Source organism: Gorilla gorilla, chromosome 4 (assembly GCF_029281585.2).
Source record: "Gorilla gorilla gorilla isolate KB3781 chromosome 4, NHGRI_mGorGor1-v2.1_pri, whole genome shotgun sequence".
Classification (NCBI taxonomy): domain Eukaryota; kingdom Metazoa; phylum Chordata; class Mammalia; order Primates; family Hominidae; genus Gorilla; species Gorilla gorilla.
In genome coordinates this window covers 142246636-142389047 of record NC_073228.2, presented here as the reverse complement: position 1 = coordinate 142389047, position 142412 = coordinate 142246636, and the positions used below count along the sequence as shown (strand labels likewise).

At 47.0% G+C, this 142412-nt stretch overlaps 3 protein-coding genes and 1 long non-coding RNA gene across 8 annotated transcripts; all 4 read right to left on the bottom strand.

Annotated features, from left to right (window-relative positions):
* Positions 1-25586: 25586 nt before the first annotated feature.
* EGR1 (early growth response 1) lies at positions 25587-29700 on the bottom strand. The gene is made up of 2 exons (XM_019028296.3): positions 28821-29700; positions 25587-28132 (listed from the first exon to the last, which is right to left on the bottom strand). Exons 1-2 carry the CDS (start codon positions 29125-29127, stop codon positions 26808-26810), a joined length of 1632 nt encoding a protein of 543 aa, XP_018883841.1. The 5' UTR covers positions 29128-29700; the 3' UTR covers positions 25587-26807.
* A 7451-nt stretch (positions 29701-37151) lies between these two features.
* On the bottom strand, positions 37152-45003 carry LOC129533904 (uncharacterized). The gene is made up of 4 exons (XR_008680300.2): positions 44936-45003; positions 42001-42070; positions 38909-39019; positions 37152-37399 (listed from the first exon to the last, which is right to left on the bottom strand). It is a non-coding gene; the product is annotated as an uncharacterized lncRNA (long non-coding RNA).
* Positions 45004-47769: 2766 nt separating this feature from the next.
* REEP2 (receptor accessory protein 2) lies at positions 47770-55763 on the bottom strand. Of its 3 annotated transcripts, none has more exons than XM_004042588.4 (8): positions 55504-55763; positions 53652-53724; positions 53279-53355; positions 50200-50320; positions 49868-49981; positions 49360-49507; positions 49137-49267; positions 47770-49052 (listed from the first exon to the last, which is right to left on the bottom strand). In XM_004042588.4, exons 1-8 carry the CDS (start codon positions 55533-55535, stop codon positions 48984-48986), a joined length of 765 nt encoding a protein of 254 aa, XP_004042636.1. In that variant the 5' UTR covers positions 55536-55763; the 3' UTR covers positions 47770-48983. The 3 variants fall into 3 exon arrangements, with proteins under 3 accessions (XP_004042636.1, XP_018882891.1, XP_018882892.1); XM_019027346.3 differs by having other exon boundaries at positions 49360-49501; positions 55504-55750; XM_019027347.4 differs by having other exon boundaries at positions 53652-53799; positions 55504-55697.
* A 1967-nt stretch (positions 55764-57730) lies between these two features.
* On the bottom strand, positions 57731-142066 carry KDM3B (lysine demethylase 3B). 3 transcript variants are annotated; one of them, XM_055389131.2, is made up of 25 exons: positions 141760-141844; positions 139932-140221; positions 121947-122114; positions 119598-119711; positions 116978-117083; positions 115089-115213; positions 113197-113271; positions 108156-108755; positions 102536-103784; positions 101425-101626; positions 96397-96611; positions 94774-94926; positions 79522-79629; positions 77159-77286; positions 75543-75822; positions 73809-74065; positions 70427-70693; positions 69186-69357; positions 67706-67796; positions 67452-67582; positions 66685-66804; positions 64806-64945; positions 64346-64522; positions 63213-63347; positions 57731-59131 (listed from the first exon to the last, which is right to left on the bottom strand). In XM_055389131.2, the coding sequence occupies exons 5-25, from the start codon at positions 117081-117083 to the stop codon at positions 59051-59053; spliced, it is 4812 nt and encodes a 1603-aa protein (XP_055245106.1). In that variant the 5' UTR covers positions 119598-119711; positions 121947-122114; positions 139932-140221; positions 141760-141844; the 3' UTR covers positions 57731-59050. The 3 variants fall into 3 exon arrangements, with proteins under 3 accessions (XP_055245106.1, XP_004042633.1, XP_030867632.1); XM_004042585.5 differs by lacking the exon at positions 139932-140221 and having other exon boundaries at positions 141760-142066; XM_031011772.3 differs by lacking the exons at positions 108156-108755; positions 139932-140221 and having other exon boundaries at positions 141760-142009.
* Between the last annotated feature and the right edge of the window lie 346 nt (positions 142067-142412).

The window sequence follows — 142412 nt, the reverse complement described above, 5'->3', positions numbered from 1 at the left end:
TCTGTCTGGAAATCTCATTTTGTGGAGGAAGCAAGCACAGGAAAACAATGAGAAGAAAAATGCAGGAAATAACAGGCGGCTGTGGTATTATTGGGTGTCACATTGGCAGTTGTTGAAAGATTATCAATCCCAGGCTCCAGTATTCCTAACAGGCCCGAAAGCCAGCCCCAGGACCACTAGAGCATAGGTCCTCTCTTAAGGCAGGGAATAGCCCAGGACCCTTACTGTTTCATAGGGCTTTCAAAGAATCAAGGCCCCACACGGGCGCAGTGGCTCACGCCTGTAATCCCAGCACTTTGGGAGAGCGAGGCGGGAGGATCACAAGGTCAGGAGTTCAAGAGCAGCCTGGCCAATATGGTGAAACCCCTTCTCTACTAAAAATACAAAAAAATTAGCCGGACATGGTGGCGCATTCCTGTAATCCCAGCTACTCGGGAGGCTGAGGCAGGAGAATTGCTTGAAACCGGGAGGCGGAGGTTGCAGTGAGCCAAGATCACACCACTGCACTCCAGCCTGGGCGACAGAGTGAGACTCCGTCTCAAAAAAAAAAAGAATCAAGGACCCTGCACACAGAAGAAAATAAAAGCCCCACCCAAGCAGAGGCCTGGGGTTCCTGCAAATTCTGTAGCAGCCTACAGGAGCTCCCCTCACACCTTGCCCCTTGGCTAAGCTGAATCATAAATAGCTCACTGGTTTCCAGCCTGGGATCTCCCATCCCTTCAAGGAGCCCACCTCCTCACTCTGACTTGCCCTCCTCCTGGAGCAGGAAGGCGGGTGGCTGTCAGGGGCCTGAGAGGAGGGGAGGAGAGGGCAGGAAGCAGCATCACTAGGAGCCTGGCCTCTGTGGATTGCATTACCCACAATCCTAGAGCATAGCTCTGCAGAGAAGGCTGCTGGGGGCCTGCAGCCCTAAGTGGGAAAACAAGGCAAGAAGTATCCTAGGCTCTAAGTGTGCAGCCCAGATTCTGAGACCCAGTTTTTTCCCAAACCTACCTCCTGGACCTTCGAGATTCTCTCCATGCACCCTATTCACAGGCATTCAGCCAACCTGGGGCTGTGGAGACCCACAAGGCTCCTTAACTTTTGGATTTGCAGCCAGTGTGTGTGTGTGTGTGTGTGTGTGTGTGTGTGTAGACCCACAAGGTTCCTTAAGTTTTGGATTTGCAGGCACTCCGTGTGTGTGTGTGTGTGTGTGTGTGTGTGTGTGTGTGTGTGTGTGTAGACCCACAAGGTTCCTTAAGTTTTGGATTTGCAGCCACTCTGTGTGTGTGTGTGTGTCTGTGTGTGTGTGTGTGTGTGTGTGTGTGTGTGTGTGTGTGTGTGTGTGTTGCGCCTGGAAGCCTGTGAGTGATTTTATTCTGGATCAAGCCCAGAGGCTGCTTGGCCCTAAAAGCCCCTTCTCTGACATATTCACCCACTCAGCCCCAAGCTCTGAGCTTTTCTTTCCCTGCCTTACCTGTGGCAGAACAATCACAGGCTCACAGGCTGGTCTAGCTGGCCACGTGGGGACTTGCTTGTCTCCTCCCCAGAAGAAAGCTGTACTTTGTGACAGCTGTCCTGCTGGAACATGGGGGGAGGGGGCTCGGGAACTGTTGCTGGCAGCCCTCTGTGCTGAGATCCAGTCCCTGTTTGTGACCTTTCTCCTGGCAGATCAGATCAGGGTAACCACATGGCTGGGCCAGGTTTGTTTCTGGAGGCGCTGTCGGGAGGGCCTGTAGGGGCTTGCTGGTTCTTTCAGTGGTGGATAAACCAGAGCTCTCAGGCTGAGCAGGAGAGGCCCTTCTGGGTGATGGGGGCACCCAGGGGCAGTGCTCAGCCCCAACTCACTCCAGGTGTACACTTGCCCCAGCTGTGGCTCCCCTCACCCTACCCCTCCAGCTTTCTCCTGCAGAGTCAAACTACTCAAGTAGGGTTGTGGGGTCATGAGCCTCAGACCACGGGGAGCCATAGCAGGTGGAGACGTTGGGGACCAGACCTAAAGTCAAAGATGACTGTCCAAGGTGAAAAGGGACTGCGGCAGGCCTGAAACAGGATCACTCAGATAACGACACTTTGTTAAGATCCTATGATCCTAAATCAGCTCAGCAGAGGCTGGTGACCTATGGGTGGGGGTGGGAAGGATTTCCAGGAGGCCAGAAGTCTGAACCAAGTAAAGGATGCGTAGCAGTTCTTTCTGCCAGAATAGTGTGGGAAGGGTATTCCAGGCGGAGGGGGCAGCTCGGCTGAAGCCAGGGAGGTACGAGAAGGGCAAGCGGGGAGGAAGAGAGATGTCAGGGAAGACCCACTTGTCAACTGTCAGGGGAGAGCGGCCGGCGAGGCTCGGAGTCCCGTGTGGCTGGAGGTCCCGGGCTGGGGCCGCTGAACGACCTCCGGCAGGGCGTGCTGTGCTCCGGGCTGGGGGAGAAAAGCGAGGCAAAATACGAAACCAGCGGGGACCAGCGGGACCCCCAAGTCGGCCCGTCCCGCGCGTCCCGCGCCTCCCGCGCTGGGCCAGGCCCCGCGTTCCCGTCCCTCCCGCCGCTGCCGCCCCCTCCTTGGCAGCAGGTCCGCTGGCCGCGGGCTCCGAGGTTGGGCGGGCCCAGCAGACCGGGCTCCCAGCCCGCGGGCCTCCAGCCAGCCGCGCCGGGAAGGAAGCGCCTTGTATGGGCCTGGGGCCGGGAGGAAGCGCCTCGTAGGGCTCGGGGAGGAAGCGCCATACATGGCGCGGGGCGGACGGGGGCGGGCCGGGGGCGGGAGCCCGCCCGGGATGGAGCCGTTTCCGCCGGAGCCTCTGCGGGCCCCGAGCCTCGCAGCCGCGGGTGGGGCGCAGGGGCGCAGGGGCTCCGGGGTTCTACGCAGCCTCGACGCCTGCGGGCCCGGTGGGAATTCCAGCAAGGCCATGCACGATCTGTGGCCTTGGGTGCAATGCCTTCGTCTCTGAGCCTCGGGCCCTCTCCGGAGGCTGGGGTGAAACGAGAGGCTGCCGGGGGACCCGCGTGGCGGCCCCGGGCCCTCGCAGTTGCAGGCTGCAGGAGCGGTTTCCCAGACGCCGGCTGGTCGTGCCCCTTTAGCCTCTTCCCAGCCGTCTCAGGCCCGGGAAGCCTGTACGAAGGGCAGAATGAGGAGCGGACGGCTTCGGGAGAGATCTTTCCAGAAGAAAATAGGGCACCCTGAATCTGGAGTTTTCCTTTCCAGTTCAGACAGCGAGGTTCCAGCCCCAGCGTCTCCCCTTGCCAGCCGGGTGATGCTGGGACGGGTACTCACCTTCTCCTGAGCCTGTGTCCTCAACTCCTCCGTGAAATGGGAGTGAGAGTTCCTGCTGTGCAGGTTTGTGGAGATAATTAAATGAAATGGGGGCTGTGTCAAGTGCCTGACGTGGCGTAGGTGCTTCGGCAGTGCCAGCTCCTCAGTCCTCTGTGCCCTTTCCCTGTTCGGGAGTGGGGGCCATTCTCCCTGGAAGCCCTGCCCCTTGAGGGAGACGCTCCTCCTTAGGCATCTTGGGGCCTCCTCGCCAAGACTGGGCCTTCTCCATAGGCATGCCTGTGGCCCCACTGCCCCAGTGACCTGCCATCCCTGCCTGCTGCCCTCTTCCATCTAACCCAGAGCATAGGTAATCTCCTAGACCATCCTGTGAAGGCAGAAGGAACCTGGAGGAAGTCGAGGTTCCCATCACAGCCAGAAACTGGTATCTAGGACACCGTCCCCTCCCACGCCTGCTGTCAGTACCACACCCACACATTTCACCAAGAGATGGGTATCAATCTCAGAGAAGCATTTCCCAATCCTCGCTTGCTGGCCCTGCCCTGCCCTCATCAGTCCTGCCCATCCCGGAGTCCCACTGAAATCTAACCTGAATCCTCCTGTTTCATCCTGCTGAGCAGCAGCAGTCCGCAGTCCCTGATAGATTCCAGGCAAGTTTGTGGACACACAATAGATGCATGTCACCCACGGCCTTGTTTCCTTTCATCCCTGTCAGGCAAGGAGGCTGTCGTTGGCATGGTAACCTTCCCTGTAAAAGTTGCAGCCCTCAAGGATGTTTTTCAATTCCAGCAGGGGCACAGCTCCTTCCCCACATTGTAGACTACGGGGTGACATGTAGATGTGTCATTTTGGCCTCCCCCAGAACGGGGACATGGAGCTGGCAGCACAAAAGGATGGGTTCGTGGAGGGCAGCAAAAGGCTTAAGGGAGATGTCGATTGGATCTCTGAGGAACAGGTTCCTTCTGCCCTGTGTGCTGATCCTCTGCCACCCAGAGAAACCAGTTCTGAGGCCCAGAATATTTCGGGAGACTCTTGGGATCTCATAGTGAAACATAAACACATATCTTCACTAGAACCAGGCCCCTGACAAATAGCATGATGCCCAGGGCTTAATTCCATAGAATAAGCTGATAAATCATAAAGCCTCCAAAATCCAGCGATTTCCTTTCTCTTCGGTTCCTCTGTGGAATAAATGAATATTTATTAGCAATCTCCCGTGTCCCAGCTTCCCATACATCATTTCAACTAATTCACTGCACAGTTCCTATGAGGGATGTATTACAACATTCATTTTGCAAATAGGGAAACTAGAATTTGGGGAAAGATCTTAAGCACCTTGACCAAAAATCGCACGGCCGTGGAGTGGCAGCACCAGGGCTGGGACCCCATTCTTCAGAGCCCAACCCCGTGCCTTTTCCACTAGTTCTGTGTTCCTTTATATTTGCTTCTGTACTACAGGTAAAGATAGTCTTCCCTGCAGGCTCCAAGGCACTGCCTTTCTAGGGAGTCCTCAGCAAGGAAAGGTGGCATCAGCGTCTGCCTCTGGACCCATGTGTTCCTGTGTGGCCCTGCCTGGCACTGCAGCAGCCCCAGCAGCCCCAATCCAGAGGCTTCTCCCTGCCAGCTGCCTTGTCTCCGTCATGGAGTTTCCCCGGCAGAGGGCAAGCGGAGGGAAAGTGGTTCCCAGCTGCCAGCTTCATCTAGGCAAAATCACTTTTGAGCCAGCCCTGGCTTCCCTCAGTCCCTCCAGAGGAGCACATTCAGCTCCCCCGCAAAAAGGAAGCGGGGAGAGACACAGAAAAGAAGGGAACTTCCATGTCTTTCTCTCCCTGGCTGGGAAGCACTTGGCTTTGGGCTGCCACTCATCTTGTAGGTGGGGAAGATTAATACCGATCCTCTTGAGTTACAGAAGTCTCTAAAATGAACCCTTGGGCAGAGCTTTGTCCAAGAGAGATGCTCGTGGGAAAGCCCTGGGTCTGAGTGCGGTGGGAGGGGAGAGGCAGGTCTCAGCAAGGACAGAGACCCCTGGATCTCCTCCTGCTCTCCCACGTGCTCTCTTCTGAGTGCATTCTTCTGTCCAAAAAGATAAGAAGGGTCATTTCCTGGCAAATGGAACAGGGTCAGGGAGAAAGCAAGAAGAGGAGGGAACTATTGGGTTTTGACCTTGAGCAAAACAGGGAAGGTGTTGATAGTGTTAATAGTTAACATTTACCCACAGTGTGTCAACCACTCTTCATTTATTATCTCATTTAATCCCCCCTCAGGTAATCCTACTGTTATCTCTGTTTTAGAGATAAGGAAATTGAGGCGTATGGACTCCTCAGTAACAACTCCCAATTTATGAGAGATTTGGCCAGCTTGGGCAACATGGCGAGACCCCCTCGCTACCAAAAATACAAAAATTAGCCAGGCGTGGTAGTGCCTGCCTATAGTCCCAGCTACTCAGGAGGCTGAGGTAGGGGAGGATTGCTTGAGCCTGGGAGGTCGAGGCTTCGGTGAGCTGAGATTGCGCCACTGCACTCCAGCCTGGGTGACAGAGTGAGATTCTGTCTCTTAAAAAAAGAGAGCCAGCCCAGCACTCTGTAGACATTGCCTCATTTAACCCGCATAAACCAATGAGATAAAACCATTATGGCCATTTTATTTTGCTTTTTTTTTAAACTTTAATTATTTTAAATTTCTTATTTTTTTTTAACACCTACTAGAATGAGAATTACTCCCATTTTCTACAGGTGAAAACTGAGGTTCAGAGAAGTAGGGAACTTGCCTGTGATCATGAAGTATGTAAATGGCAGACCAAGGGCTCAGAATTTGGGTCTGTGTGACTCCAGAGCACGTGTGCTTGTCCTTTTTGCCCTGCTGTCTCCTGACTCACCAAGGCTTCTTCACCGCCCCTAGGGCTCCTGCTCAGATAGGCTGAGACCACAAAAATCTGCCCACACCTACATTTCCCTAGTGCTCCACACACAGATTAAAACTTGGCTGCTGTTCACTTTGTTTGTTCACACTTGCCACCAGAGCATGTATGGGGCGTGGACAGATAGGCATGGGTGATACGGGGCCCTGTGTCTTGGGACTCTGGCTGTCAACTGGCCTCTCTCTCCCAACCCGGACTCCAGAAGCAGGAGGAGACTTGAGAGGTCTCCACTACCCTTCCCAAGCCTTGAAATTTTCCTAAGAGACCAAGATGTCTCCATTGAACAGCCTCGGGAGATCTCCTGAAGACCCAAGGAGGTGCTTCTTGGAGAAGAGGCTGGAGAGCCCAGCAGTTTTTTGTTTGTTTGAGACCACGTCTTGCTCTGTTGCCCAGGGTGGAGTGCAGTGGTACCATCTTCACTCACTGCAACCTCCGCCTCCCAGGTTCAAGTGATTTTTCTGCCTTAGCCTCCTGAGTAGCTGGGACTACAGGCACGTGCCACCACGCCAGGCTGGAGTGCAGTGGTGTGATCTCGGCTCACTGCAATCTCTGTCTCTGGGGTTCAAGTGATTCTCCTGCCTTAGCCAGCAGCTGGGACTACAGGTGCGCACCACCATGCTCGGCTAATTTTTTGTATTTTAGTAGAGACGGGGTTTCACCATGTTGGCCACGTTGGTCTTGAACTCCTGACCTCGTGATCCATCCAACTTGGCCTCCCAAAGTGCTGGGATTATAGGCGTGAGCCACCGTGCTTGGCCAAAATGCAAGAGAAACTCCCCAGAATGGGCGCCCGTCTCCAGAGTTGGAGGCAAGCACACCAACCAACTGCACCACACAAATGGTCACTAATCTTTGTATTTTTAGTAGAGATGGGGTTTCACCATGTTGGCCAGGCTAGTTTCGAACTCCTGACCTCAAGTGATCCACCTGCCTTGGCCTCCCAAAGTGTTGGCATTACAGGCATGAGCCACCGGGCCCAGCCAAGCCCAGCAGTTTTAATCAGGGAGACCTCAGCTGGGCGCGGTGGCTCACGCCTGTAATCCCAGCATTTTGGGAGGCCGAGGCGGGTGGATCACGAGGTCAGGAGAACTAGGACCATCCTGGCTAAATGGTGAAACCTCGTCTCTACTAAAAATAAAAAAAATTAGCCGGGCGTGATGGCGAGCGCCTGTAGTCTCAGCTACTGGGGAGGCTGAGGCAGGAGAATGGCGTGATCCCGGGAGATGGAACTTGCAGTGAGCCGAGATCGCGCCACTGCACTCCAGCCTGGGCGACAGAGCGAGACTCCATCTCAAAAAAAAAAAAAAAAAAAAAAATCAGGGAGACCTCTCATCTATCACTGAAGGCCTTTAGCCAGCCTGGCTCCCATAGCTCACAGAGCTCCTCTGCATGGTGACAGGAGCATGACTCCAAGGCTGCCACCCACGCTGCGGGCCTGAGGGGGTGGGAAACACTTTAAATCCTGAGTCAGAGGAAAGGTTCCACTTCACTTTCCCTGGAACAGAAAGCCAAGGATGCTGCAGTCTGTATGGAGAAGAAGGGGAACTGGAAAGTGAGAAAGAATAGTGCTTACTTCCTTCCCTACCATCTCTTATTTTTAAAACATTTTATTTATTTATTTTTTATTCCACCATATGTGATTCATGCTCATTGCAGAAAATACATGTGATGGAAATAAGCTTCATTAGTTTGAGTGTTTCTCCCTGTTTTCTCTCCTCTCACCCATCCACAAAAGGTTTCCAGCTCTGAATTCATGCCCACTCCCAACTCCAAGAGTCTGCTCTCAGCCATCCCCAGTCCAGCATCTTTTGTGATGCAGAATCAAAATGAGTGGGTGAGGGTGCTGGTTAGAGACAGGAGGAGATGGAGAGCTAGAGAGGCTGGGAGAAAGAAGGACTTAGGCAGAGAGGCTAAATCCATCTATATAATAGAGAACAAGGAAGGGGAAGAGAGAAGGGAAAGAGAGGGGATAGAAAGGAAAGGTTAGGAGGAATTTTATAGAGTACAGTATTGCTCTGAGGCATTAAGTAGACACCCTGTAGTTTTCCAAGTCAAGATTGGATTTATTTTTGTTTTCTGTCTCCAGTATCATAATTCTTTTTTTTTTTTTTTTTTTTTTTGAGACGGAATTTCGCTCTTGTTGCCCAGGCTGGAGTGCAATAGCGCAATCTTGGCTCACCACAACCTCTGCCTCCTGGGTTCAAGCAATTCTCCTGCCTCAGCCTCCCGAGTAGCTGGCGTTACAGACATGCGCCACCACGTCTGGCTAATTTTGCATTTTTGATAGAGACAGGGTTTCTCCATGTTGGTCAGGCTGGTCTTGAACTTCCGACCTCAGGTGATCCTCCCGCCTCGGCCTCCCAAAGTGCTAGGATTACAAGCGTGAGCCACTGCACCAGGCCAGGATCATAATTTTTTATTTGCAACTCCATGGAGAGCCTTGACCATGTAGACATTCAGAATTTCTTTTTTTTTTTTTTTCTTTTTTTGAGACGGAATCTCGCTCTGTCGCCCAGGCCGGAGTGCAGTCACACGATCTCAGCTCACTGCAACCTCCGCCTCCCGGGTTCACGCCATTCTCCTGTCTCAGCTTCCCGAGTAGCTGGGACTACAGGCGCTCGCCACCATGCCCAGCTAATTTTTTGTATTTTTAGTAGAGACGGGTTTTCACCGTTTTAGCCAGGATGGTCTCGATCTCCTGACCTCGTGATCCGCCCGCCTCAGTCTCCCAAAGTGCTGGAATTACATGTGTCAGCCACTGCGCCCGGCTGACATTCAGAATGTCTTTGGGGTTCCATACAGGAAAGTACAAAATATTGTCATTTGACAAATGAAAGAAGAGACTTGAGTATTCATCGTGCTTTCTTTACAATTATGATTTAGTCTAGAAAAATTCTGGCTAACAAATGCAAATGGAATGATAGAATTATAAAATCACCCTTTGGCTGAGTACATTGACTCATGCCTGTAAACCCAGCACATTGGGAGGCCAAGGCGAGCAGATCACTTGAGGTCAGAAGTTCAAGACCAGCCTGGCCAACATGGGGAAACCCCATCTCTACCAAAAATACAAAAATTAGCCGGTTGTCATGGCGTGCACCTGTAGTCCCAGCTACTCAGGAGGCTGAAGCAGGAGAATCGCTTGAACCTGGGAGGAGGAGGTTGCAGTGAGCTGAGATCACGTCATTGTACTCAGTCTGGGTGACAAGAGCGAAACTCCATCTCAAAAAAATAGAAAAACAAAAAATAAATAAAATCACCCTTTTAACCCCTAATGAGATAATAGATTTAGATAAGGATCATTAATCATCGGAGATTTCTGTAACCATTGCATGAAAGGTATAGAGAAACTTTGTAATGCCAGTGATACTTGGACCCATCAATCAATCTGGGTTTTTTTCAGAGACAGGGTCTCCTATGTTGCTTAGGCTGGAGTGCGGTGGCTATTCACAGGTGCAATCATAGCTCACTATAGCCTCAAACTCCTGGGCTCAAAGGATCTTCCTGCCTTAGCCTCTTGATTAGCTGGGACTACAGGCACCTGGCTGATTAATTCATTTTAACATCACGCACACAAAAAGAGAACTAACCAAGAGAATTGAAAACATATGTTTGTACAGAAACCTATACATAATGTTCACAGCAACAAGTATTATTCAAATAGCTAAAAAATGGAAACAATTCAAATGTCCATCAACTGATGAATGGATAAATAAAATGTGGTATGTCCATATAATGGAATATGATTCAGATATAAAGAGGAGTGAAGTACTGAGACAAGCTACAAAATGGATGAACCTTGAAAACATTATGTTCAGCGAATGGAGCCAGACACAAAAGGCCATATATTATTTAATTCTATGTATATGAAATATCCAGAACAGGCAAACTTGTAGAGACAGAAAGTAGATTAGTAGTTGTCAGTGATTTGGGGGCAGGGGGGTGGTAAGGAATGGAGAGTGTCTGCTAACAGGTACAGGGTTTATTTTGGGGATAATTGTAATGTTCTGGAATTAGTGGCAACGGATGTGCAACACTACAAATATACTAAAATTCATTGAATTGTACACTTTATTTTTATTTTTTTATTTTTTATTTTTGAAATGGAGTCTTACTCTGTCGCCCAGGCTGGAGTGCAGTGGCGCGGTCTCGGCTCACTGCAAGCTCTGCCTCCCGGGTTCACACCATTCTCCTGCCTCAGCCTCCCGAGTAGCTGGGACCACAGGCGCCCACCACCAAGCCCGGCTAATTTTTTGTATTTTTAGTAGAGACGGGGTTTCACCGTGTTAGCCAGGATGGTCTCGATCTCCTGACCTCGTGATCCGCCCGCCTAGGCCTCCCAAAGTGCTGGGATTACAGGCTTGAGCCACCGCGCCCGGCCTGTACACTTTAAATGGAGAATTTTATGTTATGTGAATTATATTTCACCATTTAGAAATCCCATATAGGAAACTAAAGAGAGAGAGAGAAAAAATAAAACCCTAAAAATTATGTGCTGCTTGTTATGTTGCAATACCAAGTATATAGCATCACCTAAAAAGTGAACCTGAGTCGGATCCAGCCTCTGGGTGTAACAACCAGTTTATGTGAAATTGATGGGATAAAAGGAAATATTGAACAGAATCATAAGGGGGGAAACAAGGCAGTGTGTACAATTCAAAAAGTGGGAAATTCTTCAGGACAAATAACCTGTTTTCTTCAAGACAAATAACCTGTTTTCTTCAACAAATAGATAGCAAAAGGAACTATTGTGGCTGAAAAGAAACTTTAAAGACATCGACCAAATGCAAAGTGTGGTCTTTTTTGGGTTCTGATTCCAGCAAAAGAACTTAAAAATACTTATGAAGATATACACTGAAGTATTTACAGATGAAATTATATAATGTCTGGGATTTGCTTCAAAATAATCCAGTGTGTGGGGGTGAGGGTAGGGAAGAGGGTGTTATAGAAGAAACAAGACTGCTGTGAAATTATCATTGTTGAACTGGTTGATAGATACAGGGAGGTTATTACATCATTTCCCCCTACTTTTGAGGATATTTAAGATTTTCTACAATAAAAATTATGAAGCTTGATCTAGCCACAAAATTGATATTTAGAATTTATTTTTAGAATTTATATATATGTGGGCCGGGCGCAGTGGCTCACGCCTATAATCCCAGCACTTTGGGAGGCCAAGGTGGGGGATCACGAGGTCAGGAGATCGAGACCATCCTGGCTAACATGGTGAAACCCCGTCTCTACTAAAAATACAAAAAATTAGCCGGGCGTGGTGGTGGACACCTGTAGTCCCAGCTACTTGGGAGGCTGAGGCAAGAGAATGGCGTGAACCTGGAAGGCGGAGCTTGCAGTGAGCCGAGATGCGCCACTGCACTCCAACCTGGGTGACAGAGCGAGACTCCGTCTCAAAAAAGAAAAAAAAAGAAAAGATTGAATAGTTGAGTTTCAGGTAGCCCAGACCTTATTGAAAGCTGAAATTAAAAGGCATGCATACAATCCGAAGTGATCCATCTAAATTATTGTTATTATTGCTACATCAGAAGTAGAGGACTCTCCTGAGGAGACAGGAAGCAGTGTAGCTTTTCAGACACCCAGAAACACCATCAAAAGTAGTGGCGTGCCAACACACTAATGCCATCTCAGTCCCTGTTGCCTTCAGGAAAAGTACAACCCCTTGGACTGTTACTGAGGGCCTTCCAAATCTGGCCCCAACCTGCCTTTCCAGCCACATTCCCTGCCCCTCCCCTCTGTGCTTCCTGCCGCCCCACCATTAATTTGCTGGTTCCTGAACACACCTCCCTGGCTTTGCACTTGCTGTTCCCCTGCCCGCACGTCCTCCTGTGAACTCCTGGTCTTCCTTCTACACCCCATTCCTCCATCTCTCCTCTTGACAGAATTAGTCACTCCCTGCTCTGTACACACCTCTCATATATCACACTATGGTAATTATTTCTTTCTGAATCTTTCTGCATGCAATGTGGTGCTGCCCCAGACTCTATCCTGTTTGTCTGTATGTGCTCAGGGCCTGACATAAAGTAGGTATTTGATAATACATCTTGGATAAATTTTGATCTATTCATGACAGAGCAAAGGAGCCACATAGACTCTGGATGAACTAGTACTGAGGATGACCCCAAGAGAGTCACCCAGACTTGAGCTCTTCTTTCTAAGGGGTGCCTACGAAATTGTAGAACAATCAAAACAAAGTCTGACCCAAGAATAACCAACAAGAACACCTGGCTAACACCAATTCAGTAATAAGCAAAAGACAGATATTTAAGAGAAAGGCTTTGAGCCTAGTGCTTTGTGTGAGTTGTATATGGGGAATGAAGATGGAAAGAGAATTCAGTGATGGGGGCGAGATCTCACGAGTTCTCTAAGAAATAGTTGAGGGAGCTTGGTGAACTAATAAACTAACACTTTCTGGTTTTTAAAAAACCTACAGCCCCCAAATTTAGAAGCCAACAGCAGTTGTCTGGTGCTTCTATCCCGCCAGCCTCTAACAGACAGACCATCCACTTACGGGGAATGTTAAACAACTTGCATCCACTCAGCAAAAGCCTAGCGGCCTGAGTCCCTAGGAAATCTTTCCCATCTTTGTTTGTTTGTTTGTTTTGTTGTGTTTGAGACAGAGTCTCGCTCTGTCACCCAGGCTGGAGTGCAGTGTGTGATCACAGCTTATGGCAACCTCCGCCTCCCCGGTTCAAGCGATTCTCATGCCTCCATCTCCTGAGTAGCTGGGATTACAGGCACCTGCCACCATGCCTGGCTAATTTTTGTATTTTTTTTAGTAGAGATGGGGTGTCACCATGTTGGCCAGGCTGGTCTTGAACTCCTGACCTCAAGTGATCCACCCACCTCGGCCTCCCAAAGTGCTGGGATTACAGGCATCAGCCACCGTGCCAGGCGTGTTTTCTTTTGTTTTGAGGCCAGGTTTCGCTTAGTTGCCCAGGCTGCAGTGCAGTGAAGATCATAGCTCACTGCAGCGTCAAACTCCTGGTCTCAGGCGATCCTCTGACCTCAGCCTCCCGAGTAGCTGCGACTACAGGCATGCGCCACCACACCCAGCTAATTTTTTGTACTTTTTGTAGAGACAGGGTCTCTCTGTGTTGCCCAGGCTGGTCTTGAACTTTTGGTCTCAAACCATCCTTCTGCCTCAGCCTCTCAAAGTGCTGGGATTACAGGTATCAGCCATTCCACCTGGACCCATCTTTATTTTTTACCAGTCTTTAACAGCTTATTATCAAAGGGTCATACTCCCGCAATGCAAGAAAATAGTCCATCAGAGGACCTTTATAATAAACCAGATTCTAGAAAATATTTACTTGCTTATCTAGTCTTTTTCTTTTGCTTTCTTAAATAGAACGATTTTCTCCCAATGATAAAAACATCTGCTCACCGGCCACAGTGGCTCACACCTGTAATCCCAGCACTTTGGGAGGCCGAGGAGGGCAGATCACCTGAGGTCAGGAGTTCAAGACCAGCCTGGCTAACATGGCGAAACCCCATCTCTACTAAAAATACAAAAATTAGCCAGGCGTGGTGGCACAGCACTAGCTACTCAGGAGGCTGAGGCAGGAGAATCGCTTTAACTCGGGAGGTGGAGGTTGTAGTGAGCCAAGATCACGCCACTGCACTCTAGCCTGGGCGACAGAGCAAGACTCCGTCTCAGAAACAAACAGCAACAACAAAAATCAGCTCATTTGGAAAACACAGAAAAGTATAGAAAATAAAAGTTAATCCGGGCACGGTGGCTCACACCTGTAATCCCAGCACTTTGGGAGGCCAAGGAGGAAGGATCACCTGAGGTCGGGAGTTCAAGGCCAGCCTGACCAATATGGAGAAACCCCGTCTCTACTAAAAATATAAAATTAGCCAGACATAGTGGAGCATGCCTGAAATCCCAGCTACTCGGGAGGCTGAGACAGGAGAATTGCTTGAATCCATGAGGCAGAGGTTGTGGTGAGACAAGATCACGCCACTGCAGTCCAGCGTGGGCAAGAGCAAAACTCCGTCTCAAAAAAAAAAAAAAAAAAAGAGAAAAGAAAAAGAAAGAAAAGAAAGAGGCCGGGCGCGGTGGCTCACGCCTGTAATCCCAGCACTTTGGGAGGCCGAGGAGGGCGGATCATGAGGTCAGGAGATCAAGACCATCCTGGCTAACACAGTGAAACCCCGTCTCTACCAAAAATATAAAAAATTAGCTGGGCGTGGTGGCGGGTGCCTGTAGTCCCAGCTATTCGGGAATGGCGTGAACCCGCGAGGCGGAGGTTGCAGTGAGCTGAGATCACGCCACTGCACTCCAGCCTGGTTGACAGAGCGAGACCCTGTCTCAAAAAAAAAAAGGAAGGAAGGAAGGAAAAAAGAAAAAAAAAGAAAAAAAAGAGAAGTTACACTACCTAGAATGACAATCACCAGACATTTGATGTATAATGATGTCATATGTGCATGTATTTTATAAAATTGGAATCGTACCATGTAAAGTTTTATATCTTACTTTCATTCCTTAGTATTATATTGTGAGCATTTTCAGGTCAATAGTTATTTTATAACATGATTTATAATGACTGCCTAGTAATTCATCATATGATATAACAGTTTATTTCAGCCATCACCCATCAGACATGTATGCTGTTGCCATTTTTCTCCATTACACATAATACTGTGATTAAAAGCAGTCGTGGTAGAATTGCTAGGAAAGAAGGCATGAACTTTTTTTTTTTTTCCTTTTGAGACGGAGTCTCGCTGTGTCTCCAGGCTGGAGTGCTGTGGCTAGACCTCAGCTCACTGCAACCTCCACCTCCCGGGTGGCATGAACTTTTATAAGGCTCTGAGTACGTGCTTGTAGCCCTCAGGAAAACTGGGCCCAATTCATTCTCCCTCCATCAGCATGTTACTTTCATGTGTCAAAGCTTTCTCTTCTTTCAACATGTGTGAAAAAGGTATGCTTTTATATTTTTCACAATCAATATATATCTCATAATAAGAAAAAAATTCACATTACTCTTTGTTGTTTTGTTTTGTTTTGTTTTTTATCTTTTTTTTTTTTTTTTTTTTTTTGAGGCAGGGAATTGCTCTTTCAGCCAGGCTGGAGTACAGTGATGAGATCTCGGCTCACTGCAACCTCCACATCCCAGGATCAAGCATTTCTCCCACCTCAGCCTCCCAAGTAGCTGGGACAACAAGTGCGCCATCATACTCCTCTAATTTTTTTATTTTTTGTAGAGATGGGGTTTCACCATGTTGCCCAGGCTGGTCTCGAACTCCTGGGCTCAAGCAGTCCACCTGCCTCGGCCTCCCAAAGTGCTGGGATTACAAGCATGAGCCACTGCGCCCGGCCAACATTGCCTTTTCAAAGAAGAAAAAAAAAAATAAACATTATTTCCCCCATGAAGTAGATGGGGAAACTGAAACCCAGGGATGAATAACCTAAAGACTTGCTTTACGAAGGCTGACAGCTGGACCTGAGGAGATGGAAAAAAATGTTTCCGAGTAGAACCAAGATACTTCTTGTTTTTTTTTTTGTTTTGTTTTGTTTTGTTTTTGAGACAGAGTCTCGCTCTGTCACCCAGGCTGGAGTGCAGTGGCGCAATCTCGGCTCACTGCAAGCTCCGCCTCCTGGGTTCATGCCATTATCCTGCCTCAGCCTCCTGAGTAGCTGGGACTACAGGCACCCGCCACCACGCCTGGCTAATTTTTTGTATTTTTGTAGAGACGGGGTTTCACCGTGTTAGCCAGGATGGTCTCGATCTCCTGACCTCGTGATCCGCCCACCTCGGCCTCCCAAAGTGCTGGGATTACGGGTGTGAGCCACTGCACCCGGCCAGAACCAAGATACTTCTGAAGAGAAAGTTGTAAGGACCTTGACAATTTCATTAGCCAAAAATGAAATCTGGCTCTGAAGAGAATGAATGATGATTCTGAGGAGACAATGCAGGGGAGTCATCACAAATCTGGTGACAAAATTGGTTCTGAGGCTGCTGTAATGGGACTGGAAGCAGTTACCACTGGAGAGTCTCTGTTTTATGGTGACTTGAGGGCAATAGAAATTGTGTTAGTGTCATTCACAGAAGATTGAGAACACTGCCATAGCTGACCAGTGAAGGCTTACAAAGGACCCAGTCAGGTGGATCTGAGACTATTAAATGGGTGGTTCTGAGATGATAGTTTGAGATGGACAGTTGGTGTTGAGGTGACTGAAAATTGATTCTAATAAGGCAGCTGGAGGGGATGCACTGTTTGTGAGAAGCCAGTTTCAGGGAATTCAAAGTTGGTTCTAATGAGATTCAGAGGTGGTTGGCAAGGCTGGGGTGGTTGAGTTTCTCCTTCTCCCAGAGCCCCTCCAAATCCTCAGAACCAACTCTCCCACCGTAGGTGCTCTGTTAATTTGTTCAACAAATGAGGTTCTAGGAAGTGAAGTTGGTTCTGAGGAGAAATGAGCTTCCTGGGAGGCTGAGTTGGTTTTCTCTGAGTACGGCACCCACTGCTGGTTCTGTGGAAATGGTGACTTTTAGATTTATCTGGCAGTTGAGGAGCCACTCTGGCCCAGGTGGGCAGCCTGTTCTTTTGTTTTTGTTTCGTTTGTTTGTTGAGAGGGAGTCTCACTCTGTCTCCCAAGCTGGAGTGCAGTGGCGCGATCTCGGCCCACTGCAACCTCCACCTCCTGGGTTCGAGTGATTCTCCCACCTCAGCCTCCCAAGTAGCTGGGGTTACAGGTTCCCGTCACCATGCCTGACTAATTTTTGTATTTCTGGTAGAGACGGGGTTTCACCATGTTGGCCAGGCTGGTCTTGAACTCTTGACCTCAGGTGATCTGCCCACCTCCGCCTCCCAAAGTGCTGGGATTACAGACGTGAGCCACCGCGCCCAGCAAGCAAGGATAATGTTTTAAATATTCCAGCTGGGCGTGGTGGTTCACACCTGTAATCCCAGCACTTTGGGAGGCCGTGGCAGGCAGATCAGTTGAGGTCAGGAGTTTGAGACCAGCCTGGGCAACATGGCAAAACCCTGTCTCTATAAAAATACAAAAATTAGCCCGGTGTGGTGGCACATGCCAATTGTCCCAACTATTTGGGAGGCCGAGGTAGGAGAATCGCTTGAACCCGGGAGGTGGAGGTTGCAGTAAGCCAAGATCGCACCACTGCACACCAGCCTGGGTGACACAGCAAAACTCTGTCTCAAAAAAAAAAAAAAAAATTATTCCTAAATTATAATTTACATATCATAAATTTCACCCATCTTTGTGTATAATTCAATAACTTTCAGTAATGTAAACAATTGTTCAAACATAACAATCCAGTTTTAGAATATCTCCATGATCCCCAAAATAGCAAACTCATTGGCTATCAATAACTCTCTTACACCCAGCCCCAGACAACTACTAATCTGCTCTCTGTCTCTATAAGACTTTTGCCTTTTCTGGACACTTCATATAAACGCAGTCATACACCTAACTTCTTTATCAAAATGTTTTGAAGTTTACGCATGTTGCGGCACACATCTGTATTTTGTTCCTTTTTATTGCTGAGGCCTATTTCATTGTTTGGATACACCACATTTTGCTTATCTATGCACTGGTTGAATAGACATTTGGATTGTTTCCACTCCGGCTATTATGAATAATGCTGCTATGAACATTTGCATGCAAGTCTTTGCATGAACATATTTTTATTTCTGTTAGGTAGATACCCAGGAGTGGAATTGCTGGGTCATATGGTAAGTGTATGTTTAACTTTATAAGAAGTAACTAAACCATTTTCCAAAGTGGCTGCATCTTTTTACGTCCCCACCAGCAATATGTGAGGGTTCCGGTTTATTCACATCCTCACTGATACTTGTTATTGTCTGTCTGGAAAGAATAACTGTGAAGGATAGCTACCACACATGCCAGGTCATCAGCAAGTGTCAGTTTATCAGAGTTGCGAGCACAGATCCAGACCTGCCTTCCAGCCTCCGCTGTCCTTCTCTCCTCTGGTGGCTCCATAGCCCCACACTCCTGATGTCCAAAGAGGAAAGAGAGAAGTTTTAGTTACAGTACTAACCCCAGTCCAAGAGGTGAAAATGTGGTAGATTAGAGTCTGTGACAACCGGTGGGTGAATGCGGCCCGTGTTCCAGAAAACCCATCAGGAACTGTCCACAGGAGATGGTGATAAAGGCAAAGTGTACAGATAACCTCTCGGGACTAGTCCCCCAAGGGCAGCGTCCCACATCACCTGACCCTTAGCCTCTTCCTGTTTTTGAGATAAGAGTATCTGATCAATCCCAGGCTCACCCTCTCCCAGGCACCTCTCCTCTTTAGAAAACTATCACCATGGACTTTTGTCCATTTGCCGAGCTGACTAAATAATGACAATCTACCTTGCTTAGCCCAGACACCTCATTACCAAGAAGACAGAAACAAACGGGGCCGAGCATGGTGGCTCATGCATGTAATCCCAGCACTCTGGGAGGCCGGGGCAGGCAGATCACTTGAGGTCAGGAGTTCGAGACTTCTACTAAAAGTACAAAAATTAGCCGGGCGTGGTGGCACGCAGCTGTAGTCCCAGCTACTCGGGAGGCTGAGGCAAGAGAACTGCTTGAACCCAGGAGGTGGCAGTTGCAGAGAGCCAAGATGGCGCCATTGCACTCCAGCCTGGGCGACAGAGTGAGACTCTGTCTCAAAAAAAAAAGATAGAAACAAATAGGAGAGAGCTTGGAGTACAGCAATAAAAATGACAAAGGGGCCAGGGCGGTGGCTCACGCCTATAATCCCAGCCCTTTGGGAGGCCGAGGTGGGTGGATCACGAGGTCAGGAGTTCAAGAACAGCCTGGCCAACATGGGGAACCCCGTCTCTACTAAAAATACAAAAATTAGCTGGGTGTGGTGGCACATGCCTGGTATCCCAGCTACTCGGGAGGCTGAGGCACAAGAATCTCTTGAACCTGGGAGGCGGAGGTTGCAGTGACCCAAGATACTGCCACTGCACTCCAGCCTGGTGACAGAGCAAGACTCTGTCTCAAAAAAAAAAAAAAAAAAAAAAAAAAGACAAAGGGGCTGGCTCTGTTTACTTGAGCAATGATTAAAGGAAGCATATCTTTTAGGAGACTTTGACTGTGAGTGTGGGAGAAGATGGGTGCTTGTTGTTTTAAGCACCAGGGATGTGAAAAAATGTGGATATGGTGGGAAGAAGGAGCCAGAACAGTTGGGGGGAAACTTTGAAGTAAATGTGGACACATCCACACAAGGACTTGTGCTCCAATAATCACAGCAGCTTTATCTGTAATAGCACCAAAGGAACCAGTCCAGATGTCCCTCCACAGGGGAAAGGATGAACAACTGGGGCATGGCCATATAGCAGAATGCTACTTGGCAATGAAAAGGAGTGAACTATTTGCAGTGTACACACAGCAACATCAGTGAATCCTGAACAGTGATGCTAAGTGAAGGAAGCCAGATCAAATCAAGGACATATGGAATGATTCCATATATAAGACACTCTATCCTCTTTTTCCGGCTGGAACATGAAGGGTGTAGAAGAGAAGAAGAAGGTTCCTGCTGTGCCAGAAACCCTTAAGAAAAAGCGAAGGAGTCCGGGCGTGGTGGCTCACGCCTGTACTCCCAACACTTTGGGAGGCTAAGGCGGGCGGATCACCTGACGTTGGGAGTTTGAGAGTAGCCTGACCAATATGGAGAAACCCTTCTCTACTAAAATTACAAAATTAGCTGGGCGTGGTGGCACGTGCCTGTAATCCCAGCTACTCTGGAGGCTGAGGCAGGAGAATCGCTTGAACCCGGGAGGCGGAGGTTGCAGTGAGCCAAGACTGTGCCACTGCACTCCAGCCTGGGCAACAAGAGCGAAACTCCTTCTCAAAAAAAAAAAAAAAAAGAAAAGAAAAAGAAAAAGAATTTCGAAGAGCTGGAAATCAAGCACCTGAGAAAGAAGTTTGCCCAAAAGATGCTTCAAAAGGCAAGGAGGAGGCCGGGCATGTTTTTTTTTTTTTTTTCAGTTTGAGAGTAGGTACTGTTTTATTTATTTATTTATTTATTTATTTGTCTTTTTTTTTGAGATGGAGTCTCGCTCTGTCGCCCAGGCTGGAGTGCAGTGGTGCGATCTCAGCTCACTGCAAGCTCCGCCTCCCGGGTTCACACCATTCTCCTGCCTCAGCCTCCCGAGTAGCTGGGACTACAGGCGCCCGCCATCATGCTCAGCTAATTTTTTTGTATTTTTAGTAGAGACGGGGTTTCACCGTGTTAGGCAGGATGGTCTCGAACTCCTGACCTTGTGATCTACCCGCCTCTGCCTCCCAAAGTGCTGGGATTACAGGCATGAGCCACCATGCCCGGCCAAGAGTAGGTACTGTTTATTAACTGACCACCTTAGAAAAATAATCATGGTAGACACCTTAGTTCATTCTTCTAATAAGCCTGTTGATCTGGTCCTCCCTGTTGCTAGCATCTCCACCTTCTACAAAATGGGTGGTCTTTTTCTTAATTCCGCCTCATGGAGAAGATAATTTGAAGGGCCACAGGTAGTTATTTGCTTCTTTGAAGCATTTTCCAACAGTATAGATCTCATGAATCAGATCCTCCAGGCAGATGATGCCATATTTACCAAGAGATCAAGCAATCAAAGTGTTATGTATCAAAGCAATTCGCTTCTTATTGATTTTGCCATAACCATGCTTGTAAATTAGTTCATTTACTGACTTCAGATTTGGGTATCCCCATGCAATATATGGGTCTACAATCCTCAGCATGTTAACTGAAGCCTGTTGAGCTTCACAAAGTTTCCACTGAAGTTTGACAAAGGCAAAGAAGCTGCAACACCTTTCAGACCTTTGGGCTCACACCATTGATGCCTCTGATCCTGATGACAAACGCCAATTTGGGTTCCGCAGGTACATAGAAGTTGCCAGCTTTTCTTGCCATTCGAATTTCAGTTCTGTACATCTGCCTATATTCCTTGTGATAGTGCTTTTCTTTTTCACAGATAAGCTTCCTCCTTGCCTTTCTTCCTTTTCTTTCTTTTTTTGAGATGGAGTTTCGCTCTTGTTGCCCAAACTGGAGTGCAGTGGCGCAATCTCGGCTCACTGCAACCTCTGCCTCCGGGGTTCAAGCGATTCTCCTGCTTCAGCCTCCTGAGTAGCTGGGACTACAGGTGCCTGCCACGATGCCTGGCTAATTTTTGTATTTTTAGTAGAGACCAGATTTCACCATGTTGGCCAGGCTAGTCTTGAACTCCTGACCTCAGACGATCCACCTGCCTTGGCCTCCCAAAGTGCTGGGATTACAGTCATGAGCTACCGCACCTGGCCTAAAAGATACAAAAATAGTTTAAAAAAACTTTTTTTGAAACCAGGTCTTGCTCTGCTGCCCAAGCTGGAGTGAAGAGGCACGATCTCAGCTTACTGCAGCCTTGATGTCCCAGGCTCAAGCAATCCTCCTACCTCAGCGTCCCGAGTATCTGGAACTACAGGCATGGGCCACCATGCCTGGTTTATTTTATTTTTTGTAGAGACGGGGTCTCCCTATGTTGCCCAGGCTGGTCTTGAACTCCTGGGCTTAAGCGATCTCTAGCCTCAGCCTCCCAAAGTGCAGTAATTACAGGTGTGAGCCACCATACACAGCCCTCAATAGAGTTGTAATAATAATTTTTAAAACCCTAAGTGCTAAGGAGAATGAGCTTGATGGAGAGAACTCCCTGGAAAGGGAAATGAGATTTTACTTGCATCTGAGTTGCTGGGCCACCGATCTGACCTAAGAGGTCATCTGAAGTAAGCTTAGCCACAGAGGCTCTCCTAGGTCCTAGTAATGGAGATAAGGAGACTGAGAGAAAAATTACTGAAGTAGAGGGTTAGATTTGCTATTTGGGTGCAAAAATCTTATTAGCACCGAAAGGTTTCTGGGTAAAATGTTGAAATATTATTTGCTTGACATCTGATTCTTTTAAACTTGGCCTCATTTCCCTTAGGACTCTGGGATATCCCTCTGCCCAATGGCTTCCCCTCTCCAACTGCATTAAGTGTGTCCTGAAACAGTGAAAACAGTATGGATGCAGGGAGGGGGACTGGCAGGGAATACCTTTGACCCTATAGTACTCTTACCTGCCTCCAGTTCCATACCTGGGGGATAGGGGCGGTTCTGAATAGGGGGAAGGTGGAAGGAAACACACTGAAAACTCCAGCGTGCTGCAAATCCCGGGCCAAGCTCCGCCTTCCTGAGTGCTTGGAATCTTTCAAAACAGGTGAGAATGAGGCTGAACATTCCTGAAATTCAAGCAAAAGAGTACCTTTCAGGTAGGAGGAGGAAGGGTCAAGGGTCTTTAGGACCTGGTTCTTTCACTTCAGAATCAAAACCTGTCCTTGTCCTTAGCCCAGTCCCCCACCCCCGACTCCCTTCTACCCTACTCCTCTCTGTTCTTCCTCACATTTCTGAAGCCCTAGACAATTTCCCCAGGTAGCAATCACTTGTTCAACACTCTCCGGGACCCTTCTCCAACCTTAACCTTTATAATGATGAGAGCTCTTATCAGCACTGTCTCGTGCCCTTGGTTTTCTATTTCCCTAGCAGGAGTAGGAATTTAAATAGACACTTATTATTTTTATATTTTCATTTTTGTATCAGCCAACACATTCATTATACTATAGGACTGTAAAAGGGAGCAGCTTTTTGCCCCATTCCCTATTTCAGCCATGAAAAGAAACTTAAGTTTGGACTGTCAGAACCTAAAGAAACCCTGGTGACGGACTAATAAAAATTAGCTAGCAGCCAAATGTGTTGGCTCACACCTGTAATCCCAGCACCTCGAGAGGCCAAGATGGGAGGGACTACTCCAGCTCAGGAGTTCGAGACCATCCTGGGCAACAAAGTATGACCCTCCCATCTCTTAAAAAAAAAAAAAAAATTAAAGGTTGGGCGTGGTGGCTCACGCCTGTAATCCCAGCACTTTGGGAGGCCAAGGCAGGCAGATCACCTGAGGTCAGGAGTTCAAGACCAGACTGGCAAACATGGTGAAACCGTGTCTACTAAAAATACAAAAATTAGCCAGGCGTGGTGGTGGGTGCCTGTAATCCCAGCTACTTGGGAGGCTGAGGCAGGAGAATCACTTGAACCCAGGAGATGGAGGTTGCAGTGAGCCGAGATTGTGCCATTGCACTCCAGCCTGGGCAACAGAGCCAGACTCTGTCGCAAAAAATAAATTAAAAAAAAAATTTAAAAATTAGCCACCTGTAGTGTATCTGTATTCTCAGCTACTTGGGAGGCTAGAGGAGACTTTGAGCCCAGGAGTTCAAGGTTGCAATGGGCTATAATCGCACCACTGCACTCCAGCCTGAGTGACAATGAAACCCTGTCTCAAAAATAAAATAAAATAAATATTAGCTAGCAACAAGCCATCTGCATCAGAATGACCTTGTTATCAAGGCCAGTTCCAGGACCCTATCCCAAATGTAAGGTATCAGTCACCTGCTCTGTTCATGGGGCCTGGGAATCTCATTCTGATGCACTTGTAACTTACAAGACCCTCTGCTTTAAAGAAATAGAGTCTCAATGCTCCTTCTTTCATATTTTATTCTTGCCATGTTTTATTTCTTGGGAGTCTGGAGTGAGAAACTCTTAAGAATGTGTAACAGGTATGGACTTGTGTTCCTGGGCCTAAAGTGAGATGGGGAGGGGTAGGTGGGGCTGGGAAGAGGTGCGCCAATACAAATATTGTCCCATCAGGACCTGGCAATTTTGCCAGGAGGCTCACAGGGATGTGCCCCTTGCTAGAGAAGGTGTCCTGTTCCCCCTCCTCAAGGCTGAGGAGTCTGGTGCCATGGGAAAGGGCAGAGGTCAACAGTGTTGGTCAGGGAAGGCTAGACTGCACAAGAAAGAATTGGGCCAATGTCAGGGGTTTATTGGAATCCCTCTGGCTCCAGAAAGTGTGGGTTGAGAACCACCTGGGAGACCCTTAGAGGAAGGAGAAGAGGTAGAAGCACATTAGACTTTCACTTCACTCAGGGCCTGATAACCATACCAGGTCAAGGATACCTCATTGTTCCTCTGATTTTAGGGGTCAGAAGTTGGGAGAGGAGCCAAGGGTTGGGAATTCCAGTACGTCAAATCTATTGTACCCATCCACCCAGTGAATGGTGGAGTCTGACCAATTCACAAAAGACTTAGATATTGGGGTTGGAGGTAGTGCTTCCACTCAGTAATCCATCTCATCCACACTGCTGAGTAGACTTAGCCAGTGTCCTCCCTGCCTCACCCACAAACCAAGTCAATCAGGTTGACTCCTGCTTATGCTTCCTAACTCAATTTTTCCACCTTTCCTAAACCCCCGGGTGGGTTGGGTGCCCTTCACTGTGCTCCCAAAGAGCTCCATTCTTGCCCATATTGCATAACACAATACCATGTTGTGATTTGTGTCTTATGTCCATCTCCCCAACCAACAATCCACATTCCTCCCATGGTGTCTGCTGTGGCCAGGTCAAGGCCTCTCACAGAGTAGGCAGATGCTCACGTGCCCACAGGGATTGCCCCAGCAGTGGGAGTGGTCCCTCAGGGGACTGGGCCCAAAAGAACCTAGAACCTCAGGCCTCCTACACAATGGGAACAGATTTGGCCTGGATGGGAACTTTAGACACCAGGCCAGCCTTCTGCCCGCTCTATCCTTTGTCCCATGAAGCTGCCAAGGATGGCAGTTCCAGCTGGCAAGTAATAAGAATTTCTTCCTGGAAGGATTCTTGGCTTGAGAACTGGCCTTTACCTCGTCTAGGCTTCTTTGATGCCCTCAAGTTGCTGGGGACATGGGGAATGGGAGGGATAGGCTGAGTTGGCCCCAGCATTGTTACTGTTTCCCTAAAGCCCTTGTGCCCACTTCTTACCTCCCCTAACTGCACATGGCAGGGATTCCCAAGATCATGGATTTTCCAACCCTGAGTAGAGGTGGGGGACAGGACTGGCCCAACATTTGATGCCAGGAGAGTAACACTGCTTCTGGCCACACATGTCCCAGCCCTAACTCTTGCCTTTCTTGGCTTTAGCTAACCAAGGTAAAGCTTCAGCCCAACAGACTGAAGAGGAACAGGCCCATTATCAAGAAGAGAACTCCAGCCTGGGCAACATGGCAAAACCCTCTCTATAAACATTAACCAAGTGTGGTGGCACGTGCCTATAGTCCCAGCTACTCAGGAGGCTGAGGTGGGAGGATCACTTGAGCCTGGGACATCAAGGCTGCAGTGAGCTGTGATTACACTACTGCACTCCAGCCTGGGTGGATAGAGCGAGACCCTATTTGAAGACCCATACTCAGTCCTCATAAATAACGAACTCCAGTTTCACACAGCGGGCCTGACTCTGGCTGGAGGATCCTTGTATCTCTAAAGGCCAAGTCTTCAGAAAACCTCACAGCCCTCAATAGGGCAGAGTCCTTCCCCTAACCCAGGAAACACATACCCAATCGCAGCTACTTTATTTTCGTTTTAATTTTTTGGAAGGATATACACCACATATCCCATGGGCAATAAAGCGCATTCAATGTGTTTATAAGCCAAACAGTCACTTTGTTTAAGCAAACACAAGTACAAAGTAAAATAGAACCACAAAATAATGAACTGCATGTTCATAACATACAAAAATCGCCGCCTACTCAGTAGGTAACTACAACATTCCAACTCCTGAATATATTTATAAATTTACATTTTCAGTTAAAAAAATAGACTTTTGAGAGTTCAGATTTTGTTTTAGATTTTGTTTTCTTACATTCTGGAGAACCGAAGCTCAGCTCAGCCCTCTTCCTTATTTTGCTCCCAAAGCCTCCCCCAAATCATCACTCCCTGCCCCCCTTAAGGCTAGAGGTGAGCATGTCCCTCACAATTGCACATGTCAAGCCATCAGCAAGGCGCATCACACAAAAGGCACCAAGACGTGAAACTTTTTAAACCAAAAGGACGAAGAAAAAACACTTTCAAAAAAAAAAAAAGAAAAACCAAACCATATTTTGCCACATGTGAGAGTACAGTCAAGCAGTATTTACAAAAAGGTTAACGGAACAACACTCTGACACATGCTCTGAGAATACTGGGACTGCTGTTTCAAAAAAAAAGGTTCAAACTTATTGTCACAGCATCATCACAAAATAGAGGATCACCATTGGTTTGCTTGGCTTTTCTTTTTTTTTTTTTCCCCCAAGTGAGGACCTAACTCCAAATAATACAATAGAATATGCAAATTATCTTCACATCAAGAGTACCCCAAGAAAAACGAAATCCATGGCACAGACACTGTACAAGGGTGCAGGGCAGGGCTCTGAGGGGCCCAAACCCCATTTTGCCAACTCGATTTTCTAGCATTGAAGGGAGCAAGGGGTCAGGCATATGATGGAGATGATACTGAAATGATTTATCCAAAATCCATGCAAATCAAGTTCTTTGGATAGAGGTGAAGAACTTGGACATGGCTGTTTCAGGCAGCTGAAGTCAAAGGGAATAGTAATTGGGGAAGGGGAAGTGGGCAGAAAGGATTGTTGGCCAATAGACCTTCCACTCCAGTAGAGAGGGAGGACTTGGCTCTGAGAACCTCCATCTGACCTAAGAGGAACCCTCCTCTCCTATGGCCATCTCCTCCTCCTGTCCTTTAAGTCTCTTGTGTTTCTTTTTCTCCCTTTTCCCTTTCTTTCCCCTTTCCCTTTAGCAAATTTCAATTGTCCTGGGAGAAAAGGTTGCTGTCATGTCCGAGAGCCCTGTGGAGGCGCTGAAGGAGTTGGTGACAGCTGAGGAAGGGAAGCTGCTGACCTGGGCCGGGAAAGCAGGGGGAACAGAGGAGTACGTGGTGGCCACCGACGGGGAGGGGAAGCCACTGTGCACAGGGGATGGGTAGGTCGAGGAGCCGGGAGAGGAGAAGGAGGTGGGCACAGGGGATGGGTATGAGGTGGTGGCCGGGGATGGATAAGAGGTAGTAACCGGGGACGGGTAAGAGGTAGCAACCGGGGATGGATAGGAAGAGAGAGAGGAGGTGGCCGAAGAGGCCACAACACTTTTGTCTGCTTTCTTGTCCTTCTGCCGCAAGTGGATCTTGGTATGCCTCTTGCGTTCATCGCTCCTGGCAAACTTTCTCCCACAGATGTCGCAGGCGAAGGGCTTTTCGCCTGTGTGGGTGCGGATGTGGGTGGTGAGGTGGTCGCTGCGGCTGAAGTTGCGCATGCAGATGCGGCACTGGAACGGCTTCTGGCCTGTGTGGATGCGGATGTGGCGGGTGAGCTCGTCGGAGCGGGAGAAGCGGCGATCACAGGACTCCACTGGGCAAGCGTAAGGGCGTTCGTGGGGGGGCGTCTTGCTGGGCCGGTTGGGGTACTTGCGCATGCGGCTGGGTTTGATGAGCTGGGACTGGTAGCTGGTATTGAGGGCCTTCAGGTCCTGGGAGCCCGACTGAGTGGCAAAGGCCTTGATAGTAGACAGAGGAGTTAGCGAAGGCTGCTGGGTGCGGCTCTCCAGGCCCTGGAAGGGCTTCTGGTCTGGGGTGCCCAGGCCCAGATCCCCCTGCTGCTGTGGAAACAGGTAGTCGGGGATCATGGGAACCTGGAAGCCACCCTTGGCGGCAGGGTAGGCAGGAGGCGGGTACTGGAGCGCTGTCCCTGCCGAGCCCGGGAAGGCCTGGCTTTGTGGCTCAGGGAAAATGTCAGTGTTCGGCGTGGGGAAGGTGGGTGCCGCTGAGTAAATGGGACTGCTGTCGTTGGATGGCACTGCGCAGCTCAGGGGTGGGCTCTGGGAGGCGGAGGAGGAGGAGGCCGCTGGAGATGGTGCTGAGGTCGAGGAGGCCGGTGGGTTGGTCATGCTCACTAGGCCACTGACCAAGCTGAAGAGGGGCTCGGGCCACAAGGTGTTGCCACTGTTGGGTGCAGGCTCCAGGGAAAAGCGGCCAGTATAGGTGATGGGGGGCAGTCGAGTGGTTTGGCTGGGGTAACTGGTCTCCACCAGCACCTTCTCGTTGTTCAGAGAGATGTCAGGAAAAGACTCTGGCAGGAGAGAGAGAAGCGGGAGGCCTGGTTACTGGAAAGCAGTCACTGGAGGACGAGGACGACCCGAGCTGCCAGGCAAGAGACCGGGCCGGCTACCATTGACTCCCGAGGTAGTTAATAATTGATAGCAGCACATTGCAATGTTCCTGGACCCGCACCAGTGGCAGAGCCCATTTCAACAACAGCTGACGCAAATACGGAGAATCCCCCTCCACTGCAGCTCGCAGCGCTCCGCAGCGGCGGCTGTGCGGGCGAGGGATTCCCGCCAGCACCCCCACGGCCGCGGCTAGTGCGCGCCCCCAAACCCGGGCTGCCGGGACATCCACGGCCAAGGATCACGGTCCTTCCTTGGGGACAGGCGGCAAGCAAGGCAAGGCAAGTCTTACTGGAGGTGGGGGGCGCAGCCCCGCTCATCAAAACAAGCCCTCCCCCTCCACCCACCCACGCAGCTCCAGAGCTCTCCATCCAAAACAAAAGCTCGGTCCTCTGCGCTCCGCTAGGGATGAGGGCAGGGGGTGGGCTGTGTGGGGTCCCTTGGCATCCCTCTAACACATGACTCTGGGGATGCGAGGAATGAAAGGGAAACCCGGCTCTCATCCTAAGATCCAGGAGCACTCCTGCGGTGAAGGACAGGACGCCAGGATGGTGGCGAAAGGGTTCCCCCTCGGCGTAGGCCACTGCTTACCTGCGGTCAGGTGCTCGTAGGGCTGCTCGCCCGTGTCCGCCTGAGGGTTGAAGGTGCTGCTGCTGCTGCTGCTGTTGCTGCCGCCCCCGCCGCCTCCACCGCCCCCGCTGCTGCTGCTGCTGCTGTTGCTGCCGCTGCCCTCTGGGGCCCCGGCGGCGCCGAGGAACTGGGGAGCCCCGTTGCTCAGCAGCATCATCTCCTCCAGCTTAGGGTAGTTGTCCATGGTGGGCGAGTGAGGAAAGGATCCGAACGGGTCAGAGATCTGCAGCGGGGACATCAGCTGCATCTCGGCCTTGGCCGCGGCCATCCTGGACGAGCAGGCTGGAGAGCTGGTGTCGGGGCGGGGGGGCGCAGCCCGGGGCTGGAGCTGCAGGGGACACAGTTGCGGGGGCCTGGCCGGGTTACATGCGGGGCGCGGGGAACACTGAGAAGCGCGCAGGCGGCGACCCCGACTCGCCCTGGGCGCGGGCGGGCTTGGACGCGCCGCGGCTGCGGAGGCTGGGGCAGGGGCCGGTCCTGCGGCGGCGGAAGCTGGCTGCGGCGGCGGATGGCGGCGGCGGCTCCCCAAGTTCTGCGCGCTGGGATCTCTCGCGACTCCCCGGATCCGCCTCTATTTGAAGGGTCTGGAACCGCACGGGCCCGCCTCCGTCGTGACGTACATGGCCATATATGGGAAGCAGGAAGCCCTAATATGGCAGGACCGGCCGGGAGGACCCGGAGTGACGTGAAGACCCCCTTCCGACAGCGCCCGGCACCTCCATCCTGCACCCTAGGGCCCGCGCCCGCGCCCGCATCCCAGGCGCCAAGGCTTCGGGGAAGCCTAGAGCTCTAGCCGCCGCCGGGGCCTCCGGGACCCGCGCAGCTCCCGAGTTCCCGCGTTGCCCCCGCCCCTCCCTCCGCCTTCTTCCCTCCTCCCAGAGCCGGAAGCGGCCGGGCCATATCGGGCCACTCCAAATAAGGCGCTGCCCAAATAAGGGTTGTTCCGGCGGGGGATCCTTCCTGCTCCTTATATGGCATTTCCGGGTCGCAGCTGGTTGCTCCCTCGCTCCCTCCCTCCTCCCTGGTTCCAAGCCGGGAGCCCGAGCGCTCGCGGGATCCGGGGACGCCCAGGCGGGGAGGGCTCGGGGCGTGTGGCGCTGGGCGCGCAGCTGCTCAGGCGGCTCCTAGGCGTGAACTAGGCTGGGGAAGCCCAGACCCAGAGCGGGGGCGAGGGCGAGTCGGGCCGGGGTTCTATCGCTGTCATCCAGGGCCCGCCCGCCCACCTCAGGGACCGTGAGAGCGAGCCGGGAGTGCGGGGGAGGAGCGGCTGGGCCCGCCTGGGCAGGGGCCGCCCAGGAGAGGCGGGGCCTTGACCCCGGGCCTCGACCTATGGCACGGTGTCTTTCCGGGTGTCGCTGGGAAACTGAGGATAGGAAGTCACGGCCACTTGGTTCTTGGGACACTGTATAGCAGTGAGCTGCCTTGCCTCTGCCACCTGTCGGTGGGATGGGGCTGCTGGTGCCTGGGGTCCCCTGTGCTCCTCCGGAACCGAAAGGCTGTTCCCTAGTCCCCGCCGGCAAAGAGCCCACCTTTGGGGGACCGAAGTGGGGAAGCTGATTGCCCCAAGAGAGACCTGATTCCTGTTCTCACCAGGAGATAATGGTCCTTGTGGTGAGGGGTCACTTTCCCCCCTTTATCCAGTCCAGGTGGAGGGCCGGCCCACACTGCGGGAATCCGAAAGTGGGGCTTCCCTATGGGCTATCTGGGGACCCCGGGCTGGGCGCGAAGAGAGGACCGGCTTGGCGGCTCGGTGCTGCCCCCTGGAGGTTCCCTCTCCACTCCCAGCCCCGGACTCCGGCCGCGCGGGCTCTTCCGCCGCCTCCTCGCTCCCCCTCCCGGATGCGGCGCTGGGCGCGGAGCCAGGCCGGGGGAGCCTTCGACGCAGTGAGCACGAACTGAGCAGGCGCTGCAGCCCGGGCTCCCCCTGCAGTCCCTGGGGAGCCGTCACTGCCGAGGCGCCCAGACTCCGGGATAACACTCCTCACCCCGAGCCTGGCCAAGGCGAGGGGGAGAAGGAAGCAGGGGGTGGGTGGTGGCGGGGGAGAACGATTCCCGCAGGTCTCCCTGGGGCCGAACGCGAACAGGGAAGCCCTCCCCGCCCCCACGACGCAGTCAATTGCGCACCCCAAAGGGAACAGGGATTCCGGGAAGGGAAGGCTCCTCCTGCTCTAGCTCTGAATCCAGAGGAGGTGCTGTTTTTTTCTGGATTTAAAAAGAAAGCAGAAAGAGAATGTGGGGAAGGAGGGTGCTTGACGACACCGAGAGGGAAGGGAGGAGGTGAGGGCCTCTGTGAACCCCAACAGCCTCTGGAGGTCGGGGTCAGGGGGATTAGGTGGGGGAGGGTGTAACTTTCTTGGACTTAATCCCTCTGTGGCTGTCCCCCCTCCAAACATGTTTTCTTATAAAAACCAACTTAATGAACCAGGACTCCCTCGTCTCGGAGCCTGCCGTCTCAAGTCCGCTGGGGAGGTGGGGGGCTCACTCCCACTGTCTACCGAGTTGTCCACTGGGGCAGGAGTGATTCGCCTCTCAGAGGACTCCTGCCGCAAGGGCAGGAAGGCCAGGCTGTTGCAGCGCAGATGGTCTTGTGTCTGAATGTCCATTTTGCCACTCCCTGGTAGGGTACCTTAGCCAAATTTTTTTTTTTAATGTTTTTATTCTTTCTGAGACGGGGTCTCACGCTGGCACCCAGGTTGGAGTGCAGTGGCGCGAGCTCACTGCAACCTCCGCCTCCCAGGCTCAAGTGATCCTCCAGCCTCCTCCTCTCGAATAGCTTGGACTACAGGTGCCTGCCACCATGCCTGGCTTTTACTTTTTTTTTTTTTTTTTTTTGTATTTTCGTAGAGAGGGGTTTCACCGTGTTGCCCAGGCTGGTCTTGAACTCTTGAGCTCAAGCCATTCACCCACTTCGGCCTCCCAAAGTGCTGGGATTCCAGGTGTGAGCCACAGCACCCAGCCAGCCAAGCTTTTTGTTTACTTGTTTGTTTTTGCTTTTTTTAAGACAGAGTCTCCCTGTGTCACCCAGGCTGAGTGCAATGGGGCGATTTTGGCTCACTGCGACCTCCGCCTCCTGGGTTCAAGCTATTTTCCTGCCTCAGCCTCCCTAGTAGCTGGGACCACAGGTGCACCCCACCACACCTGGCTAATTTTTGTATTTTTAGTAGAGACCAGGTTTCACCATGTTGGCCAGCCTGATCTTGAACTCCTGATCTCAGGTGATCCACCTGCCTTGGCCTCCCAAAGTGCTGGTATTATAGGCGTGAGCCACCGTGCCCAGCCAGCCACGCTTTTTGTGTCTCACTTTCTTCAACTGTAAAATGGGGCTAATGTTAATAATACCCACATGGGGCCGGGCACAGTGGCTCATGCCTGTAATCCCAGCACTTTGGGAGGCCGAGGCAGGCGGATCATGAGATCAGGAGATCGAGACCATCCTGGCTAACACGGTGAAACCCCGTCTCTACTAAAAATACAAAAAAATTAGCCGGGCATGGTGGTGGCCACCTGTAGTCCCAGCTAATCCGGAGGCTGAGGCAGGAGAATGGCGTGAACCCGGGAGGTGGGGCTTGCAGTGAGCCGAGATCACAACACTGCACTCAAGCCTGGGCGACAGAGCGAGACTGTGTCTCAAATAAATAAATAATAGTAATAATACCCACATGGGAGTATTGTTGTGAGGACTGAAATTTATGCGGGCTGCCATATGTCAAGTCCCAACGCACAGTACCTGCCTTGCAATTGGCATTCGACAAACAGTGGCTATTGTTCTTTTCAGAGGCTTTGGATCCATAGGGTCATCCACAGTTCACCCACCCATCCTCAGCCTCCAAGAAAACTCCAGTGACCCTTTTCTGGAAAGCTGTGCAGATGGGGAAAAACATACCAATCCTATCACAGGGGACATAATCCCTAAGAGTTGATCTGAATCCATCTTGCTGCAGTAGAACGTTTACTAGAGCAGCATTTTTCAACCTTGACTGTGCAGCAGAATCGCCTGTGGAGATCTGAAAAAGACAGGTTTTACCCTGGACCAGCTGCATCACAATCTTCCCGAGCTTGCGAGTGGCAGCACTGAGCCGAGGTATCGGCCTGGGATTCTTGTGCTGTCACTGGAGAGCCCCCCAGACTGGGAGAGAACATCCTCTGCCCCAGCCAGGGCAAACCTGTTCCCCGATGATTCTCCTGTGCAGCTCACCTAAGGTATTGTCAGGTTCTTGCTGAAGCTCAGCATGGGAAATTCTCATAGTCTACGTCTACATCTTTTGTTTTGCATGACCAACATCAATTCCCCTTTCTTTTTATTACTATTCCCCAGCCAGCAGTTTCCTTTGGGGAGCCACCCTAATCCATGTGATTGGGGGCAGATAGCCCCCACTCTACATCTATAAGTAGGTATGTTCCCTGGGCCTGGCCATCCACCCAGGGGTGGCCTAGCCTAGGAGTGGTTCATTTCCCTAGCTGTAGTGATTGAGTCAGGATGGGCACATGACCCAAACCAGGCCAATGAGAATCACTTTTTCCAGAACTCTTGGGAAAGGGAAATTCCCTTTCCCTGATGGTACTAAGCCAATAGGATGTAAGCCTGGAGGCCGTCTCGCCCACAGGCCTGGAGAGCCTGCCTGAGAATGAAGCCAATGCAGGGGAAGTCAGAGAGAAGAGACAGACATACAGAAGAGAGAGACAAACGTACAGAAGGTCCCTGGACTCAGCCTGAGCTTTTTAGTTATGCAGGCCAATGAATTCCTTTTTTATTGAATAAAATAAAACATCCTCAGTTAGTTTCTCTTACTCACAACCTAACCAGTTGAACACCCATTATCAACAACAATAAAAACTTCCCTGAGGACTAACTGCAGTCAAGGTTTGGGAATAAGATCCATGGCATAGGCCTTTGCCTTTAAGGAGCTTACAGCTGGGTAGAAGGGAGCCTGGATTCTATGTTACAAGAGAATAAAGAATAGAAAGGAAGCAGCCCTGTTAGCCAGCAAAACTCAGTGACACTAAGGGACATAGGAGATAAGAGGAGGGAGAGATTCCAGGGGGCTGGGAGACGGTCAGGGACAATGAAGAGATTTTGGAGGAGAAGGAACGTGAGAAAGCCCAAACTTTGTGGTGGGGAAGTGAGAAGCTGTTTCAGGCCAGGCTTGGGGGTGGGTTGGCCAGGAGCGCCCATGTGTGGTCTGTCTGGGGAAAATGAGGCTGGAAGGTGACGAAATGGGCTAGAGTAGAGAGATTTCCTCTTGGGAAGTAGCAGAAGGTAAAGTTAAATAAAACATTCATTCTTTTGAAAAGGTTTATTGCCCACTGTGTGTATTGGGTGCAGTGCTGAGTCTTAGAGATTCTGCCGTGAGGCTTTGCTCTCATGGAAAATACCATTTAGTGGGATAGACAGAAATAAACAGTTATGCAAATAAAAAGGATAATTTCAGATCATGGTGAGTGTGGCTGATATACTAGGAAGGTGAGGGAAAGGCATATTGGAGGAGGTGGCATTTATGCAGCGATAAAAGATAAAAAAGAGGAGAGGAAACTGACTGCATAGAGGGGTGTGGTGGGGAGAGCATTGCAGGCAGAGGGCCAGCCTTGCAAAGGCCTCAGGAGGGAAGGGAGTCTGGCTGTGATCTTTCTGGGGCCTCAGGTGAAGGTGTGGACAGCAAGAATTGTGCAGAGCCAAATGTACCAGTCCACCCCCTCTCTCCCTTGTTCTGTCCTCACAGCTCATAGAGAGGAGAAGGTGGCCCTTCCCAACCCTGCCCAGCCCCTGTGGTGTGAGCCCCTGGAAGGCAGCTTCCACCTAGGAACGGTGGGAGGAGCTGAGCTCAGAACCGTGTATGCTGCCCAGGCCTTAGCCTGTCATGAAAAGGGCTGAAAGTCACCTCCCTAGATAGGGTTATGCCGCTGACCTGGCTTCTCAGCCACAAGGCTGGGGCATCTGAGTCACCTCACTCCCCTCTGGCCTTATCTTTTGGCCAATGGCATACTTCTGTTTGCTGTGATTGTGGGGACAGGAAAGGGAGGAGACGGTGAAAAAATTGGCCCCTCCCGAGGAGCCAAATCTCAGTTGGGGCTAGTGAGCAACCCCACTTGTGACCAACAGCCCAGATGAAACAACCGGCCTGGGGCCTGCAGGAAACCATGTTGGAGGTAAGGAAGGCTCCGAGTCATTCTGCACCCTGGTCTAGGGGCCTACTGGGCCTCAAGGATGCTTAGGGATGACCTGGGGCTCTCAGACCTTTCTGGCCAAGTGACTGATACCAGAAGCCGGGGAAAAGGTAAGAGGCCCTCAGCTGATATCTGCACTTAGACCTTTCCTTGCAAACAGGAGAGGAGGAGGAGGCAGAGGGGAGAGAGAACTGAGCTTGCACAAGGCCGCTGAGGCTCCAGGAGAAAGCCAGTGGAACCATCCCATCTCCAACACCCGACCCAGGGCTGAGCCGGCTGCAGCTCTCAGAGGAAAACAAGCCCCTTTTTCCATTGCTGCTTCCTCCTCCCCAGCCCTGGGCTACGTCAGCACCCAAGTGCACTGTTCAGGCCGTGGTTTGCACGTGGCCAGCCCGGGGCTCAGGAAGTGACTCTCTTGGGGTTTGTCTGGGGCACCTGTCACACTTTCCGACCGACTTTCCAACCGAAGGCTGATGGGCCTTGAATGGGTCTGGGGCAGTTCTGCTCCTACCCCAGGGAGGGCTTTGAGGGGTGAGAAGAAACCTGAGGAGGCCAGGCATGAGATGGGACAGAAAGTGCCCTGAGGGGGTGGGTGAGAGGGGGCAGCATGAGGAAGACAAGGGAGAGAGAGGGAGGATCGTCCTGGAGTGCTGAAGTGTGAGCCGTCTCATCTACTCATTCAAGATGCCAGAGGACAGCCCTGGGTCTCGTGCTAGGTGAAGGGCCGTGCAGTGTGATGCTGAGGTCTGAGGCGCAGGGCGTCTGAAGAGGGTGCCTGGCGTGCTCTGGACGGGATCTAGGGGCTGCAGGGAAGAGATCACAGAGGATTGAGCCCCTGGTGACGGGGGTGGGGGGGTCCTGCCTGGGAGAGTTGGGGTCTGGGCTCCTGTCCCCAGAGGCTGCCTGGGGAGTGATGCACCAGGCAGAGTCAGGTTAGGCCTACAATGGAAGACCTTGGGGCATCAGCACTTGGGAGGGACACAGTCTGTACTCGGGGGCAGGGGTCTGTAAAGGGAAGAGGGAGTGGGTGGAAGTGGGTGTTCTCTGTCCCGCAGTGCCCTGCAGATGCAGAACAAGGCTGCTGCCCTTGGACATCCATCCCTCTGCTCTGTGCTGGCCAGTCTCTCTCCCAGGCCTGAGGCTGGCGGGACCCTGGGCTCAGAGGACAATCCAGCCTCTGGTGGTTTCTTTGCTACCCCTACCCCCAGCTGAGTGTGCAGTAAAGCCAGCCGGCTGCAGAAATCTCTGGAAGCTCGTTGGGCAGGAGAGGGAGGGGAGCATTACATAAGAGCCCACTGATGTGCAGGAAGTCGAGAGCAGCCTTTAGATTAGAAAGGCAGCGTTTCCACCCAGCCCAGAAAGGCAGGAATAGCAACGGCGGTTATTTCTGGCCCCTTACCACCGCCCAGCGCCGGGGCTGCTCAGCTTCTTGGTGGGTGAGCTTGGGTCCTGCAGACCTTGGTGCGGGGGATGGGGAGGGAGGGGGCAGGCAGCCCCTGGGGTCACCCCACTCTGGCACCGGCTTCACCTCCAACTTCCACTCCAACAAACACCAGGATGCAGGAAAAACAGCAATAATATCTATTCTGCTTGCTTCCACTGATTTTCCTTAATCTCTGGATACATTCTCTACCTCCGCCCTCACCCCAATACACGTTAACCATGTGACAGGCTCTGTGCTAAACACTTGATGGGCGTTTGTCCTCACAGTGCCTTATGAGGCAGGTGCCATCCTCACCCCCATCTCACTGATGAGGAAACGTACTCAAAGAGGGCAGGCGATTTGCTCCAGGGCACAGAGCTGCCCACTGGTGGAGCCAGGATTCCAATGCAGACAGCCTGGCTTCAGAGCCCTCCGGCTGAACCCCAGCTCCTACCAAGAACTCTTCTGTGGGACCCCAGAATGAATCAGATGAAGCTTTCACTTTCACCCTGCAGGGTTCTTGAGTCAAGTCCGGTAGGGGAGACAGACATACGAACGGGTCACTTAAATTCATCCATTCAGCAAGTATTTATCAAACATCATTTCTGCTCTAGGCATTAAAGATGCAAAGAGTGGTAAGGAGGGTCCCCCTCTTTGGCAGCTCACAGCCCAGTGGGGGAGACAGACGTTAAGAAGCACTTGGAGCAGTGTGACACACGCTGTCATGGGGGAAGCACAGCGAATGCGGGGGCCCTGATCCAGCTCCCACCCCCTGAAGTGCTTCCCAGGCAGTCAGACAGCCAACTTGTCATTTAAAAAATCATCGCAGGAGGCTGTGGGGGGCACAGGGAGGGCAGATGGTGAGACCGGCAGGCACCCATGCAATGGTCCAGGAGAGAGGGTGGGGTCTGGATGCATCAGCACCGGCTATCACAGGGGCTCCTGCAGGGGCCTCCTAGGTAGAGACAGAAAGACAGCCAGAAAAGCTGACACCCACGCCGACTGACAAGCTGCCCAGCCCAAAGGAGCATCCATCTCCCCGGGTACAGTGGCAGCAGGGTGGTTGGGAGGCTGATGGAAGGGCCCTGTCATTTTTCCTTCCTCCAACCATCTTCCTATCAACTCCCTCCATATGGGAACCCTGTTTTAAGCCACAGTCAACATGCGTGAGTGAGAAGGAAGCTGGTGCCCAGCACAGGAGAGAGAGAGTGCTTCCATCCACGATCATGCTGACAAATAGCCATAAGGGCAGGAGGGTCTGCTCCTGTCCCTAGGAACATCCTCAGAAAGGTCTCAGCTATACTCCCGGCAGAGGCAGCACTTCTCTTCCTAAAAGCAGGCACAGGAAGGGGTCTAGAACTTACAGGATCCAGTTTCCCTCTGGTCCAGTTGCAGAGAGGGCTGTTGTGGCAGGACACAACTGTATTTTTTTTTTTTTTTTTTTGAGACAGAGTCTCGCTCTGTCGTCTAAGCTGGAGTGCAACGGCGCGATCTTGGCTCACTGTAAGCTCCACCTCCCGGGTTCACGCTATTCTCTTGCCTCAGCCTCCTAAGTAGCTGGGACTACAGGCATGTGCCACCACGCCGGGCTTATTTTGTATTTTTAGTAGAGACGGGGTTTCTCCATGTTGGGCAGGCTGGTCTCAAACTCCCGACCTCAGATGATCCGCCCACCTTGGCCTCCCAAAGTGTTGGGATTACAGGCGTGAGCCACAGTGCCTGGCCTAAAATTTTAATTATTAATGTTTATATTTTATTGTAAAATACACAAAAATTTACAATTTGAACCATTTTAAGTGTACAATTCAGTGGCACTAAGTACATTCACACTGTTGTACAACTATCACCACTGTCCTTTTCAGAACTTTCTCATCATCCCAAACAGAAACTCTGCACCCTTTAAATAACTCCTTGTTCCTTCCTCCCTGCAATCCCTGCTTTTTTTTTTTTTTTGAGATGGAGTCTCACTCTGTTGCCCAGGCTGGAGTGCAGTGGCATGATCTCTGCTCACTTCAATCTCTGCCTCCCAGGCTCAAGCGATTCTCCTGCCTCAGCTTCCTGAGTAGCTGAGTCTACAGGTGTGCACCACAACGCCCAGCTAATTTTTGTATTTTTAGTAGTGATAGGGTTTTGCCGTGTTGGCCAGGCTGGTCCCAAACTCCTGGCCTCAAGTGATCCGCCCGCCTTGGCCTCCCAAGGTGCTGGGATTAAAGGTATGAGCTATCATGCCCGGCTGCCTGCTAATCTCTATTACAGTTCCTGTCTGTATGGATTTCACTATTCTAGGTATTCATGTAAGCGCAATCATACAATATTTGTCCTTTTGTGTCTGGCTTATTTCACCTGCCATAATGTTTTCAGGGCTTATCCATGCTGTAGCATGTGTCAAAATCCCATTCCTTCTTAAGGATGTATCATGTTCCATTGTATATATATATATACCACATTTTGTTTATCCACTTACCGACTGATGAACGGAGGTTGTTTCCACCTCTTGGTGACTGGGAATAATGCTGCTGTGAACATTGATGTGGAAATATCTGTTTGTGGACTCAGGGTTCTAATTCATCATAACCTGTAGCTCTCACAAGGGGAATCAAAGTCAGATTTAAGAAAGACCTCATGGTTTCCTACTACCAGTGACCAAAGTAGCAACATCTCCCTCTCTGGGTAGCTTTAATATTCAGAGACTCCCCTGCTGCCCCTCATCACACCCTCTCCAGATGGAGATAATGCCGGGAAGGGTTGCCCTGCTGGAGGAAAGAGGCTTTAAGGGCCACCCTGGGGTCAGAGCTCTGGGTGGTTTACTTTTAGGAGCTGGGTGGTGGGGCTTTCATTGTTTTCCCTTGGGCTCTGGTACATTTGCCACCACACTCCAACCCCAGACCCTGCTTTCTCTTTCTCCTTTCCCTGGCAACATCCAGGCTGTCTCACTTTTTCTCTCCCAGGCTAAATCGAGAGTGTGAAGCTGCTCTTCTTCCCAATTTAGCATTTGAATTAAAGTGAGAACTGAATGTGGCTGGAAAGCTGACTCCCATCTGTGTGTGAGAGAGAGAAAAGGAGCACAAGTGAGCGTGGGCACACGCTGGGGCAGCCAGGGCAAGGGCAGCCGATCCGGGCAGCTCTTGTTTAGCGCAGACACTCATCCTCGGGCGTAGGCAACAGCTCAGCTGAGAGACACTGAAGTTTGAAGGTTGCTGTTTTTCCAGGAGGGGAAGATTGCTGCAGGGGCATCCTTGTAACATTCCACACAAATGTGCCAAGTGTTTATCGTGTGCCAGGCCCCGTGCTGGAGATGCTGGGCAAACACTGGGGAGCCAGCTGGGCCTATTGTCTATGCCCCAGCCTTCAGGCTGGTGGATAAACAGACTGGGAAGCAGGCAATGGGCACACAGGGCAATGCGTGCTGTCAGGGGGAAAGGACAGGTATGTCAGGGGCCTGGAGGGGCATCTGACGACTTGGCAGTGGGGTGGAGGAGTCACTTTGAGCTGAGACTCGAAGCACACACAGGAGCTGACCAGGTGAAGCAGGTAAACAAGGGTGCTTCAGGCAGAAGGAAATGTGCATGCAAAGATTTGAGTGGGGCGGGCGCGGTGGCTCACGCCTGTAATCCCAACACTTTGGGAGGCCGAGGCAGGAGGATCCCTTGAGCTCAGGAGTTTGAGACCAGCCTGGACAACATAGGGCAACCCCTGTCTCTACAAAAAATCATTTTAAAAAATTGGCCAGATGTATGCCATCGACCTCATGCTGAAGTGGGACAACCATCCAGATGGAAAGCGGGTGATGCAGCTGCAGATCCTGGAGGTGAACTTCAACCCTGACTGCAAGCGAGCAGTACCATCTGCAGGTACCATCTCTCCTTCTTCAACAATGTCTTCAGCACCTTGTTTCTGGACCAGCCCAGTGACTGTCATGTCGCCTGCCTTGTCTAGGCACTTGCCGTCCCAGAAACCTATGCTTGGGGCAGGATTCCAACCTCAGTTCTCTGAGCTGCTTCTGTGAAGGCCCCCACGCCCCTCCCCACACCGGCTCTGGGCACAGCCTCAGCTCCAGGCCTCTGTCCTCCTGAGTCATCCTCCCGGCCTGACACTCTGGGAGCACAGCATCCTCCTCCCACCTGTGGGTCAGAGCAGGACAGTGCTGGTGTCCCCAGGACTGAGCACCGCCCCAGGGCCTGTCCTCACCCCTCACGACCATCCATGCACTGATGAGTCTCTGGCTTAGCCAAGGGCTTCATTCCTGGCATGCAGAGTTTGTTCCCAGCTGCTGTGTTTCCAGGGGGTGCTGCGGAAAGGGTTCCGTGGAGCAAGACAAGGTGTCCTCGGGAGCAGGATTCCACAGGGAAGCGTTTGGGAGCCCTGTGTCGCACGGAGCAAGCGGGTTTCTCTTCCAGGGTCTCTGCTCTTATGTATCAGGACAACCCGGGGACGGGTGTGGGGCCCCACAGTGTGCCCACAGGGCTCTATGTGACAGGTGCCCAGGAACAGCCTGAGGCCACCGCCCAGCAAGCCCACCTTATCACCCATCTCCAGCTCACCCAGAACCTTCACCAGCAAACCTCCCGCTGAGGTCCCGGCAGGAGGCCACCGTCTTCTGTTACTGTTTCCTTTTCCATTTGCTGAAGGTCACAGACCCTGACAGGAAAGTCAGTCCATGTCTTCCCAGTGGTTGCCCTGTTCGCCAGGCACTCCGCAGGGTCCCGCCCTCCTCTGAGATGGGCCAGGATCTTCCAGTGAGGGGGGCCTGGGGCTGGGGCTGACTGTGGACGGCAGAGCGCCAGGCAGAAAAGGATTCCAAGGAGAACTTCAGGTTAAAGTCAGATGCCACCTACCAGCATCTACAGTCAAAGTGTTCGTTTTTTCTTATTTTTTAATGTATGGGAGAAAAATGTAACATTCCAGTTTTCTTTTTTTTTGAGACAGAGTCTCACTCTGTTGCCCAGGCTGGAGTGCAGTGGTGCAGTGGCGCGATCTCGGCTCACTGCAACCTCCGCCTTCTGGGTTCAAGCGATTCTCCTGCCTCAGCCTCCTGAGTAGCTAGGGATTACAGGCATGCATCACCACACCCAGCTAATTTTTGTATTTTTAGTAGAGACAGGTTTCACCATGTTGGTCAGGCTGGTCTCGAACTCTTGACCTCGTGATCTGCCAGCCTCGGCCTCCCAAAGTGCTGGGATTACAGGCATGAGCCACCACGCCTGGCCTAGTCCTTTTCTAATTGTGTTTCTGAAATATGGAGTCAGCTGCCAACGTTTCTTGTGTGGCTGCAGTGTGCCTGGGCCAGGCTCACGGGCAGTGGGTGGGCCTAACTCCCCAGGCAGGCAGGAGCTGCTTCCAGAGCCTTCCAGCATGCGGGAGGGCAGGGCTAGGCATGGCGGTGTCTCATCTTTGAAATTAAGAACAATCTTTCTTGTAGCAAACTGCACCTGATGATGCTGCCGCCCCTCTCTGTGTTGTCTGGGCCCCTGTTTACAAGAACCCCTCGCCCTTCCTGGGGGGAGCTGCGCTCTAGCCCCTGGGGGGCCTGTTGCAGGGACAGGGTGGGCCCCTCACCTTTGGTGGCTCCTGGAGAGCTGTTGACATGCAGTCCTCCTCACTTGGTTCGTGCTGCAATAAAGGCCATCTTCTCTCAAAAAAAAAAAAAAAAAAAAAAAAAAAATTGGCCAGGCGTGGTGGTGTGTGCCTGTGGTCCCAGATACTTGGGAGGCTAAGGTGGGAGGATTGCTTGAACCCAGGAGGTTGAGGCTGCAGTAAGCCGTGATTGTGCCATTGCACTCTAGTGTAGGCAATGAAGCAAGAAAGACCCTGTGTCTCCAGGAAAAAAAAAAAAAAGATTTGAGGCCAGGCACGGTGGCTCACATCTGTAATCCCAGCACTTTGGGAGGCCGAGGCAGGCAGATCATTTGAGGTCAGGAGATTGAGACCAGCCTGGCCAACATGGTGAAACCCTGACTCTACTAAAAATACAAAAATTAGCCAGGCATGGTGGCGCGCACCTGTAGTTCCAGCTACTTGGAAGGCTGAGGCAGGAGAATCTCTTGAACCCAGGAGGTGGAGGTTGCAGTGAGCTGAGATCATGCCATTGCACTCCAGCTGGGTGACAGAGAAAGACTGTCTCAAAAAAAAAAAAAAAAAAATAGATTTGAGCGGTCATGGCTTCTGCAGAGCAGGGAACTGGTACTGGGTAAGTTGGGCTCCAGAGTTTCAATGCTCCTCCTCTCCACCTCCTTGTCCTTCCCACTCCTCCCCTTCTTCCAGGAGAACAAAACCAGGTGAGAGTGACCTGGGCTCGAGGAGTCTAGGAGCACACAAATGTCCTCTGCTTGACTCCAAATAATCCAGGAGCGGGCAGGGAGGCTGCAGTCTTATTCTGAGTTGGCCACCCAGAAAGCTGGACCTGGCAGGCCCAGGATGGACATGGAACAGAGGAAATGGGATCTCAATCACACCGTGGGAAATTGAGGTATCAGGAAGGCTTCTACCTGGCTTAGCTTACTCCACCCTTCCTGGGTTGGAGGTGCTAACTGAGGTGATCTCTGGGGGATACTTCCTTTTCTTAGTTGATGGGACTGAATCATGATTCTGGCTGAGATGGGAATGGGGTGAAGTCTTGGCAAAGAAAGACCCTCTGTTGGCCAAGACAGGAATGAGCTGTCTGGAGGACCATGCATTTCCCTGTCAGGAAAATGACAGGCACAGACAGTTAAGGGATGCTGGTGTAAAACTCACCATTAATATTTCAAGCAGCATTATTTATTGATCACCTTTCTGGCTGGGACAAAAGGAGAGGGTAATTCATAGGGGATGCAGGGCTGGTAGGGTCAACTTGGGAAAAAGGTCAGGGAAAGGTAGATCATTGAGGAGCCTCACCCCCAGCCCCTGCAAGAATACTATGGGATTCCAGGATGTGGAGACTAGGGACTTTTATTTATTATCTTTTTCTTTTATTTTTTACTTTTCTTTTTTTTTGAGATGGAGTCTCACATCGTCGCCTGGGCTGGAGTTAATGGCGCAATCTCAGCTCACTGCAACCTCCGCCTCCCGAGTTCAAGCGATTCTCCTGCCTCAGCCTCCAAGTAGCTGGGATTACAGGTGTCTGCCACCATGCCACGCCTGGCCTGACTTTGTCTTTTTCAACTCCATAGTACCCCAGATGAAAATACAGGGAGGGTCAGGTGGCACCTGGAGCAGGCCTGGGACTGCCACTGTGGCCATCAGGGAGACCATATCCAGGGAATGCCACAGCTATATGAGCTTCCCTGCCTCTGGACCCAACTTCTCCTTCCTACCTCCCCGCCCCAGTTCCCCATCCCTTGCTGCCTCAGGGGTCCCTCTCCCCTCTTGACCCTGAATTCAGCTCCAGCAGCCTCTCTAGATGCCATTTCAGAAGCCCAGGTTGGGGCCAAGTGCGGTGGCTCACGTCTTTAATCCCAGCACTTCAGGAGGTGGGCAGATCACTTGAGGCCAGGAGTTCGAGACCAGCCTGGCCAACATGGCAAAATCCCATCTCTATTAAAAAGGAAAAAAAGGCTGGGCACGGTGGCTCACGCCTGTAATTCCAGCACTTCGGGAGGCCGAGGCGGGCGGATCACGAGGTCAAGAGATCGAGACCATCCTGGCTAACACGATGAAACCCCGTCTTCACTAAAAATACAAAAAATTCTCCGGGCGTTGTGGCGGGTGTCTGTAGTCCCAGCTACTCCGGAGTCTGAGGCAGGAGAATGGCGTGAGCCCAGGAGGTGGAGCTTGCAGCGAGCCGAGATCGCGCCACTGCACTCCAGCCTGGGCGACAGAGCTCCGAGACTCTGTCTCAAAAAAAAAAAAAAAAAAAAAAATCATCCCAGAGTGAGCTTGGCAATTTATCTGTTCGGGGGAGGGTGCTGGGTGCTGGAACCTCACTGCAAGTGGGGGGCTTCTTCTAGGTCTGACCATCTCCTGGGGCAGTATGTGTGCACACAGACTGGGCTTAGGGGGAGACTGCTGGAGAACCCACAGCTGTCCTGTTCACCCACAAGAGTGCTTTCTTCATGAACCTCCAACTCCAGGGAGCGGAGGACGAGGCACTCTGCTCACCAAACCTGGAGCCTACTAGCCACGGGAGAGGATTGTCCGCGGGGCCGGGGAATCCCACATAGGGAGGCAGCTGCGCCACCTAGTGGGCTTTTCCATCCTCGCAGGCATCCCTCTCACCCCTCGCCGCCTCCAGCCTGGATATGGCACCGTTTCAGGCAGGACACACACAAAAGCCGCTGTCCGGTAAGGACAGGAGATGCCCTCCTCCTCCCGACGGACCTGACCCAGCTCAGAGAGGGAGAAACTGGGGGGATGTGGGAGGGGGGTGATCGTGCACTGGAGGAAATTGAAGATAGTGGGGAAGCCAGGAGGGGCTTTGGGCCTGCAAACAGCCTCTCCCTGTCATTCTGGATGCCACAGATATGGGGACCATGGCTCAGAGCCCCCAAGGCCCTCCCTCCTGTGCCCGCCGTACCTCCCTCCAGGCCAAGCAAAGCTGGGCTCAGCTCTGCCGATCAAGGGAGAGCTGGCAGAGGCTGGATGGAGCTGCTGGCTTTCCTCTGACGTCACAGCCTGGAAATCCCATTTTAAGCAGGTTCTCTGGGTGTAGGGCACCCACAAGAAAGGGAGGGGGGGCCAGCTGAAGAAGCTAGAGACCTGAGGCTGTTATAGTCAGGTACCTCAGGCCTGGAGGGCTGCCCAGCGATCCCAATGAGGCCTGGGCATGGGACCCAGCGCTAGCCTGCCCCAGTCCCTACCCAAAGCTAATACCTCTCAAAGGCTCCTGGGGACCCAGGCAGTGATCGAGCACCCTCCACATAGCGCTGGCCATCCACCTATTTCCGACATCTCTTTCCCACTACCCTGGCTTGGAGAGATCTACGGAGGCAGAGGGGAAAGGGGAGAGGGGAGATTGTCCCAGGGAATGAGGGGACAGCAAGGGGTCACCTAGGCCCAGATGTGTGCCACCAGCCAGCCTCTTTCCCAGGAGCCTTTCCACCCATTCTTCTTGTCACCCTCCATCTCGTCTCTCCTCTGCACCACAGGGGGCAGGCCCTGTGCCCAGAGTTCTAGAAGCCTGAATGTTTCCATAGCAACAAACCAATGAGCTTGGAAATCTGAGCATGTTCCTGTGGACACAGGGAACCCCTGATGTGCACGGAGAGCTTGACAATGCAGAATCTGGATGTGACCTGCCTAGCCACCAGTCACTGTAGATGTGAGCATGCTCCTGAGTGTGAGCCAGTGTGTGTGTTTGTGTGTGTGTGGTATGCAGCAAATGAGATTTAGGTTAAAGAGCGCCTAACCTGGTTTCCTGGGCATATGGTAGCTGTTAGCGTGGGACTGCAGCATCTTACTCTCTGGGGATTTTTCTAGAATGAATCCCTCCCCTAAATTTTACTGTGGTAGCTTCCTCTCCTTTCCGATGGAAAAATGAGCCAAAATTGCTGAGAGGCTGATGGTGAAGGTGATGCCCCTCAGAGGGCTGGTTGACTGGAGGATTCCAAGGAAAGACAAAAGGGACACCTCACATCCCCCACTGTGACCTCACTTCAGGGGGCTCTTGGCTAGCTTGGCTCAAGTGTGGAAGGTGCACATGCCCTGTGATGCCAGGGAAGGAGGAGGAAAGCCTAGTGTAGGGGCGCTTTGCCAAACTTGGGGTCCAGAGCCTGGGTCTGGGTCCTACTCATACCCCCTACCCACCCCATGGTCTGCTTCCTTCATTTTCCTTCCACAGGCTGAGCTATTTCTCTGATCCCCTTTTTCCTCCCTCACGGCTCTTTTCCTTTGTCAGTCTCTCCTCCGTACCTGCCTCTGCTCCTCTGCCAGCCTTTCCCTCCCCCTGGGTTCCGGCTTCCCAGGGGCTCATCCCCAGTCAGTTGTGCTTCTTGGCCCCTGGAGCTCTGGCTCTGCGTCCCAGGGCTCGGACCCCGTGCCCTGCAGCTCCCTTCTCCTCCTTTCCTCCAACCTAGCCCAGTAGTCAGGGCTGGACCCCTGCCTTTCCTGGTGCCACACAGGCTGTGCCTCTTTGTCTCAGCCCTTGGTTCCCTCTCTGTCCCCAGGGCTGGTTTCTCCACAAGCCCTTGTCCTGTCTTCCCCATCTCTGCTTCTTCGCTCAACGTCTCTGGCTCAGCCCCCTTTGGCCTTTCTAGGCACAGTCCCCGAGGCCTGCCCCACAGCTCCATATCCTATCCTCTGTCCCCTGGGGGCCTCACTGGGATCTTTGTCCCCCAGAGCCTACACCTAGTACTTTCTGTTGGATACCAGAAGGTCCACTGAAGACTTGGGGTAAGATTCTGAGGGAAAAGACAGTCCTTGGGGTTGGGGCCCCTGGCCCTTCTTAGGCCTCTGGTTTTTATTTATTATTATTATTTTTTAAATAGAGACGTGGCTGGGCGCGGTGTCTCACTCCTGTAATCCCAGCACTTTGGGAGGCCGAGGCGGGCAGATCACTTGAGGTCAGGAGTTCGAGACCAGCCTGGCCAACATGGTGAAACCTAGTCTCTACTAAAAATACAAAAATTAGCTGGGCATGGTGGCGCATGCCTGTAATTCCAGCTACTTGGGAGGCTGAGGCATGAGAATCATTTGAACCCGGTAGGCAGAGGTTGCAGTGAGCCGAGATCACGCCACTGCACTCCAGCCTTGGCAATACTCAGTTTCCCCCCCTAAAAAAAATACAGATGTGATTTTCGCATGTTGCCCAGGCTGGTCTCAAAATCCTGAGTTCAAGGATCCTCCTGCCTCCACCTCCCAAAGTGCTGGGATTACAGGTGTGAGCCACCACACCCAGCTAAGCCTCTGTGGTTTTTGTTTTTTGTTTTGTTTGAGACGGAGTCTTATTCTGTCACCAGGCTGGGGTGCAGTGGCACGATCTTGGCTCACTGCAATCTCTGCCTCCCACGTTCAAGCAATTCCCCTGCCTCAGCCTCCCAAGTAGCTGGGACTACAGGCACGCGCCACCATGCCCGGTTAATTTTTGTATTTTTAGTAGAGATGGGGTTTCACCATGTTGGCCAGGATGGTCTTGATCTCCTGACCTCGTGATCTGCCCGCCTCAGCCTCCCAAAGTGCTGGGATTACAGGCATGAGCCACTGCGCCCAGCCTAGGCCTCTGGTTTTATCTTGAGTCCCAAAACCATTTTCCCAGACTGAGCCCCCTCAAGCCCATCTCTTAGCTGGGCACCAGAGCTCCTGTGGGTCACAGGCTGGCCTCCCCACTCCCCCAGCTGAACCCTGCTTCTCACTTGAGGTCCTTCCCACCTGTCAGCTGGTGTGGCAAGAACAAAGCACAGAGGCCAAAATAAATGAGGTGCCAGAGTTTGGTTTATTGGCTCATCCAGTGCCAAAGGTCCAATGGGCACCCTCTTCCCAAGGAACCGGGAGCCCCGCGGCTCCTGCATCTCTCTTTCTCCTTCATGTGTTCCTCCTGGCCCTGACTGAAGCCGTGGCAGAAGCTGGGGCAGGTGTGAGCAGAGGCTGGGTTCTGCCAGGGGTCTTAGGGCCCAGTCTGCTTGGTACAGGATGGGGACTCTGGGCAAGAGGGGATGGACCCCAGGGGCAGAGGAGAGGGGCCCACTCAGCAGGGGCCTGTACCAGACAGAGCAGGGGTGGGCCCTGAGGAGCACGGGAGTCCAGCCCAGGGGCACGGTGGCAATGGGGTGACCTAAAAGGGAGCAAGCTCATAGGAGCAGGTGAGAGGCCCCCCAGATGCCCATTCTCTCATGGGCTGGGTCCTCTGAGGCTCAGAGCCTAGGAGGGAGGGTTGAGCAGGGAAAGGGCCAGATGACTGTGGGGCTCAGGGTGGGAGGACGCGACTGCTGGAGGGACAGTCCTTGACCCAAACTCCCCCGAGCCCTAGACCCAGAAAGACACACTCACACAGCCCTGGACCCCCCTTTTTAATGTGGGAACATGTGGCACTCAGCCCCACCCAATGACCAGGAAAAGAGCCCCCAGCTGCAGCTCTGGCCTGGCCATCCTGGTCGCTGAAGCACAGGCCAACCCCTGTCTTCCATCCACAGCTGCACCTGGAGGCCCCACCCAGGGTCCCCAACGTCCTCCCCGTGTGCTCCCTTTCCCCCATGTGCCTTCAGGCCCGTCCTTGGTCCATCTGGGCTAGGACTTCCCCCTCCCTGCTCCCAAACCAAGGCGAGCAGTGGAGACACGATAGGGCCTCTGAGAAGCGGATGGCTATGGGCTTCAGCAAGGCACTGGGTGGGTGGGGCAGGGCGGGGCTGCAGCGGAACAGCAGTGGAGGCTAAGCAGTCCCCACCTCCTTGGGTGGCTCAGTCCTCAGCCTCTGGTCCACCCTCTACCCTCAACCCCCATAGCTGGGCCTCCTTCCTCTTTTCCAAGCCCCTTCCAGAAGAGTGGCCACTGGGCAGGCACCGGAAATGGCCATCTGAGGGGCCCAGGGGCCTGAGACACCTAGGCTACTGGCACAGTGTGGAGCAGGGGCTGGGTCTGAGGCCCCTCCTGAGGCTTCATCCTTGCTCTGCAGCCTGCGGGGGTGGAGGGGCTCAAGCTGAGTCGCCCCCGCCAGAGGTCTTCTTCTTGGGCCGGGTCTTCAGTGTCTTGGAAGCCAGTGGCTGTGGAAAGAAGGAGGAAGATGGGGCTCAGCCTGGAGCCGCCACCCCCTGCCTGTTTCCCCAAGCTCTGGCCAGTGCCCTCACCTCAGCTTTGGGCGCTTTTTTGATGGGTTTGGCCCTCTTGGGAGCTTTGTCTCCCATGTCATCCTCAGAAGCCTCTGTCCGGGAATCTGCCGGGATTGTGCTGGACCTTAGACTCAGGGCAGGGTCATCTCCTGGGTGCAGGGAGAAAAGGAGGTGGGGGAATCTTTCCCATCTGGACTCCTTGCCCTTGGGGCCCCACCCCAACCCCGGGCCCTGCCTGTACCTAAGTCCTCGATGGTGTCCAGGAGGCTGCCAGGGCTGGGTCGGAGGCGGCCGTCAGGCCTCTGCAGGGGCAGTGCGTCCTCGTCCCGGATCAGGGTCAGGTCCTGCATGCTGAAGCTGCGGAGCTTCTCTGACAGCACCCCCTGGCCCTAGGGTCACCACCACGCACCGGGAGAGCCGGGGGGAAGGGGCGGGGTGGAGATAGAGGTCACCATGGTGCTGGCAGCAGCCCCAGGCTCGGTGCCCTCCCCACACTGACCTCACCCAGTCCCACACAGACAGAGCTGAGGGCTGGGGCAGGGCCACACTTCGCCTCTGGGGACAGATGGGGAAATGGCCGGACAATCAAAGTGACTTGGCCAGATAGCAGTAGAGCCTGGACTGGAGCCTCCAGCTGCATGAGCCCAGAGTCTCTACAGCCCCGAGTACAGGGTGGATGCAAAGGGGCCTGGCCAGGGCCCTTTGTACAAGGCAGGGGCCCTGGGAGTCCGAGCCTGCCCCCATCTCACCTTGGCGGCAGCTGTGACTGCAGCATTGGCGGCAAGGTTCAGGCCCCTCTTGCCCACCCTCATCATGGTCTCATAGCTCTTGTCTCGGGCCTGCGTGATGTACTCGTCGATCTCCTATGGGATTGGAGGGGAAGGGAGAAGAGGAGAGGTCCTGCCCTACCCTTGTTCACCCCTGGACAGAGGCCCCTGCCTGCTTCGGGAGGCCACGGCAGCCCTGCCAGGTCACTTGGGGCTCTGGGCCCCACAGGGAGGGCCAGTCTGTATGAGGCTGCAGGCTCTGGACTGCCTTGGCTGGGGGCAGGCTGGGAGGTGAGCTGAGAGTGGGGGCAAACCTTCTCCTTGTTGGACAGCGTTGGGTGCACGAACTTGCGGTAGAGCACGCTGGAGCCCTTGGTGTAAGGGGACAGCAGCCATATCACGAAGGCGATCTTCAGTTCAAAGTAGAAGGGGAACCTGTTGGGACAGGGGCAAGCGCAGAGTACAGGGCAGGGAGTTGGGAGGTGCCCTGTGTCCAGCAGCACCGGCCCCATGAGTGACCCTGCACAGCCCCTCACTCTTAGTGCACTGGGGTCCCCATGGGGCTCATGGGACTGCTCCTTTCTAATCCGAAAGGGTCTGGAGGGCTCAGCTGAGGCTCCAAACAGGAAGGTAAGCAGTGACACTAGAAGGAATTTCCCCCAGCAGTGACTCTCCTTGCCTCATCCTCTCCCCAAGCCCTAGCCCTCTCACTCCTAGAGAAAACCCCCCTTCCTCTGCCCTAGGGTCAACACCAAGGGAAACTCTCGACTGTGCAGGCCCACACCTGGGTCTTCACCCCTTCCCTTTCTGCCCTCCCTATCATCGAGAGGCCTGGGACTTCTCTAGCTTGCTCTGGACCCTCCTGCCCCGCCGTGACACGACCCTCACTTCTCCAGGATTGCCCTTCAGTCCCCATAGTGCCTTCTCCTCTGGTCACAAACTCCTTCAGGTCACCTATGTCCTCACAAAGCCTTCATCAAAGCTCTCTTTTTTGCTGTGTCAAGACACATGTATAGGCCTGGCACAGTGGCCTGTAATCTCCCAGCACTTTGGGAGCCAAGGTGGGAGGATCATCTGAGCCCAGGAGTTCAAGACCAGCCTGGCAACACAGCAAAACCCCATCTCTACAAAAAATAAAAAATAAGCCAGGTGTGGTGGCATGTGCCTGTGGTCCCAGCTACTCAGGAGGTTGAGGTGGGAGGATCACTTGAGCCCAGGAGGTAGAGGCTGCAAGTGAGCCGAGATCACACCACTGCACTCCAACCTGAATGACAGAGTGAGATTCTATCTCAGAAAAAGAAAAAAAAGGCATCTATATTTACTACCCTCAGTTTTGTTTTTCACCTCACCACCCTTGCCCTACTCTCATCTTTTTTTTTTTTTTTTTTGAGACAGAGTCTCGTTCTTGTTGCCCAGGCTGGAGTGCAATGGCACAATCTTGGCTCACTGCAACCTCCGCCTCCTGGGTTCAAGCAATTCTTCTGCCTCAGCCTCCTGAGTAGCTGGGATTACAGGCATGCGCCACCACGCCCGGCTAATTTTGTATTTTTAGTAGAGACGGGGTTTCACCATGTTGGTCAGGCTGGTCTCGAACTCCTGACCTCAGGTGATCTGCCACCCCCTCGGCCTCCCAAAGTGCTGTGATTATGGGCATGAGCCACCGCACCTGGCCAATTTTTTTTTTTAATAGGCGGGTCTTGCTATGTTGCCCAGGCTGATCTCAAACTCCTAGGCTCAAGTGGTCTTCCTGCCTTGGCTTCCCAAAGTGCCAGGATTACAAGCAGGAGCCACCATGCCCGGCCTTTACCCTCAATTTTTTTTTTTTTTTTGAGACTGAGTCTTGCTCTGTTGCCAGGCTGGAGTGCAGTGGCACGATCTCGGCTCACTGCAACCTCCGCCTCCTGGGTTCAAGCAATTCTCCTGTCTCAGCCTCCCAAGTAGCTGGGATTACAAGTAGGTGCCATAATACCTATTTTTTTTTTTTTTTTTTGAGACGGAATCTCACCCTGTTGCCCAGACTGGAGTGCAGTGGCTCAATCTCGACTCACTGCAAGCTCCGCCTCCTGGGTTCACACCATTCTCCTGCCTCAGCCTCCAGAGTAGCTGGGACTACAGGCACCCGCCACCACGCCCGGCTAATTTTTTGTGTTTTGTTTTTTAGTAGAGATGGGGTTTCACCGTATTGGACAGGATGCTCTCGATCTCCTGACTTCATGATCCGCCCACCTCGACCTCCCAAAGTGCTGGGATTACAGGTGTGAGCCACTGCGCCCTGCCATGCCTAGCTAATTTTTGTATTTTTAGTAGAGACGGGGTTTCATCATGTTGGCCAGGATGGTCTCAATCTCTTGACCTCGTGATCTGCCTGCCTCGGCCTCCCAAAGTGCTGGGATTACAGGCGTGAGCCACCACACCCGGCATTTACCCTCAATTTTTAACCCATCTCTCCATTTCTTTCCTCTTCTAAAACTATTTTTCTCAAATGCAAGGGTCTTATCTATAAATGTAATGATCCCTTGTCCTCTCCCCCTTGGTAAAATTCTCTTCTTGAGTTCCGATGAACTGTGTTATTAGTCCCCTCTTCCAAGGGGTATCTGATCATTCAGTAAACATTTTTGAGTTCCTGCTGTGAATATACAGATGATTAAGACATATTCCCTGTCCTCAAAGTGCTCATACATACGTAGTCTAGTACAGCCTGGAAAATGCCTTGGAAATGCAAGTATCCAGCGTTTATAGGCATGAATCATATGCCTATTTTACAAATAAGGAAACTGAGGCCTCGAGAGCTGGGACCTGCCTAAGGTCGCAGGCAGCATGGCAGAAGCGGGTTTCCTGAATTCCACTGAGGGGCTCTGGCTGCCGCCAGAAAGAAACATGGGGATTATGTTTGTTCTTACTCCTTGTTTTTTTTTTTTTTTTTTTTTTGAGACGGAGTCTCACTCTGTTGCCCAGGCTGGAGTGCAATGGCGCGATCTCGGCTCACTGCAACCTCTACCTCCTGGGTTCAAGCAATTCTCTTGCCTCAGCCTCCCTAGTAGCTGGGATTACAGGGGCGCCACCATGCCCAGCTATTTTTTTTTTGTATTTTTAGTGGAGATGGGGTTTCACCATGTTGGCCAGGCTGATCTCAAACTCCTGACCTCAAATGATCCACCCACCTAGACCTCCCAAAGTGCTGGGATTACAGGTGTGAGCCCCCTCGCCTGGCACTACTATGTCTGTTCTTCTGCAGGTCAAGTTAGGCATGAGAGGGGAGATATCAAGGACCCCAAGAAATTGTCAGGAATGGGAGGAGCTTCACCCCCAGGCCCAGTCTTTTGTTTGGCTGGCTGGGTAGAGAAAGGCAGAGGCCCTGGGCCCTGAGATGCAGGAGGGGACGCTGGACCTCACCAGGAGAGCACTATATCCGTGAGCGTCTCGGCCGTGGTGAAGAAGGCAAAGACGATCCAGTACATCATCCATTTCACCTGAGGGACAGAGGGAAGTGCTGGCTGGGACACGGGGCTGAGGGGCCAGGGACACCCAGGACCCCAACTCTGCCTGTCGAACATGCCTGGGCTGGGGAGAACACCAAGGACCCCACTTCTGCCTGCCAGCCATGTTGGAGGCGCTGTGCGGGACACCCAGGGCCCTCCTTTGCTGGTGGGTCTTGTTAGTGGCTGACAGTGTTGGTGCAAAGTCACCCCCATCTGTAATAGGACCCAGTGCCCTCCCCTCTCTGTGCCATGTGGGTTGGGTAGGGGGTGAAGGGTCATCCACTCACATATTCCTTCACGTTTTTTGTCTTCACGGCCTTGTAGGAAGAATAGGCTGGGTACAGGGTGCCAAAGATGAGCCTAGGGAGGCAGGCATGGTTACTGGGCCTCTCAGCCAAGGGCAGTGGCCTCTCCCTCCCAGCTCCGCATCAGCCCCTGGGTAAGTAATGGGAAGAGAGACAGAACTCCCCGCTGGACTGATGAACTCAGGTCAGGGGTTAAGGTCAAAGCTGCATGAAACATGCCCAGCCAGGTAGGGTGATGCCCCCTCCCCGCTCCACTGTTCAGTTTTTCTCTAGCCCCGGAGGCAGGGAAAGGCCCAGAGGCCAGAGGGTCCAATGTAGTCCCTTGCGCCATGATCCTTGGTTACACACAAATATGTCATGGAGACTGGGCGTCAGGTCACTGCCACAGGGTGTCTTCCTTCTTGACCTCATGCCCATTCACACCCATCTGCCCTTACCCTCCACCTCCCTGTCTCAGAGCCAGGCTCTGCGAGGGAACCTGACACCACTAACAGGGCACCCTACCTGGCAGGCAGAGGTACCACTGTGGCCCTGGGGCCCTAGGGAACAGAGGGCACAGGGGCAGGAGGCCCTGAGAGAGGCAAAGAGGCTTATTCCCCCATGTAAACACCACAGGGACAGGGCTCAGGGGAGGGCCCCGCTGGTGATACAAGTACAGAATGCAGACAAGACACAGGCCGGGAAAGAAGAGGACCGATGCCCTTTGGGGCTTGCCCAGGCAAGAGAGAAGCAGCCACCCTGAAGGCCACATGGAGGCGTGAGGCCCCTCCATTCCCCCTGGGGTGGGTGGGGCAAGAGAAGGAGTCTAGAGTAAACCAGGACAGAAGCACTTGGCCGGCCTGGCTGCACCGAATGGGAAGAAGGGAGCAGGGTGGGGCTGCCGGTGTCGGTCCCCAACGGTGGAGGCCGAGGGGCAGTGTCCTCATTAGGGCAGGGGATAGCTCCGAGAACCACGAGGAGCCCCTGTCAGGCTCAGCCCCTTTGACAATGTGTGGCTGCCGCCTGTTTCCACATGGACAGGCGGGATACTTCCAAACCGGCTGGTGCAAGTGGAGTGCGGAGCAGAATCCTCAAGGACAAAGTCTGGGGTCGTGGGGAATGGTGTGTGTTCCCTCCTGGGGCCCGGGGAGGTGCCAGAGACACAGCTCCACAGTGTGGCTGGCAGCCTGGAATGAAGGCCACCGAGCGTCCTCCCCCAGCGGGGTCCACAATCCCAGGCTGAGCACACACATCCCCTCTCCCAGTTACCTCTCACACTTTGTCCTCCGAGCATTTCTGCTTCCCGATACCCAGACTTCCTCCCTAGGGGGCCTAAGGGCATGTGCCCTCGTCCCCAGTCTCCTGACAGTGAGTGGAAGGGAGAGACCAAGGGGCCTGGTGATGGCTCTGAGCTGCGGAATGATGATGAGGCCCTGCCTTGCTCCACTCTCTTCCATCACCCTGTTACCTCCCTCAGAGGGACAGGGCCCGGGTCTGAGGATCTCCTCCAGCCCAGACCTGCTAGGTGGGGGAGGGGACGCGCCTGCCTCCCCTTTTAAAGCAAGCCGTGCTGCTCAGCCTCTAGGATGGGCGCAGGAGCAAGGACGGTAGAAATAAAAGAGGTTATTAATAAAGAATGTGGGTGAGGTCCCTGGGAAGCCAGGCCTGCCACGCTCCCCTAATATTCCCCACTCCAGTCCTGGGTGCCACATCTCCATGTCTCTGGGGGCCCCAAATAAGGACGCAGTGCCTTTAGGTGACTCTGCTGCACGAAGCTTCGGAGAAGTCCACCCGGGCTTTAACACCCCCGCCCTCCATCACAGCCCGCATCACCCCCCGCCGCCGCCGCACTCACACCACCAGGCGAGAGATGATCCAGGACACCATGGCGGGGCCGGGCGCGGCGCGGGGCGGGGACCCGGCCCGGCCGAGGATGCAGCTGCCTGAGGCCGAGCGGCGGCGGCGGCGGCAGCAGGAGCCGCAGTAGCAGCAGCAGCCGCTGCAGCAGCCGCCGCGGGGGCAGCGGAGCGCCCAGCGCCGCCGTTAAAGGGGAGGTCCCTGCCGCAGCGGCGGGCCGTGGGCGGTGGCGGCTCTTAAAGGGGAGGCCGGGAGGCCGCGGCGGCGGCGGCGGCGGCGGCGCGCCCCCGCCCCGGCACCTGCTGTGGCCGGGCATGCGCCTCCGACCCTCAGTGCCCTGCCTTCCTCGAATCGCTTGTTCATCTTTCTTGGGTTTCAAGCCCTAGGCTGTTGTCGTGGAGGTCTCTATGGTTACATCCTGAAATCGACCCCTGCCCACCTCCTGCCCTGCCCACATCAGGCGCTTACTGTGTGCCAGCCCCTGTGCTAAGAGCTTCACTGCGTTGCCAGTGAATCCTCTTGACCACCCTATAAGGCAGGCGCTATAAATGCCCTCATTTTGAAGATAAGGGAATGAGAAGCTTAAGGCTCAATAATCTGTTGAGAGTCACAAAGCCACCAAGTCATGCTGCTAAGATGACCCCAGGAAGCCTACTTTAAACAGGTTACATCCCCCAACTGCTGACTCGCAAACTCTCCTCATCACAGGCCCTGAAGACATCCACCTGAGCTCCCGAGTCACAGGTACAGCCGCACCTGTCCACCCCACTCCTTCTCACCCCGTTGAAAGAGGATCTCCCCTGACCAGATGATGTTTTGTTTTTTTGAGACAGGTCCTCACTCTGTCGCTCCGGCTGGAGTGCAGTGGCACAATCTCAGCACACCTCCTGGGCTTGAATGATCCTCCCGCGTCAGCCTCCCGAGTAGCTGGGACTACAGGCCCAAAACACCACCAGCTAATTCCTGTATTTTTTTTTTTTTTTTTTTTTTTTTTTTTTGCCAAGATGGGGTTTTGCAATATTGCCCAGGCTGATCTCAAACTCCTGAGCTCAAGCGATCCACGTGCCTCAGCCTCCCAAAGTGCTGGGATCACAGGTGTGAGCCACTGGGCTGCTGGTCTGCTTTTTTAGGTTGTCAGCTCCTAAGCTTTGCAGCGGAACAGAGTTTTATGCTCTCAATGTGGTTACTGACAACAAAGGGTCAACCTTCTTTTCAAACAGAGGGGCTGCGAGAGGGTCCTGGGGCTCCAGTTCCACCCCCATCAGCAAGCACTAGTGGCAGTGAATGTCCTGATTCTAAAGACATTTATATCCAGAATGTAGGCTAGCCTGCCTCCTGATCTTCAGGAAAGCAACCAACCTCCAACCATCCACCAACACCCCCAGCCCTATTGCTCTCCTTTCCTGTCCCATTTTAAAGCTTCTGCATTCCTCTACCCTTTATGTTGAGGTGTAATCCTTCGGGTGACCACAGCATCAACCTGTGCCCATCTGGGCTGAAAGGACACATTCAGAACTGTGTATTTCAAAGAGTCATGGTCTTATTCAAGCTCAGTATCCCTGAACCACACAATGGTCTATTTCTAACCTGGTAAATTATATTTCCAGGTTCAAACACTTTGGAAGATGTTTCCCAAAACGTTCCAGAAAAGCAGCCTCTGATAACCCCTCTTGCTATTCTTTACAACTTCCTCTCCAGAAAGCATCTCCTAATTGGAATGCAGTCTGTTCTCACCCCACAATGAAACACTTTAATTACTGCTTGATAAATCCCACATGAGTGTCTCCCACCATCTCTAAGGTGGATCTATGGCCACACGTTTCATGTAGGCAGCCAGGACGCCTGCTTAAGAATCCCACCACAGACTGTCCAACTTTGCTGAGGCTACACACCATGACCCTTCCCCCCAGACTCTGCCACAGGAAGGGAGGACCCCAACTTTCCCACTCCATTCACAAAGCATAAAGTATGGGGAAACATGTCTCTCTTTCTACCCTCTAATTCATGTGGCCCCTTCCCCTTACCCCCAATTCCCCAAACCATACTGACCTCACCCTGGCACTTTCCTTTCTCCTAACATGGCACAGTCTCAACAAGCAAAGAAAAATATCTGGGTGTAGCACAGTCATGAAGACCTGGAAATGAATCCCCCACCTCCAACCCAACTCCCAATCTGATGTTGATTTTAGAAGGGTTGGTACACGAATAATTTAGTCCACTCCAAACAGATTTGTTAGATTTTTAATAAGAACATGGAAATCCCAATCAGCCCTTCAACAAAATTAAAATACAGAAAGTGAAATTAAAAGTATTCTACATTAAATGACATTAAAAAAAAAAAAAAGTAACTGTGAACATATAAACAGCCTGCAGGGCACTACAGTACAGCTGGAGAGAGATACATTTTCCAATGTACCTATGGGCCAATGAATCCCACCATTTTCAAATAAATCCTTAATCAGACTCCACTCAGTTGGAAAGTTTTGCTGAAAATATTTCTGGATAAAAAACAAAAAACCTCATGTTGGAAATCAACTGTCCTTCCCATTTGGAAACGTTAAGAGGAGTCCCCAGGGAACACTGGTAATAGGTGAAAATGGTTCCTGGAGTCACCAGTGTTGTACACACACATGGGGAACACACCACAGCTTAGACGTGACAAAGTTCCTTCTCATATGACTGTTCCCTCAAGGTAAGACTAAGATGGGAGGGGGAGAAAAAGAATCCTAAAAAAGCCAATTTTAAAAAATTCTGCTTTGGCTGATTTTGTGCTATAATGGGTAGCTGATTTCTAAAAATCATATTTCTTCAAAGAGTTTTATATCGAAAGGAAGACTAAATGTAATGTGCCTTTCCTTATAATCCAGGAAAACAACTGTGGTATTTCAAAAATTCTAAAAATATCTACTTTCATGAAATAGTAACTATTTCACTACAAACCTATTTTTCACTAAATACACACATTTCCTAATCCTGGAGCCTCCTGGGAAAAGCAGTGGGTTCTCCCTGGGTCTTGCAAGACTCCAGTGTTCACAGGAGAGTGTGGGGAATGGCTTCACCCCGTCTCCTGGGATGGGCTTTGTCAGAGGTCATGTGCAGAGACGCTATCAGACTTCCACCAGGCATGTTTAAGCAATTACCCCATACTTGTACCAGTTATGTGATTTCCCCTATCTCCAAACACATTCCCACTTAACTAGGCACAAGAGGAAAAGAAAAGAAAGGTGTGCCCGTGAATCTCAAATCAGGAGAATGTGCAGGAAAGCCCCGCCATGTTCAGGCAATTTGGATTTCCAAAAGGCCACAGGATAGGGATGTGGCACTCTTGGCTTGGAGTCTCAAACTGTGTGTGTGAACAGTACGACTTTCCTGTGTCAACCTTCGGTGTTGAGGCAGCGTAGAAGAGAGTGGCTGGAGAGTTTGGAATACTGACCACACTGGCTCCGGGTGAAGGGCCTCTGCTCCAGCAAAGAGCCCTGCCGTTCCCTGTTAAGTGTTGTGAGTGAAAGACCTGCTTCGCAGGGGAGCTTGGAGTTTCTCCATGCCTAGGACCTTGCCAGTTTGGATTCATGAGCCTTGAGGGTGCCAACCGCATCTTTCACTGCATGGTAAATGATGTTCTTCACCTAGAGAAGGTGTACAGCAAAGTCAGTTCACAGCAGCCCCATGCAAATGTATGTTCTACCTTGACTGTAAGCCTACTGGTTTAGTGGGGAAACTCCCAAAAAGGACTGTGCGTTCCTGTATCAATCCCCACAGTCATTTACAAATCACATAGGGCATGAGGTGTGTACTCAAAAAAGAATAATGAAGTTATGTGAAAGGCTATCTGATCACCATCATTTATGTGCTTACTATGTCCTGGGCAGGCGCTGCTGCTGAGCTCTTTATGTGGACCTTTGCTTAATCCTTGACAGAATCCTATGAGGTAGGTTCTATTATTATCATGCCCAATTTACAGAGGAGAAACTGCGGAAACTAAGGCCACAGTGAACACCTGGAGAACTTTGCTTCCTTATATGGTTAAGAGGCTTCCTTAAGGTTCTACAGCTAATAAGGATGCATTAAAACAAAAGAGGGGAAAGCAGGATTATGGCCTATTTTTTCCCTTCGTGCTTATATGTTTTCTGATTTGGATATATTACCTGTGAAATTGGAACACACAATAAAAGTTATTGAAAAAAGTGAACAGGCATATTAAAGTGAAGAGAATAAAGACAGCTTTCTTTTAAAGGGCTGACAAGCAAACAGGTTATTTCTGGGGAGGAAAAGCGGGGAAATGCAAAGGGGAAGGGTACATGGGGGCTTCAACCATGTAGTTGCTGTATATGTATGTGTGCTATAATTTCTTAAGCTGGGTCATGGGCATCCAAGTCCCTCTTTTACTATTCTCCATTAATTTTTTTGCATTGTTTCAACAAAGATTTATGAATACCTACTATGTGTCAGACATTGTGCTAAGGAAAAGCAGTGAGTAAAATGTAAAATTCCTGCCTTCACAGAGCTTAAATAGCTTACATTCTAGTAGGGTTAAGTAACAGATTAAAAAAATATATCTATATCTGTATCTATAGCTATATCTCAGATGGTGAAAATACTACAGGAAAAATAAAGTAGTGAAAGTGGGACTGGTAGTGCTGGAGCAGGAGTTGTTATTCTAAACAGGGTAGTCAGGAAAGGTCTTTTTTTTTTTTTTGAGATGGAGTCTAACACTGTTGCCCACGCTGGAGTGCAGTGGCGCCATCTCAGCTCACTGCAACCTCTGCCTCCTGGGTTCAAGCGATTCTCCAGCCTCAGCCTCCCGAGTAGCTGGGACTACAGGCGCCCGCCACCATGCCTGGCTAATTTTTGTATTTTTAGTAGAGACGGGGTTTCGCCATATTGGCCAGGCTGGTCTCAAACTCCTGACCTTGTGATCTGCCCACCTCGGCCTCCCAAAGTGTTGGGATTACAGGCATGAGCCACCGCACCCAGCCTGTTGTTTTTAAATAAAGAGACAGAGTCTGTTGCCCAGGCTGGAGTGTAGTGGGGTGATCATAGGTCATGAGAGCTTCAAAGCTCCTGGGCTCAAGTAATCCTCCCACCTCAGCCTCCTGAGTGGCTGGGACTGCAGAAACACACCCAACATCCCTAGCTCAGGAAAGGTGTTATGGATAAGGTGACATGTTACCTTTATATTCTCATTCTATCTAAACACCAATGTTGGATGGGCACGGTGACTCACGCCTGTAATCTCAGTATTTTGGGAAGCCGAGGCAGGTGGATCACCTGAGGTCGGGAGTTCAAGACCAGCCTGGCCAACATGGTGAAACCCTGTCTCTACTAAAAATACAAAAATTAGCTCGGTGTGATGACACGTGCCTGTAATCCCCAGATACTCGGGAGGCTGAGGCAGGAGAATCGCTTGAACCCAGGAGGCAGAGGCTGCAGTGAGGCAAGATCACGCCACTGCCCTCCAGCGTGGGCAACGGAGCAGGACTCCATCTCAATAAACAAACAAACACCAACATTGATTATACTTTGTATAAAAACTTTATGGTTGGCTGGGTGCAGTGGCTCACTCCTGTAATTCCAGCGCTTTGGGAGGCGGAGGCAGGCAGATCACCTGAGGTCAGGAGTTCGAGATCAGCCTGGCCAAAATGGTGAAACCACGTCTCTACCAAAATATACAAAAATTATCTGGGTATGGTGGTGCATGCCTGCAATCCCAGCTACATGGGAGGCTGAGGCAGGAGAATCACTTAAACCCAGGAGACGAAGGATGCAGTGAGCCAAGATCACACCATTGCACTTTCATTTGGGCGACAGAGTGAGACTCTGTCTCAAAAAAAAAAAAAAAAAAAAAACAGCCGCAGTGGCTCACATCCGTAATCCCAGCACTTTGGGAGGCCGAGGCGGGTGGATCATGAGGTCAGAAGTTCAAGACCAGCCTGGCCAAGATGGTGAAACCCTGTCTCTATTAAAAAACTACAAAAATTAGCCGGGCACAGTGGCAGGTGCCTATAATCCCAGCTACTCGAGAGGCTGAGGCAGAAGAATTGCTTGAACCCAGATGGCAGAGGTTGCAGTGAGCCGAGATCATGCCACTGCACTCCAGCATGGGTGACAGACTGAGAATCTGTCTCAAAAAAAAAAAAAAAGAAAGAAAGGAAAAGTGCATCAGACTCAGAGTTGAAGGTGATTGAATCTACCAGCAATTAAGAAAAACCTCTTCAGGCTGGGCGCAGTGGCTCACGCCTGTAATCCCAGCACTTTGGGAGGTCGAGGCAGGCGGATCACGAGGTCAGGCGATCAAGACCATCCTGGCTAACACGGTGAAACCCCATCTCTACTAAAAATACAAAAAAATAGCTGGACGTGGTGGTGGACATCTGTAGTCCCAGCTACTCGGGAGGCTGAGGCAAGAGAATGGCATGAACCCAGGAGGCAGAGCTTGCAGTGAGCCGAGATCACGCCACTGCACTCCAAAACCTCTTCAATCTGATCTATCAACAACCAAAAAAGATACACTTGAGCCACAGGCATGCCAGAAAAAAAGAGGCCACAGTGAAAGCCTAGAGAATTCTGCTTCCTTATTCTTTTTTTTTTTTTTTTTTTGAGACGGTGTCTTGCTCTGTCGCCCAGGCTGGAGTGCAGTGACGCGATCTCAGCTCACTGCAACCTCTGCTTCCCAGGTTCAAGTGATTCTCCTGCCTCAGCCTCTCAAGTAGCTGGGACTACAGGTGTGTGCCACCACGCCCAGCTAATTTTTTGTATTTTTAGTAAAGATGGGGTATCAACATGTTAGCCAGGATGGTCTTGATCTCCTGACCTCGTGATCCACCCGCCCAGCCCTCTTTGTTCTTTTTATGCAACTAAAGTACCTAAGTGTATTAATGATGAAATTCTGCCCTTAAAATTCCAATCCATTTCAAGAGCAGAGGAAACCTAATCTGATTGTTCAGCTCTGCTCTACAAGGGGATACAGTTCTTAGGGACATGAACTGTAATCCCTAGCAGAGCTCTAAGAAATTGAGTCTGCATAGAAATCTGCTATGAGAAGCAGCTTCAGCGCAATATTTCTTCTCAGAAACATGCTTAGAACACACTGCCATAGTGCTTTTTCCACCTGTTTGTGGAGGTCAGTCTAGTTAGTTACTAACACTTGTAATACTATAACTCTGAAACGGACAGAAATGAGGACTGTCACAACAGAAATGATTAGGTTAAGCAGTGGCTCACACCTGTATTCCCAGTACTTTGTGAAGCTGAGGTGAGAGGATCTCTTGAGCCCAGTAGTTTGAGAGCAGCCTGGGCAACATAGACCCCATTCTATTAAAAGGAAGAAAAACTGTTTTTTGGTTTTTTTTTTTTTGAGATGGGAGTCTTGCTCTGTTGCCCAGGCTGGAGTGCAGTGGCATGATCTCAGCTCACTGCAACCTCCGCCTCCCAGTTCAAGCAATTCTCCTGCCTCAGTTTCCTGAGTAGCTGGGACTACAGGCATGCGCCATCATGCCCTGCTAATTTTTGTAAAAAAGAAGAAAAACTTAAAAAAAAATTAAATGCTTCCTAAAAGGACTCCATATCCCCAAACTTCTTCCCTGCATCATTTCTCCTCCACAATTAGACCTTCGGAGAATACCCTCAGAAAGGAGAATGTGCTTTCTGCGTAATGTATGTGAGTATGCAATGAGAAGACAGAGTGGGGTAGAGGGAGGAGTTATTTACCTGCAGTTTATCCTCATGATTTGTATGAGTGTTAGAGAGATGCCTGAATTCCTGAGTCAGGCGGAAACAGTGCTTTACATGTTCTGGAGATACAAAGTCTTCTGCTACTTTTATGCAACTGTATAGATTGTGAACCTGAGAAGGGCAAAGTGCAAAGGAGAAATATCAGACATTAGAGATTCAATAATATATGGAAAATGTCCATGATATAGTTAAAAAAAACCCTTGAGAAATAGGTATAATATTTCCATTTTTATAACAACACAGAAAAGCTGTAAGTGCAAATGTATAAATAAAAGCAATGGCCAGGTGCAGTGGCTCATGCCTGTAATCCCAGCACTTTGGGAGGCCGAGGCAGGTTGATCGCTTGAGCTCAGGAGTTCAAGACCAGCCTGGGCTTGATACGGTGATATGGCGAAACCCCGTCTCTACCAAAAAAACAAAAAAAAAGAAAAAGGAAAAAAGAAATACATAAAAATATCAGTATTTGCACAGAAAATGTTCTGGAAAAATATACACCAAACTGTTAACAGTAGGCTATCTCTGAGGAAAGAAACTAGATTGGGAAGGTAGGATAAGGGGATTGATAAGAAGAGTATGCTACAAGTAGCTGAGCTAGGACTTGTCACTTTTTCTTTAATAGCTTGCATTAAATTTTTTTTTTTTTTGAGACTGAGTTTCGCTCTTGTTGCCCAGGCTGGAGTGCAATGGTGCGATCTTGGCTCACTGCAACCTCCACCTCCCGGGTTCAAGCGATTCTCCTGCCTCAGCCTCCTGAGTAGCTGGGATTATAGGCATGTGCCACCACGCCCGCCTAATTTTGTATTTTTAGTAGAGATGGGGTTTCACCATGTTGGTCAGGCTGATCTTGAACTCCCAACCTCAGGTGATCCACCCGCCTCGGCCTCCCAAAGTGCTGGGATTACAGGCGTTGAGCTACCAGGACCGCCCTGTTTAAAATTTTTTAAATGAGCCTTAATGTTACAAGGAAGAAAATAAAAGCATAAAATAAGTTGCAGCATAAGAGAGATCAGTCTAATCCAGCTACTTAAATCTCTTGGTAGATTAGCAAGAAAAGCAGAAATAAGAAAGCCCATGGAACTGTTCAGCCCAACCCCCAAGCAGGAACCCACCTGGTGTGGGGCTCCAGCAGGTATGAAAACAGCATCACCTAGGAACTGCACAATAGCCCAACCTTGCACGCCATACTCCTCATAGAGTCGCTTACGGAGGGTCTGGTCCAGGTACCAACTTTGGTCATGAATTGGGTCATGATCAGGGGGGTTCTCTTGGCCTTGTTCTTCTCCAACCTGAAGCCATAATCAAATCCAAAGATGGGAAAATTAAAAATTATTAACAGCATAAATCCAACTTGCTGCAGCAATGACCTAAGATGGGGTGGGGATGGCAAAACTTTATTCTAGTCAACATCCTCTAGGTGTGGATTCAAGCCTTTGGGCTTTTCCACCAGAGGTATCATGGCCAACAGGTCTTTAATGCCAAGGGACTCTACATGAGAAACCCTAGATAGGGTGTCTCAGCAACCAGACTCTTGATATGTGAGCTGGGAGCACAGCCCACCCAGGGGCGTACCTTTCGGAGCAGCTCCCGGATCTTCTCTGCATCCTTGGCTGCATAGATGTGCCATAAAGCACCTGGCTTCTCTTTTCCATCATGAATCCTCTGCTTCGTCACCTCATCGGCATCTCCCTCGTCAATTGTCTTGAGTACCTCTGAAAAGAGCACAATGACACTTTCAATGTAGTCAGCCATTTCAGTACCACTGAGTGAAATGAAATGTCCAATTTAAACAAATTGAGTTTTTACTCTTCTCCATCTCTGGAATAATGTTAAGGCAGAATCAGAAAATTCATACTGGTCTAAGCTCCGTACACACAGAACAACATTAAACCTTCCTTACTCATTAGAGATTCAGCATTTTTGGAGGTATAATTTCCCCTTAAAACATATTTTTTGCTTAAACTGTGTTGCCATATCTTATGTTTAACTTGCAGGTTATCTTCCGCTACAAGTATATGGAGTCTGTATATTCTCTCAAGACCCCTTCAAACACTAGGATTCTGGATTTAAGCCTACAAAGCATAAAGCATCACTGCCAAGTGAAGAGGGTTGGCTTTTAATGCTTGTCTATTACAATGACCTACACCATAATGAATGCTGCAGGTGTGCAGAATCCAAGGCAAATGTAGGTTGGGCATGGTGGCTCATGTCTATAATCCCAGCACTTTGAGAGGCTGAGGTGGGAGGATCACCTGAGATTGGGAGTTCGAGCCCAGCCTGGCCAACATGGTGACACCCCATCTCTACTAAAAATACAAAAATTAGCCAAGTATGGTGGCACACGCCTGTAATCCCAGCTACTTGGGAGGCTGAGGCATGAGAATTGCTTGAACCCAGGAGGCAGAAGTTGCAGAAAAAAGAAAAAAACAAAAAAAGAAAAGAAAAAAAGGCAAATGTAAAGTGAGGCACAGTGGCCTTGCCTGTAGGCCCAGTAACTTGGGAGGCTGAGGTGGGAGGAATGCCAGAGCCCAGGAGTCTGAAGCCAGTCTGGGCAACATAGTGAGACTCTATCTCAAAAAAAAAAAAAAAAACAAAAAACAAAGAAAGAAAGAAATTATCCCTGAACCTTAAGATTTTGAGTTACTTATTTTCTTTTAAAAAAGTATCCCTTTTTCTGAAATTTCCATAATGAACATGTATTAATTTTAACACTGAGATGGCAGGAAGTATAAATACAGCAAAATATCACTTTTATGCTTCATTTTTATGAAGGTCCTGGCTTTATCATCTGTCACTCCACAGCTGATCTGGCTGATAGGTCAGATCAGAACTCTGCCCTTTCTTCATTTCTCTTTGTGAGGCTACAAAGTGGAAAAGGGTAGCATTTCTAGAAAGAGACTCTAGTCAAAGATACGCAAAGTAGTACTCTTCTCTATTAGAACCTCCCCCTTTATCTAGCAACATCCACTGGGCACCCACTTCCCATCAGACCTGGAAGAAACAAGAAAAAGCCACCAGGGGAATAAGAAAAGAAAAAAGAAGCCGGGTGCAGTGGCTGACACCTGTAATCCCAGCACTGTGGGAGGCTGAGACGGACGGATTACCTGAGGTCAGGAGTTTGAGACCAGCCTGGCCAACATGGCGAAACCCGTCTCTACTAAAAATACAAAAATTAGCCGGGCGTGGTGTAATCCCAGCTACTTGGGAGGCTGAGGCAGGAGAATCGCTTGAACGCGGCAGGCAGCGGAGGTTGCGGTGAGCCAAGGTCGCACCTCTGCACTCTAGCCTGGGGGACAGAGCGAGACTCTGCCTCCCCGCCCCCCCAAAAAAAACAGAAAAAAGAAAAAGAAAAAAAAAAGGAAAAGCCACTGGCCCTAAGGATGAAAACACCCAACTGTATTCCCAAGACAAAGCCTCACCATCCTAAAGCAGTGGATTCTAGAAAGCATACCTTCATCATGAGCACCCTCCCCGATGGGAATCCCAACATACACCATCACATTAACAGCATCAGACACATCTAAGTGAAGATTTGTTGTACCAACTCTTCTATCTTCTGCTGTTATCAACCCTAAAGGAGAAAGGAAAATATGCAAGGTGAAGGGCCAATATTCGGAAGAATCCACATCGACACTACATCTGAAAACATGCTCAAGGGTGTTGTTAAATGAGTAAAATTAGGAGAGTGAAGTCTATTTGTTTATGAAGAAATCACTTTCATCTCTTTTATACTGTTTTAAGACTGATTTCTCATTGACACTGGCCATGGAACAAATCTACCTCCAAAAAACGATCTCTCCATGAAAAACAAAACAGATATGGGCATTAGGGCGTATTCAGATAAAGCTGAGCTTTCACTGTGATTTAGGTCATCACTGGCCTTAACAAAGCACTGGCTGGGTAGCATGGCACCCAGACCTCTTCATTATTATTCTGTCAAGTCTCTTATACTCGAGAATATGGCTCCTTGGGTAGAGTTCTTAACAGGAAACTTCCTCACTACTGGAGACATGTAAGCTTACGGTCTGGGCCCACATGGATGTTATGAAAACCAATATGACAAAAGCAAACATATTCAAGACCACCTTGGATACTATTCACTTCTCCAGCACTTGCCTGCAATCATCTCTATACCCGACATTGACCACAGATATCCTTCTATAGTTGAAATAAGAACAACAGTCCCCCAAAAGAGCAATTTTAGCCTCTCCCTCATACCATAGGCGTTGTACATCTTGGGGCCCAGATCAGGCCTTACAAAGTAGCTAGGTAGCCTAGAGGCCAGATTGAGCCTGCCATCTCGTTTGGTATATTCTGGCAGAGGAAGGTTCTCCATCAGATCTTCAAACCTATAAAAGCGCAGGAAAGATGACTTAGCTTGTTATAGGGGAAGAAAGCCAATAGACAAATTTCACTTTTCTGTGATTACTTTGTGATGGCTTCTGAAGATGACACCACCGCAGGTCACTAACCTGGTTGGCATCATGTCTCGAAAATCTTCCCCAGGAGGCCAGTCCTTGAGTTTGAGCACCATTGGCTGCCCATCTTCTGACCGTAGTCGTTCTGGAAGACAGAGAATACTCCCACAAACATCTGCTGGTTTGGCTGGTGTCCGATTTTCAACAGTAACTTTTAGGAGACTAACCTCTTTTTTTTCTTTTTTTTTTTTTTTGAGACAGAGTCTTGCTCTGTCACCCAGGCTGCAGTGCAGTGGCATGATCTTGGCCTCCCGGGTTCAAGCGATTCTCCCTGAGTAGCTGGGATTACAGGCGACCACCACCACGCCCGGCTAATTTTTGTATTTTTAGTAGAGATGGGGTTTTGCCATGTTGGCCAGGCTGGTCTCAAACTCCTGACCTCAGATGATCTGCCTGCCTTGGCCTCCCAAAATGCTGGGATTACAGGCGTAAGGCACTGCGCCCAGCCTAGGAGACTAATCTTTTTTTTTTTTTTTTTTTTTGAGATGGAGTCTCGCTCTGTTGCCCAGGCTGGAGTGCAGTGGCCCAATCTCGGCTCACTGCAAGCTCCGCCTCCCAGGTTCATGCCATTCTCCTGGCTCAGCCTCCCGAGTAGCTGGGACTACAGGTGTCTGCCACCATGCCCGGCTAATTTTTTTCTATTTTTAGTAGAGACAGGGTTTCACCATGTTAGCCAGGATGGTCTCGATCTCCTTACCTTGTGATCCACCCGCCTCGGCCTCCCAAAGTGCTGGGATTACAGGTGTGAGCCACCGCGCCTGGCCCTGGGAGATTAACCTTTTATTTCAGACTTGTAAACCCCCATAATGGACAAGGTGGGCTTTGTTTTCCTCACTTGCTACTTTAGTGTGTGTCTTATTTTTCCATCTTATGGGGATTCTATCCCCCTTCCTCAGAGTGAAAGTGCTCTGCACAGCCCATGGAATCACATGATTAAGTCCAGGCATGCTCTGGGAGTCATGTGATTGCCATGTAAGCTACACAGTTGGCATCAGGGCAGAATGTTCTCCCACCAAGTGGGTATAATTTGGATTTATTTATTTATTTATTTTTGAGACAGTCTCACTCCATCACCCAGGCTGGAGAGCAGTGGTGCCATCTTGGCTCACTGCAACCTCTGCCTCCTGGGTTCAAGTGACTGTCCTGCCTCAGCCTCCTGAGTAGCTGGGATTATAGGCACACACCACCATGCCCAGCTAATTTTTGTATTTTTAGTAGAGGTGGGGTTTCGCTAAGTTGGCCAGGCTGGTCTTGAACTCCTGACCCCAAGTGATCCACGCCTCAGCCTCCAAAAAGACCGAAATTACAGGAGCGAGCGACCACGCCCGGCTGTCTGTTTTTAATTTTTTATTTATTTATTTTTTCAAGTCCCATTATGCCCCAGAATATAATTTATTATTCAAGGGCAGAGCTGGGCATATAGATGCTTATTTTCCAGTCTGCTATCACTGAACTAGATATAAAAGCTACTTACTGCATATGATCTCGAAACCATCCCAGAAATCCCGAACTTTCACATCGGAAATTATAGCACAGTTCCTGCAGTTCACCAAGTCTACATCCTGGTCTCCAAATTCCTGGCTAAAGGCTTCTGGCTTCCAGAGCTCAGACTTGAGCTTTTTATGTACCCCCGAAACCAGCACTGGCTGTGGAAACAAAAATATCCCAATCAGAGCAATCTAGGAAAAACTTCCAGCTCTAGGGCTGAGACAGAATAGGAGGGTTTCCTGAGGAGAGCCTCCTCTTCTCCAGGAAGCTCTACTGTTCTTTCCTAGTTGTATAATCCATGGATTTCCACATGTCAACTAAAGTGAAAGGAAATGCTTCTACTCCATTGTTATGCTTGATTCTCACCCTGGGGAAATCACTTCTGTTGCCCTAATACCTACCACTGTTTTAAGGTGAGAGGACAAAAATCTGACAAGTCCAACTTTGAGAACACTTCCTCATATTGAAAATGACAATGCCATGAGCTCCCCTTCCTCAAGCACCTGCTAAAGTTTTTAAACTAGGGAGTGTTATCACACTATCAAAAAACTTGTGTGGCCTTAAAACATTTGCCTAGAAAAGTACTACCTACCTCCAACCCCTCCTCTGCCCCATCTTAAAATCACACTTAAGGATTTTTCTCTAAAGATATCAATGCCAGATCACCACCTAACAGAAATTTCAACTGCCTTTTTAAGAACACACAACTATACAGCTTAGAAACAAGAGGATGCAAAGTGTGTTTTTAGTAATCTCCTTGCTTTTACTTATTTATTATTTATTTATTTTTGAGGTGGAATCTTGCTCTGTAGCCCAGGCTGGAATGTAGTGGCATGATCTTGGCTCACCGCACCCTCTGCTTCCCAGGTAAAGTGATTCTCCTGCCTCACCCTCTCAAGCAGCTGGGATTACAGGCACCCACCACCATGCCCAGCTAATTTTTTTTGTATTTTTAGTAGAGACAGGATTTCACCATGTTGGCCAAACTCCTGACCTCAGATGATGTGCCTGCCTTGGCCTCCCAAAGTACTGAGATTACAGGCGTGAGCCACAGTGCCTGGCCATCTCCTTGCTTTTAAAAACCCAAGACAACTCGAAGTAGCAAGGCTATTACAATAACCTCACTATGTCTAAATCGCCCTGGCAAAAAGAGAGACCTGGAATTGTCCAGGTAGCTGTGGTAGGCAGGCAGAGAATTGGCCCTTGGAACGACTTATTCTTGCTTACCTGACCTTGCTTCCAACACTCCCGGAAGATCTTCCAATTGTTTTTGTTGCTGGGGTCATGGAGACACAAAAGCCTCCCATCACAAAGCCAGGAGTGAGAAGTATGGGGATCTAGCACATTTAACCCCATCACCATCTCCTTCACTTCCTTCTGGGTATCAGTCAAGTTGCAGGCCCGCTTTGAAGCATCTGAGGTTTTCTTATTTTCTACCACCGAGGCAATGATGTGGTCAAGAAAGTTGGGTAGGCTGGCCTTGCTCTTCACTCCCTGCCAGACACAAATCCACCAGGTAAGCTTGACTGAGGCACCATGAGAACGGCATTCAAAAAACTGGCTCACAATTGTATTCACAAGGAGTTCTGATCTGTCTGATTAAATTCTACAAAAGTTATTAAAATGTCTTTTACAACTGGAAGGGGGATAATAAGTCAACATCTTAAATTCTTTTATCCTTCATATTTTACCTTAACATTTAGGAAAGAAAAGTATAGAAAGATCCCTTCTGCCTCGAGAGATCTGAGACCTAAGAAATACCTTTGGCATCAGCCATTCAGTATACAAAGCACATATGCATGTAGACTGCAGGGATCATCAAATGCCATAACTGAGTGTAAAAAGGTCACTTAGTTTGAGGGTTCTAAATTTTTCCTAACCAGCATGCCCAAGGGATACAATACTTCAATTAAGTAACTGAAGTGACTTATCAAGGCAATGGTTTTCTACCAGGGAGTACCTCAATGAAGGGTGTAGCAGAGTGTCCAAGAGGAAGTACATTCTGAAAGCAGTCTCCTACTCTCCAATTTTTTCCTCACTACCATCCCACTGAGAATCACTCACCTGTTTCAGCTGATGGGAAAGCTCAGGCCCAGAGATGAAAGTGACATACCTAAGGTCACAGAACTGAAGGTAGGGAAGCTTTTATAAACTGGATAATCCTATGCTTACAGTATTACTAATCCCTATCTCTATAAAGTATGTATAATTATGTAACATCATGGGAGAATTAGAAAAAGAACTGGCGGTATGATGAGCAAGTATACATAAAACGGTACCCAAAGTAATTGTTTTGTTTGCTTTTTAAAATTTACTTATCCAGGCTGGGCACGGTGGCTCACGCCTGTTAATCCCAGCACTTTGGGAGGCCAAGGCAGGTGGATTACCTGAGGCCAGGAGTTCGAGACCAGCCTGGCCAACATGGTGGCCAACCCTGTCTCTACTAAAAATACAAAAATTATCCCAGTGTGGTGGCATGTGCCTGTAGTCCCAGCTGCTTGCTTGGGAGGCTAAGGCAGGAGATTTGCTTGAACCTGGGAAGTGGAGGCTGCAGTGAGCTGAGATCATGCCACTGCACTCCAGCTTGGGCAACAGAGTGAGACTGTCTCAAAAAAAAAAAGTTACTTATCCAAAAGAGAAACAAATAACCCAAATTGTATAGAGGGCTCAGTCACCCACAATTCATCACGTTTCAGCCATTAGTCATAAAACAGAAGAAGAAACATATTTATGTATTCGCTTGAAATGATTTGCAGGACATATAAACTAAAAATCAGAAAAGCAAGGTGTAGAACATTTAGGGGAAAAACATACATATGATAATATCTCGAGAAACACTGGAGACTTCTAGAAAGGGAAACAGGTGGTTGGGAGGCAAGGGTGCAAAGGAAACTTTTCAGTCGAAACCTTTTTTATTTTATTTATTTTTTTGAGATGGATCTCCCTCTGTCACCCAGGCTGGAGTGCGGTGGTGCAATCTTGGCTCACCGCAACTTCTGCCTCCCAGGTTCAGGCGATTCTCCTGCCTCAGCCTCCCGAGTAGCTGGGATTATAAGCATGTGCCATCATGCCTGGCTAATTTTTGTAGTTTTTTAGTAGAGTCAGGATTTTGCCATGTTGGTCAGGTTAGTCTCGAACTCCTGACCTCAAGTGATCTGTCCGTCTCAGCCTCCCAAAGTGCTAGGATTACAGGTGTGAGCCACTGTGCCCAGCCTCTTTTCTATCTTTTAGATATTGTACCTTATGAATTCATTCATTCAATAAATGCTTACTAAACATGACTGGATCAAACACCATGGCACTAGGGATATATTATAGAATAGTCAAAAATGCCTTTAGGAGAGGCAAGAAACAGAAAATCAAACATGTAATAGGTCAGATGGTAATGAGTGCTGTGAAAAAAACAAAGCAGGGAAAATTGGTATGTGCAGAACTGACAGTGTGATGGAATTTTAAAAAGGGTGATGTATGAAGAAAGGGTTACTGAAGGTTTTAGGTGAGGGAGCTGATGATGAAGCAAGTGAGGTAGTTACATGGGAAAGAAATTCTAGGTGGAGGAAATAACAAGTGCAAAGGCCCTGAAGTGGGAGCATACCAGGCCATGTTCAAAGAACAGCAAGAAGGTGGTGTGGCTGGAACGGAGTGAACAGAACAGAGAGTGGTAGTTGAAGACAGGGAGGTGAGAGGAAGATGAACAGATAGGGCTATGGCCTCATAGTCCAGGTGTGTGACTCTACCCATCTGTAAGCACTACAAGGACTCTGCTCATCTTATGAGAGAAAAAGGAAGCCCTTGAAGGATTTCAGGCAGAGGTTAAGATATGATCTGACTTATATTTTATTATTTTTCTCCTTTTCTTTTTTTATTTTTCTTTATTTCTTAATAAAAAGCCTCCCATGGGATGACATATTTTAAAAGAACCTCTCTAGCTACTGTGTTGAAAATACATTGTAGACTGTAAGGGCAGAAACAAGGGGACCTGTAAGGAATTTATTGCAAAAACTCAGGCAAGATGTTGGCTCAGAACAGAGGAAGCAACAGAGCTGATGAAAAATGAGTGGATTCTGAATATAGTTTGAAGATCAAATTTGAAAGGATTTGCTAACAAATTAGATATGAAAGGTAAGACAGGCGAGTCCCGAATGATTCTAAGATTTCTGGTGCAAGCAATCACAAGGGCAGAGATGCCACCAACCAGCAGGGGAAAACTAAGGAGAAGCAAGCTTATGGTTAGAAGATCAGGAGTTCAGGCTTAGACACATTAAAGGTTTGAGACATCTATTAGATATCCAAGAGAATACAATAGAAATGTACTGTCCAGGTTAAAAAAAAAATTAATGCCTGCTATTATCAAGAAAAACAAGCAATCAATGTATTAACTTTTCTGCTGATGACCGAAAAATTTCAAAATCTCAACTTTTACAGACTTCCTAACATGGTACAAAAGGTTCACTACTTAAAAAGATTCCCAAAACTTTAAAGAGAGACCTTGTCAGCTTGACAATGTAGAGAACACAAATCACCCATGTACCCTCTAACCCAATTATCTGATCTCTGATGGTTCTTTCATGGAAAAGCTGAGAAGGCTAGAGTTGCAGAGGACACTTACTGCTGAGGATGTAGAGAAGACCGGGGGAAAGGGTATGCCTGTGTCCAAGGGGGTTTGCGGAAGTTTTCCCGGCCCGGAGTGAAGGAGGTCTCGAAGGCTAGACCCTTCGGTTTTGTTGTTGGAGGCAGTGGGACCCAGCAACAGACTGTTAAAAAGCTTTGGAGTCAGCGGAGAGACCTTTGCAGTGGAGTTGAACGAGTCCAGCCCAAAGGGTGAATGAGACTCTTTATTGAGCACCGACCTCAGGGACCCTGCTTCTGTAAGAACATAACCGGGAACAGCATTAGGTACAAAAAGGAATAATCAGCACACAACTGACTCCTAAAAATCAGTCACATGGGAAGGAGGAAAGATTCTCTCTTTTTCCTTGCACCCCCCAAACTGTGTATGGTTTGTTTGGGTCAAGCCTTACAAGCTATAATTATAGGAGGTCTCACAGCCAAGGAGAAACTCTCCTACCACTTCTTTACCAGATCTGAATTTCAAACTCCCTTTTGTTGTCATCCATCTTTCATCTCCCTCACTTCCTAAGACAGTGTTTCAAGTGTATCTTCAGGATACCTGTACTGAAGTCACTTGGAGTGCTTGTTAAAAATGGAGATCTTTACCCCCAGAGATTCTGATTTCATAGTTCTGGGCAGGACACAGGAATCTGCATTTTTAACCGTTCCCCCGATGATTCTTGTGCCCAGTGAAAACTTCTGCTCTAAGTCTAGCTCTCAACCCTGGCTGCATAACAGAACCATCTGAGAAGCTTGTTAAAAGTCTTGTATATGGCTGAGAACAGTAGCTCACGCCTATAATCCCAGCACTTGGGGAGGCCGAGGCAGGTGTATCACTTGAGGTCGGGAGTTTGAGACCAGCCTGACCAACATGGAGAAACCTCGTCTCTATTAAAAATACAAAAAAATTAGCTGGGCGTGGTGGCGCATGCCTGTAATCCCAGCTACTTGGGAGGCTGAGGCAGAAGAATCACTTGAACCTGGGAGACGGAGGTTGCAGTGAGCCAAGATCGCGCCACTGCACTCCAGCCGGAACTCAAGGCAACAAGAGCGAAACTCCGTCTCAAAACAAACAAACCAAAAAAACCCCTTGTATAAATTCTGACTAGAGATCCAGGGTAGGGCCCAGGCATCTGCCTTTTTAGAGAAGTTCCACTTCTAGGAAGAAGTTGAAAGGTAGTCCCTCATATATATATATATGTGTGTGTGTGTGTGTGTATATATATATATGTGTGTATGTATATATATATATATGTGTGTGTATATATATGTGTGTATATATATATATATTTTTTTTTTTTTTTTTTTTTTTGAGACAGAGTCTTGCTGTTACCCAGGCTGGAGTGCAGTGGCGTGATCTTGGCTCACTGCAGGCTCTGCCCCCCAGGTTCATGCCATTCTCCTGCCTCAGCCTCCCAAGTAGCTGGGACTACAGGCGCCCGCCACCTCGCCCGGCTAATTTTTTTGTATTTTTAGTAGAGATGGGGTTTCACCATGTTAGCCAGGATGGTCTTGATCTCCTGACCTCGTGATCTGCCCGCCTTGCCTCCCAAAGTGCTGGGATTATAGGCGTGAGCCACCACGCCAGGCCCCGGCAGTCCCTCATGTGATTAGCCAGAGAAAGTAAGTAGCATGTTTCTTAAATGTGGATGGTAATGTGTGAGTTCAAAGAATCCTGGAAAAAACTCATGATTTCTACCACAGGCAGAGCAGAGGTTTGTGTGCATCTCACCTTTTGTTTCTTCTTTAGCCTTCTGAGTTGCTAAATCTGCCAACCAGTGCAGGGCGGAGGAGGGTGGGGCCGTGTCAGGGCAAGGAGGCCTGATGGCTTTCAGTTCACTATTGCTATTTGATGCCGAACTGTCTGTTTTCAGAGGCTCTTCAGATCTGATGTCAGTGCTGTCGGCTTTGGGAACATGGTCCGGCTCTGGAGTTGTTACTGGTGCCGGTCCTCCTCCGCCAGAGAAGGTAGTTTCGTTTCCAGAAGAGGCACTAGGGTTTATGCTAGGAAGCTAAAATGCAGAAGGCCAACATAATTAGAGTGCTGTGCTTGGGTAGAAAAAAATACAACTAGTAATGGCTTCACATACTAAATAGGTCTGGGAAGAATAATCTGTCATGTAAACTGGCATTTCATACATTATTTAATTCAACATATATTTATTGAGTCCTACAACATGCCAGAAACCAGGCTAGGTTCTGTGGAAAGATCAGTGAACAAGGCTTGAAGTTTGTAATCTAAAATAAAGAGTTAGCATGCCTGACACAATTTCTGCAACGGTGAATTGGTAATTTAAATGACCTCGTAGTGCTGTTCTTAGGATTACATAAAATAGCATATGCAAAGGGCTTAGCATAGTTCTGACACAGATAAATGCTAAATAAATGTTTATTACTCTTACTGATTTTTCTAAATAATTTGCTCTATCTATTTACATACTCTATATAGTCAACTCTACTGAAAATATATCTTAATATCCCTCAGCATTAATCCCTGTGCCTCTTATCATCAACGATGTCTTGTAGCAGTGTTGCCAGAAAGGCCACGGAATGTAAGCAGTTGGTGGTGCGTGTCTGAAGAGAAAACCAGGCCGGGTGCGGTGGCTCATGCCTCTAATCTCAGAATCTTGGGAGTCCAAGGTGGGTGGATCACTTGATGTCAGGAGTTTGAGACCAGCCTGAGCAACATGGTGAAACCCTGTCTCTACTACAAATAAAAAATTACTCAGGTGTGGTGGCGCATGCCTGTGGTCCCAGCAACTTGGGAGGCTGAGGCATGAGAATCACTTGAACCTGGGAGGCAGAGGTTGCAGTGAGCCGAGATCATGCCACTGCACTCCAGTATGGGCAACAGAGCAAGACTCTGTCTGAAAAAAAAAAAAACCAAAACCAAAACTGACAAAGCAGTGTGAAAACCACTGCCTCTGAACCCAACTCAGTGAGCCAATCTTCGTATTTCTGTCTTCTGCACCTGAGATGAATCCAGTGATAGGGACCATGTATCTTCTCAGATAAGACTTAAGAAGACCAGCAGTATTCTTAGCAACCTTTTCTATATTCTTTACCCATACAAAGACCCTGAGGTATGTATCTTGACAAGATGCTAAGAATCTCTTTGTGCTATCAGTCAACCATGAACTGGTTTAAAGATGAAGAGAAACTGTACCCATCAGGGGTAATTAAAATCCTTTGAGTAAAGTTATTTAAGCTCTCTCTAGAAAGGCTTCTCCATCTCCTTATTCCTCAGGAATCCTACAGTAGCCTGGCATAACAGAGTTGAAAAGGGGGTATTTCCTGGTACAAAAAAATGTAAGCTTCACTTAGTTATACCCACACACACCAGTTTACCTGTGACATCCCGTTGGTGACGGCAGGTCTCAATACAGATTTGTTCTGTCGACTGATACAAGGGCAGTTTGCTTTAATTCCCCACTTGCCCCGGGCAGCATGTACCATGTCTCCAATATTGTAAAGAGCTGGGAAAAAACGTAACAATAAAAATAACACCAGAATACTCATATATGCCACATATTGTGCTAAGAGTGTTCTTTACATTATCTCCCTCAATCCTTACCACATTTCAATAACGTAGCTGCTTTTATCTTCAATTTTTGATGATCAAACTGAGACTGAGAGAAGTTAGGCCATTTGCTCAAGTACATAAAGCTGGTAAACGGGAGCACTAAGACTTTAGCCCAGGTATATCTACCCCTAAAGTTCTGTTACTTTTAAGCACTAAGCTACACCCCTTTCCCTCTTCTAGTAAACATTAACACGGTATCCTCCAGGAGAAACTCTAGGGGTAGATTCTCTAGTGTTCAAGAGTATAAATATTGGCCAGGTGTGGTGGCTCACGCCTCTAATCCCAGCACATGGGAGGCCAAGGCAGAAGAACTGCTTTGAGGTCAGGAGTTTGAGGCCAACCTGGCCAACATGGTGAAACCCCATCTCTACTAAAAATACAAAAATTAGCTGGGCATGATGGTGCGTGCCTGTAATTCTAGCTACTTGGGAGGCTGAGGCACGAGAATCGCTTGATTCTAGGAGGTAGAGGTTGCAGTGAGCTGAGATTGTGCCACTGTACTCCAGCCTGGGCAACAGGGTGAGACTCCGTCCCAAAGAGTGTAAACATTTGGAATTGTATACTTTACTGTAAGTTATACCTTAAAAAAAAGGTAAAAACTAATAGGTCAATGTAAACTTTATATGGGTAAATATTTAACTATACTAAGAGCTGCAGGGAGCAGGCATCCTACCACTGCACTCAGGAAACCCTTTGGCTTAGAAGCAGTGGGGTATAAGGGATCCAGGGGATGCTCCAGCAAAGTTTTCTTTGTTTTGTTTTGTTTTGTTTTTTTTGAGACAGAGTCTCACCGTATCGCCTAGGCTGTAGTGCAGTGGCGTGATCTTGGCTCACTGCAACCTCTGCCTCCTGGGTTCAAGCAATTCTCCTGCCTCAGCCTCCCTAGTAGTTGGGATTACAGGCGCTTACCACCATGCCTGGCTAACTTTATATTTTTAGTAGAGGCGGGGTTTCACCATGTTGGCCAGGCTGGTCTCGAACTCCTGACCTCAAGTGATTCACCCGCCTCAACCTCCCAAAGTGCTGGGATTACAGGTGTGAGCCACCATGCCTGGCCTGTGGCAAAGCTTTCTTAAGTGGAGGATAATATAGGCAGTAGTTTGGCAGAGTCATCATCTTCAATGGATGTATGTTAATGGAAGTACAGAAGCTAGGCATACAGAACTTCTGGAAGAATCACTGAAGTAAACTGGGATTGTGACACAAACATAACCATTCATTCCTAATGCTGAGCAAGCTGTCTTCCTCATGGATTCAAGATATCTTATTATCTTCAGCTGGATTTATTTTATTTTTTAATTATATGAGATGGGGTCTTGCTATGTTGACCAGTCTGGTTTTGAACTCCTGGCTTCAACTGATCCTCCAATCTTGGCCTCCCAAAGTGCTGGGATTACAGGCATGAGCTACCACACCTGACCATTTTAGCTGTTTTACAAGCCTAAAACCAGAAGTCTTTCTGAAAGCCTAGGCACTGGCTTTTTCATTCTGGTCCAGCCAACCACAGGAATGGGAAATGGTATCTGGAAACAAGACCAGGTCCTCTGATCAGAAATGGGGAGCAGAGTGTGCAGTGGTCACGTGCACACTAACACATATCTAAAGATCCAAATTTGGCTCAGCACGGTGGCTGACAGCTATACTCCCAGTACTTTGGGAGGCCGAGGTGAGAGGGTCATTTGAGGCCAGGAGTTCAAGACCAGCCTGTGCAACATATTGGGACTCCGTCTCTGAAAAAAAAAAAAAATTAAATTAAATAATAAGCCAGGTGTGGTGGTGCATGCCTGTAGTCCTAGCTACTGGGCAGGCTGAGGTGGGAGGATCACTTGAGGTCAGGAGTTCAAGGCTGCAGTAAGCTATGACCACACCACTGCACTCCAGCCTGGGTGACAGAGCAGACAGTCTCTTCAATAATAATACAGAAGTGTCTCTTCAATAATAATACAGAAGGGTCTCTTCAATAACAATAATAATAATGATAATAATAACAAAGATCCAAATTCTCAGAGAAATCTGATGATGCTTAAAAGAAAAAATGAGGCTAAATCATTTCAAAAAATTTTATGGTGTATGGCTATCTCAACTAAAAACATTTCTTCCACCAAATCTAAAAAAGGAATTTCCTTACCTGTGCCAGGAATAATTTGTGTGGGCATGAGATTCTCTGGTTCGTGGGACTGTCCCTTTGCACACTTCAACCAGGAGAAAACTTCTTCATCACCCATCTCTTCTGTCTCTGAAATAGAAATGATTTCACTTATTTTATAAGGGTCACAAAAATGGATCCTTCTCAGTGAATGGGAGTTTCAGAACCCCAAAGGCCAATTTTCTCATGGCTGAAGGAGATAACAGCTAACTTAAAAAAACAAAAAGCCCCTGCTTTACTGAGATTTTATTTATTTATTTATTTTTGAGACAAGGTTTGGCTCTATCATCCATGCTGGAGTCTAGTGGCTTGATCACGGCTCACCGCAACCTCCGCCTCTCTGGCTCAAGCCATCCTCCCACCCTAGCCTGCAAAGTAGCTGGGACTACAGGAGTGCACCATCACCCCCAACTGTTTGTATTTTTTTGTAGAGATGGGAGTTTCGCCATGTTGCCCAGGCTGGTCTCCAACTCCTGGGCTCAAGTTCCTGGGCCTGCCTTGGCTTCCCAAAGTGCTGGGATTACAGGCATGAGTCACTGTGCCCAACCTAAGGTATAATTTATAAAGAATAAATCCAGCAATTTAAAGTGTTTACTTCAGTGAGTTTAGAGAAACTGAATGAACAACTACCACAATCATGACATAGAACCTTTCTATTCCATCTCCAAAAGTTCTCTCAGGCTCTTTGCAGTCAATTCTCTTCCCTCAAGCCCTGGCCATCAGTGATCAACTTTATAATACTAAAGTTTTGCTATTGGCTGGGCGCAGTGGCTCAAGCCTGTAATCCCAGCACTTTGGGAGGCCGAGGCGGGCGGATCATGACGTCAGGAGATCGAGACCATCCTGGCTAACACGGTGAAACCCTGTCTCTACTAAAAATACAAAAAATTAGCCAGGTGTGGTGGTGGGCGCCTGTGGTCCCAGCTACTCGGGAGGCCGAGGCAGGAGAATGGCGTGAACCCAGGAGGCGGAGCTTGCAGTGAGCTGAGACCACGCCACTGCACTTCAGCCTGGGCGACAGAGTGAGACTCCATCTCAAAAAAAAAAAAAAAAGTTTTGCCTTTCAAAAATGTCATATAAAATGGAAGCATGTAGGATGCAGTCTTTGTGTTGGGTTTCTTTCACTTGGCATAATGCTTTTGAGTCATCTATATTGTTGTGTGTATTAGTAATTCATTCCTTTGTATAGCTGAGTAGTATTCCATGGCAGCAATGTATCATAACTTGTTTATCTCTTCATCAGCTGGTGAACATTTGGACTGTTTCCAATTTTTGGCTATTATAAATAAAGCTGCTACACGGCTGGGTGCAGTGGCTTACACCTGTAATACCAACACTTTGGGAGGCTGAGGTGGGCTCAGGAACTTGAGCCCAGGAGTTTGAGACCAGCCTGGGCAACATGGTAAAAAAATAGAAAATTAGCCAAGCATAGTGGTGCATGCCTGTGGTCCCAGTTACTTGGGTGGCTGAGGTAGGAGGATTGTTTGAGCCTGGGAGGCGGAGGCTGCAGTGAGCAGAGATCGCTCCACTGCACTCCAGCCTGGGCAACAGAAAGAGACCCTGTCTCAAAAACAAAAAAACAAAAAAATAAATAAAGCAGCTATAAACATTCATGTATAGGTCTTTCTGTGGAAATGTTTTTATTTCTCTTGTAAATACCTAGCAGTGCGATGCCAGGTCATATAGTTAATTTTAGCTTTATAACTTTGTAAGAAATGACCTTCTTGCTTTCCAAAGTGATGGTACCAATCTGCATTCCTACCAGCAATATTTAAGAGGTCTACTTCTACATCCTTGATAATACTTGATACTGTCCGGTTTTCCTTTTTTTTTTTGAGATGGAGTCTCGCTTTGTCGCCCAGGCTGGAGTGCAGTGGTGTGATCTCGGCTCACTGCAACCTCTGCCTCCCCGGTTCAAGCAATTCTCCTGCCTCCGCCTCCCGAGTAGCTGAGACTACAGGTGCGTGCCACTATGCCCAACTAATTTTTTGTGTTTTTCATAGAGACAGGGGTTCAATGTTAGCTAGGATGGTCTCAATCTTCTGACCTTGTGATCCACCCGCGTCAGCCTCCCAAACTGCTGGAATTACAGGTATGAGCCAACACGCCTGGCCACTACTGTCAGTTTTAAGAATTGTAGCCATTCTAGTGGACATAATAATTTCTCATTATGGTTTTAATTTGTATTTCCCAAATTAATTACAATTTTTCCCACATACTTACCTGCCATCGACTATATTTTTTGGTGACGTATCTGTTCAAACCTTTTTAAAACTAGCTTGGGCTGGCATGGTAGCTCACACCTGTAGCACTTTGGGAGGCCAATGTGGAAGAATCGCTTGAGTGTAAAAGTTAAAGACCAGGATGGGCAACACAGTGAGACCCCATTTCTACAAAACCAAACCAAAACAGAACAACAATAACAAAAAAATGGGCTTGTTTGCCCAGGCTGGTGTCAACCTCCTGCTGGACTCTAGCGATCCTTCTGTCTCAGCCTCCCAGGTAGCTGGGATTATAGGTGTTACACCACTGTGCACAGCAGCTTTTCATTTTCTCGTTTTTTGGGGACAGGGTCTCACTCTGTCACCCAGGCTGGAGTGTAATGGCACGATTGTGGCTCACTGCAGCCTCAACCTCCCAGGGTTAAATAATTCTCCCACCTCAGCCTCCCGAGTAGCTGGGACCACAGGTGAAAGCCACCACGTCTCGCTAATTTTTAAATTTTTTTTGTAGAGATGAGGTCTCCGTGTTGCCTAGGCTGGTCTTGAACTCCTGGGCTCAAGCAATCCCACTGCCTTGGCCTCCGTAACTGTTGGGATTACAGGTTATAAGCCACTGTGCCTGGGCTATTTTCATTTTCTTAAACATGTATTTTTTTTTTTGGAGACGGGGTCTCGCTCTTTTGCCCAGGCTGGAGTGCAGTGGTGCAATCTCGGCTCACTGCAACCTCCGCTTCCTGGGTTCAAGCGATCCTCCTGCCTCAGCCTCCCAAGCAGCTGGGATTACAGGTGCCCGCCACCACGCCCAGCTAATTTTTGTATTTTTAGTAGAGACAGGGTTTCAACATGTTGGCCAGGCTGGTCTCGAACTCCTGACCTCAGGTGATCCACCTGCCTCAGCCTCCCAAAGTGCTGGGATTACAGGCATGAGCCACCGTGCCCAGCCTTTACGTGTCTTCTGAAAAGGTAAAGTTTTAAACTTTTATATTAGGCCGGACACAATGGCTTGTGCCTGTAATCCCAGCACTTTGGGAGGTTGAGGCAGGTGGGTCACCTGAGATCAGGAGTTCGAGACCAGCCTGGCCAACATGGTGAAATGGTGAAACCCTGTCTCTACTAAAAATACAAAAAAATTGGCTGGGGGTGGTGGCGGGCACATGTAATCCCGGCTGCTCGGGAGGCTGAAGCAGGAGGATCGCTTGATCCTGGGAGGTGGAAGCTGCGGTGAGCTAAGATTGCACCACTGCACTCCAGCCTGGGTGACAGGACGAGACTTCGTCTCAGAAAAAAAAAAAAAATAAAAGAATAAAAAATAAACTTTTATATTTTTCATTTGCATTGTGTTCTAAGAAATATTTCTTTAGTGCAAGGATACAAATATTTTATTTCTTTCTAGAAGTTTTAGTTTTAGCTTTTATGTTTAGGCCTATGGTCCACTTAGAGTTAGTATTTTGTATATGGTGGGAGGTAAAGACAGAGGTTTGTGGGCGGCAAGCCACCCAGGCGCCGAGGCAAGAGACCGAGGACACGAGCTGTTCCAGTATAATAAAATATAAAACAAGAATAGTTATACCAGATATAGATCTTAGATATGATTATATATGAATATCATTAATCATTAGTTGGTAGTAATTATTCTTTATCCCAATATTATAATAATTCTCACTCTATAATCATAACCTAGGAAAAACCAGGCCATACAGAGATAGGAGCTGAGGGGACACAGTAAGGTGTGACTAGAAGACAAGAGTGCGAGCCTTCTGTTATGCCCGGACAGGGCCACCAGAGGGCTCCTTGGTCTAGCGGTGACGCCAGCGTCTGGGAAGACGCCCGTTGCCAGGTGGACCGTGGTCTAGCAGTAGCGAAAAGTGTCAAGGAACAACACCCGCTACTTAGCAGACCAGGAAAGGGAGTCTCCTTTTCCCTGGGGGAGTTTAGAGAAGACTCTGCTCCTCCACCTCTTGTGGAGGGCCTGACATCAGTCAGGCTTGCCTGCAGTTATCCGGAGGCCTAACCGTCTCCCTGTGATGCTGTGCTTCAGTGGTCACACTCCTAGTCCGCCTTCATGTTCCATCCTGTACACCTGGCTCTGCCTTCTAGATAGCAGTAGAAAATTAGTGAAAGTACTAAAAGTCTCTGATATGCAGAAATAATGGCGTAAGCTGTCTTTCTCTTTGTCTCCTCTCTCTCTCTGCCTCGGCTGCCAGGCAGGGAAGGGCCCCCTGTCCAGTGGACATGTGACCCACGTGACCTTACCTATCATTGGAGATGACTCACACTCTTTACCCTGCCCCTTTTGCTTTGTATCCAATAAATAACAGCACAGCCAGACATTCGGGGCCACTACCGGTCTCCGTGCATTGGTGGTAGCGGTCCCCCGGGCCCAGCTGTCTTTTCTTTTATCTCTTTGTCTTGTGTCTTTACTTCTACACACTCTCGTCGCCGCACACGGCGAGAGACCCACTGACCCTATGGGGCTGGTCCCTGCAGAGGTTCCTCTTTTTTTTTTTTTTTTGGAATATGGATATACAATTGTTCCAGTACCATTTGTTGAAAGGGTTATCCTTTCCCCCACTGAACTACCTTGGCACCTTTGTCATAATTGATTATGTATGTATGGGTTTACTTCTAGATTGTTTTCTGTTCCCTTACCACAGTGTCTTAATTACTGTAGCTTTAATATTAATTCTTGAAATGTAGTACAAGTCCTTCAACTTGAATCTATTTCAAAATTGTTTTGGGTATTCTAGATCCACTGTATTTCACATACATTTCAGAACCGCCTTGTCAATTTCTACAAAATGGCCTTCTGAGACTCTGATTTGGAATTGCATTTAATTACATATCAATTTAGAAGAAGTGACGTCTTAGTATTCAACCCTCTATTTTTCTTTTCTTTTCTTTTTTTGTTTTAAGAAGGAGTTTCGCTCATTGCCCAGGCTAGAGTGCAATGGCACGATCTCAGCTCACTGCAACCTCTGCCTCCCGGGTTCAAGCGATTCTCCTGCCTCAGCCTCCCGAGAAGCTGGGATTACAGGCATGTGCCACCATGCCTGGCTAATTTTGTATTTTTAGTAGAGACAGGGTTTCTCCATGTTGGTCAGGCTGGTCTCGAACTCCCGACCTCAGGTGATCCGCCTGCCTCGGCCTCCCAAAGCGCTGGGATTGCAGGCGTGAGTTAGCCACGGTGCTCGGCCTATTTTTCATTATTATTATTTTTTCTTTATCTTTTAACAATTTTTTTGTAGAGATGGGATCTTGCTGTGTTGCCCAGGCTGGTCTCAAACTCCTGGCCTCAAGTGATTCTCCCACTTCAGCTTCCCAAAGTGCTAGGATTACAGACATGAGCCACCACACGCAGCCCATATTCAATCTTCGGATCCACAAATATGGTATATCTCTTCATTTATTTAGGTATTCTTTAATTTCTCTCAGTAATATGTTGTAGTCTTCAGTGCATGTGTCTTGTAGGTATTGGCTAAATTTGTCCCTAAGCACTTCATGATTTTATGATGCTCGGCTCACTGAAGCTTCTGCCTCCCAGGTTCAAGGAATTCTCCTGCTTCAACCTCCCATTACATTTCAATTTCTAATTGTTCATTGCTATCATACAGAAAAATAATTGAGCTTTGTATGTTGACTTTGTATCATGTAATATTGAAAAAACTCATTATAATATTAGCTTTTTTGTAGATCTCTGGATTTCTACATAGATGATCATGTTGTCTGAGAATAAAAATCATTTTACTTCTTTCCAATCTGTATGTCTCTTCTGTTTTCCTTTTCCCCTTTTTCCCTTTTATTTCTTCATACTGACCACTAACTCCAGTAAAATACTGAATAGAAGTTACAAAAGCTGACATCCTTGCTTTGTTCCTGAACCTAAGAGGAAGAAGTCAATCTTTCATATTACATATGATATTCGACTTATACATAGTTGTGTTTTTCAAACATTATTTCATTATCATTCTCCAAAGAGCCTTTTCAGACTTTGTTTTGTGGTCATTGTGCTCTCCACCCAAGAAATTTTAATACCAGATATACTGTATATCTGTTTATGTATTATGGCCCCCTGAAAGGTCACAAAAAATTGTTAACATTTTAGATTCTCCCTCCCAAGCAAGAGCCAATTTTCACCTGATGAGAATGCATAGCCTAGGTTTTTGATAATTTAGACAAATGATTTTTCTGCTATATCTTGAGATCATGTGGTTATTTTTTAGTCTACTAATATAGTAGACTGCACTGATTTTCAAGTGAACCCCATTTGTTCATGATGTATTATTCTTTTTATGTATCTCTTGACTTAAACTTGCTTAAGTTTTATAGAATATTTTTACATCTATGTTCATGATGGATACTGGGGCTGTAACTTTCTATGCTTCTCATGTCTTTATTTGGTTTTGATATTAGTATAATGCTGGCTTCATAAAACGAGCTGGTAAGTGTTTCCTCCCATTTTCTGAAAGACTGTGTGTATAACTGGTATTATTTCCTCCTTAAATGTTTGCTATAATTTACTAGTAAGGCCACCATCTAGACCTTAAGTTTTCTTTGTTGAAAGACTTTTGAAACTACAAATTCAATTTCTTTCTTTTTTTTTTTTTAAGGAGTGTAGGAGCAAAGGTTTAATAGGAAAAAAAAAAAAAAAAGAAAGAAAGAAAGAAAGAGAAAGTAAAACAGCTCTCTCTCGTGAGAGAGGGGACTCCCGAGAGGAAAAGACCAGTTGGTGGCAGATGTGCTGGATTTTACTCAGGCTTGAGGTGGCGGCGTCTGATTTACATAGGGATTACAGATTGGTTCAATCAGGTATGATGTTTACATAGCTTTAGGGGAAGGCTGGCTACCCCACCCTAATGTTATTATGCAAATGAACTTTCCCCTTGGCTGGTGCCATCTTGTCTGCTCCTTACTGTACATGTGGTTGACAAAGCAAAGGGAAGATGAAGCTCCCATCTTGAACATGATTTCATAACTGCTAACATCTATGTCTGCAACTGAATTTTACAGGCTGCTCTTTGTTAGAAAGAAAATAATTTGGGGCTGCTTTTCATTAAATGGAAAACCTTACCAAGGACTTCTGTACCCTCAGTATCCGCCTAAGTAATTTCTTCTTAACACCTGTATCATTCCCCGCTCTGGAGTGGTAACCCTAACTACTATTAGGGGCTGTTGGACGAGGACTCTTTCTGGCTACTTCCTGCTGAAAAGAGGTGTTGTGTGGGGAACAGCAGGTAGGGCTCCTCCTGGGGCCGATCTAAGAGTCCTCAGAAGAAAGGCACGTCCATGTGTGGTTCTGTCTGCAGCACCATTTGGAGTTTGATTGCTGTTAGCCATTCCGATGGGTTGTAACACTGGTTTGCCTCCACCAGATGTTGCATTTTGATGAATGCTGTACCTTGGTATCTGGGACGAGGTCCCCAGTATGAAGCAGCTACGTTGTCTGGGGTAAATACCTGAGGTTCATCATCTCGTGCCAGGAAAATTTTGGACACGGACACACATGAGGAATTTAGGAGTGGAGGTTTAACAGGCAAAAGAGAGAAAGATAAAGAAAGGAAAACAGCTCTCTCTCTAGTGAGAGAGAGGGGGCTTCCAAGAGGAAAAGACCAAGTTCTTAATGTAAAGTTATTTAGGTTCTCTATTTGTTCTCGAGGGAATTTTGATGGTTTGTGCTTTTCGTGGAATTTGTCCATTATATCTAAGCTGTAAAAGCTATTGGCATAGGCTGGGCGTGGTGGCTCACACCTGTTATCCCAGCACTTTGGGAGGCTGAGGCAGGCAGGTCGCCTGAGGTCAGGAGTTCGAAACCTGCCTGACCAACATGCCAAAACCCCGTCTCTACTAAAAATACAGAAATTAGCTAGGTTTGGTGGCACACACCTATAATCCCAGCCACTTGGGAGGCTGGGGCAGGAGAATTGCTTGAACCCGGGAGATGGAGGTTGCAGTGGGCTGAGATCATGCCACTGCACTCCAGCCCGGGCGACAGAGATAGACGCTGTCTCAAAAAAAAAAAAAAATTTATTGGCATAATAACGTTCATAATTTTACCTATCCTTTTAATGTCTAAAAGATCTGTATTGAGGTCCTCACATTCTTTTTTTATTATTATTAAAGAGATAGGGTCTCACTATGTTCCCCTACTGGTCTCAAACTCCTGGATTCAAGTGATCCTCCCACCTAAGATTCTCAAATAGATGAGAATATAGGCACATGCCACTGTGCCTGCATCTCTCATTCTCTCATTGGTAAACTGTACCTTCTCTTTTTCATCATGTAGGCAGAAGATTAGCACATATAAAATATCTTTTTCTCATTTATACTCTTTTAAAAAGTTAATTGTTTAACTTTTCTTTCTTTTTTTTTATTGAGACAGAGTTTCACTCTTGTTGCCTAGGCTAGAGTGCAATGTCACGACCTCAGCTCACTGCAACCTCCACCTAAGTGATTCTCCTGCCTCAGCCTCCTGAGTAGCTGGTCTACAGGTGCCTGCCACCATGCTCAGCTAATTTTGTTTGTATTTTTAGTAGAGACAGGGTTTCACCGTGTTGGCCAGGCTGGTCTCGAACTCCTGACCTCAGGTGATCCACCTGCCTCAGCCTCCCAAAGTGCTGGGATTACAGGCGTGAGCCACTGTGCCTGACCTTAACTTTTCTTTTTTTGAGACAGGGTTGCACTATGTCACCCAGGCTGGAATGCAGTGGTGCAATCATGGCTCACTACAGCCCCAACCTTCTGGGCTCAGGTGATCCTCTCCCATCAGCCTCTGAGTAGGTGGGACCACAGGTGTGTGCCACCACGCCCAGCTAATTTTTAAATTTTTTGTAGAGATGGGAGTCTTGCTATGTTGCCCAGGCTGGTCTTGAACTCCTGGCCTCAAGTAATCCCCATCTTGACTTCTCAAAGTGTTGGGATTGCAAGTGTGAGCCACCAAACCTAGCCAGTCCCATTTCTTTTTGGTTTCATTTTTCCTGCCTTCTTTTGAACTACTAACATATTTTTTGTGATTTGATTTTGTTTTCCATTTTGGACTTACTAGCTATATTTCTTTGTTTTTAAGTGGTTGCTTTAGCATTTTCAGTATTAATCTTCAACTTATCAAAGTCTATCTTCAAATATTAATTTCACTTTACATAAAGTGTAAGATCCTTACAAAACTATACTTCCAGTTTTCCCTCTTTTCCTCTGTGCTGCTATTATATATTTGAATTTTACATATAGTATAAACCCCAAAATATATTGTTACTATTTTTGCTTTTAAACAATTAACTTTTAAAAAGATTATAAATGAGAAAAAGAGATCTTTTATATTTACTCATATATACCATGTAGGATGTTCTTCATTACTTTGTGTAAGTTCTGATTTCCATTTCATTTTCTTCTGCCTGAATAACTACCTTTAACTTTATTATCGTGTGGATCTGCTGGTGGTGCATTCTATCAGCTTTTCTTGGTTTGAGAAAAGCTGCTAGAATGGTCACTCGTTTTTTTTTTCTTTTGTAAGACAGAGTCTTACTCTGTTGCCTATGCTAGAGTGCAGTGAAGTGATGATGGCTCCCTGCGGCCTCAACCTCTCAGCTCAAGTGATCCTCCCACCTCAACCTCCTAAGTAGCTGTGACCACAGGCATGTGTCACCTTGCCTGGCTACTTTTAAAAAATATTTGTGGCGGGGCATGGTGGCTCATGCCTGTAATCCCAGCACTTTGGGAGGCTGGGGCGGGTGGATCACGAGATCAGGAGTTCAAGACCAGCCTGCCAACACAGTGAAACCCCATCTCTACTAAAAGTACAAAAATTAGCCAGGCGTGGTGGCAGGAACCTGTAATCCCAGCTACTTGGGAGGCTGAGGCAGGAGAATCACTTGAACCTGGGAGACAGAGGTTGCAGTGAGCCAAGATCGCACCACCGCACTCCAGCCTGGTCGACAGTGCGACACTCTGTCTCAAAAAAAAAAAAATTTGTAGGCTGGGCACGGTGGCTCACGCCTGTAATCCCAGCACTTTGGGAGGCTGAGATGGGCAGATCACCTGAGGTCAGGAGTTTGAGACCAGCCTGATTAATTAACATGGCGAAACACTGTCTCTACTAAAAATATAAAAAACCCCACAAAAATTAGCAGGGCATGGTGGCACATGCCTGTAATCCCAGCTACTTGAAGGGGGTGAGGCAGGAGAATAGCTTGAACTCGGGAAGACGAGGTTGTAGTGAGCAGAGATCGCACCCCTGCACTCCAGCCTGGGAGACAGTCAGACTCCATCTCAAGAAAAAAAAGAAAAAACAAAACAAAACAAAAAAGTTCATTCCATTGTTTTCTGTTGTCTTCTGGCCTACAGGACTTCTCATAAATTGGATGTCATTCTTTTGTTTTTTTTTTTTTAGATGGAGTTTTGCTCTTGCTGCCCAGGCTTAAGTGCAATGGCATGACCTCGGCTCACCACAACCTCGGCTTCCCAGGTTCAAGTGATTCTCCTGCCTCAGCCTCCCAAGTAGCTGGGACCACAGGCATGTGCCACCACACCCGGCTAATTTTGTATTTTTAGTAGAGACAGGATTTCACCATGTTGGCCAGGTTGGTCTCGAACTCCCGACCTCAGGTGATCCCGCCCACCTCGTCCTCCCAAAGTGCTGGGATTACAGGCACGAGCCATGGCGCCCAGCCAGCCTGTCATTCTTATCTTTGTTACTCTACACAAAATGTGCTTTGGTGTGGTTTTCTTGATGTTTCTACTGTTTGGAGTTTGTTAATTTTGTGTTTACATAATTTTCACCAAATCTGGAAATTTTTTGGTTTTATTTAAATATTTTTTCTGCCTCTGCTCTCCCACTTTTTCTGAAACTCTACTTGTATGTTTGGTAGACCACCTGATATTTCCTGCAGCTCTACAAGGCATTTTTCAATTAATAAATGTGGGTCATTTTTCTCTGCTTTGTTTTAGATAGCTTCTTTTGTCATGTCTGCAAGTTTAGTCTTTTTTTTTTCTTCTACATTATCTAATCTGCTGTTAATCTCATCTGGTGTAAATACCTGAGATATTTTTCATCTCTGGAAGTTTTCATTTGGGCTTTTATATATCTTCTTTTTCTCTCCTCATCACATCATGTATTTCTTTAAATCCTTAATCATATTTATAAGATGTATAGTAGCTACATTAAAGTTCTTTTTTTTTTTTTGGTTGAGATGGGGTCTTGCTATATTGCCTAGGCTGGAATTGAACTCCTCAGCTTAAGTGATCCTCCTGCCTCAGCCTCCCAAAGTGCTGGGATTGCAGGTGTGAGCCATCATACCTGGCTTAAGGTTCTTTTCTATTCTTTTTTTTTTTTTTGAGACAGAGTTTCGCTCTTGTTGCCCAGGCTGGAGTGCAATGGCACAATCTTGGCTCGCTGCAACCTCTGCCTCCTGGGTTCAAGTGATTCTCCTGCCTCAGCCTCCCGAGTAGCTGGGATTACAGGCACCCGCCACCATGCCTGGCTAATTTTTTCTATTTTTCGTGCAGACGGGGTTTCAACATGTTGGCCAGGCTGGTCTCAAACTCCTGACCTCAGGCAGTCCACCTGCCTGGGCCTCCCAAAGTGCTGAGATTACAGGCATGAGCCACTGTGCCAGGCCGGTTCTTTTCTATTCTATTATCACCGTCATTCTGGGGTTTTTTCCTATTGATTGATTATCCCTCCTCAGCTTACTGGTCATGTAAGTTGGTATTTTTGCACACTTGATAATTACTGATTAAATGCAAGGTTGTGACTTTTCTGGGTAGTGGGTTTTGTTTGAAGGGTGCTCCTTTAAATATTCCTTTAAAGGGTATTTGGTGTTAGTGTGTCGCACAATTATGTAACTTGCTAATCAGTTTGCTTCTTCCAAGGCTTGCTTTATACTTTGTTATGGAAGCTCCAGAATAGTTTTTATTCTGAGACTAAATTAGTCCCACTACTCTTCACACTGGCTGGTGGGAATACAAATCATGAATTTTGTGAATTATTCAGTCAATTGCTTTCTGAAGGTTCCATCTTGGGCTTTGAGGAACTTCATCTCATTCATGCACAGATTACTATATATACAAAAAACCGAGGGGCTGTCTCTGTAGAGAGTTCCAGCCTTTTCAGCACTTTGCCTTACTCTTCTCAGACTGTCATCTCTGTCTCTAGTCAGTAAGGTTGCCAGTTTCAGTTTTGGTTCTCTTTCCCTTGCTATAGCCTAGAAACTGTGCCTAAGCAGTAAGCCAGGGCAACTGTAGGGATCACCTTGGTTTTTTCCCTTCTCTTAGAGATAATAGTCCCATGTTGCCTGTTGTTCGATGTCAAAAACTGTGGTTTCATATATTTTATCTAGTTTTCTCATTGTTTATGGCAGGAGGGCAATTCCTGTGACAGTTAATCTTTCATGGGCAGGTGCAGAATACTCTAGCAGCTAACATTTATGGAATACCTGGTGGGTGTCAGGTCCTATTCTAACCACGTTACATACAACATCTCATTCAAAACAACAAAATTGTGAGGCAAGTACTGATATCTTTGTTTTACAGACAAGAAAACTGAGGCTCTGCAGGATTAAGTAACTAGCCCAAGATATAATAGTTGGTACAATAAGAGGTAGAAATAGGTGCCACATCACGGTAGCCTAAACTCTAAACCACTGTACGATGGTTATATCATACCTCCGAAGAGGGAAGAATGAAAAAGTCAAGGGGTAAGGAGGGTTTTTGGCACGTAATAAGATAAAGGAAGAACCAAAGGCAGCAAATAATTTGAATAGACATTTTTCCTAAGAAAATAAACAAATGGCTGGGCACAGTGATTCACACCTATAATTCCAGCAGTTTGGGAGGCCAAGGCAGGAGGATCACTTGAGCCTGGGAATTAGCAACCAGACTGGGCAATGTAGCGAGACTCCATCTCTACCAAAAAAAATTAGCTGGGCACGGTAGCACATGCCTGCAGTCCCAGCTATGCAGGAGGCTTAGGTGGGAGAACTGCTTGGGCCCAGGCGGTCGAGGCTGCAATGAGCCATGATGATGCCACTGCACTCCAGCCTGAGTGACAAAGCGAGACCCTTTCTCAAAAACAACAATAAAAAAAAAAAAAAGGAAAAAGAAAAAAGAAAAGTTAAAAAAAAAGCACATGGAAAGATATTCAACATCGTTAGTCACCAGGGGAAAGCAAATCAAAACAACACAATCATATACTACGTCACAGCCACTGTGATGGCTATAACAAAAAAGACAAAGGACAAGTGTTGGCAAGAATGTGGAAAATTCCCTCATACATTACTGGTGGGATTGTAACATAGTGCAGCTACTTTAGAATATAATCTGGCAGTTCCTCAAAAGGTTAAAAGTAGAATTGTCGTATGCCCTAGCCAATTCCACTCCTACATATATATATATACTCAAGAGAAATGCAACCATACGTTCACACAAAAAAACTGTACACAAATGTTCACAGCAGCACTATTCATAATAGCCAAATGCGGAGGCAACCCAAAAGTCCATCAACTGGTGAATAAACAAAATGAAGTATATCCAAAAAAGGAGTATTATTTGGCAATGCAAATGAATGAATGGTTCACATGTGCTAAAACACAGATGAAACTTTAAAACATTACACTAAGTGAAAAGGGCTAGTCACAGAAGGCATAACAAAGTGTAAAGCAAGCCTTGGAAGAACCAAACTGTTTAACAAGTTATTTAGCTATGCACTAGACTAGACACAATAGTGTATGTTTTGGTTTTTTTTTTTTTTTTGAGATGAAGTCTTGCTCTGTTGCCCAGGTTGGAGTACAGCGGCGTGATCTCAGCTCACTGCAACCTCCGTCTCCCGGGTTCAAGCGATTCTCCTACCTCAGCCTCTTGAGTAGCTGGGATTACAGGCATGCGCCACCATGCCCGGCTAATTTTTGTATTTTTAGTAGAGACAGGGTTTCACCATATTGGCCAGGCTGGTCTCGAACTCCTGACCTTGTGATCTGCCCGCCTTGGCCTCCCAAAGTGCTGGGATTACAGGCGTGAGCCATGGCGCCTGGCCGATTCTATTTTTATGACATGTCCAGAATAGGCAAATCTACAGAGACAAAAAGCAGACTACTTGTTAAAATAGCATTAGTCTCAAAAAAAAAAAAAAGAGAAAAAAGTGGACTAGTGGATGCCGAGGGCTGAGGAGGAATCGGCAGTGACTGATAACAGGTATGGGTTGTCAGGTGGGGTGTGGGGTGATGAAAATGGAATTAGATAATGGCTGTACAACCTTGTAGATTTACTTTAATTAATTAATTAACTGATTTTTAGACAGGTCTCACTCTGTTGCCCAGGCTGGAGTGCAGTGGTATGATCATAGCTCACTATAACCTCAAACTCTGAGCTCAGGTGATCCTCCTGCCTCAGCCTCCTGAGTAGCTGTGACTACAAGCATGTGCCACCATATCTAGCTAGCTAATTTTATTTTATTTTGTAGAGATGGGGTCTTGCTGTGTTACCAGACTGGTCTCAAACCCCCGGCCTCAAGTGATCCCCCTATCTTCCTCTCAAAATGCTGGAATTACAGGCATGAGCCACCACACTAAGCCTTGTACACATTAAAAGGGGTGAATTTTATGGCATGTGAATTACATCTCAATAAAGATGTTATTTAAAAAAAAAACACAGGTACGGTGGCTCACGCCTGTGATTCCCAGCACTCTGAGAGGTCAAGGAGGATCACTTGAGCCTAGGAGGTCAAGGGTGCAGTAAGCCATGATTGTGCTGCTGCGCTCCAACCTGGGCAACAGAGCGAGAACCTGCCTTAAAAAAAATAAACAAAAAAAAAAACAAGGAAAAATAAAGAATAATCCTTCTTGTCTTGTTTCAGCCTTCCTAGGCTAAGTATTTGCCATTTTAAGGTCTTAAAATACAACAAAGTTGAATGAAGCCAAGTAGCTAAAGAGAGGCATAAGCCCATTCCTGCCTCAATTTTCAAATCCCACAACATCATGGACATACCTCCACGTTACCTTTCGAGCTACACAGGACAATGTTTACTTACCACTGCGTGGCCGGCTTTTCCTGAGCCGGTAACAGTCAAGGCAGACCCCAAATCCACATTTGCGACAAACCCAGTGGATGTTGAAGAGAGTTGTTTCACACACATCACACATCTCCCGTACACCACGCACAGCTCGCTTCCATGCCACTTTCTCTGGTGGAAAGAGGAAACAGAATTGGCATTGATCATCCTGACCAATAGCAAAAGACCCCAGACCCACTGATCCCTACTCAAGCTATTTTGTTCAGCAATAAAACTCAAAGATTCATAAAGTCTGTGTTTCTATAATTGTAGGAGAAACAAAATACAATAATTTCTAGTATTTCTGAACAAAGAGACTATATAACTTATTTATAATATAATGGTATTTCAAGGGCTCATGGTAATACCAGGATATAACCTATTGTCAAAAAGGAATTACTGCCACATGTTGTCACTTAAGGAATTGTAAAAAAAATATATATATATATATTTTTTTGAGATGGAGTCTCGCTTTGTCACCCAGGCTGGAGTGCAGTGGCGCGATCTCGGCTCACTGCAAGCTCCGCCTCCCGGGTTCACACCATTCTCCTGCCTCAGCCTCCCGAGTAGCTGGGATTACAGGCACCCGCCACCAAGCCCAGCTAATTTTTGTATTTTTAGTAGAGACAGGGTTTCACCATATTGGCCAGGCTGGTCTTGAACTCCTGACCTCGTGATCTGCCTGCCTCTGCCTCCCAAAGTGCTGGGATTACAGGCATGAGCCACTGCGCCCAGCCGGAATTGAAAAATTTTTAACTGGGGGAGTTTAAAAATAAGAGGATTCCTCCCTTGAAATTTAGGATACAGGGCCGGGCGCGGTGGCTCACACATGTAACCCCAGCACTCTGGAAGGCTGAGGCGGGCAGATCACGAGGTCAGGAGATCGAGACCATCCTGGCTAACACGGCGAAACCCTGTCCCTACTAAAAACACAAAAAATTAGCTGGGCTTGGTGGTGGGCGCCTGTAGTCCCAGCTACTCAGGAGGGTGAGGCAGGAGAATGGTGTGAACCTGGGAGGTGGAGGTTGCAGTGAGCCGAGATTGTGCCACTGCACTCCAGCCTGGGCAACAGAGCGAGACTCCGTCTCAAAAAAAAAAAAAAAAAAGAAATTTAGGATATAATTTCACAGTATAATTTTTCTTAGTCTGGAAAATAGGGCATAGTATCTTACAGACATGGAAATATTTGAAATGTATGAATAATGTGGGTTCTAGGTATGAAACATGGCACCTAGTAGCACACCATCTATTTACAAACTACAGAGCTTATTAATACAAATTGGTTCAAAGCAAACTGAAAATATTCAGAGTGAGGCAAACCCAAATGGGAATTTAAATGGATGTTATGGCTGCTGTGCTACAAAAACGAAAGGCAAGCAGAGAAGGAGTTTTTGGTTTGTTAATTGCCAAAGACTAAAAGAATGAGGTCTGCTGGATATAGTTAAGGTCTCAACGACAGGTTGCTATAAAGAGAAGTCTTATCGGTCTTAATTCATTCACAGAAAATGCCATCTGCCACTGTCCCCAATCTTCCCGTTAAACGAAAGAAAATAAAAGTTTTTCACTAGGAGCACCTGGAAGACAAGTGAGAAGGTGACTTACGGTGTGGCTCCACCATCATCATGGCCTCCTTCTCAGACATTACGAGCTGGCAGAACTGGTCCCCAACATTGGCCAGGATGTATTTTGAGGTCTCTAGATCTATCCCTTCTGCTAGGGAGGAAGAGGGAATCCACAGGTTCATGGCATCAGGGTCACTTTGCTGGGGGCTTAAAAACCCCTCCACACGGAGTACCCCCTTTCGAGTGAAGATCAACCTGAGACATGATCAAATACACGGTAAATCGCAGTAGCAATGCAAACTAACACACACCTAAACTCCTGGGACCTAAACAGAAGTAAAATGAGACAACAGGAATCAGATTAAGAATTTTCACCACAGTCGACCAAAACATATGCATTCTCTGCTAATAGTAAAGCTTGTTAACATAACATTTAGTAGGTCTAGATTCTTTAAAAAGCTGTCCCAGAGTTCCTCTTAGTTTTTCCATTCACCTGTTCTACACCTGCACCCATACTGCTGAATGTGACCAGAGAAAAACACAGACCCACTTTCCAATTTTTTTTTTTTTTTTTTTAAGACAGAGTCTTGCTCTGTCACCCAGGCTGGAGTGCCGTGGCATGATCTCGGCTCACTGCAACCTCCGCCTCCCGCGTTCAATTAATTCTCCTGCCTCAGCCTCTTGAGTAGCTGGGACTATAGGTGCACACCACCATGCCCAGCTAATTTTTGTATTTTTAGTAGAGACAGGGTTTCGCCATGTTGCCCAGGCTGGTCTTGAACTACTGCCCAGGCTGGTCTTGAACTACTGACCTCAAGAGATCCGCCTGCCTCGGTCTTCCAAAGTGCTGGGATTACAGGCATGAACCACACCACTCCCGGCCAACACAGAGCCACTTTCATTGTAACAATTTATTTATTTATTTTTTGGAGACAAAGTTGCGTTCTGTTACCCAGGCTGGAGCACAGTGGTGCCATCACAGCTCACTGCAGCCTTGACCTCCTGGGCTCAAACAATCCTGCCACCTCAGCTTCTCAAGTAGCTGGGACTACAGGGACATGCCACCACATCCAGCTAATTTTTTATTTTTTAATTTTTTTTTGAGACAGAGTCTCGCTCTGCCACCCAGGATGGAGTGCAGTGGTGCGATCTTGGCTCACTGCAAACGCCTCCTCCGGGGTTCACGCCATTCTCCCGCCTCAGCCTCCCCAGTAGATGGAACCACAGGCGCCTGCCACCACACCCAGCTGATTTTGTTTTTGTATTTTTAGTAGAGACGGGGTTTTACCACGTTAAGCCAGGATGGTCTCGATCTCCCGACCTTGTGATCCGCCTGCCTCGGCCTCCCAAAGTGCTGGGATTACAGGTGTGAGCCACTGCGCCTGGCCTAATTTTTCATTTTTTAAAACTGTTTGTAGAGACAGGGTCTTGCCATGTTGCCCAGGCCAATTTCAAACACCTGGGCTTAAGCGATCCGCCCACCTCGGCCTTCCAAAGTGTAGGGATTTATAGGCATGAGCCACTGTGCCTGGCCTTTTAACACTTTAAATTCATGTCTACCTACATCAAGTGAGTCCTTAATATTGCCTGACAGTCACAATACAGTTTCTTGGTACATTCCCTCTTCTAGATGCCTATTTTCATACCTTCCTTCTATTCATACCTCCAATATTACTTCCCCCATGAGGACCTTGTTTTCTATTCCACTGAGAAAAGAGAAGCCAGAAGACAACCTCCACAAGCTCCCACCACGACACTACCACACTTCCCTGCAACTTGGCCCACGTATTCCATATGAGTTCCCGCTGCTCTGAACCAGCAAAGGCCAGTATCTCCTACTACATCCTATCACTTTTCCCCAACCCAAAGGCATTTCTCCACTAAATCTCTCCTCTCTTTTCAACATTATCTATTTTCTTCTCTATCAGATCACTGCTGCCAGCATATAAATTTGCTCCAATTTCTACCACAAAAATCCTCTCAAGCCATACCCTCCCTCCATTCATCCGCTTAAGCAAAGTTCCTCTAAAGAGTTGTCTATACTTGGCCGGGCGCAGTGGCTCACGCCTGTAATCCCAGCACTTTGGGAGGCTGAGGCGGGCGGATCACGAGGTCAGGAGATCAAGACCATCCTGGCTAACACGGTGAAACCCCGTCTCTACTAAAAATACAAAAAATTAGCTGGGTGTGGTGGCGGGCGCCTGTAGTCCCAGCTACTCGGGAGGCTGAGGCAGGAGAATGGCGTGAACCCGGGAGGCGGAGATTGCAGTGAGCCAAGATTGCGCCACTGCACTCCAGCCTGGGCAGCAAGACTCCGTCTAAAAAAAAAGAAGAGTTGTCTATACTCATTGCCATAGGTTCCTTTCCCTTTTATTTTCTTCCCTACAATCAGGCAATTCCCCTACCAATCTAGCAAAACTATTTTGATAAGGTAATTCTACCTTGCTAAATCAGTCATTTCTAGTCCATATGTAACATGACCTGTCAGCAACATTTTTACTTTTTTATTAAAAATTGTTTTGTGCTGGGTGCAGTGGCTCACACCCATAAGCCCTGCACTTTGGGAGGCTGAGGCAAGCGGATCACCTCAGGTTAGGAGTTCAAGACCAGCCTGGCCAATGTGGTGAAACCCTGTCTCTACCAAAAATACAAAAAATTAGCCGTGCATGGTGGCGCGCACCTATAATCCCAGCTACTCAGGAGACTGAGGCAGGAGAATCGCTTGAACCCAGGAGGTGGAGGTTGCAGTGAGCCAAGACCATGCCATTGCACTCCAGCCTGGGCAACAGGGCAAGACTCCATCTCAAAAAAAAAAAATTATTATTATAACTATTATTTTTTGTAGAGACAGGGTCTCACTACATCGTTCAGGGTGGTCTCAAACTGCTGGCCTCAAGTGATCCTTCAACCTTAGCCTCCCAAGATCCTGGGATTACAAGCGTGAGCTACCGCCCCAATTCAAGTCAGCAACATTTGACACAGTTCATTATTCCTTCCTGGAAATACTTTCTTTAGTTGTCTTCTGGGATACCTCACTGCCTAGTTTTCCTGCTACTTCACTAGCTGTTCTTTCTCAGTCTCCTTTACTAGTTGCTTCCATCTTTCTCACCTCTAAACATTGGAGAGTACCAGAGTTTGGTCCCTGGACTGCTATTCTTCTTTATCTATGCTCTGATCTCACTTAGACTGACAGCTTTAAATACCTGGTGATATCCAAATTTATATCTCCAGGTAGGACCCCTTCCCTTAACCCTAGAGCTGTATCCCCAGCTGCCTTCTCAGTATTTTCCTTTGAAAATCTAACAAGCATCTCAAATTTAACACAGCCAAGTTAAAACTCCCCCTTTTCTTCCCCAAACCTGCTTTTCCCTAAAGAATCTCTTTATCAGTAAATGGCAATCTCATTCTTCCTGTTTTTAGGCCAAAAGACATATCTAGAACCAGACATAGAATCAACCTTAAGCCCTTTCTTTCATACTTCACATCTAATTCATCAGAAAATTATGTCTACTCTATCTTCAACTACTTCTCATCATGTCCATCACTATCTCCCTGGTCCAAGCCCCATCATTTCTCACTTGGATAATTCCAACAGCCTCCTAACTTCTCTGCTTCTGCCCTTGCCTCTACATAGCTTATTCTCAAAAAGGTGGCCAAAGTGGCCTTTTAAAACATTAATCAGTGTCACTCATCAGCTCAAGGCCTCCAATGACTTCTCATCAGAGTAAAAACCAAGGCCTTTGGAATAGCCCTTTAAAATGTGGACCCATCATTAACTCATTCACCTCAACTCCTTTTCCTTCTTTGCTTATTCTATTTTAGCAACCTAACTTTATGGACACACCAGAAATACTCCAGCCTTGGGATGCTTGCACCTGTCTGGAATACCTGTCACAGTGTGGTGTATTCTTTCACCTCCTGCAGGCTGTTCCTCAACTCTCACTTTCTCAGATCATCCTGTTTAAAACTGTAGCCTCTCTAGCATCCTCACACTTCAATCCTCTTTCCTTATTTTTCTCATAGTTATTATCAGCTGACATATCATTTATTACTTTTTCTTTTTCTTTTAGAGAGAGCCTCGCTTTGCTTCTAAGGCTGGAGTGCAGTGGTACGATCAAGGCTCAATGCAGCTTTGACCTCCTGGGCTCAAGTGATCCTCCCACCTCAGCCTCCTGAGTAGCTGGAATTACAGGTGTGTGCCACCACACTCGGCTAATTTTTAAAATTTTCTGTAGAGACTAGGTCTCACTATGTTGCCCATGCTGGTCTCAAGTGATCCTTCTGCTTCGGCCTCCCAAAGTGCTGGAGTTAAAGGCATGTAATCATGCTTGGCCTTTTTTCCTTATTTACTGTCTGCCTCCCCAAACCTTCTGAGGGCTGAAATTTGATTTTTTTGTTGTTCACTGCTGAATATTCAATGGCCAGAACAAGGGCTGGCACACATTAAATGCTCAATAAACATTTGCTAAGTGAATCCACACCATATTGGTAAACCACTTGGATTTACTTTAAAAATTAAAGATTCTTGAAAGGTCACTCAGAAGAAACTCCCCTTCTAAGTTTATCAAGCAGAAGAAAAGTAACTAAAGAGATATTGTTTGGTAAAAGCAGACGATATTCCCACATTTCCATCAGTTATATCTATTTCAAAGATGCTTCACATTATCTCCAAATCTTACCTCCCCGTCTTTTTAACATGACTCAAGTTACTCTAGCACTGAGGAGGAATAAGCCGTCAGGTAGATCCATAATATGAAATGCAGTCCTTCTGCTTATAATAGTGGTTTCAAATAGAACCAACCCAAGTTAGGAATTACTCAGGGAATAGCACAGAGCTGCAGCTAACACTGCTCAATTTTAATTCTCCAACGACAAAATCACATGTCATTTTACAATCCAAACAACTAAGTGACTACTATGCCAGAGCCTCTTCACAGACGCTGAGAGCAAAGGAGTTGAGGAAAGCAAAGACCAAGATGATGAAACATGTTTATAGACTCAGAGAAAGAGTGGAAGTTATGTGTCACTTATGAAAACTAGCAAAGGAGGAAAACAGGAGTTTGGGTACCTCCGGAAGTGAAAGAAACGGCAGGCTACAGTAGAATCATCTTGCTCCTGTTCCTTAAACTTCCGGTATCGCTCCAGGCGGCATTCACGACACTTGTGCAGATGAGGTGCCACATTGATGCATGACCCATCCTGCAGGAAGGGCTCTCCAGATTGCTTCAGCTTCTTCACTTTGCTTACATCTTTCAGCACTGACTGGCCAACTGTGGCAAGGGGGAGAGAAGAAAAGTTTGTCATGAGGTGTAAACAGGAACCAATAGCATGATTCTTTTGGGGACAGACGTTTGTCCTGACCTGGGTTGCTACTCCTTTCCCTGCTTGGGCATGTACCCATTATGTCCATCCTTGACAGGAAGGGAAAGCAAGGAGCAAAGAAGCTTCCATTGGGAGCTAAGAACCATGCAGAACTTGTGGGAAGTGCCCCACTATGGCAAAACAACTTTGAATATGGGTGTGAAAAACACAAGAAGCCAGAATGTAGCCATCACCTGCCTCTAGTCTCTCACGATATGGCTATTCTGTTCATCAGGACCTCTTGAGCTCCCACAACATAGCAATTCCTATTGAGAACAGCCACTTTTACCATGAGACTTTGTTTTACCTGCTTCTGGACCATAACCTCACACCATACAAGTTAATGGATTTTGATAGAGCTGTTAAAATCCTTATGTAGGTTTCAGAGAGGAGCAAACTGAGGGGTGATTCTCGCTGCTTCATCAAGTCTACAAATGTCTGCTATGTGGGAATGGATACCAGTTCCCAGTAACCCCTCTGAAGTAAAGAGGATGGGCCAAAGTGAAGTAAAAAGGGATGAGACAAATGCAAAGAAATAGTTCCTGACCAAAAATAACTGACCGCCAAGGAAGATCAAGAGTCCTCCTTTGGGGGATTATCATTATTTGGGACAGATACCCCTCCTACAGTGCCGGTTTAGATGCAATCCTGCCCTGAACCAGGCCTGACGAGGGGCCTCTGCCAGGTCCTCTTGGCTCTGTAATTCTATGAGATTACAGAACTCTCCATCAAAGTGAGTGCCTCTGCTGCACAAGAACACGACAGGCATTTGAGCCCAGTGCCAGAGCAAAGCCCAAATATAGCCCCAGCAGGATCACCTTTCAGGGGGGCAGTCCGAGGCCGGCCCTTGGGGGCCTGCTTCCCTTTGCTTTTGCCCAGCAACAGCTCAGCACTGCGCTCCCCATTGGGGCCCAGCTTCCCCATCAGGTGCTCTGGAATTCCCTTCAGGCCTGTCTTAGCCTGCAGCTGCTCCTCAGAGTCACTCAAATCTGACAGGTCACTGTTGGTGCTGGAGTCCGAGTCTTGTCTGCAAGCCAAGCTTCGTTCATCCAGTGAGAACCTTTTCACAGCTTCAAAAGGAGCTTTGTTCTCCTGTGAAAAATCTGCCGGGGAGGACAGAAAGCCGCCTGAGTGCCTGCCAAAGACGTTACTAAAGGTTTTGAGGAGGGGATTGTCCTGCTGCCCAGGCCCCACAGTTGGCCTCTCCTCTGTGGGGCTGGAGGAGAGAGTTGGCATCTCAATGGGCTGAGTGAGGCTGCTGGTGGGCGAGCTGGAGCGGCCATTCCCCATGGCAGAGAGGCTTGGGCCCCCACTGGTAAGAGCTGAGCCCAGAACACCAGATACTAGCTTGGAGGAGTCAGTTGTAATGAAGAGGGGTTTCTTCTTTGCTAAAGATGCCGAATCTGCAGAGGAGTGAGACTCGGGCCAGCTGGGTGCCACCTTGGAGGTGACAGTGGTAGCAGAAGAGGAGCTACCTGATGCCTGAGATGCAAAACTACTGAAAGGGCTGTGTTCAACTTTCTCCACAAATGCCAGGAAAGGATTAGAAGGCTCTTCTCGGGACAATTTGGGGGGCTGTAAAAATAGATTTTCATGATTCTCTGGGGTACGGGCATTTAGGAGGCTCCGTGGGAAGGCTGGAGTGAGGGTGGGCATGGACTCTGCAGGCACTTTCCGGTCCACAGAGCTGCCAGCCTTAGAGCCTGGCTTAGTGTCTGTTCCAAGAACGGATCTGCCTTTACACAGGCCTGAGCTCAGGCTCTCAAGGCTTTGTTTGAATGAGTCCCGACTAGAAGAATCATCAGCCAAACTCTCTGAAACAGTAGTGAAGTAGTTACTGGTAGGTAAAGTTTGGGACATGCATTGAAAAAACAAGTTTTTGGAGAGATCAGTGTCTTTCTGTGCCTCTTGTGCAGAGCTACAGCCAAAAGAGAAGCCCAAAGGTTTGTTCTCTGTGGCTAGAACACCATTGGACTGGCTCCTTCCACTTCCAAAAGTCAAAGGTTGCGATGAACTAGGGAGAGGTGCTCCAAATCCAGAAGAGGCCAGAATAGAATTTCTTGAATTCTGAAAGGAAGATAGCCTGAATTAGTGATGCTGGCTTCTCATGACAATCTAATGATCTCTTTCTTGGACCTCACTATCACCAGATCAACATTTCTTGGGGGTCCATCAACTTTTCTCTTTTACAATTCCATGGATCTGCTCTTGTAACTGGAGTTCACCAGCAGTGGGGAAGAAATCTGCCACAGACTACACTGAGGGCATCTTTAGCAAGGTGAACCAGAGATAGCAGGATGTCATTCATCCTGCAATTCCCTTGGTTGTTATCCAATTGGTCGTCACAGTGCTAGAAGGCCTTGTAGGCTTTTTGGTATCTATTTGGAAGTGAAGAGCTCCTCTAAGGAACTGGAGAAAAGGGTTCCTGAATAGACATCAGCTTTTACAGTGACCCCTGTAATATTAATATATCTCAATGACCTTGGGAGCTATTGTTAAAGTTTTGATTTATTTAGGCTGCTGTAAAATTGCCCATTTTACAAAAAGTGGCTTTAATCCTAGGACAAGCCTACTGCACGTTAAAGAAAAGTGTTTTCCTTATTAATCTGAAAGTCCACAACATGGACCCTTTTGGATTTCGGCATCTATTCAAAACCTACAACCTACAAGTTGAATATCTACTTCAATTAATGTTAGACGTAAAGATGCTAAATTAAAGAAAGCAAGCTATTTACCAAGACCTTTGTTATAATTAGAATCTAATAAGAATCCAAAGAGGATAAATGTATATACTGACAATATCCCAAAAAAAGCCTTCAGCATAACTGAAGAATGAAATAATAGAACACTCCCCTTTCCTTCTTTTACCTTCAAAATGTTAACTTCTGCTTGTGAATGACTGTATAAAGAAGAATGGGGCCTGGCGCGGTGGCTCATGCCTGTAATCCCAGTACTTTGGGAGGCTGATGTGGGTGGATCACGAGGTCTGGAGTTCAAGACCATCCTGGCCAACACGGTGAAACCCTGTCTCTACTAAAAATACAAAAAATGAGCCGGGCATGGTGGCACGTGCCTGTAGTCCCAGCTACTCGGAAGGCTGAGGCAGGAGAATTGCTTGAACCCAGGAGGCGGAGGCTGCAGTGAGCCCAGATCGTGCCACTGCACTCCAGCCTGGCAACAGAGCAAGATTCCCTCACAAAAAAAAAAAAAAAAAAAGGAAGGACTTTCCTATATATTAATGTACCCAGATACAGACGAGAGAAAGGGACACACACACTCACACACACACACAGAGAGAGAGAGAGAGAGAGAGACCCATAGGTAGGTATGAGCCCAAACTTATATTTATTAATTTAATAAAACCCAGATCCTAGTACTTGACTTGCTAACCATAGATTACTTTCAAGTAGTAGAGGATGATATACCTTAATATTCACTTTAAAACACTGGAAATAAAAATTATTCCATCACCACTTAATGGATATGGAGTTTTCCTTTTGGGGTGATGAAATTTCTGGATCTAGATAGTCTTCATAGTTTCGCAACACTGTAAATGTACTAAATGCCACAGAATTGTACATTTTAAAGTCGTAAATTTTACATTATGTGTATTTTACTACAATTAAAAAAAAAGTGATTCCCGATAAACAAAAGGGCTATTCTCTTATAAAGAGGGGAGAGAGTTTTAATTAAACTATTCTTTAAATATACAAGAGGAGTTAACATTCAGGATTTCCTTGAGGAGTAGCATAGAGACGTACGAATCAAGCAGGCCACCTAGGCTTGCCTCTGTCTCTGCTACAGAGACTACTTCAGGGTATTTTAGAGTTAAAAAATTAAAGCTCCTTTTCTTTTTTCTTTATCTTCCTACTAACCAGTAAGTATTGACTTAAACTTCCTCCCCACAATAGAGAAAAAGAACAGACACAGCCCTGAGGTGCTGCTGTTGCTTCACAGGCAGGATTTAGCCAGGAGCCTTGATACCTGCATGTGACTGCAAGGAACTAGCATGGGTAGCTCATGTTTCACTCCTAAAGTTACCCTTTAAAAATAAATACACACATGAATGAAAAATAATTTGGATGGCCTTTCATTTTCCTTCAAATGATTAAATTCCAAATCCTTTTCTTATAAAAAGGTGATGAGAAACTCATGTCAAGCCAGTTTTTAGGGCAAGAAGTTTCCTGTTGGCTCTGTCTTTATTTTAGATCAGGCATTGTAATGAAAACATTCATTTCTACACATTTATTTATTTATTTTTTGAGATGGAGTCTCGCTCTGTCACCCAAGCTGGAGTGCAGTGGCGCAATCTTGGCTCACTGCAACCTCCGCCTCCCAGGTTCAAGTGATTCTCCTGCCTCAGCCTCCTGGGTAGCTAGGATTACAGACACAGGCCACCAAGCCCAGCTTATTTATTTTTTTTTTTTTAAGACGGAGTCTCGCTCTGTTGCCCAGGCTGGAGTGCAGTGGCACAATCTTGGCTCACTGCAAGCTCTGCCTCCCGGGTTCACCCCATTCTCCTGCCTCAGCCTCCTGAGTAGCTGAGACTACAGGCGCTTGCCACCATGCCCAGCTAATTTTTTGTATTTTTAGTAGAGACGGGGTTTCACCATGTTAGCCAGGATGGTCTCGATCTCCTGACCTCGTGATCCGCCCGCCTCGGCCTCCCAAAGTGCTGGGATTACAGGCATGAGCTGTCCTATGCCTGGCTCATTTCTATACTTTTAAATCATATCCTAGAAGAAGAACCAAACAGAAACACAGCAACATGACTGTCATAGTCACAGAAATTCCCCCAACCTGTTTAAAAGAAAATACTCTTTGAATCTGAATTTCATATATTCAGCTTTGCTACTCTAAGAGTAGCAGCATTCAATGGATCTCTTTTATAGCATGTAAAACCTGGTCTATTTTGTAAGCTCCATTTACATTCACACTGCCTTTGACATGGAGTTGTTTTTGTTTTGTTTTGTTTTTTTGAGACAGAGTCTTGCTCTGTTGCCCAGGCTGGAGTGCAGTGGCACAATCTCGGCTCACTGCAAGCTCCACCTCCCAGGTTCACGCCATCCTCCTGCCTCAGCCTCCCGAGTAGCTGGGACTACAGGTGCACGCCACCACGGCCGGCTAATTTTTTGTATTTTTAGTAGAGACGGGGTTTCACCGTGTTAGCCAGGATGGTCTTGATCTCCTGACCTTGTGATCCGCCCGCCTTGGCCTCCCAAAGTGCTGGGATTACAGGCGTGAGCCACTGTGCCTGGCCAACATGGAGTTGTTTTTAAATAATTCAGACACTATGATGATTTACACTGGAAATCCATATAAGATCCTCACCTGGTTATCTTGGGAATGCTGGTCAACTAACAGGACAAACCATCAACAGTGTGAAATTTGCATTTACAGGCCTTCTCCTCGTCTGTGTGGACATTTCCTCTCCCTCCCTATCCCTGTACACTAGGGATTAACAATCTGCACTTGTTGGGGAGGGAAAGAAGTCACGTTTGTCATGTTTTGTCTGGCATTGTTTTTTCTGAAATGATTCCGTTTTAGGATGTGAGCTCCTTCAAATAGGAGTTTCAATTCCTTATATATAATATACAGTACTCAGCACACAGTAGTTTCCTATATATAATTTTTAAAAATCATTAAGCATTTCATCTCTGTATTTCATATTTTAGCTTGAGTTAATAGCTGTTTGGGGGAAAAAAAGATGACTAGCACCATAAATCATATTTTGGTGACCAAAATTAGTCAAAAAGAATATATTATACTGATTTTGATATTTTGGATTAGGGAGACAACTTGATGTTAACTTACATTTAACAGAGGTTCCATTTTAGCAACAATATATGCATATCAGATAAAGAACAAAGGAAATCAGATACTGTTGTGATGAAACCCATCAAATTTTCAGGTAAGGCTTAAAAAGATGAAGTTAGGGAGAAAAAACCTTCCATGGCCATATCAAATGATGGAAATTAACTCAGCCTCAAGGGAAAATATCATAGAAAATGATGAATTGAAAACAGGGTAATGGTAGCTTGCATACATAGCCTTAATTATAGTATTCACTATTACCAATACTGTAATTCATTAACCTCTCCTCTTATAGGCCTAGCAGAGGCTTGATCACTACGTGAACTAAATAGATAATTGAATTTAAAACATTCCCCACCAGATCTACTTTAACATGTCTTTAAATTAGGTTGTATCATCAGTTTTTGATTCACCCAATTGTTCCGGTGCCTTTTAAGAGCTGATAAAGTTATTAAAATATACACATTTGCCCAGTGAGCAGTAAAGGCCTTCCACAGAGTATAATTTAAGCACATCTCAGAAATACTCCTTCCCTGGGGCACTTGAATGTTTTTTAATGTTAGCAATAAAGGAGGGCGAAAGAGTAAACCCAAATCTTGCAAATCTGCCCCTGAAGTAACTCACCTCTCCCGAGGCCTGTGACCGGCTGCCTTTCTGTTTTTCTGGCACAGTCCCTGCTGCAAGGCCAGTGTCTGAGATCCTCACTGTGTTTGGGGTGGAGCTGGCGGTAGTGACCACAGCTGCAGAAGCCACTATGCCCTGGCCAACTTGTTCCAGTGTTTTTCCTGCCTCTTTGTTTTCGGCTCCACCCACCTCTGGGGCCAAAGGTGTCTGACCTGTGGCTGTAGAATATGGAGTGAAAGATGCAGGTGTGTCCCCACCTACAGGCTCATCCTGCACCACCAGAGTCCTGCCGTTTTCTTTGGTGTAAGTGGCAAAGCGAATGTTGCGGTTTATCTGGGGGACAAATGTAGACGGTGGCTGCTTGGCTCTCTGATCCAGCCCTGGCTCTCCACTGGCATTCCCTCCTTTCCAGGGCCCTCGGCTTGCCTCACCTCCATCGCTCCCATTACTGTCTACTTCACCCCTGTCTCCTTTTAATTTCTTTGATGCAGGGTCACACCCAGAGTCCGAAGCACTTTTCCTCCTCCGGCCATCTTTCCCCTCTATGCTTTCTCTCTTCTTCTTTCCTTTGGAAGATTTTACTGCTTTTAACGTACCCCCCTACAAAACAAAATTCAAAAAAGATTACAAGGAAACTTTCATCCTGTGAATACCACACACCATTAGCTCTTTCCCATCTCTAGAAGCAGACAAAGCAGGCATAGACTGCCAAGTTCCAATGCCAGTTCTAAAACATCCCCTTTGTTAAAAGCTCTAATCTTTCTGTGACTCAATTTATACACACACATTCAAGATAATAGTTACTAGAGGTTAACTCACTTGGCAAACTTTCTCTTAAATAAAACATTGCACTGCCTTAAATGGACTTCTTTGAGGGTTTTAACAATTTGTTGAGTTTCTTTTACAAAATAGAGTGCTAAAGCTAGGGTGGGAGCTCATTTACCCCTTGATGAAATAACTCACTTTATTACATATTTACCTCCTTGCTTGAAAGAAACTTGCATTTTAAGTACTGAAATAGGACATCTTCTCTAACCAGAAGTCACTAAACCAACGTTTGTGAGTCTGTGACCAAAGGAAAAGTGAACCTGGGCTGGGCACAGTGGCTCACGCCTGTAATCCCAGCAGTTTGGGAGGCCAAGGCGGGCAGATCACAAGGTCAGGAGATTGAGACCATCCTGGCCAACATGGTGGAACCCCATCTCTACTAAAATATAAAAAATTAGCCGGGTGTGGTGGCGTATGCCTGTAGTCCCAGCAACTTGGGAGGCTGAGGCAAGGGAATCGCTTGAACCCAGGAGGCCTGGAGTGTTGGCTCATGCCTGTAATCCCAACACTTTGGGAGGCTGAGGTGGGTGGATCTACCTGAGGTCAGGAGTTTGAGACCAGCCTGGGCAACATGGTGAAACCCTGTCTCTACTAAAAATACAAAATCAGCCAGGCATGGTGGTGCATGCCTGTAATCCCAGCTATTGGGGAGGCTGATGCAGGAGAATCGCTTGAACCCGGGAGGGGAAGGTTGTAGTGAGCCGAGATTGCACCACTGCACTCCAGCCTGGGCGACAAGAGGGAAACTCCTTGTCAAAAAACAAAACAAAACAAAACAAAAAACTGTTAAGCAAAGCTCAAGATTAACTTTTGTTTGCCTATACTTTTGGTAATATTATCTAAGTTTCTAAACCTTTCTTTCCTTTTTTTTTTTTTTTTTTTTTCTGAGATGGAGTCTTGCTCTGTTGCCCAGGCTGGAGTGCAGTGGCACAATCTCGGCTCACTGCAACCTCCACCTAATGGGTTCAAGTGATTGTCTTGCCTCAGCCTCCCCAGGAGCTGGGACTACAGGTGTGTGCCACCACACCTGGCTAATTTTTTTTTTTTTTTTTTTTTGAGACAAGAGTTTCGCTCTTGTCGTGCAGGCTGGAGTGCGATGGCGTGATTTCAGCTCACGACAACCTCCGCCTCCTAGGCTCAAGCGATTCTCCTGCCTCAGCCTCCCAAGTAGCTGGGACTACAGGCGCCTGCCACCATGCCCAGCTAATTTTTTGTATTTTTAGTAGAGACAGGGTTTCACCATGCTGGCCAGGTTGGTCTTGAACTCCTGACCTCAGGTAATCTACCCACCTCAGCCTCCCAAAGTGCTGGAATTACAAGTGTGAGCCACCGCGCCTGGCCTAATTTTTGTATATTTTTAGTAGAGATGAGGTTTCGCCATGTTGGCCAGGCTGGTCTTGAACTCCCGACCTCAGGTGATCTGCCCACCTCGGCCTCCCAAAGTGCTGGGATTACAGGTATGAGCCACCACGCCCAGCCTCTAAACCTTTCATTCAAGAACTTTATCTGTTTGCTAAGTGTTGTTTTCTTTTGACTTTTTTTTTTTTTTTTTTTTTAAGTCGGAGTCTTGCTCTGTCGCCCAGGCTGGAGTGCAGTGGCACGATCTCGGCTCACTGCAAGCTTCGCCTCCCGGGTTCACGCCATTCTCCTACCTCAGCCTCCAGAGTAGCTGGGACTACAGGTGCCCACCACCGCGCCCGCCTAATTTTTTTTGTATTTTTAGTAGAGATGGGGCTTCACCGTGGTCTCGATCTCCTGACCTCGTGATCCAGCCGCCTCGGCCTCCCAAAGTGTTGGGATTACAGGCGTGAGCCACCGTGCCTGGCCTTGATTTTTTTCTTCTTTTTTTTTTGAGACGGAGTTTTGCTCTTGTCACCCAGGCTGGAGTGCAATAGCACAATCTCAGCTCACTGCAACCTCCGCCTCCTGTGTTCAAGCGATTTTCTTGCCTCAGCCTCCCAAGTAGCTGGGATTACAGGTGCCCGCCACTACGCCCAGCTAATTTTTGTGTTTTTTAGTAGAGACAGGGTTTCATCATGTTGGCCAGGCTGTTCTCAAACTCTGACCTCAGGTGATCCACCTGCCTCGGCCTCTTTTGATTTTTAAAAGCTTTTAAATTCTTTCTCAATCTCTATCACCACCCAGTTTTCACTGTTGCAGATCACAATCAGTGAACTCTGTTCTTTCTTGTTCATTCACCCATACTTAAAGGAGATGAGGTGATCATGGATCTCTAAAAAGGGTTACTATAAAACTTGGCAGAACTATAAAAAATAATTGGACTTTGCTAGCAAAGAAAACAGTAATATCATGTTAATACCAAAAAAGGAAGAACCAACATCTGCTGCTAAAAACCAAAGATCACCAGGCGTGGTGGTTCGCGCCTGTAAACCCAGAACTTTGGGAGGCCAAGGTGGGCGGATCGCGAGGTCAGGAGTTTGACACCAGCCTGCTCAATATGGTGAAACCCTGTCTCTACTAAAAATACAAAAATTAGCTGGGCATGGTGGTGTGCGCCTGTAGTCCCAGCTACTCAGGAGGCTGAGACAGAAGAATCACTTGAACCCGGGAGGCGGAGGTTGCAGTGAGCCAAGATCACCCCACTGCACTCCAGCATGGGCGACAGAGCAAGACTCCATCTCAAAAAAAAAAAGAAAAAAACAAAAACAAACATCCCACCTATAAGTCATCCAGCCAACTTGCAGAGCCTGGCTCACAGCAACCTACTACCAGTCCCTAAACAACTTATATGTAAGTCCTACTTACAGTGAGCTACTCATACGTGAGTAAGCCGTCTACAACATTGAGACCACTACTCCCCAGTTCTATTTGGCCAGCTGAACAGTACCTGGCATACAATATATGCTTAATGAAGGAATGAAATAAGGAAAGGAACAAAAAAGGGGACCAATACACGATCAAAGTAGCAGGTGTTTTTGGCATGCAAACACAGTCAAGAGACTTACCCTGTTTGTGGTAATATTACATGTAGTAAACAGTTTTTAAATTTAACCCTGGCCAGGTGCAGTGGCTCATGACTGTCATCCCAGCACTTTGGGAGGCTTAGGTGAGAGTTTGAGACCAGACTGGGCAAGATAGCGAGACCCTGCCTCAAAAAAAAATTTTTTTTTTTCTTTCCCTATTCTGATCTTGTTTTAGGAAGTCAAGAATGACTGGATAAAGATGAGGAAAGACTATATACTTAGCAGGAGTGGCAAAGACAGCAATATTACAGAGGTGCTAAGATACTGTGAGGAATATGTGGACAGCTGGTCAACTGAAGGAAATTCACACAGAATTACTCGATTGGTTCAGGCAGAGATTTTTATTTATTTACTTATTTTTTTGAGACGGAGTCTTGCTCTATCGCCCAGGCTGGAGTGCAATGGTGCGATCTCAGCTCACTGCAACCTCCACGTCCCAGGTTCTAGCGATTCTCCCACCTCGGCCTCCCGAGTAGCTGGGATTACAGGCACCCACCATCAGGCCTGGCTATTTTTTTTTTTTTTTGTATTTTTGTAGAGACAGGGTTTCACCACGTTGGCCAGGCTGGTCTTGAATTCCTGACCTCAGGTGATCCGCCTGCCTCGGCCTCCCAAAATGCTGGGATTACAGGCGTGAGCCACTGCGCCTGGCCCAGAGAGCTTTAATGTATCTTTTTGGGGGCTATATTAATTCTGAATAAACCAAGAGTTGGGCTGGTTCATAACAATTATGGAGTAACCAATCCACTGTGGGCTCAGCACTGAACTAGGTACCAGCTTGAATTGATTCTACTTAGGAATACAGAATTTCAGACTCCCTTGGAGCTCACTGCCACCGAATGGAAAAAAAAAAAAAAGTGGACGTAGTTTATCCTTCACTTCTTGTTACTTGGTAGATCACGAGTATTACTACTGCTTATTGCACTTTTAACTGACTACTATATCTTTCAAATATACCTGTCCTGACAGAATATAGAAAGAAACCAGCCTTGCACTTTAAAAGAACTAGGGAACATAGTCATGCTTAAAAGGGTTTGCTCAAACTAGGTCTGTTTCTTGAGAATATCCCCCCTTAATTAGACAGACTGTGGAGAGAGCAAAAAAATGTACAGTGGCTAAAGCTGAACAACTCAAAAGGCATCCATGGAAAACACATATATAAGGGATCTACACACAGCAAGATAATGCAAGCTCATGAGTCTGCTCAGGAATGCAGTCCATTACTGTACCTCGCTTTGAGGCGTTGAATTATCCATCAGCATCACATGGATTAGTCTGGGATCTACCGACTTGATCTCACCACTCTACAGTAGGAGGGGAAAAAGATATTTAATGCCTTGTCCATAAAGACATAATTATATAATTTCCTAATCAATGTAATTATCTCTTTATTGATTCAACTCACCTACTAGAATGAAAGCTCCATGAGAGCAGAGATCTCTACTGTCTCATTTACTGCTACAACAGGTCTAGAATGTGGTAAGCATTCAAATATTTGTTAAGTGAATGAATGAAAGAAGTGAATTCATGTCCAAGTGTGTCTTTTAGTGATGTTAATTCTGAATCCTGTATCTCTAAAACTGTCCTATTCTGTATAGTATGAAACAAAAAACCTTCAGAACCAATAATCATTAAAAGAATCACTCTAGGGCTGGGTGCGGTGGTTCACATCTGTAATCTCAGCATTTTGGGAGGCCAAGGTGGGTGGATCACCTGAGGTCAGCAGTTCAAGACCAGCCTGGCCAACATGGTGAAACCCTGTTTCTACTAAAAATACAAAAAATTAGCTGGGTGTGGTGGCGTGTCTGTAATCTCAGCGACTCAGGAGGCTGAGGCAGGAGAATTGCTTGAACCTGGGAGGCGGAGGTTGCAGTGAGCCGAGATCGTGCCATTGCACTCCAGCTTGGGCAACAAAAGCAAAACTCTGTCTCAAAAAGAAAAAAAAAAAAAAAATCACTCCAGGCTGGGCATGGTGGATCATGCCTGTAACCCCAGCACTTTGGGAGGCTGAGGCAGGAGGACCAGGAGTTCGAGACCAGCCTGGGCAACACAGTGAGACTCTGTTTAAAAAAGAATCATTCTACTATTAAAGAATAAAAACTCAGTGGGGGGCAATTTGATAGAAAATTTCAAATTTATTGTGCATATTCTTTGACCTAGCAATTATACATATAAATTTATTCCAATAAATAATGTAAAAAGATGTTCAAGGATGTTCACTGTGACATATGTATTAGTGAAAATATTGGCAATGATTTAAATGTCTATCAATTTTAGATTAGTCATGATATATCCATGTAGTGGAAAAGAACGCATCTATTTTAAAGGATGAGACAGATCTTTACATTTACATACAAAAATGCTCATTATATACAATTAAGTAAAAAAGGTAAATTATATAACTATATGTACTATATGATCTTGTTACTAAAGTGTGACTTATATAATTATAGAGCATATAAATTATATCATGTATATCATATAAATTATATATCATATAACTCATATATATCATATAAATAAATATAATATAATAATATTCTGGCCAGGTGCAGTGGTTCATGCCTGTAATCCCAACACTTTGGGAGGCTGAGGTGGGCGGATCACTTGAGCTCAGGAGTTTGAGACCAGCCAGGCAACATAGCAAGACTCCTTCTCTACAAAAAATAGAAAAATTAGCTAGGTGTGGTGGCACACGCCTGTAGTGCCAGCTACTCCAGAGGGTGAGGTGGGAGAACTGCTTGAGCCCGAGAGGCAAATGTTGCAGTGAGCTGTGATCGCACCACTGCACTCCAACTACTAACCTTTATGAATATAATACTACTACTATCATACATTTATATATTGTTTTACAGATTTCAAAGCACTTTCAGATACTTTATCTCAGGACCCAAAACAGTGTTGTAAGGTCAGTGGGGGTTTACATATTTACCTCTAGTTTATAGATGAGAACAGTGAAGTTAAGAAAATTCAATAGCCTTTCTAGGGGTTATACAACTATTAAGTAATACAGCCAGGGATGAAACCCAAGTCATCTTACACATAATGAAGTGCTCGCCTATCTAAACCATCCTCTTTAAGGGGATGGATGGACCTTAGACAGAATAACACAGAGTCTCACCTCAGTTACAGACACCTCCATAAGACGAGTGATGGAGTCTTGATGGCTCACAACACCATAGAGCCACCCTTCTTCCCCCTCTGGCTGATATACTTTGACCCTGTGACCTTGAACACTGTAGGGACCTAAAAGGGAGATCAGTCAGTATTGAGTATTTTTGGCTAAGCTATATTTCATAATTGTTTCTAAAAGCCAAAGGAAAATTAGATAATGTAAATATTTGGCACTTTTGGTCCTCTTTTATAGAACTGAACAAATGAGCAATTCCAGATTTACCATACTGAGCAATTTAAAAACAAAACCTGAATGGTTTCTTCCAGTGGTCTTTGTAAATTCTTCATTTATTTGGAAATTCCTTAGAACTTCCCAGCCCTCCAACTCCCCCTTGCCTCAATCTTCCAGTTCTGCAAGTATTATAGGAAGGGAAAGGAAACTTCCAAATAAAAAACTACGGTAGTATGAAAATGTAGGTAGATACCTGACATGTATCTAACTACATGTACATGAAAAAAAGTGGGAGGCCACTAAGTTGAAAGTGCTGTTATGTTATGTTATGTTATGTTTATATATGACCATTTACATTCTGGTATCTGACTTTCAATAACAGTGGGTGAAGAGTTCAATTGATGAAGTTTCCAGCCTTCTGCACTAATAATAGGCTGAACAAATATAAATATAGCACCTGTCTTCCTAGGAACGCAGAGTTTCAAATATATTACTTTATCAGCAGGTAATGTTACCCTGCAATTTAAGCTATCCTCTAAGGACAGTTTCTCTCTCCCACATATCCTTGTACATTTGAGACTATATAGCTAAATCATTACCAATTTTAGATTATTCTCTATCAGAGCTAAAATTAAGCTTCCGTAACTTTTCTATACATTATATCTATATATATCTATATATATGTCATGATATATATAATCTATATATATATATGTATCTCCCTACCTCTCCTGTCCACTCAATTTTCTTTTCTGCTACCAATTTTCCTCATATTCTTTCTTCTGCCATATCTTTCCTTGATTATTTAACATCATTTTATCCTGACACCTTCCCTCCCCAGTAGGTCAGTTTTTCTACCTTTACCTGTTTAGGTTTATTTTGACAAAAGAGAAACAAGGAAACTATTTCCCTGAAAATAATGATTATTATGAGATCAAGAAAGGAAGGGGAGTGAATGTACGACATAAATGAAGCCAATAGTTTACCTTTTGTGTAGAATCTTGGGCAAAACTTGTATCTGAACTTGAAAGCTAATAATTTTTTTCATTATTAAAAACAACATGCTTTTAACGTGAATGAGTCTGTGAACACATTATTTTATACCTTGCACTCCAAGGTGTTATTTGCTGGTGTTAAGTTTTTAGTTCTTAAGAAACTTGCAGATTTTAAGTTAAAAAAGCAAAGATTTTCTAATTAATTGCTATATCCCCAATGCCTTAACACTGTCTAGTACATGGCAATATTTAAGAAATAAAAAAAACTAAAACTCAACTCACAATAAAACTGTATATTATGAAATGCAGAATGAACCAGAAACACTGGTCTGAATGAGATCCTGTTTTTGTTCTAAGAGCATCTTTAAGGGGATGGATGGACCTTAGACAGAATAACACAGTCTCACCTCTGTTACAGACACCTCCATAAGACGAGTGAGTGATGGAGAGAGAACGAGATCTCTATTTTAGAGATCCAGCTAACTGAAGATACTCTTTATTTTTATTTTTAAATAAATAATAATTATTATCTTTCATGTGGCATCTGACTCTGCCCACAAAAAGGAGATAAGTACAAATGTTTAAGGTTGCATGGGATTCCATACTATCACTCAACAGTGATCATTCACCTGAATCAGAGTTCAGGGACAGAAGACTATCCGTTCTTACCTCGGCTGAATATCTCTTGTAGCTTTTGGTCACTGATCAAAGCATTAACTGTTTCTCTCAGTGCAGCATGTTCCAAAAGAATCTGGTTTTGGCTATCTGTTCCCATCTGTAAAGATAAAAGAAGAAAACAACTGAATGTTAAAATGAATAGCAAACATCTAATCAGCTGAGAAAAATCATATCCTAAGGAGCTGTATATCAACATTTGCCAAACAATATCTATAGAACCTTAGTCTCAGGCTAGGCGTGGTGATCATGCCTGTAATCTTAGTACTTTGGGAGGCCAAGGCAGGAGGATCGCTTGAACCCAGGAGTTTGAGGCTGCAGTGAGCTATGGCTGCACCATTGCATTCCAGCCTAGGTGACAGAACAAGACCCTGTCTCGTGTGAACAGCAAAAAAAGAGAACTCTAGTCTCATGAGATGTTCTGCAAAAATTAAGAATGCTAGGATCAATGAGGATTAGGAAATATTACATATCTTCCTACATACAATAGCCTATTAAAGGCTCTGAGAAGTCATACAGGAAAGAAACTTATTTAGGCCAGTGTTTCTCATACTTATCTGACCATAAAACATTGTATTCCTCGCAAATCTTTTTGCTTATTTCAGTATTTATCCAACATTTACTAAGTGCTATCTCATAAAGCACTAGGATTATAAATATGAATAAAGCAAGGTTGCTGAGAGGGAATGAGGCCTAACGAGCGAGGAAGACATATCAACAAAGAAATCATCATTAACCTAATGAGCGGGGAAGACATATCAACAAAGAAATCATAATTAACATCTCACAGAAGACAGTTTAGGAAATAACTGCTCTGGTCTGTCTCAGTAAGACAGTAAAACTCTTAGGAGTCTCCTAATTTTCTTCCTGCAGACAGCAACCCTTTCAAGTGAAAAATAAATACATTTCCCTAAATTCTGAAACTATAACTCAGACGCTGGTTTGTTTTAACTACTAACTTGTCCCTTTTCTTTGTAACTATGATACTTCATGCTGCTTAGAACCAGTCCAAACTCCTGGATGTCAATAATGAATAGGCCCCCTCGGACTCAAGTTACAGAAACAGCCACCTCGGAGAAGCCACCTCTGCCTTTTTTTTTTTTTTTTTTTTTCTTTTTTTCTTGAGATGGAGTCTCACTCAGTTGCCCAGGCTGGAGTGCAGTGGCACGATCTTGGCTCACTGCAAGCTCTGCCTCCCAGGTTCACGCCATTCTCCTGCCTCAGCCTCCCGAGTAGCTGGGACTACAGGCGTCCACCACCACGCCCAGCTAATTTTTTTGTATTTTAGTAGAGATGGGGTTTCACTGTTTTAGCCAGGATGGTCTCGATCCCCAGACCTCATGATCCGCCCGTCTCGGCCTCCCAAAGTGCTGAGATTACAGGCGTGAGCCACCGCACCTGGCCGAAGCCACCTCTTCTGAAGGGACTCAGAATTGTGTTCTTAAATCTTGGGTGGTTTTAAGGTAGGATGGGGCTGTATAGAAGAAAGAAGCCTCAGCTACCAAAAGTACTTTGCAAGGGAGCAGAAAAACTTTAAAATGCATAGGGAGGTTGGGTATGGTGGCTCACGCCTGTAATCCCAGCACTCTGGGAGGGCAAAGCGGGTGGATCACTTGAGGCCAGGAGTTTGAGACCAGCCTGGGCAACATGGCGAAACCCCGTCTCTACTAAGACTACAAAAATTAGCCAGGTGTGATAGCATGTGCCTTTGATCCCAAGCTAGTTGGGAGGCTGAGGCACAAGAATCACTTGAAACCGGGAGGTGGAGGTTGCAGTGAGGCGAGATGGAGCCACTGCACTCCAGCCAAGGTGGCTTTCTCAAAATAAATAAATAAATAAAAATTTAAAAATGCCAGGCGTGGTTGATCACACCTGTAATCCCAGCACTTTGGGAGGCCAAGGCAGGTGGATCGCCTGAAGTCAGGAGTTCGAGACTAGCCTGACCAACATGGTGAAACCCCATCTCTACTAATAATACAAAAATTATCTGGATGTGGTGGCACATGCCTGTAATCCCAGCTACTTGGGAGGCTGAGGCAGGAGAACTGCTTGAATCCAGGAGGCAGAGGTTTCAGTGAGCCAAGATCACACCATTGCACTCCAGCCTGGGCAACAAGAGCAAAACTCTCTGTCTCAAAAAAATAAAATAGGCTGGGCGCGGTGTCTCACGCCTGTAATCCCAGCACTTTGGGAGGCCAAGGCGGGCGGATCACGAGGTCAGGAGATCAAGACCATCCTGGCTAACATGGTGAAACCCCGTCTCTACCAAAGATACAAAAAAATAAGCCGGGCTTTGTGGCAGGCGCCTGTAGTCCCAGCTACTCGGGAGGCTGAGGCAGGAGAATGGAGTGAACCCGGGAGGCGGAGGTCGCAGTGAGTTGAGATCGCACCACTGCACTCCAGCTTGGGGGACAGATCAAGACTCTGTCTCAAAAAAAAAAATAAATAAAATAAAATAAAATAAAAAAGGCACAGCATATTTATTGGAGGAAGTAATAAAAGAAATGCTAATATGTTCCCACCCAGTAAAAGGAGAAACACCTATATTTATATCAACAAAGAAATTAGCAACGAAAAAAATAATAGGCTCAAGACTAAAGCAAGTGTTAAATACCTGAAACAGATGCAACCCATTGGCATCTGACAGGAACCGAAGCTCTCGATCCAGAAGATATTCCACTGGAACCACAGAACCCAAACCCAGTTTATCTACAAGGGGAGTAAAAGTCTGTGAAGTACAATGACAAGAAATTGATTAGAACTTGGGAATAAAAAAATAGCAATTCAAACAAATCTCTAACTTCAAAGAAAGAATTATTATATCTTTCATCCCAGTAAACACAGATAAGCTAAAGCATAAGTCCTTGGAAACATTCCCAACCCAGCATCTACCCCTCAAATAGTCATGGGAAGCTACTAATGCAGAAAGTCAGCTCAATACTCTTACTGGCTAAAAAGGACAAGAGGAATCAGAAATTCTCCTAATTCTGCCTAGGGATCAGGCTAATCTTATTAGGCTTCAAGGGAGCTAAATTATAGTAAATTCCCAGAATAAAGAGTTATACTGTTATCATCTCAGAACTCTTGAAATCTTTGTGAAATTTATAAAATAATTAACAGCATAAATATGCATGGTTAATTCATATTACCATTTCATAAATAAATAGCCTATAAAAAAGTCATGAAGAGACCCCACATGCACTTATACAAGAGCTTCTCCTAAAAGTTCAACTGGAAAGTGGCCTTAAAAACAAATGAGAGGCCAGGCGCAGTGGCTACGCCTGTAATCCCAGCACTTTGGGAGGCCAAGGCGGGTGGATCATGAGGTCAGGAGATCAAGATCATCTTGGCTAATGTGGTGAAACCCTGTCTCTACTAAAAATACAAAAAATAAGCCGGGAGTGGTGGTGGGCGCCTGTAATCCCAGTTACTCGGGAGGCTGAGGCAGGAGAATTGCTTGAACCTGGGAGGCGGGGTGGTGAGCCGAGATCGCGCCATTGCACTCCAGCCTGGGCAACAAGAACGAAACTCCGTCTTAACAACAACAACAAAAACAAATGAAACGGCTGGGCGTAGTGGCTCACCTGAGGTTAGGAGTTCAAGACCAGCCTGGACAACATGGTGAAACCCTGTCTCTACTAAAAATACAAAAATTAGCTGGGCATGGTGGTGCATGCCTGTAATCCCAGCTACATGGGAGGCTGAGGCAAGAGAATCGCTTGAACCTGGGAAGCAGAGGTTGCAGTGAGCCTAGATCGTGCCACTGCACTCCAGCCTGGGTGACAGGGTGAGACTTTGTCTCAAGAAAAAAACAAAAAACAAAAAACAAAAGACAAAAAAAAAAAAGAAAAGACAGTTTAGTAAGTGATGACATATACCATCAATCGGTTAAAAAAATTGTTTTGAATATTATTTATTTAATTTGGTTAGCCACATGAGAATCAGGATTTTTTAGAAGTTACCATTTATACCTATACTTTGCTAATAAGACAGACAGAAACAAATGGATACTCTCACAATTAAATTTTATAACACACAGCCAGGCACAGTGGCTCATGCCTATAATCCCAGCACTTTGGGAGGCTGAAGCAGATGGACTGCTTGAGACCAGGAGTTCAAGACCAGCCTAGGCAATATGATGAGCAACCATCCCTACAAAAAAATACAAAAATTAGGCTGGGTGCCATGCTGTGCGTCTGTAGTCCCAGCTACTTGGGAGGCTGAGGTGGGAGGATGGCTTAAGCCTGGGGGTCAGAGGTTGCGGTGAGCTCTGATTGCACCACTGCATTCCAGCCTGAGTGACAGAGCCAGACCCTGTCTCAAAAAATAAAATAAATTTTATAATGCTATTTTCACTCCATAATTGAAAAAAAACTTTAAAGGTTACAAATAATGTTTCAAAACCTTGCTCTGAGAAAAGACTAAAGGTGAAAAAATTCTTTTCATTGTTGTTTTTTTTGTTTTTGAGACAGGGGTCTCACTCTGTCCCCCAGGCTGGATGCAGTGGCACAATCACGGCTCACTGTAGCCTCAACCTCCTGGGCTCAAGCCATCCTCCCACCTCAGCCCCACAAGTAGGTGGGACCACAGACATGTGCCACCAGACCTAGCTAATTTTTGTATTTTTTGTAGAGATGGGGTTTTGGCATGTTACCCAGGGTGATCTCAAACTCCTGAGCTTAAGGGATCTTCCTGCCTCAGCCTCCCAAAGTGCTGGGATTACAAGGCGTGAGCCACCGTGTCCGGCCAAAAAAATTCTTTCATATCAAATATCACCTAATATAAAACATTTTGGAGGACAAAGGAGAAAAGACTGCTCCTAATTTTTGCATTAGTAACTTCAGAATAAATGTACATTAAGGACAAAGTATGTAGTTCTTACACATACTCTGTCCCTAACATGTCATAGTTATATTATAGGAGTAAAGCTCAGACATGTTCCCACCCAGTAAAAGCCACTCACCAGGGCTGGCCATTGTGCAATGGAGACTCGAGTGCCCTGGAGAAGGACTGGGTCCTCACGGGGCGCCCATACAAGAGACCCTTCCAGCAGAAGCACAATAACTTCCTCAGCATGAACTTTTACCCAGGAGTGTTGCTTCCAGTTACAGCCATCAAATTCTACAAAGATCTGCAAAAAGAGATAAAAAGCAGTTTGGAAGTCACACTTGGAAAAATCTCACACTATACTTATAAATGAACATAAACCCCACTGTTTTGAACAACTGACTAGGAATAATTCTAACTTGTGTTTAAGTTATTTTAATGGGTGTCAATAATAGCTGATCTTCAGAGCCAGGAAGCTGGTCTCAGCCCCATTCTGAAAAGGAGGAACAGAGTTAAGGAGGCACGAACTATTCACAGTCATTCAGTAATTTTTAGTCATGTCCCTACTGAAATTTGCAACTCTTAGTTTCTAATTCGTATCTACACGTACTAGCTGAGGGCTTACCATATATAAGGTACTATACTAGGTTCAGGAATACAGAAAGGAATCTGGCATACTTCTTGGTCTCAAAAAGCTCATAATCCAACAGGAAGAAATTTTTAATACTTCTATTGAAATGACTGTGAACTTTTAATTATTTTTTGAATAGGTGATGTATGTATATGGCAAAAATTCAAAAAGATAAAATGCTGAAAAACATTGCTCTCCCATTCCTGCGTGTGGATTCTATTGACTGATTGATCGATTGAGACAGGGTCTCACTCTGTTGCCCAAGCTGGAGTGAAGGCGTGATCTCAGCTCACTGCAACCTCCACATCCTGGGCTCAAAAGATCCTCCTGCCTCAGTCTCCCAAGTAGCTGGAACTACTAGCATGTGCCACCATGCCCGGCTTATTTTTTGTAGAGACGCAGTTTCACCATGTTGCTCAGGCTGGCCTTGAACTCCTGAACAAGGGATCTGTACACCTCAGCCTCACAAAGTCTGGGATTGCAGGCATGAGCCACCGTGCCCAGCCTTTTTTAAAATTTAAAATTAAATTAAAATTAATTATTTCGGTAGAGATAGGGTCTTGCTGTGTTACCCAGGCCAGTCTTGAACTTCTGGGCTCAAGTGATCCTCCTACCCTGGCCTCCCAAAGTGTTGGGATTACAGGTATGAGCCACCACACACAGCTGCATGTGGATTCTTAAGTGCAACAGTCAGCAATAATCTCACATCTGTTAGCAGACACTTGCTGTAGTCACAACAATGCTTTCTTCTTCCCTGAACAGATACTCCACTTCTTGAAATACACTTAAGTAGGCACTGTATTTATACAGTTCTGAAAGCAGATTACATTAAATGAAGCTACATTTTTCTAATAAATATTACGCTTAGATTTGACTTTTTTTTTTTTTTTTGAGACAGGGTCTCACTTTGTTGCCCAAACTGAGTGTTGTGGCACAATCATGGCTCACTACAGCCTCGACTTCCTAGGCTCAAGCAATTCTCCCTCAGCCTCCTGGGTAGCTGAGACTACAGGCACACACTACCATGTCCAGGTAATTTTTGATTATTTGTAGAGACAGGGTCTCACTATGTTGCCCAGGCTGGTCTCAAACTCCTGGAGCCAAGGAATCTTCCTGCCTCAGCCTCACAAGGTGCTGGGATTACAGGCGTGAGCTACCCTGGCTGGCCCCAGCTTTGACTTTCTATATAAATTCTGACTTCTGAAGATGAGTCGACACAGCATCAAAAGCTACATATGCGGCCAGGCGCGGGGGGCTCATGCCTGCCATCCCAGAACTTTGGGAGGCCAAGGCGGGTGGATCACAAGGTCGGGAGTTCACGACCAACCTGGCCAAGATGGTGAAAACCTGTCTCTACTAAAAATACAAAAATTAGCTGGGTATGATGGTGGGCACCTATAATTCCAGCTACTCAGGAGGCTGAGGCAGATGAATCACTTGAACCCAGGAGGCGGAGGTTGCAGTGAGCTGAGATCGTGCCACTGCACTCCAGCCTGGGCAACAAGAGCAAAACTCTGTCTCGGAAAAAAAAAAAAAAAAAAACTCACATGAAACTTCTTAAGGCAACACTAAGTAATGCAGGACAATATTAGAATCCCCATACATGTGACTCCCAACTGGCAACTGTGGAGTTACCAGGAGGATCTGTAAGTACTAGGGGCACCAAGCATTTCCTGTAGAGTGAATGCCAGGTCTTGCAGATGTATGTGCTATGATTTTTCAAAAACATGTAGATGATGTAATTAATAAAATTCAAATCCATTAAAAACTTAATAAAATTTTATGTGTATTTTACCACAGTGGAAAAAATATGAAGAAAAATATTACTGAATTCACAATGGCTTTTTTTTTTGTTGGTATACATGTTCTCAAGTAACCAACATAAAAATTATAATGATATGAAAATTCAGGAAATTTATACTTGGAAAGTATGGAACCATAGCTCAGTAGCCTAGCTATCGGTTTAATCTCTTCACAGGCAACAAATACTTGTGAACTGCACTGCTAAAAAGTTATCCCAGAAGTTAAATTCATTATAAAGTTCTAGTTCTATTATCTGTAATACTCCAACAAAGAAATTAGCAATGAGAAAGGTAAGCTTCATTTCTACTTAATAAAAAGATGGAGATGCAAGGCTCAGAGAGGAGAAGCATGATTTTTACTAAGAAAAATGACAGAACACTGAATTGTACTATATTTAATATATAAATAGGCTCATTCATACATACATGTTGTAGGGGAATAAGACATAGCCCCTGCCTTCAAGTAACTTACAAGCAACTGGAAAGAGAGAGATATATTCAAACTTACATTTAAGTGCAGACTCCGGCACCAAGAAAGGCAGCATAACATACAAAGCTTGGAGCTCATGTTCCAGGAGGCCTGGATTAGTGTCTCAGTTCCACTCTCTTGCAAAACTTAGACAACTTACTTTTCCTTCCTCAAATCTTAGTTTCCTCTTGTGTGATATGACACATCTTTCTTACCTCATGGACTGGTTGTGAACATTAAATAAAGGAACAGATTCTAAGCACTTTGGTTGATTATAAAGCACTATTTGGGCAATAGTATGTCACAGGATAAACAGAAATAGGGTAAAATAAAGTATGGTGGGTATTCAGAGGCATAAGATCACTTCAGATGTGCAGAGGAACTCATAGAGGCTGAGGACAACAAAAGCCCCAGTTAAGCTCTGGGATGGTCAGGACCTATTTAACACACTGTCGGAAGGAAGCAGTAGCCAATGAGGCTAAAAATGCTAGGAGTAGATGTGGAAGATCTTGAACACTTGGATAAAAGATTGGGGCTTCATCCAGCTGTCAATGGGAGGTGTGGGTGTGTGTGTGAAACTATCATTAAAAGGTTTTTTGTGTGTGTATACGGTGGGGGAGTAGTAGGGAGTGTTCTTACATGACCCAGAGTTGGGGGTAATAACATGAGGAAGGAAGTGACTTGTGCTTATGAGAATCCAAGAGCCCTATCACAAAGCTTGATGACTGGCTGAATGTAGGAGTACGGGAGAATTAAAAAATGACTTCAATTTTGAACCAGAGAAAAGAAGTGCTACCATCACAAAGATGAACTGATGTCAGGAGGATACAACGGCTGGAGGACAGACAAGACCTTGCAAACCATGAAAAGCAGTCTGGAATGTTCAATGCCCAGACTGGATCTGACCCTGAGTGACACAGTACTCTACCAGGTGTCCTCAGAAAACCAGAGGTTGAGGCTCCATGGTAACCTAGGTGCCATGGTGTATGGCTAGGTGCCATGATGTATAGTTCTAAACTGCCAACCACTTTAAAAATCAACATAGGAATCATAACATTCTAAGTTATAGCAACACACAAATACAAGAACAACACTAAAATAAGTCACTGGGCTAAAGCTGTAATGATTTTTATTCTTTGTACATAAGAACTTGAATATTTAAAAAGTTAATATTCAAGAATTCAATACTATTATCGCATACCTAAAAACATTAGGAAAAAGCTAAAATATTTGGGAGTTACATTTTACCTAATTTAAGGGCAATTATCTCTTACCTTACTTGAGCAAAGGACATGGAATAAAGTGTTAAATCTGAAACGACCCTGTACTACACATTCTGGGATCAAACGACAGCTCCAATCTGATAATATGAATTTGTTTTGAGAGCAATATGGAATGTAGATATATGTAAATATGGACTATGGATATATGTAAACATATTCCCCCAAGAGTGAAGCTTATTTCTGGCCCAGGACTGTACTTCGCTTCCTAGCTACAAAAATGAAAGAGTTAGAGCATACAAAGTAAAGAATCATTTCAAGTGGGACGCAGTGGCCCACACCTGTAATCCCAGCACTGTGGGAGGCTGAGGCGGGAGGATCACTTGAGCCCAGCAGTTCAAGAGTTCAAAACCAGCCCTGGCAACATAGCAAGATCCTGTCTCTACAAAAAAAAAATAGAAAAAAATAACCAGGCATGGTGGGGTACATCTGTAGTCCCCACTACTCAGTAGGCTGAGATGGGAGGACAGCTTGGGCCAAGGAGTTCAAGGCTGCAGTGAGCTACGATCATGCCCCTGTACTCCAGCCTGGGCAACAGAGTGAGACCCTGTCTCAAAAAAAAAAAAAAAAAGAAAGAAAGAAAGAAAGAAAAAGAAAGAAAGAAAGAGAAGAAGAAGAACCATTTTAAATCTAAGTACATAGAACACATACCCTTAATGGTAGTGGCCAGGCCACAGGATACAAAGAAGGGATATAAACTAGCAAAAATAAGGGTAGTGATTGGATTGAGTCAGAGGTGACCAAGGGAGGTTGATAATCTTAGTAGGGGAGGACTAAAACAGTTAAACAGTTTGAGATTTTTTTTTTTTCTTTTTGAGATGGAGTCTCACTCTGTTGCCCAGGCTGGAGTGCAGTGGTGCGATCTCGGCTCACTGCAACCTCCACCTCCCGGGTTCAAGTGATTCTCCTGCCTCAGCCTTCTGAGTAGCTGGGACTACAGGTGCCTGCCACCACGCCCGGCTAATTTTTGTATTTTTAGTAGAGACGGGGTTTCACCATGTTGGTCAGGCTGGTCTCGAACTCCTGACCTCGTGATCCACCTGCCTCGGCCTCCCAAAGCGCTGGGATTACAGGGGTGAGCCATCATGCCCCACTGAGATAATTTTTTAAAAGCCTGATTAATACAAACCATGATCAGCTAAGAAATTTTTTTTAAAAGTCTGATTAAATTTCTACTATCAGAGTAAAAGTAGCAAATGGTATAACACATGCTTCGATTAGGACCCAAGGATTCCAAGTAAAGTATTTTATTAGTTAAGAAAAGTTAGTGTTAAAACTCTTGCTTTCATTTCTCTTTGTGGTCTACATGTGATTTATATTCATTTTAGTGCATTTAAATAAGTTTTTTAAAAATAAAATATATTATCCTAAGTTTGACAAAATCAGATGGTAGTAATCTAAGTGATATGGGGCTTCATATTTGTCATGTAATCATCAGTTTGGATTCTGGCTGTTCTCAAGGCCATTCTTACTATAATTAATAACATTATTCATTTATTCACACTCTTAACAAAAATGGAATGCCTCTTATAAGTGAAGCACTTGACAGGGCCAAGAATATCAAGGTAAATAAAGTAGCAACTTGACAGTAGGGACTCACACCCTAGATGAGCCCAACAGAGAGGTACAGAAATTATTACAGTGCGAAGTAATCAGGGTAATAATAAAGATCTGAATAGGCTATGTTAGATTAGACAAGTCATCTGCCTTGGGAAACCAGAACAGTTTCACAGAAGAGGTAGTAGTATACAAACTGGGTCTTAAAGGACAGAAGGAAAGACTTTCCAGCAGGTACAAAGGCAGAGAAAAATAAACGCAGATCAAGTGTTCTGGGAGTAGTAGGAGGAGGAGGCTAGTAAGTAAGCTGTAAAGAGCTTTGACTGGCATATTAATGGTTGAAAAATTGAAACCTGTTGACAAAGATGTTGTTTGGCCAGGAGTGTTCTTTCGTTTGTTTATATTATGCATTTGAATATCTTTAGGCAGCGTGTGCACTCTCCAGCAGCTGCCAATGCCCACTATATCTTTTGGTCTGTCACCCAGCTGTTTCTCACAAGTCTAGTTCCTCCCTAGACCTATCTGAGTTTATGTTGCCTCTATAAGCCTTGAAGGAGCACTGACAGTTTTAAAGGTGGTGGGGAGACCTAGTAAACTATAGAAAGATAATGGGGGCCAGGCATGGTGGCTGATGCCTGTAATCCCTAACACTTTGGAAGGCTGAGGTGGGAGGATCACTTGAGCCTAGGAGTTTGAGACCATCCTGGGTAACATAGGTGAGACCTTGTCTCTACAAAAATAAAAAATCAGCTGGGCATAGTGGTGTGCACCTATAAGTCTCAGCTACTTGGGAGGCTGAGGTAGGAGGACTGCTTGAGCCCAGGAAGTCAGGGCTACAGTGAACTATGATCACGCCACTGCACTCCAGCCTGGACAACAGTGAGACCCTGTCTCAAAAAAGAAAGAAAGAAGGAAAGAAAAAGGAAAGACAATGGGGGGAAGTTCTCAAAACTCAGTTTAAATAGGAAATCAAAATGAAAATTATAAAGCATTTTATACTTAGGTGAATAACTAAAATACAACTTATACTATGGAATAAATAATAGGAGTTTTTAAAAATGAGATCTATCTAAAGACTAATGTGGAAAGATGACTGAGATATATTATGTGAGGGGAAAAAAGCAAGTTGCAGATTATTTGAGGGGAGGGGATTGTGAGTAGGAGGGTTGGGATGAGAGAGTGAACAGTATTTTAGCCTCATCAGTAGGTGTTTCCTTTTTTAAAAAGAATTTATTTATTTATTTGAGACAGTATCACTCTGTCACCCAGGCTAGAGTACAATGACGCGATCTAGGCTCACTGCAATCTCCGCTTCCCGGGTTCAAACGATTCTGTGCCGCATCGGCCTCTCGAGTAGCTGGGATTATAGGCAAGCATCACCACGCCCGGCTAATTTTTGTATTTTTAGTAGAGACGGGGTTTCACCATGTTGGCCAGGCTGGTCTTGAACTCTTGACCTCAAGTGATCCAGCCGCCTTGGCCTCCCAAAGTGCTGGGATTACAGGTGTAAACCACTGCCCCTGGACTAAAATAATGTATTTATAATTTTTTTTTTTTAAAAGAGGAATTACCTTTGGGGTCAGGTTGGAAGATATGGATGGAAGAAACTGGAAGCAGGGAGACCAATTACGAAGCAGTAATAACCCAGTTAAAAGACCTAAGCCAATAAGAATACTGTATAGGCCATGCGCCATGGCTCATGACTGTAATCCCAGCACTCTGGGAGGCCGAGGCAGGCAGATCACCTGAGGTCAGGAGTTTGAGACCAGTCTGGCCAACAGGGTGAAACCTCATCTCTACTAAAAATACAAAAATTAGCCGGGCGTGGTGGCAGGCACCCATAATCCCAGCTACTCAAGAGGCTGAGGCAGGAGAATCGCTTGAACCCGGGAGGCAGAGGTTGCAGTGAGTGGAGATCACCCCATCGTACTCCAGGCTGGGGGACAAGAGCGAAACTTTGTCTCAAAAAAAGAAAGAAAGAAAAAAAAGAATACTGTATGAATGTAAAGTATATTTGAGAAATTAGAGATAAAAATAACAGGATATGGTGATGATTGTGAGATGGTAAAGGAAATCAAAGATAACTTTCCAAGGCTCCTAAATTTTCCAATTTTCCTACCTATACTCCAAACAAAATGTAAACTCTGTTAAAAATAATGTTACACAACTGTGGGATATCTTGTCAAGGTGGGCGAAGATGCATGAGTTGAATACCTCTGTTTTCAAATAAAAAATAATTTTCTCTTTACAGTTTCTTTGATTCTCAAGAGATAGCTTTCTACCAATTATCCCCAAAGTCTTCTACTTTCTAACATCCTGAATAAATTAAATGTGAAGTACATGGAACAAAGGAAATAACGTGAATAAAAACTCCAGCACATATCGTGCTTTCAGGGGTTGTAGAATGACAGATTATGGATTTGCATCCCACCTCTCCCATTTCTTAACTGTGTTGCCTGGAGCAAGTCACTTCAGCCTCTTTGAGCCTCACTTCCTTTGCCTATAAATAGGGACAATAAAGACCTCAAAGGATTGCCCTAGGATTATATGAAATAAAGACTTTAAATGCGTAGCAGAATATGGGCTCCAGATAAATGCTTATTCCATAAGCAAACTCAGGTCAGAGTAAAAACTGGCATGACTTTTTTTTTTTTAATTGCTATATATCAAGAATCTTAAACATGTACATACTCAGTGTCTATCATACCACTCCGGACCATAATCCTAATAAATAACCCTAAACACTGAAAAGGTTTATTCACAAAAATACTCACCATGGCATTATAGATGAAGCCTAAAATCTGAAACAACTTTAATAGCTAGCCAACGAAAAGGGAAGAGTTAAATTACTCAGCCAAAAAAAATTACGTTCATAAGATTACATTCAAATTCCTTGCACAGCATTTATTATTTTCTTTTGGGTTATAAAAGCAATACATGAATTACCTGTGGAAAATAGAGAAAAGCACCAAGAAAATTAAAATCACCCATAAAATGAATAATTTTTAGTAAAAAAGGAAAATAACAGGCTGGGTGCGCTGGCTTACAACCTGTAATCCCAGCACTCTGGGAGACTGAGGCAGGCAGATCGCTTATGGTCAGGAGTTTGAGAACCTGGTCAACGTGGCAAAACACCATCTTTACTAAAAATACAAAAATTAGCCAGGCATGGTGGCACGGCACCTGTAATCCCAGCTACTTGGGAGGCTGAGGAAGGAGAGTGACTTGAAGTCGGGAGGCGGAGGTTGCAGTGAGCACAGATCGTGCCACTGCACTCCAGCCTAGGCGACAGAGTGAGTGAGACTCCATCTCGAAAAAAAAAAAAAAAAGAAAAAGAAAAACTAAATAGAATAACTGCCACATTAAATGAAAAAGCAAAACTCAAAATTAAAAATGCAGTATGAGGCCAGGCGCGATGGCTCAGGCCTGTAATCCCAGCACTTTGGGAGGCCAAAGCGGGCGGATCACCAGGTCAGGAGATCGAGACCATCCTGGCTAACAAGGTGAAACCCCGTCTCTACTAAAAATACAAAAAATTATCTGGGTGTGGTGGCGGGAGCCTGTAATCCCAGCTACTCAGGAGGCTGAGGCAGGAGAATCACTTGAACCCGGGATGCGGAGGATGCAGTGAGCCGAGACCACACCACTGCACTCCAGACTGGGAGACAGAGCGAGACTGCGTCTCAAAAAAGAAAAAAAAATTATTAGAATAATTTCTACACTTTGTATAATAGGCATGTATTACTTTAGAATCAGAGAAAGAAAACACCAAATGCTTCAAATCTAAGAAAACAACCCAGATGCAAATCACAAAACTAAGGGCCAGTGTACCTTGTATTGGAGTCCCAAATGTGACTCCAATATCAAGATGAAAAAATTAACAGTGAGTCCATATCAATAAAAACATGTAAAAGAAAAAATTTAAAGATTATAAAGACAACGGGGCCATGGAGTAGAAATTCCGTAATAAATCGGAAGTGAACATCAGCCTAATAGGGGCTTCAAAATGTTCTACTTTTTTTAGACAGAGTGGTCAGGGAATAGAAGAGAAAAAACAGAAAAATCCGTGTTTCCTGACCTCCATGAATTTACTATCTAGTAGAATAGATAAGCAAGTGTGGAGGATGGAAGACTTTCCCTCTACCTTCTGAGGGTTAGGTGATTGAAATAAACAGTCAGCAGTTTTAAGGAAAGAAAAATAATACAAATTTGTTACATGTAAGGGGCATCACAACAAGGAAAAGTAAATACCCAGAACCCAGTGAGATTGAGAAGTTTTCTTATATTTCTATAGAAATTATAGAAATATGTTTTATATAATTATATAATCATATAAAATTATAGAAATAATTATTGGGGGGAGAGGTGAGAGATAGCATTAGGAGATATACCTAATGTAAATGATGAGTTAATGGGTGCAGCACACCAACATGGCACATGTATACATATGTAACAAACCTGCACGTTGTGCACATGTACCCTAAAATTTAAAGTATATAAAAAAGAAATAATTATATAATTATAGTATAAAATTATAGAAATAATTATATAATTATAACATAAAACCATAGAAATAATTATATTTCTATATTTCTTATAGGCAACTTTGGGGAGAGTAAACCACATACACTATTCACTTAAGATATTGTGTGTGTGTGTGTGTATACATATATGTATATATATCCTGGGCTCAAGTGATCCTCCCTATAGGTGCACACCACTGCACCCGACTTAATGATTTTTGGGAAAAAAAAAATCAATGGGCCCTCAGAAGAACAGGTGACAGCTAAGGCTGTCTTTCTGCATGTGATATAGACCTCCAGTCTCATCTCCTGTGATAGGAATTAATATTCCCTGGTTGATAAGGTTAGCAGGGAAGGGATTCATGACAATAGAGTTCCTTCTTTTGTTTTTTTTTTCAGGCTGGAGTACAGTGGTGCAATCTTGGCTCACTGCAACCTCTGCCTCCCAGGTTCAAGCCATTCTTGTGCCTCAGCCTCCCGAGTAGCAGGGATTACGTGCGCCACCATGCCCGGCTAATTTTTGTATTTTTTAGTAGAGACAGGGTTTTGTCATGTCGGCCAGACTGGTCTCGAACTCCTGGCCTCAAGTGATCCGCCCACCTCAGCCTCCCAAAGTGCTGGGATTACAGGCATGAGCCACAGCGCCCGGCCTAGAGTTCCTTTTGGAGGATGTGTCTTTAGGTAGATGAAGTAAGTTCAGAGACAGCCCTCCATCTGCTGCTCCCCAAGTGCCTTCAGTTTGAGATCCAATGTGGCATATTTTGGGGTGGCGTTTCCTGAACTTCTTCACAAGCTATACATCTTGCTACACATATCTATAACAAGAAAAACTACAATAAATATTCCAAAAAGTGGTATCCACAAAGTGCTAAAGGAACAAAGAACAAAAACAACATGCTGGGGAATCAGAAAGGCTTTATAGGGTTTGTAGCTCCTAGGATGCATGGGCCTGAAGGATGAGCAGGCTTTCTTTTCTCTGTATAGGATTTCAATGGATGACAGCATTAAAAGAAAAGTTTAAAGAAGGAACAAAGCAACGGAAGCCAGAAAATACTAGAAAAGTGAAGGATCACCAAAAATCAAGGCTGCTTGCTTTAAACAGCCTTTTGGCAACACCCAATTTCCCTTGTCCAATTCTTTGCACATCGAGGACCCTTCTTATAGTAATTTGGTCTCTGGAGCAGAGCAGGAAGGGGCTCTATGCAGATCTCTGGATAGGTATACCTCCCACTGTAAATTAATAACCTTGCATGTGGATTTACAATTCAGTCTCCAGAGTTCGGTTAGAGAGAATCAGTCCCCTAGAGCCTGATTACCTCTGAAGTCATGAAAAAAGGAAAAAAAAAAAAAAAAAAAGGAGTTTCAGCCCTTAGAAAACTGAAGGAGGTCACACTATCTGAATCACTACTAATCAGGCAGGTTTTACCCACCTAGAGATCAAGAGCAAAAGATGATGCTTTCCCACCAGGGGCAGTAGGGATGGTACAGTGGAAAGGGCTTAAAAACCACCAACCTGTCAAAGGCAGTGGAAAACTGAGAAGCAACAACAGGTGTTGCATCCCCCAGGCCTTGTGGAAGCAAAGCCTATATAGAACCCACCCCAGCTGTTGCAAAGAAAATCACAATGGAAAATGCCATGTTTCTTACCCACCATTTTGAGTCTGCTGGTGGAAGGGGAACTAAATAAATAAACTACAACAAGTTGGAGAAGAGACCCAGGAAGCTGTGTATTTTAAAAAAAGGGAATGAACCCTTGGCAGGTGGGGAGTTAGTGAAGCAAGTCCCTTAGAAACAAATGGAAATTAATGGCCGGGCGTGGTGGCTCATGCCTGTAATCCCAGCACTTTGCCAGGCCAAGGCAGACAGATCACTTGCGGTCAGGAGTTCGAGACCAGCCTGGCCAACATGGTAAAACCCTGTCTCTATTAAAACTACAAAAATTAGCCAGGCGTGGTGGCAGGCACCTGTAATCCGAGTTACTTGCCTGTAATCCCAGCTACTCAAGAGGCTGAGGCAGGAGAATCACTTGAACCCGGGAGGTGGAGGTTGCAGCAAGCCGACACTGTGCCACTGCACTCCAGCCTGGGTGAAAGTGAGACTCCGTCTCAAAAAAAAAAAAAAGAAATAGAACTATTAAAATTCACACACACACACACACACAATCTTTTTTTAAAAAATCAACTATACAAAGTGCTTGAGTGTCTGAAAAACTCAACCATGGCTCAGTGTTTCAAAAACAGACCTGATGCTGTAAGGGGAGAGTTAAGATGATGAGTGTGCTTAGAGGGGCTCACAATTAAACAGTATATAGTCTTAATGTCAAAAAGTACAATGTCATTTTTATTTAAAGTTCTCTAACCATACACAGAATCACAAAAACATATTCTATTTACATTAATAAATAGAGCATAAGTATCAAGGTATCACTCAGAGTTTTAACTTTTGGAATTGTAAGTAATAAAAGGACACAAACATTTTTAAAACCACAAACTTCCATTTCAACTAGGGCTGAAATTCTATGTTTGACCATAGGTAGCGAATTGTACACTGGAAATACGGTAAATATAGTACTATCCTGAACCTGACTATAATTATTACATTATTTAGAAACAAAATAGAGAGGTATTTTAGAGTCTACCTACCCCACCCTGAGACAGAGGAAAGGTTGGGTGGGGAGGTGTAAAAACAGAAGGCAGATACACTTTCACTCCTCCTGGAAGACTCTCAGATAGAAGAAACATAGTACTAGCCTAGACATTGCTACAATTATTACATTATCTCTAATCAAAGGAAAGGAGTATTTTAGAATCCGTCTTTCCTTGAAACAGAGATGAAAGATTAAGGGATAAAAAAAAAATAGGGCAGATATGCTTTCACTTCTCTGGTAACTTCTGGATACATGAGATAACTATGATACACATTCAAAACCAAGTGATACTACATGTACAGCAACATTTAATTACACCTACAGAAAGAAAAGAATGGTTTACCTAAAAAAATTAGTGTTGCCACAACTGGTCACTCAGCAGAAAAAAAATTAGGTCCCTCATCTCACTCGCCAATTACAAAAATATTCCAGGCCAAGTGCAGTGGCTCATGCCTGTAATCCAAGCACTTTGGGAGGCCAAGCTGAGTGGATCACTTAAGACCAGGGGTTTGAAACCAGCCTGGGCAAAATTGTGAGACCCAATCTCTTAAAAAAAAAAAAAAAAAAAAAAAGGTGGGGGGGGCACGGTGGCTCACACCTGTAATCCCAGCACTTTGGGAGGCTGAGATAGGCAGATCAGCTGAGGTCAGGAGTTCAAGACCAGCCTGGACAACATGGCGAAACCCTGTCTCTACTAAAAATACAAACATTAGCCGGGCATGGTGGCACACGCCTGTAATCACAACTACGCAGGAGACTAAGCCAGGAGAATCACTTGAACTCTGGAGGTGGAGGTTGCAGTGAGCCAAGACCGCACCACTGCACTCCAGCCTGGCTGACACAGTAAGACTGTGTCTCAAAAAAAGAAAATAAATAAATACACCACGGAATACTAGGCAGCCATAAAAAATGATGAGTTCATGTCCTTTGTAGGGACATGGATGAAATTGGAAATCATCATTCTCAGTAAACTATCGCAAGAACAAAAAAACAAACACCGCATATTCTCACTCATAGGTGGGAATTGAACAATGAGAACACATGGACACAGGAAGGGGAACATCACACTCTGAAGACTGTTGTGGGGTGGGGGGAGGGGGGAGGGATAGCTTTAGGAGATATACCTAATGCTAAATGACGAGTTAATGGGTGCAGCACACCAGCATGGCACATGTATACACATGTAACTAACCTGCACATTGTGCACATATACCCTAAAACTTAAAGTATAATAATAATAAATAATAATAATAAATAAATAAATAAATAAAAAGCTGAGAATCGTGCTGTGCACCTGTAGTCCCAGCTAATCAGGAAGCTGAGGCAGGAGGACCAACTGAGCCCAGGAATTTGAGGCTGCAGTGAGCTATGACTGCACCACTGTACTCCAGCCTGGATGACAGATAAAACCATTCAAAAAAAAAAGCCTGGGTGCGGTGGCTCATGACTGTAATCCCAGCAGTTTGGGAGGCCAAGGCGGGTGGATCACCTGAAGTCAGGGGTTCAAGACCAGCCTGGCCAACATGGCGAAACCCCATCTCTACTAATAAATAAAAAAAAATTAGCTGGGTGTGGTGGTGCGCGCCTGTAATCCCAGCTACTGGGACTGGAGGCAGGAGAATCACTTGAATCTGGGAGACAGAGGTTGCAGTGAGCTGAGATCGCGCCACTGCACTCCAGCCTGGGCAACAGAACAAGACTCCGTCTCAAAAAAAAAAAAAAAAAAGAAAGAAAGAAAAAAAATTCCCGCCGAGCGCGGTGGTTCAGGCCTGTAATCGCAGCACTTGGAAGGCCGAGGCAGGCAGATCACCTGAGGTCAGGAGTTCGAGATCACCCTGGCCAAAATGGTGAAACCCCATCTCTACTAAAATTACATGGTGGTGGACGCCTGTAATCCCAACTACTTGGGAGGCTGAGGCAGGAGAATCGCTTGAACCCAGGAGGCAGAGGTTGCAGTGAGCCGAGATCACACCATTACACTCCAGCCTGGGCGACAAGAGTGAAACTCTGTCTATAAATAAATAAATAAACAAATAATTCCACGCCAGGCATGGTGGCTCACACCTGTAATCCCAGCACTTTGGGAGGCCGAGGTGGGTGGATCACCTGAGGTCAGGAGTTCCAGACCAGCCTGGCCAACATGGCGAAACCTAATCTCATGCATGCCTGTAGTCCCAGCTACTTGGGAGGCTGAGGCAGAAGAATTGGTTGAACCTAGGAGGCAGAGGTTGCAGTGAGCCAATATCGCGCCACTGCACTCCAGCCTGGGCAAGAGTGAGACTCCGTCTCAAAAAAAATAAATAAATAAAAATAAAAAAATAAATTCCAGATGGACCAAAAATCTAAAGGTAAAAGTAAACAAAAATGTTGGCTGGGCATGGTGGCTCACGCCTGTAATCCCAACACTTTGGGAGGCCAAGTCAGGCAGATTGCTTGACTGGAGTTCAAGACCTGCCTGGGCAACATGGCAAAACCTATCTCTATACAAAATACAAACATTTGCCAGACGTGGTAGTGTGCATCTGTGGTTCCAGCTACTTGGGAGGCTGAGGCGGAAGGATCACCTGAGCCCAGGGAGGTCGAAGCTGCAGTGTGTTGTGATTGTGTCATTGCACTCCAGCTTGGGCGACAGAGTGAGACCCTGTCTCAAAAAAAAAAAAAAAAAATGTTTTTTAAAGTATATTTATATAGGTTCAAGATGGGGATTCCTTCCCAGTCAAGTAATCCTAAACTATTAAGAAAAGTCAGGCCAGGCACAGTGGCTCATGTTTGGAATCCCAGCACTTTGGGAGGCTGAGGCAGGCAACTGCTTGAGCCCAGGAGTTCCAGACCAGCCTGGGCAACATGGCGAAACCCCATCTCTACAACAAATACAAAAACTAGCCAGGCCCGGTGGCGCACGCCTGTAGTCCCTGGGAGGATTGCTTGAGCCCAGCAGTGAGCTGTAATTATGCCCCTGCACTTCAGCCTGGGAGACAGAGCAAGACTCTGTCTCAAAAACAAAACAAACAAAAAGAGGCCCGATAATTCTGATAACATAAAATTCTTATTTTTCTGTATAGCAAAGCAACCCATAAAAAAAGTCAAGAGGCCAGGCCCGGTGGCTCACGCCTGTAATCCCAGCACTTTGGGAGGTCGCGGTGGGCACAGATCACGAGGTCAGGAGATCGAGACCATCCTGGCCAATATGGTGAAACCCCATCTCTACTAAAAATACAAAAAATTACCTGGGTGTGGTGGCACACACCTGTAGTCCCAACTACTCGGGAGGCTGAGGCAGGAGAATCGCTTGAACCCGGGAGGCAGAGGTTGCAGTGAGCTGAGATGGAGCCACTGCACTCCAGCCTGGGTGACACAGCGAGACTCTGTCTCAAAAAAAAAAAAAAAAAAAAAAAAAGTCAAGAGACAAATGCAACAAAATACAACCCACTACGCAGGTGAAGGAGTTAATATCCATGCACAGAACTTGCAGAGAGTGGTAAGACAACTCCTATTTTTCTCAAATGAGCAAAAGATATCCATAAGTAACAAATAAAAGAAATGAAAAAGCCAGTACGCATGGAAAAAAAGGACAAATAGTCATGAAAATTATGGATATTGTTTTTCACCCATCAGATTGGCAAAAATGAGAAAGACTGATGATACCAGTGAAGTCAAGGGTAAAGAGAAACAAGCACTCTGAGTACTGTTGGTGGGAGTAGGAAATGCTATACACCTACTGGAAAATAACCTGGCATTATGTAATAAAATAAAAAATACATATACTTCTTAACCGAACAATTTCAATCCTGGATTGCTAAACTACAGAAATAAAACCTGGATTACATAAAAATATGTATACAAGTATATTAATGACAGCATTGTCTATACTGCCAAAAAAACTTTAGATAACCTGAATGTCCATTAACAGGAGGAATAACTGAATAAATTATGGTACAGCCATTCTATGGAATATAAGGTAGTTACCAAAAACGATGAGTAAAATCTGTAAGTATTGATCCCCATGGGATACTGTCAAATGAAAGAAAAAAAAGGCAGGGTGCAAATATTGTGCAGTAGGACACCATTTGCTAAAAAAAAAGGAATCTCTTTGTATACGGTTGAATGTTTTCATGTTTTTTGTACTAGTATTAAGAAAGATGAGCAAAGAGATTGCTGGTTTTTCTTGTGTAAACCTTTGACATTTTGCAAATTACAAGCTTTGCTTTTATAACCAAAAGAAGGAAAATTCATGGGTTTCTTTTTTTGGTCTGTTTTATCTACAATACCCATAAACGTGACGGTCCCAAGGTCTCTGCAACTTACATGAGCCAATAATGATTTAGGAACACAAAGAGGACACCAGATTAGGAAAGAAAAGCCAGAGATAAATGCATAAAAACCCATAAACTAATTCTAAAAAAATAAAAGGCCCATTTTAAAACACAAATAAAATTACTATTCCATGAGAAAGGGGGGGAAAAGCTGTTTTCATGCCTTGGCTAAACATCTGAGTAATTTGTCAGCATGGCTTCTGCTGGTGAAGATGTCCACCTATGAGAACCTTATCAACAAAACTCTCAATCAACAGGATCCTGACTCCTTTTTTTCACATCTCACCTTAAGGTAGCACTTGGCTTTGTTACTGTTTTCCAAAAAAGGTTTCATTTAATGGATCAGTACTGTATTTTATAGGATATCTGAATCAAAAAGTATTTAGAAAGAGTGTATTCGTGGAATCTAAAATTAAGAAGTGTGTTTTCAATCACTTCAGAAACTCATTCATCCAACCCTCAATTACTCATCCTTAAAAGGGGGCGCCCTGCTAGGCATTACTCAAAACCAAGCATGCCTGAAAACATCTTAAACATAACTGAATGAAAATCTGCCCAATCACAGGCCAGCTGCTTGCAAACTCCACCCTTGAGTACGGGAAGAACACTTTTGATTGGAAGACAGTTGTGTTTACTACCGTGTGTGGTGCAAATTGGAAAGGTCCACATGCCTACGGTCCAAAGGAAATCTCTCTTAATGAGAAAAAAAGAAAACGGCCCATTCTCATCCTACACTGGTCATTGTCATTAATAGAACCTCAACAAAATACCAATTCTTGAACAATTCTGCAAGCTGGTGAAAAAATCTAAAGGCTCTGAGTTTTGGTTTGGCTGTTTTCTCATCTATGTCCCTGGATATACATGTAAGACAAGCATAAATGTATTCTCAAAATACAAACCTGCCTTTGCTTCTACATTCACACAGCCCTATGCAAGACCTCAACACAGTTGTAATGTTCTTTGCTTTAATTTCCAAGAATCACTGCAACTTTTTACTTGGTTTGAGAACCCAGTTCCGTGGGATCAGTGGTAAAATTATTCAGTATTTAGCTTAGTGGGTGTCCAGCAAGGAAGTGAGCTCCAAAATCCTCTGCCCTTAGGGAGCACAGCAAACGACAAAGTGAATGGGGAGCCATTTCAGGTGCAGAGCTCATTAGCAATTCATCTGATGGAGGAAACGAGACGACCACTGCAAGAACCAGAAAAAAATCCCAATGAATAGCTAGGGCAAACTAGGCCTTAGGTCAAAGTATGCATATAACAGTGGATCTTAAGTATGTTTTGCCTCCAAGCTGATAGAATGAATCTGAAATGGACACTTCTTTTCCCATCCCAGCCATCTTTTAAAGAAAGCGCAGAGGAATAGAGATCCAAATCCCAGTCTTAATCATCATTCCATCCCCTTATATTTTTAGTATCTTTTTGCAAATTTGCCCCACTGAGGCCTCATAAACGTCCTAGTAACGTTTCTTATACAGCATGAAGAAAAATCAAAGCAAATGAACCCAAGTAGCAGAAGCAAAGCCTAAGCCATCCACAAAAAAATCCATAAAGCTTGTATATTAGTGAAAAAGGACAGTCTAACACCGTTGATCAATAGGAAGAAAAATGAACATCGGAAGCCTACAACATTACTTCCAAATCTCACAAACTGCGTTCCCGTTTATATCTGCAAAAGCAAGTTCATCAAGAAAATTTACTTTCTGCTTGCTGATCTATTACATTCCAAAAGACCACCCCCTGCCCCAACACGCACACACACCATTTTTCATAGCCTTATCTCACCAGAGAAGCCAGGGCCCCTATCAAAATGAGGAAATAAAGTGGCTTGCCAAAACTCAAACACTATATTTTACCGCCACATTAACGAGAATAACACATCATGATCCCGAATGCTAGTTAAGTTGTATGACTGAACAACTTTAATCACAAAACACATCAAGGCATTCAAAAAGGGCCAAGCCCAAACACAAAGTTTCAAAACAAAACCTCTCCCAAGGCTGGGGGAGTAGCTGAGCTGGGAGCAAAAAGCACTACCCAGCAGCCCCGTTCGGCCACTAAGAAAGATCTCAAACTTAACAAAAACAGCCACAACTGCAGCTCCTGTCACCCAGAAGCGTAAGGAAAGGAGAGGAGAGCTCGAGACAGTGCCGAGAGCTGGCCTTTCTGGAGACCGCCAGGCCGAACCCAGCTCAGATGAGGAAGTAACTGCCAGATAAAAAAGCCCCGACCAGCTCCAACTGCAGCCTCCGTGCCTCCCATAACTGCCCACATTCCCGCCCCACTTGGGGCTCTGGGAGAAAAGGAACAGGGCGCAGGTCTCCTGGGAGAGGCTGGGGACCACAGGTCCGCGTCTTCGAGAGGGCAGCGGCAACACTGGCCGAACTCTGAGGCTCCCGGGAGCTCAAGATTCGAGAGCCTGCTCCGAAGGCGTGTTGGGGGGAACGCCGAGAAAAGGGTCGCCCAGGAGGCGGGGCCTGCTGGCTGCAAGCAGCAGCTCCGGGCGCCCTGGCCGCCCCCCGGGGGAAACCGGGGCGCACACCCCGACGCGGAAGCCATGCCGGCAAGCGCTCGGGGTGCCGAGGTGCCGGCGGGGGGCGCTAAGGAGACCCGGGGGCACGGAAATGGGTCACCCCCATCCCACCGCCCCCTCACAAAGGCCCCCGGGGAGGCCGCCCGCAGGCCCCGCAGCCCCGGCCTCGAGTGCCCGACTCGGCCGCCACTCACCGCTAGGTCCTGGGGCACCGCCCCGCTCATGGCCCGCACCGTGCCGGCCCGCCAGGCTCGAGTGCGCAGCGCAGGCCCCGGATCTCCGCTCGCCGCCGCCGCCGCGGGGGCCGAGGCCGAGGCTGAGGCCGCAGTGTCCGCGAACAGCAGCAGCAGCCGCTTGCCCACCGGGGAGGCCGCCGCGTCCGCCATCGCCGGGGCCGGCCTGACCCGCGCTCCCGCCCGCCCGCCGCCTCCCACCACCTCCGCCGCCAAGCGCCCGATCCGCCCGCAAGGCCTCCCTCCGCACCACCCGCGGCCGCCGTTCCCCCCCACCCCCCCCAACAGCCACCACCAACCACCGGCGCAGCGCAGCGCCCCCCGTGGCTGGGAGCGGAGCCGCAGCCTGGGCCCCGCACAGCGCCCCCCGCGCTCTGGAGCGGGGCGGCAGCTCCTGGCCCCTCGCAGCGCTCCGCCCCAATCTCCCCGGGGCCTGCAGTGCCCCCTGCGGTCGGGAGGGGAATTGCAGGTCCGGCCGGGGTAGGGAAGTGGGCGGGTCCTTCAGCTTCCCCATGGCATCATTCCTGGTCTCAATCTTCCTTCAGGGAGTCGTATATATGAGAGGGCTTTAGCTTGCTCTCCTCGGATACCAAAGACATTTACGGGGTAAGGGG

Coding starts and splice junctions, on each gene's coding strand:
- EGR1 (XM_019028296.3), bottom strand. CDS start 29,127: ATGGCCGCGGCCAAGGCCGAGATGCAGCTGATGTCCCCGCTGCAGATC. Junction 28,133..28,820: donor CTACGAGCACCTGACCGCAG/GTAAGCAGTGGC, acceptor CTCTCCTGCCAG/AGTCTTTTCCTGACATCTCT.
- REEP2 (XM_004042588.4), bottom strand. CDS start 55,535: ATGGTGTCCTGGATCATCTCTCGCCTGGTGGT. Junction 50,321..53,278: donor ACGGATATAGTGCTCTCCTG/GTGAGGTCCAGC, acceptor CTGTCCCAACAG/GTTCCCCTTCTACTTTGAAC. Junction 49,053..49,136: donor AAAAAGCGCCCAAAGCTGAG/GTGAGGGCACTG, acceptor TTCTTTCCACAG/CCACTGGCTTCCAAGACACT.
- KDM3B (XM_004042585.5), bottom strand. CDS start 141,951: ATGGCGGACGCGGCGGCCTCCCCGGTGGGCAAGCGGCTGCTGCTGCTG. Junction 119,712..121,946: donor TTGCACAATGGCCAGCCCTG/GTGAGTGGCTTT, acceptor TGTACTTCACAG/ACTTTTACTCCCCTTGTAGA. Junction 96,612..101,424: donor CGTTTCTTTCACTTCCGGAG/GTACCCAAACTC, acceptor ATCATGTCTCAG/GTTGATCTTCACTCGAAAGG.